This window comes from Falco peregrinus, chromosome 13 (genome assembly GCF_023634155.1).
Source record: "Falco peregrinus isolate bFalPer1 chromosome 13, bFalPer1.pri, whole genome shotgun sequence".
Lineage (NCBI taxonomy): Eukaryota > Metazoa > Chordata > Aves > Falconiformes > Falconidae > Falco > Falco peregrinus.
The window spans coordinates 9,685,467-9,787,590 of record NC_073733.1 but is presented as its reverse complement, the minus strand read 5'-3'; the positions used below and the strand labels follow the sequence as shown (position 1 = coordinate 9,787,590).

Sequence of the window (102,124 nt, the reverse complement as noted above, 5' to 3'; positions counted from 1 at the left end):
GGCGAATAGTTACAGCTGGTGAGGGAGTAAGACTAAATACATCTGCACGGTTCTCCCATTGTATTTACTGGACCAGCAGATCACACTGCAGGGTGTATGCAGGCTTACACCATGGGCCACATTCTGCTGTCTTGCAAGCGGCGCAAACGCAGAATAGGTCTCCTGAAGACAGTAGTGAAGCATGGGATTTACTCAAGCATAAATAACAGCAGCATCTGGTGCTGTGGAAGTGCAAAATGAATTTGGATTTCTAAAATAGTTACAGCGAACAAAGTGTCTGACAGCACTTGCTGTTGAAAGCTATCATTTATTTCCCAAACAAGTTACGTCACCAGACTGCCCTCATAATTATGGCCATGAAAACAGAGGCAAGGCAGTAAGCTCTTTCCTCTTGGATTCTAAAATAACATCAAATGCCTATAACAGCCAGAATTTCCAAAGACCTGAGCTCACTAAAAGCCTGTCTGTCTGAAAGGTTAGTAGCATAGACTTATTACGGAACAATTCTCTTTGTGGATGGTATTAATCTAAAGCAGCCCATTTTTGACAAAGGCAAAATAGAAAAACACACTCATTCCTCTCAGAAAGCATGCAGGGACCGCCTAGGAATAGATGTCGTGGGAGCCTGGGTCAGGCAATTTCCCTGGCAAGCCTAGCCCTGACTTATGCAGAACCCGAGCCCTGCTGCTCGGTGGCTCTCCAGGATTGATTACATGTCTGTCTTAAGAAGCTTTCAACAAAGGAAGCTGCACTGATGTTGAAGTGTAAGGTCAAGTTCTCCTCTTGTGTAGGATGTTGTAAATCAGGAGCTATTCCCCTGCCTGCAGCAGGGTAACCCCTGATTTACACCCGTCTGGGAGCAGGAGCGAGCACCTGGCGAGAGGCTGGCACTCGCCACGTGGTCCTGCCCTGATGGCCCCGCGCCGCGGTCGAGGCACCGCAGATGTGCAGGGTGGTCCCAGGAGAGACCCCCGCTCCACGCTGGCAGCCAGCTGCAGGGTAGGCAAGGACAGGGGATGGTGTGAGGGCGAGCGGCCGGCTGCTGTGCCCCCCTGCCTCCTCTCCGGCTGCCTGCCTGCAGCGAAGGGCAGGTGCCACGTGCTCCCGGGGGGACAGTTTGGCCCTGGCACATCTGCCCAGCCATCTATTCAGGCTGAGCTCAGGTTTTGAGGCTTAATGCCAAATTAATGCCTGTTTCACCTTCTATTCCCTGCTGTACATATAGCAAATTTTTAAAAAAAAAAAAAAAAAGAAAAGAGTCTGGAAGAGAGTGAGGTGTTTTAAATACCAATAAGGGTCTCTCCTGGGCAAGCTAAAACACAAGTACTGGTTGGCAGCTGCAGGAGTTACTGAGAACTTAAGACTCTGGCTGGTCAAGAGGCCTCCTGTGTACAATCCCGCACAAAACCGGGCAAAGGCGCCTTATTAACGCAGCCAGGCTGAAACCAGTAGAGCTGTAGTTAATCACAGCCATGTTCTTTGCTCCCTCCCCACTTACTTGATGGTTTTGTAGCACTGCGCAGAACAAATATGCTGTTTTATACGTGTCTTGATCCATTTCCCGTTAGGCGGCAGGTCTGGGACCTGGCTTTCATCCTCGCTCTGCCTGAGGCAGCCATTTGCTTAACAAGGGCTCGTGCTGCCTGCGCTGGGCTGCGCGCTGCTCTCAGGCTGTGTGCGTCGGGCTGCGTGCCCTCTGCCTAGCCAAACGTGCATGGCCATGCCTGTGGTGGGGACATGGAGCCCCATTCCTTTGCTTTCCTGAGCTCAGGAAGTAGAGACAGTTGGATTTTTTGTTTTCTTTTTCTTGAGATTGGCATGAGGGTGGTCTGGGTTGCATCACGGCTGTGTGTCAATTAAAACAACCCACGGCTACAGCAAGGATTTCTCCCTGCAGCCCAAAGGGCCCTTTGCTGTGTGGCTGAACCCTGCTGCCAGTCTCACATGTGTCAAAGCCAGAAAGCAGCCAGAAGCTCCTGGGCTTTTGTGCATCACATTGGTTTTGTCCTTATCAAGGTTTATGATTTAATCAATGTAATGCCTGAGAGGTAAACATTTGGTTGGAGAAGAAAAAACAAATGCCGTTTTAAGCTCAAAGTTGGATTTGTATCAAAAAAAGGACATTTTAATTGTTCTGATGTTGTCTTAATCCCTTTTCAAGGAGCGAAGGGGCCCGAGCACTGCCCCTGCTCGGTTTCACATCCCGGAGAGCGCTGTGTTTGACGAATGGCTGGGACGGATGAGACCTGGGGCAGTGGCAGGAGGTGGTGGGACCGGCCCATTCTCACTCCCTGAGGGCAAACCAGCCCGAAGCTATAAAGTTGTGAAATCTCTTTTTTAATTTGCTAATATAGAGCTGTGCTTGACTCCATCCAGCTGCAGAAACATGCTTTGTTTCAAGTTTACAGACTGCTCCTTGTCAGCCATGCCGGCTTTGTATGGCAGCAGGGGAAAGAGAATTACCTGGCAGACCAGGACCTGTGTTCCTTCCCTCTTCTCAGCCCATAAATTATTATTCTTTTTCACTTATTAGCTGGCTACACTATTTGCCTAAGCAGTTCCCATTAACCCCCTGTTTGAGCCTCACAATCTTTAATAAATATATGTGTTTTCCTGTGCCCTTTCAAGATAGTTGATGATGTCCATTAGCAGCTGGGGACCATGAGGCACAAAAGGCTCAGGACTCGAATCCCAAAGATATTTAAGTGCCTAATGAGGCAGGCAGACACCAGTAGGATTTTTCAAGTGTAGTTAAGCAGGACCGGCAGCCACATCCCGCGGCCGGTGGGTTGTGTATTACCGTCGGTAGCTGTGCACCACTTTGGACTTTGTTTTACAGATCTGGGAGAATAAGCTGGTTGTTTCTGTATGGCTTGTTGTGGGCAAAATGGGACTGTGAGTCAGGCCCCTTCGTGTCTTAATTTTCCAACCTCAAGAGCCAGTAGGCTCATTCCAGCCGGGCAGAGCATGCAGCCCGGCAGGTAGGCAGTGGAGGACGAGCCATGGGCTTCAACTGTCTTCTCTGAAAGCTTTGCTTTGCTCAGCACCTTGCTCCCAGCGCTGGGATGTGGCACACCCAGCCCTGCCACAGGGGTTGGGCTCACAGTGGAAACGTGAGTGGTTCGCTCTTCTTGGCCAATATTCCTGCCAACAAAGTCTTTGAAAGTGCCACCTGTGCATCTTGAGGAGCAGGCAGAGTCCTGCTTCTGCTTCAAACATCCACATCTTTACTCTGCTAAGGTTTTTGGCTTATGACCTGTGGTTGAAATGATGCAGTGGTATACTACTAATACTGCTGCAGCAAGGGCAGGGAGCATGGCTGGGTGGGAGTGCAGAGCCCACTGCCGCGGCTTACTCCTTGGCTGCTCTGCAGAGCCCTTCGTTTGCAGAGGCTTCCTAGCCCAGCAGTGTGCTTGTCACTGTAAATCAGGGCTGCCAGTGTCCCAGCCCAGCTCTGCACCTCAGTTTACCTGCCCATAAAGCTGAGACAGTCCCTCTTCCACAGGGATAGTTTGAGGGGTAATCGGTTAACGCTGATAAAGTGCTTTGAGCAGCTAGGACTGTAAAAGTGCCAAGTATTATTATTAGTCCCGTGTCTTTGCTTTACTGTGTCAACCAGATCCAAGAGCCTCCTGGTACCAGAGCAGCCTCCTGCAGCACCTGCTCCCCACACAGCACAGGCCACGCAAAGCAGATTATCCTACAGCTGGCCTTTTCAGGGCAAAAGCAGCAGCTCCCGCTGCTTGCAGTGGGGGACTGAGTATCCAAAGAAGAATTTAAACTAAATACTTATAAATGCTTGGCTGCAACAGGCTGAGTTTTGCTGCTTGAGTGACTGAGAACCCAATCCCTTGTTGAAAAGGGAAATGAGTCTTACACCAATGAATTTCAGGCTATGCTCCGAACCTACCTGGAAAATTAGAGTTGTGTTGGTGTTTCACCGCTCGTGTGGGCAGTTGTGCATTTGTAGTTATTTGCAGCCACTCAGCGACTGAGTTCATGCTGTTCAGCAACATGAGTACTCCAAGAGGGTATCCGTTCTTAGATTTGCAATTCAGCTTTAATGCGTTACTTAACCACTTTCTCCCCAAACAGTGGAGGCGATTTCTTACAGATCTGGCATTTATAGCTGTTCTGATTTTTTTAAGTAGGATGTGCTTTTTTGGTTTTTGTTTGGGGCATTTTTGTGTCTCCTCTCACACTTACACATTTCCTTCAGTTTCTCCACCTAGTCCTTCTCACACATGATGATAACCTGTGGACTGCCATGTCTGGCTGTAAAGAACGGTTGATGGGAATTTAAGGCTGTAAAAGGTGAACTGGTGAATATTTGGAAAGTGACCCCCTTCTCCCTGGGTGTCCACTCTGTGAAACTCAATTACCTTGAGACCCTCTAGTGTATTTTGAATTTGGTGCAATTAACGAACAGTTCAAAATCATCTAGTGGGGCGGTGTGCCTAGACACACACAGAAATGTTTGCATCAGACTCATTCTCAGAGGAAACTTGCTAGAAGTGAGTTGTGATATGAATACAGCATTTAACAGAAAGGAGCCAAACATTGTTTACTAGAGGTAGCAAAAAAAAACGGTCATTGCATCCTGGAATGGTTACCAGTGTGTGAGCCAGCAAACATGCCCACATTTCCAGCTGCTATGCCAAAAGCTAACATGCTAAGCCACGTGCAGATCTACCACCACAGACACACACTCTTCCAGGCTCCAACTCACAGGGATATGGAACTGCTTCACCATTTCACCCACTGCTTCGTCTTGCAGACATCTCTGTGATCGACTGGTTTAAAAACTCAAATGCCTGACACCTCTTGAGTTTCTTACGGATGGCTAATGTACCCAAGAGTGCAGCAAGACACCATCTGCAACCGTGCTTGGCCTGGCATGAAATCAGACAGGGAGGCTCTTTCCATCTTCTTGCATCTTGAGGTCTGAACCCAGAATAATGTGTTCATTTTAATTGCCTGTCAGTAGGTAATTTTATTCCTGGTGTCAGCATCCACAATAAGCATGAAAAGAGTTTTGCCTCTGGCTGTGGTAGTAATGATAGCTGTAGTACCTCTTGTGCACATCCTCAAATCATCCTCGAATTTAAACTGAGCGCTAGAGAGCAAATATATTATTTGTGTATTTTATGCAATGCCCAACACAATGAGGCCCTGGTCTCTAGACGCTATGATAATACTACTAATAAATAATAACTCAACACTGAGATTAACACTGCCACACAGAGACTTTCTGATTTGGTACATTAACTTCTTATTCTTTTCATGCTGTGAATGTAAGCTGTAGCTGGAGATACAAAGTGCTGTGAAGATTACTGTAAGTACTCTGATCTTCTGAACCCTGAATGGAGGTCGCCGTTGTATAATAAATTGTATTAAAATATAAATGAAAAGAAATCATGTACAATTTTTCCAGCAAGAATTATTCACAAGAAGCTTTGTGGAAGAAATGAGTGCGTTAGCTCCAATAAAAGCCATTATTTCTTTCAGGTGGCTGCTTAAAGCTTTGCTAATTGTCTGAAGAAACCTATAACAACATCTGATGTGATATTCAGGGCTTCCAAAGGCCCCAACAGTCTCAGTGATTTTGCAGAGCTGAGAGGGGTTTTGTTTCACTCATTAGATCAACTAAAGAAATTGTGCTTCATAATAAAAGGATTTTCTCCTGCTCACCAGAGTGCAAAGATGAGCCAGGCTAGCTGATCCACAGTAGCATGGCTCTTTCAGTCCCATGGGAATGATCCTTGGTCCCATGGGGGTTAAGAGAAAAACCTTCACTGATTGCTGCAATGAAGATTCCTGCTAATACCATGAATGCCAGTTGTTTTTAATCCTGCCAATAAATGGCAATTTTCTTTAACAATGGGACAGAAAATTGCATCTGAGACCCAGTTTCTCTTCTCCCCACCATGACATATTTATGCAGCCATGCCATGGTGGTGGGTTTTCTTTTTTATTAGAAAGAATAACACCTTATAATAACAAGATTAGATCCATTTTCCCTACAAAACATAGTCGGGAAATTTGAATTAAACCAAAATCAATAAAGCATGACCTTTGGAGAACCCAGAAGAAACTATATTCTCAATTTTTCTAGCTCCGCGCTGGCAGGCTCTGCTGATACAGCCTTGAATCCAGCCTGAAGTTCATCACCTGAGAGTGCAGAATTTCTCCTGAATTAATGGATCAGCTGGTCTTTAGAGAGAGAAATCAGTAAAGCTCTAGTGGGTGGTGGTGGTCCCTGAAACAGTTTGCCAACTCATTGATTGCCTGTCCTGCATAAGCAGTCACCTCTGTTGCCAACATGACAGCAAATGCTACCATGGAAATCAATTACAAACATGTTTTGATCTGAGTAGATGCACTATTTAAAGAGGAAAGAGGAAGGGCTTTCCTAATACTGATCTTTCTGCAGGCTCTCTGGCTGGTCTTGTGACCTTGGGACTCTGTCATTCAGTAATCACAGTCTGCTGCCTGGAGCTTGTCCAGATTTTAAAGCTAACTCCTCTTTGCTGGGGGACGACAGCTGAGAGGGGCTGTGCTGCATTTTCAAAATACACCAAAGTTCCCTGTGAGTAGTAAATGCTGCTGAGAATGTTTCCCTTCCTGTCGTATCAGCTGCTGTGACTCTTGTACTACGAACCTGAGAGTATTTCTCAATAGAACATGTATTAACTGTATCGACAGCCCATCTCTGTTGTGCTCATTGGTACACTTAAAAAGATGTTTAAACACGCTAAATTTTAAGTGATTCAGGCACCATGGTAGTTTAAGTTGTACACATGTGGACCATGACAGTAGAAGGAGGGTGTTGGGGTGTCCATCCTATACAGGTTTTTTTTATGCTGACGAAACTGTTCGATGCCAAGATGCTGGGCTTTTATAAGGTATTTTAACTTTAACCACTTTGCTGCTGCAGTCTCTGCTGCCTGGTGTCACTAGAGTTCTTTCAGATTTGAATGAAACCTCAGCCCTTTGGAGAATTTCAGAGCAACAGAGCAAAAGCAAAGCACTTAACAGGTATTAGTCTAGAAGGCCCTTCTGTTTTATGGGCTATATTTACACATTGAACGGGTAACTTTCTATTGCAATTTACATTTAAGTGTACTGGAAGCTTATTCCTTTGTGTGCTATTCCATTTAAGAGGATTTTCTTCTATTTCTCTTAATTTGGGGTATTGTTCTAACAGTACTAAAATGAATTCCACTAACAGTCCTGCTAATTCAGTGGCTATTACTAACTTCCATTTGTTTGGTTCTTTTCATCCAAATTCATTTCAGTTCTCTTAAAACCTTTTACTTACTATGCAAATTAGGTATGATACATGTGAGAATGAGTTTGCCTTCCTGTGAAATGCAGCTATTTCTCAAATAAAACATACTAACTGCTTCTAATATTTGCATGGAGAAAATAATGGATTTTTTTCCTACCTAAATATAGAATCAGTAAGTACCTGATATTAATTTTCTCTGCCTTTGAAGACAAAGAATCAGCATCTAATAGGAGGAATCTGTCTACTAGGCATAGCAGGGGTGTGTGTGTGTATATTATAGATGTATGTATATGTATATGTATGCCTCAGTTGCTGTGTGCCAGGTTTTGGTGACAGCAGTACTGTGCATACAAAACCTAGGTATCTGAAAGCTAGCATCTGCCTGATTTCACAATAACAAGTATGTACATTCAGTCAGTGTTTCTGAAAATCGTTCCCAAAATACAATTGCTATTTCCAGCCCTTGGGAGTCGCAGGATCCAGAAATACAACAAGCCTCTTACATAACTCACCTTATTGCTATTGTGAGTCAATCAGCAAGGGGCAGATTTTTTTTAGGGTGCTATAGGTGTTTTATTTGGCAACATGTTTCTTTATAAAGAAATTATTAGGCTAATTGAGGGGAAAAGCTAGATAGAAATAGGTTAAAGAGGTCTTAAAGTACCGCTTAGAAGAATTAAATCTGGCAGTCTTTATTTAGCAGAGACAAAAATAAACACAAAGTTAGCAAAGAAAGGACAACAACAGGAAACAAAGGGTATAAGTGGCACAGTGCTAGAAAAGCAACAGCATCACTGACATACCATATCTTTTCTGATATCTAACTTATAAAAGGAAAAAAAAAAAAAGTACACATGTGAACATACAGACATACCCATGAATGTATGATATATTTAACACTACATTGTCTTTTCCATTTTATCTGTCACAACAGCAACTATAACCAAACAAAAATTGTTGTTAGGTAGATGGATATAAATCATCTTTAACTTGACCTATGGGCTTGACTTAAAGATGCAGACTCCCCACCTCTGCTTAGTTTTGTTCTTCTACTCTCCAGAATAGTAGGAAAACAAGTTAGTATTTTTATCAGGTATGGTTATGCTCCCAAATTGCACTTTGTTGTCATCAATCTCATAGCACCTAGGTTCTCCCTGGCATCTCAGTTCCACCTATGTATTATTTGCATTACCATGGTGCTACAAGACCCTGTTATAGTCTTGTCAGAATCGACAGAAAGGATTGGTCCTGCCCTGAGAGCTTAACAAAGTATGAAATGAGAGAACTGAGGAATAGGGGCAAGAGAGGCAGCATAAAGAAACATGACACTGTTGCAGACATTACAGGAAAGAAAAGTTTTAAGGCGAGCTTTGAAGAAAAATTATCAGTAACTTTTGGGCTGTTTATAGGATCCTTGGAAATAAAAGGCAGTCAGAAGAATGCGCAAAAGAACCTGTTTAAACGTATTACAAGAGGGCTGTGAAACTGGTATCATGAGCTAACTGGAGGTGCAGCTAGATCTCAGCAGCGAATGGAAATGGCAAGTAAGGTGAGGCAGGCTACCGAGGCCTTCCAAAGCAAAGACATGTAGGTAAGGATCAACGTGATGGAGTAGGCTGAGCCAGTACAGGGATGAAAAGAGAGGAGTAACACAGTGAAAATGACAGACTAAGAAAAATGGTCTTTGTAGCAGTGTTCTCAATGAGCAAGACAAGGTTATATTTTCCAAGGCCAAAGGAAAGAATGTTGCAGTAATTGAGATTTGAGAAGATGGGAGTTTTAGCTATATGGACAGATTTAGACACAGTCTGAACATAAAGGGCTAGGGAAAGGTCTGAGTCAAAGAAGATTACATACAGGCAGATAATAGTGTAATAGATAAAGTACAGAGGGCTTGAGGGAGAAGACTTGACATGATTTTAACTGTAGTGAGTTTAAAATGACATTAGGGTTGTCAATTAACCAGTTTTTATCCAGATGGTCCAGGGACTGGAAGCTGGAGTTGTGTGCTGCTGGGCTGCTTACGAGCCAGGTGCTATATCCTGCAATACAAAAGAAAGAGGAACAGACTCAGAAACAGAGAGAAAGCCTAAACATCCCAGAACCCACTCACACACAGAACTGTAATAATGTATGCTCTTGCAGAGCCAAATAGCTATCAGATGAATCATCATCAGACTCAAAGCACGTTTCTTCCACTTCACATCATCTACAGGCATCTGACCATGCAGGTGTGGGACTCACAGGGTGTTTGTGACTGTGTGCAGCAGCAGGTGAGTCCTACTGAGCAGTCATAAGAAGGCAACAGAGACACAAGCCAAGAATTCAGTAAGGAAAGCATGCCAACCTGCAGTGAGGAGGCATAGCTGTGAAAAATCCGAGTGGAAATAGTTGTTTGAACTGTGGTTGTAGTACCCATTATCTGGGGATAAAACACAGAGTGACTAGAGGAGCGACCCAAGGGGGAAGGCCTGGTTAATATCTACTGGAAGCTGGAAGGCGTGTAAGGAAAAGCCCCTGAAAAATATGTCAGTAAGTGGGTTAGAAATGTAGGAGGAAAAAAAGGGAGAGGACAGTAACCGAACAAAGGTGGAGCGCATTTCACTGGACAGATTAGGGTGGAATAATAGTTGTGATCATTAATGTTCGTATGAGCAATAGGCTGTCTGAGACTTTGTCCTTTTAAAGAAATGCAAGGGGCATAAGCCAGGTTGGAAAAGATCTAGGACAAAACGGATGGACAGAAATTTATGAGGGCATTTGTGGAGAGCACTTTCAGTAATCTGAGTCATGGAGTGTCAGAAATGAGTAAGGCAAAAAAAAAAAAAAAAAAAGCCTTTCTAGTTTTCACGATGTCAGAGAAAAGCTTTAAGATGTGATCTGAATGAAACCTTGAATGAATGATCAAACAAAGATTGTGTGTATACACACTTGTATGTGTAGACCAATAACTATACCTATAAATGTGTATATATAAACCAACACCTTGATTTCTGATTTACAGTTGGAAATACCACACTGGCATCAATCAAAGCAAGACTTCCAAATTGCATCAGTGAATTTTCCAGCTAATCTTCACTGAAAGGGTGATATCAGCAATAGAGGCATATCATACCAGAAGACAACAGACAAGATTGCCTCTGAGGGAGGTGAACTAACATTTATCTCCTTTTGCTCACTGCTCGCTGCTTCTGGTTATTAACATAAAACACAGCTACATTCTTATTGCAGGAAAGTATTTTTTATCCAGAAACATTTTTTTCCATCAGAAGAGGCACCAGCCCAATTCCTTTGTGTTTTTTGATTTAGATTCTCTACAGTTACTGGAATTTCCAGATGTAAATTGTTGATAGTAAAGGAGACACCTAAAAGTAAAGAATAAAATTAATTTTAAAATTATTGTCTTGTGGCTCCTTCTGAAAGTACATCTTGTCTGGTACAAATGCATGGCTCACCTCAAAGTGCCTTTAGCTCGGTCGGCTCTTCAGACGATGCAGCTATTCGTTCATAGACAACAAACAACTGGCAAAATTAAATTGGAGACTTTTTCAGGATGATATGGAAAAGCAGAGGTGATGGTTATTGGTTTGACACTCGCAAACCGGCAGGTGACAATCTCCTTCCCAAAGGAGCTCGTACTGTGGCACTATGTCGGGGTGAGGCAGGCACTGCGGGAGAGACCTGGGTTCAGTCGAGTATGGAGCTGCTCAGTGCTTGGGATTATGAAGGAGCCCAGGGTTACTTTTGGTTTATATTATATTTTTATTTCCTTTGATCAGCTGTTCTGTGGTGTCCAGGCCTGAGGGCAGGGAGAGGCATTGTCACTCCACTGGCAGGGGAAAAAGTTCAGGCTGGCCACAGCACAGAGGAAGTGGACACAGTTGTTTTGTAACTCAGAAATACGTTGTATAACATAAAAAAAAAATGTTTTATAACATCGCTAATCCCCTTTTCCTGACGGCAGGCAGCGTCAGGCAGCAAAGGGTGCCTGTGCCGTCTGTGCTGCTACTCTTCGTACAGTGGCACCGCACTGTTTTGTATGTAAAGGTTCGGGTTTTTTTCGAATTTTACATGAATATTCCCCCTGGCACCTGCATCACCGATCCTTTTACTCCGTGTCAGTTTTTATCTGTAGGCAGGGCGCACGCAGGCGGCTTGGGCCGCCTCTGCACAGTGACGGCCACCGATCGACCGGCTGGATCTGCGTTACCCTGGGCGCCCCCCCCCCCCCCCCCGTGTTTGCCTCCGCCCCCCGGTTCCCTCTCTTCCCGGCGGTTTCCCTGCGCTTCCCGGGGCAAGTCGCGTAGACGCCGCCGCTCCCGCCCTCCCTCACGCCCCGCGCCCCCCCGCTCCCGGCATGCCCCGCGCCTCCCGGCGGGCGGGGCACCGCCCCGTCACGTGAGGGGCGGGCTGGGCCGGCGCGGGGAGCGCTGGGCGCCGCACTCGGGCCCGCGGCGGCGTCGCGGTGAGTCTCGGTGGGGCCGGGCCGGGCGGCGGGGGTAACGCCGGCGGGCCCTGCCCCTGCCCCTGCCCCGGGGAGCCCTCCCTCCCGTCCCCGCGCCGGTGTGCCCAGGCGGGGGCGGCTGCCGGCCCGGGCCTGCCCTCCGGCCCAGCCCCTCTCTCTCAGGGCCCCCGCCGGCTGCCCTGGGGGTTTTTGCGAGGGCCCCCCCCGTCGCCCCCGGCCCTGGGGGAGCCCCGCGGCCCCGGTGCCAGCCCGCCTGCCGGGAGCCGGCGGGGCCCTGCGGCCGGCGGCGCCCGGCCTCTGCGGCGGCTGGGTGCTGCCCGCTCCGGCCCCGGGCCCTCGCCCCGCTGTGCTGAATCAGGCTGGAAGCGGGACGGTGCCGGAGCGCATCGCCCAGCGCCGCGGCTTAGCAAGGCGCCTGTGAACTGTGATTTGTACCTTTCCTGCAAAAAGAAATTCGCTCTTGGCATAGAAAAAATACGAGTGCTCTTGATTCGCTTTCAGACTTAAAAGCCTCTGTAGTGTTCCTTTCTGACTGGCTTAAATTTTGTTCTGAATCTTGTGACTTCTTTGAGTGTTCACAGCTGAAAGCAGAAACCTTCCATTCCAGAGCAAACGTTTTTGCTTAATTTAAAACAAGAAATGACTCTGGAAAGTGATAGAGTGTTTCTGCTTGCTGGTGTTTGTGCTTTGGCAGCCAAAAAGTGTAATTCCGACAGTGTCTGATTAGTGGGTTTCGGTTTGTTCCTTTGATTTTCTGATTTTTTTTCAGATGTAGGTGTAATTAAGAGTGTAAAAGGACTGTTAGCTTTTTTCTTTTCACAGAAAGCCCCATTTTTTCTTGGTCCTGTAGAAAGCAACATAGGCAAACTCAGTTTTAAAATTGCATAGATGTTAAGTGTTTTGCAGTTGGCCTATAGATGGACTTGTCACAATAGGTATTAGTCAAAACTATGTACATTTAAAAAGTACCTTGGCTCTACTGCATAATACCCGTTTTGGGGCAATATCATGCTCATTGCTTGCTGGTCATTATATATTTGTTTATCATTAACCAGATCTGAAGGGCAGACTTCTCATGGTACAGGATTAGCACTGGGTGAAACTAGAACCTCTTTCTTGATATGGTTTTTGTATTAACGTTAATTTGTGGTTTAGCTGGTTAAAGAAGTTAGGCTGTGCAGTTATTAACAAAGCTGGTAAGTCCAATGAGCCTTAAGACACAGAACTTTTGGGGCTGTATGCAGCTTCATTGTGTGGCAGATGTCGCAAGAGATGAGATATAGAGGTGTTTTCAATAAAATGCAGAATTTTCCCTTTTTGCACTGTTGATCATTCTATGCTTGGTCAGAAGGAAACTTCCAAAAGGCACACTTGCCCAAGAGAAGGGCTTGAAGCATCACTGAGGTTGAGCATACTCTAGTGTTAACATATTCCTGATGCATAGAGTTACAGTGTTAACTAAGAATAGAGTGCAGGACTAATGTAATGAGAGGTAACTGCAAATCTTTAATATTGTGTGTGTTCTTTTAAAGGAGAAAACATACTTTTTTTTTTCTATGCACTCAAATCGGGTAAAAATAAGTTTTGTTTCCTTCTGACTTTGCCAAGTTTACATAGCAGCTTTCATATGAAAGTCATTCCTGAATGTATTTGGGGGAAAAAAAAGAACCCAAATGAATGGTACTGTTGTTTTGGAAGGGATGAGAGGAAGTGCTTAACTGTGTGCAGAAAGGTGCCCAAATATCTGTGGGAAACATAAGCATGGTTAAAAGTCTGCATAAGATTTACATGTGGAAACATGTCACGGAATTGTCAGGGTTGGAAGGGACCTCTGGAGATCATCTAGTCCAACCCCCTGCTAAAGCAGGATCACCTACAGCAGGTTGCAGAGAGTTGTGTCCAGGTAGGTTTTAAACATCTCCAGAGAAGGAGACTCTGCAGCCTCTCTGGGAAGCCTGTCCTGGGGCTCTGTCACCCTCCAAGTAAAGTTCTTCCTCATATACAGATGGAACTTCCTTTGTTGCAGTTTGTGCCCGCTGCCCCTTATCATGTCGTTGGGCACTACTGAACAGAGCCTGGCCTCATCCTTTTGATGCTTGCCCTTAAGATATTTGTAGATGTTGATAAGATCCCCTCTCAGCCTTCCCTTCTCCAGGGTACCCAGGCCCAGCTCCCTCAGCCTCCCCTCACAAGGAAGATGCTCCAGTCCCCTCATCGTCTTTGTAGCGCCCTCCACTGGACCCTCTCCAGTAGTTCCCTGGCCCTCTTGAACTGGGGAGCCCAGAACTGGACCCAGCACTCCAGATGCGGCCTTACCAGGGCAGAGGAGACAGGGAGGACCACCTCCCTGGATCTGCTGGCCATGCTTCTCCCAACGCTCCCCAGGATCCCACTGGCCGCCTTGGCCACATGGGCACACTACAGGCTTATGGGCAACTTGCTGTCCCATCAGTAGTCCCAGGGTCTTCTCAGCAGAGCTGCCTCCCAGCAGGTCAACACCTGGCCTAACTGCTGCGTGGGGCTGTCCCTCCCCAGGTGCAGGACCTTACACTGACCTTTGTGGAACTTCCTGAGGTTCCTCTCCAGCCTGTCCAGGCCTTGCTGAATGGCAGCGCAGCCTTCTGGTGTATCAGCCGCTCCTCCCATTTTTCTTTCATCAGCAAACTGTTGATTTGCTCAGCCCACTCTGTCCCTTCATCCAGGTCATTGATGAGTAAGTTGAACAAGACTGAACCCAGTGCTGACCCCTGGGGAATGCTGCTAGTTGCTAGTTACAGGCTTCCAGCTAGGCTGCGCTGCTGGTCACAACCCTCTGAGCTCTGCTGTTCAGCCAGTTCTCAGTCCACCTCACTGTGGATTCAAAGCCGTATCTTAAATTTCTAGAAGAGAAAGTTCTCAGTTCCATCGTTTTGATGCCAAACCTCCTGACGCAAGGTGAAGCATAAAAAGAACTAGACCTGTTTGTTTCCTTTCTCCAGAATGTTTTTAGTAGCAACTGTTCTGTGAGTTTGCTTCCTTTCTGGAGGTTTTATTTTATTTAAGAATTTATTTATTTTGTTACAGAATATTGCAATTGACATTAGTTCTTAAAGTGCTAACAATGTCTTCCTACCTGTTCCATTCCTGTCAGGGGCCAGCTACAGCACAGAACTCCAATGCTGTTCGAGAGTTGAAGGAATGAACACGCAGTCGTCCTCTCAGCTTGCACTGGAGTGGACACCTATATATTTTCTACAGCTGAAATGACTTACTAAACCTGGAAGCTTCTGAGCAAGAGAAAACAAAAGTAAGTGCTACACTTTTGTGTAAGATGTAGTCTGTGTACTTCAACAAAATATAAGTAATTGGTGCACAGACTCTTTGCTGGGTTGTTGCATAAAATGACTGGAGAGGCTGTATGCCAGAGACTCTGTGTGATGTGACTGGACCCGTTAATGCATAACGGACATAGGCAAATGTGGAATACAGAAGTATCGAGCTTTCTGTGCCTGGCACAGTACCTACCTGTTACTTGGAAGAGAGCACACGCAAACGTATGGTGCTGCCCCATGAAAGACTTAGGATAGCCCCAATCTCCCCTTTCTTAGGGATTAAAGCAAAGAACGGTTTATGGATGACTTCTTCATAGTCCTCAGTCTGCTTCTTTCAGACACAAACTCAGAATGATACTTTCTCTGTAGTATTACGTGTATTTAGAGAAGCAATCCATGCAGTGGAAGAGAGAAATAACACAGCAGATGAAGGAGGAGGAGTCTGATGCATCAGTTGGACATGTTCTCAAAGGAAAGTTGGGAGGAAAGCCCGAGTAGGGGATGTAATTTTAACTGTTACAGTGTCTTTTTTTATAGATATAGATATATATATACACACAAACACACACACACACACACACGATTTCATTATATAACAGATACAATTTCCATTTCTCTTGTGGAATCATCAGTTAAATCTTTAGCAATAGAACTGCAGTGGCCTAAGGGGATATCTTTCAAGAAGAATGAGCAGGGAGCAACTGAAGGCTCTCTTAATAGAAAACTTTGAAGCTGTATTTGCTGTCCCATAGGCTTTCCTGTCAACTGCATCAGCTTTTGACAATGTGGGAGGTATACATCCCTGCAGGGGATGCAGAGTAGAGAAAATAGACTGGGTGGGTTTAGAAAGCCACGGATCAGCCTTCAGGCATAGGTTTCCTACAGATGTAATGCTGATTCTAGAGGTAATGTGACTAATGGTTCCTAACAACAGCTACTCGCTTCTGTCGTGCCACCTATTCTAGCTAGACTTAACAGCTATTTGCTGTACAGGACTACATGCATAGAGGGAAAACTACCTTCTTTGATCCACTCATGTGACTGAACTTCCACTTCAGAACTTGGTTACTGGAGTAAATATTAAGAAAAAGTAAATAAAAAAGATAATCATGGCAAGAGAAAGATACTATGCATAGAACAGACACAGGAGAAGCAATCGGCAAGTACAAGTGGACAGAAATAATTGTCAGCATGAATTACAAGGAATAGATCTCTGATAATTGCTAGAAAACAGGCCTTAGCAAATAATTGTATTTATTGCCACTGAAGCAGGTGCTGCTTTTCCTTCTTACTGTGATACAAAGCATGAGAAATATCTAGCTAACAGCTCAGAGTCCATCAACAGGTAAGTTACTTAGTGTCCATAATGGCATGTGTCCTACTATATCATCTCTTTGTGAGGGTGCTTGTAACTCTCCCACAAGAAAGCTTGTCAGGATGAAAGCCAGGGTTATCACCCTAAGCTATGTTTTCAATATAATTAGAAATGAGGAAGCAATTGGGTTGATGATTAGAAAAAGTAATGTTACAAACTTTTATGTTAGGTTTTGTTGACAGTTTTGCTTTGCTTTGAAAATAGAGTGGGAGTCAAATTCCATGAGAAGTTAAGACAGTAAAAGAAAACCTTCAAATGGAGACAGGAGAAATATCAATCAAGACAGAACTGAAGATTTTTATTTGCTCCCTCCAGCTATTATTTATGGCTTCCCATGTGCAAGCAACAACATTATTGTTTTATGGTTTTTTAAAGAAACATATACACAGAAGTGCGTAAGATCTGGTGGCACTAAGAAAATACTTACCAAACTTTCTGCCAAGCTCTTGTTGCTTGCTCCCACTTGTAGAACTTCATTGTCAAGATTTTATTTTTTTTTTCATTAGTGCAAGGTTTTCCTGCTAATATCTTCAGAAGTACCTGGTGTAGTAAGCCTAATACCAGTGGGCAGGCAACTGTCATGCTTCTGATTTGTTTGCTGAAGTAAATAAGTCACTTGACTGTTGTGAACTTTTGTTCATTTGCACTTGTTCATATTGAGTCCTTTGGAGACAATGATTTGCCCTTTCAAATACAGGACACATTAGGGAACGAGAGAATGCTTTTTCTGGGAGAAGGAGCATTTCTGATTCTTTGCAAACAAATTTAGCAGTTCGTGTAGAGTTGTACAGCTTGCTGTTCACAGTCTAGCAGAGGACCGGCAACGTGTGGGATTCAGGAGTACGTTTATTTTAAAGACAGGAAGCCTGGTGGAGAACTGGTGTTTAGCAGACGGGTGGCTCCAAATTGCAAACTTTTTCATAAGTGATACTTTTTTTTTGGTAGGATACAGAAATTTTTAATGCATTATTGATGAATTTAACTGACTTAAAAACTTAATTGCAGAAGTGCAAATAGTAGTATACGTTCTACAAGCACAGTATACCATTGAAGCTTGTACTGCTGGCATGGTTTCCCTGGGAAATGTAGGTTTCGTAAGTACATACAAATGGGGTGTATTATTTAGATGCTAAGGGAGAAGACCCACTAGTGGAATGAGCCAGTCTCAGATCAGTAAAATCATGAGGATCTACTTGAGGAAAGATAAGGGCTGCAGACTCCATTACTAAGAAGTTACACTTGGCAGGATTTTATATCCTGTAACTGTGATGGTAAAGAAGAAACGGGAGATTCTGTGATCTAGCAATTCTTATTGATTCCAAAGATCCACTCTGGAATAAGTGCAGGTAGAAGCTTATGACTTGACATGTAAAGGTGGTTTGTTGTTGTACATCATAGATATGATTTGCACTTGAGCTCTGACGTAAGAAACCATAAGTGCTATCAAGTGATTTAAGAGAACCTCTTCCTTTTCCTGCTTGATACTTAATCTCACAGGTAAGTCAGTTTTCCTTTCTTTCTGTTTGCCATCAGTTGCATAAGGAGTGACAGGTAATTGCTGGTGGCCGCAGGTAAATAAATACGTGTAACTATGATGTCTGAATTGGCATTGCTCTAGGCATGTTTTTGATGCCCATACTGTATGGCTTTTAAATGTTAAAATCTGTTTTTTAGTTAAGTAGTCTAAATATATCAGGTCAGAGAGCATGAACAATATTATTATGATTCATGATCAGAGGGCTGGAGCACCTCTCCTGTGAAGACAGGGTGGGAGAGTTGGGGTTGTTCAGCCTGGAGAAGAGAAGGCTCCAGGGAGACCTTGCTGCAGCCTGCCAGTACTTAGAAGACTTATAAAAAAGGACAAACGTTTTAGCAGGGCCTGTTGCAATAGGACAGGCAGTAATGGCTTTGAACTAAAAGAGGAACATTTATACTAGATATAATGGATTTTTAGTGATGAGGGTGGTGAAACAGTGGAACAGGGTGCCCACAGAGATGGTTGATGCCCCATCCTTGGAAGCATTCAAGGTCAGGCTGGGTGGGGCTCTGAGCAACCTGCTGTAGTTGAAGAGGTATGTCCCTGCTCATTGCAGGGGGATAGGACTAGATGATCTTTAAAGGCCCTTTCCAGACCAAACTACTCTAGAATTCTTTCTTAAAAAAGAGAGTTTTTCTTTTACACACACACCCCCGCCCCCCGCATTGGCATCTTTCACTGTTGCAGAAGTTTTAATTTATTTTTTTTTTTATTTCCCTTGGAAATAAATGTAAGCAAGTATTTCTGTGGCATGGGTGTTTTGGTGATTTGGTTGTGTGTGTGTGTGTGGTGGTGATTTTTTTTTTTAAGCTTTATCTGTTTGAAACTGGAATGCTCTGCCTTTATGCTACTTACTTTTTGTAGCTTTGTTGGACTTTGGAGACTTCTGCTACCTCATTTTTGTTTCTGTTATTGAGTATAGTTCCTTTGTGCTAAAATATAACTAAATATAACTGGTTATATGAGTGTGAAAGAGATATTTTTATGAACTTGATTAGCTGATTGTGGCACTTTGGTTTCACTGTATTTCTTCTTGGTTGATTAGTGCTATTTTGTTAGGGACAGCTGATGTCTGGAAAACTGCCTTCGTTGCTGTAGTGTAGATCTTTCTTGTGATTTGTTTTGTAACCCTATATATCTTTATATAAAATTCTAAAATTTTATTAACCTTTAATGAAATGAATGACTGCCCTTGATTTCATTAGGTTAAATGCTTGTTTACTGGCGTTAAAGATGCTGATGCTTATTTCAGTGACTTGCTGATATGATAGACTGTTGCTTTTCCATAATTGATTTTTTTTAAAGGATTTGTGTTCTTTTTTGCTTAGAGTGAAATACTTCTATGTGTTTTGGATTTTTTTTCCTTCTCCCTACATGGTTGTCTTAGCTTAATTTTGCTACTGTCTCAGAAATTCCTAGAGTTCTGCTCTATTCTATGTTATTTCTGAAAACCTGTGTGTTATGTGTTATCTCTTCTGTGCAGCTGTGGTGCTGACAGATGTGTTTTTTGTTTTTAGGACTTTGTATTTTATGCTTTTAATGTTATTGCGGGAAACACAAGGCAATATATTCATACTAGCTCTGTAGGTTGTTACTGTACCTAATAAAACTCTACAGTAATCTGTGTAACACCAGCATACTTTGTCACTATAAACCTGCTTTTTCATTTTTTTGCTGCTTATGTTCAAATGAAAGTGCAAGCAGCTTTTTCTATATACCCACACTAACTTACACTTACCTCTCAAACACAGTGAAAAATTGTTTACTAATATATTATTATTTTTCTTCTCTTTGAAATAATTCCTTATTTGTTATCAGGTCTAACTATGAAAATAATTTTTATCTAGACTGGCAGGTGTCTTGCAGGTCTTAAATGATTAACCCAGTGCACTGATGGTTTTCAAGTGTCATGTAATTGTCCAATTGTGACTGTAACTTTAGAAGTGCTCTAATTCTTTTCGGAATTACTATGACAGCAAATGAAGGGATTTAGTAAATTTTGTAACTGTATTTTTAGGAGAGGCCTTGGAGGTGCACAGACTTTTTATATGCTTCCACAGATCATCATATGGAGCAGGATTATGAGAACTTTGGCATTGTGCTGTGTCATGGTTGTTGATGTGTGACAGAAATGGGAATGCTTCTAGAAGATGTTCAGTTAAACTGTTGTTCATTTTTACTGTATTGATAAATCTGATTCTGGTAAAAGCAAATAGTTCTCATGCTTATCCAGTTGCCCTTATATTTATATACAGATGTATATATATATACACACACACAATAACTGCTTCAACTACAGTAATATGTGTCACTAATGTTTTTTTGCCATGTTTACTTCTTACGTAGTATATTCTGTAAATGTCTTCTGTGTATAGTAATTTAGCAGTTTTAATTTCCTCAGTCTTCCTGGAGCAACATATTGAACATTATGGACTATATAAAGTTAAAAGCTTCATTTTACATTAAGTGGTGTCAAATTTTTTTTGCTCCAGGTGATTGATGTAGGTACAAATTTGAAGAGGTTTTCTTCCAAAGCTTTAATCAGTGATGGTCAAAAATATTCAATATCTGGAAAGTGGTGCTCCCAGTTTACTTCATGCAGTTTACTTGATTTCAGATGTTTGTGGTAGTAATCCTTTGGCTGATGCAGGTTATGTTGTGGTTGGGCACAAACTGGTTCTTTATATGTGTTAAGATTTTAGGTTGAGACAAGCATGGCTCAGTTATATAATAGTTACAAATTATTTGGTATGATTATGGTGTGAAGGTGAAGCCTTAAAAGGACCAGCAAAATGTCAAATGAACTTTGATTTCTTCCGTGTTATAAACGATGAAAACTAGTTTTACCAGGCTGCTGTCAATCTAAACATGAGTCTTGGTGATCTTTCCAATCTGTGCTGCATACATTCTCTCACCTGTTGCCAGTGAAGAACTGTAAAGGATGAATAGCTTGCCACTTCAGTTTCTTAACCCTCAAAAGCTTATTTACATGTTTTAAAGTTTATTTAGATTTTCTGTGTGGGCATGTGCTGATATCTGTCAGCATTTATTCATAAACAGCAGATAGGATCCTTGAAATGACTTAAAATCTGGCCTTCAGTGCCTACCATTTCAAATGTTGTTGCGCCTCCATTCCCATGAATCCTAGGAAGCACAAGTATAAATATAATCTTTAATGAAAATAGAGATTCCAAGTAGTTTAATTGTTATTGTAAGATCATTGGAGCCTACATTTCTTGGTAGTGTTACTATATTAAGTTCTGGTAACTTTAACAAAGCTTTGTTTATTAGTTCAAGTTAAATCCAGTAAAATTTCTTTGTCTCCTTGCTATTCTGGATTCAGGGAAGAATGTTCAACTGTTTGTAACTGTAGAATACCATAAACAAAGCTCTCTTGATTTATTTTCAATTTGCAGAGTAATTGTACTTCAGTTCAGCTGCTGCCAAGTGTGAGACTTGCATGGCTTTCAGTTTTTGTGCAAGTATAGAAGTACATATGGGTGATACTGGGGAATAAAATGTCTCTGCAGTGGAAAACTACTTGCAAGATTTTTCTCTGTGTGGAAGGACTACTGCTGCTCTGTGATAATGAGAAAGTTGTAGCTATTTTAAGACTATGATGGAGTATGTTTTTGAATTGTTCATGGCAGTATTACTTTGGGAAGTTGCCAGAAGCAGCTTCTACCATTTGTCAGAAAAATAAATTATATTTTAAAAGGAAATATTTCATGTTCATTTTAAATGTTTTTGAAAACTTGTTTGCTCTTTTGATACAGAGGAGTCCACTTCTTTAAGGGTGTGTCTTTGTTTGAGTATTTTTAAATGAGAACTTAATCTTGTCTGTTGTCTGAAGATCACAGAAGCATAGAGCAGTTCAGGTTAGAAGGGACTTCAGCAGGTCTCTGGTTCAACCCCTTGCTCAAAGCAGGGTCAGCCCCAGCTGCTGAAAGCTTTACATGGTTGGGTCTTAAAAACCTCTGAGGATGGAGACTGCAACCTCCCTGGGCCTTGTTTTCACTGCCTGACTGCCTTACTGTGCAAAAGTAGTGGGGTTTTTTCCTTAAATTGAGCCGGAATCTATTCTGTTTGTGTTGTGTGTTGTCTTCTCGTCACTCACTGCTTTGAGGACTCTGGCTCTGTCTTCTCAGTAACCACCTCAGAGGTACTACTGGTGGGTGGGCAGCTGTGGGGTCCCACCGAAGCAGTCTCCTCTTCAGGCTGAACAATTCCCGGCTGCCTCAGCCTCTCATCGTAGGGCAGGTGCTCTGGGTCCTGGTTGTGTTGGTGGCCCTCTGCTGAACCCCCTACCAATGCCTGTCTTGTGCTGGGGTCCAGCAGCAGACACTGTTCTAAAATGCTAATTGGGTGTTCTGTAATGTAAAGTTTAATACCTGACCATAGCTTGCTTACTGAAATCAAGGAAACGTGGATGGTTATAAACGTGCATGTTAGTATTTGGGTTTTTTAAGTGTAATTGGATTTCAAAGTAAAATGTAGGTAGCATTAAAAGAATTCTTCCACTTATCTACGGATGAAATAACTCACGTGAATTTTAGTGAAAATGTTTGATGATGGATTAAAAAAAGTATCTGACAGAGAGCACCTTATCTTCAATACATATTTATTCAACTTAATTAACTCTGAGTAAGTCAAATTTGCATCATTAAAGTGTTGGAAATGAAACAGAGTAGTTGGTTGTAATTCTGTAATGAAATACTCTATAGAAAATGAAGTTGGTGAGTGAGTTCATTCTCACTGTGTAGAATGTTTAAATAAATTAGTCTCATGGAGAGTTGGGGGAATTTTACACAAAGTAAGCTTACATGCACGCAGAGGTCTGCTGCAACAGCTCCACAGACATCTTGGTTATTGGAAGTGGCATGGTGGGGAGGTGAGCTCTGTCCCGCTGTCTGTCAGGTTCTACAAAGAGAAATTTTTCTGAGAATCTGAAGGGATCCCTGCGTATTCATTCCTTCTAATTTACACTGAGGTTTGGAAAAGTTGTAGTCAGTGTTCCGGAGTCCGATGATTATTTCAGAATCCTAACTCACCTCATGTTATGCCTACAGTTCAGCCAAAACTTAGTGAATGTGTGTAAGGGAGGCAAGCGAGGAAACAGAAGGCTTTTAAAACACTTCATAGTGTTCCCCTGTGTGAGCAGCAGAAACACGCTATGATTGGAGATTGTAGTGAAAGGCATAAGGAATGTCCAAACAAGCTTTTTTGTTCTTATGAGCTTAGGCAGTGGGTTGGCACCGGGGTGAGTGTCCAGGATCCTGGGTGGGATTGTGTGACCTCTGCTGAAGCTTGTCTTTCTGTGGCTTCGCTGGTGGAGTGGCTGTGGTTGCAAGATCAACAGCTAGCTTGGGTGTGCCTGTACCTGCTGCAGTCAAAATTTCCATTTTGTAGTGCAGATCTATTCAGGGTTGCCACATCTTTTAAAAGTCACTTTTCTAGGGCTTGTTTATGCTCACTTGTCTCTCATCGTTGGTGCAACCTTCATTTAAATTTGTGAGCTCTAGTTAAAACCACTTTCTATACAGACAGAAAAACTGGGACTGTGCTGTGCCTTTGTCTCTTCATCTCACCTGGTATTTCTCACTTAAAATATGAACAAAACCCACTTAATATGGAAAACATTTTTAAACAAGCTTCTGAGTAAATACACCTTTTACCTTTATAAATACCTGGTTGTTGGAAAACTTAAGCTTCTATAGGAAAAGTCATCTGAACAAATCTTGGATGTTCCCAAGTTAACATTGGCAATATAGAAAAACTTAAATGTACCTTAAGTTTTATAGCATGTAAGATATTGCAAGGAAGGAAAAACTTTATCTTCTAAATTTTATAGTCTCCAGTGTTGCAGTAGTTTTCCTGTGGAGGTTAGTTTGAAAGAACAGTGATTTAATGTTGATTGCTAATGGCTTTTCGTTTAAGTTGTTGGCATTGTACTAAAATTAGGTCAGGACCGCTCTGTTTCAGTGTCTGGAGAAAGCTGAGACTGCCAGAGATGCAGAAAGGCAGCAGTAAACCTCTGTGCAACAGGGTCACACAGGTTCTGCAGCATTCAAAAGCATTTTTTCTTTTTTTTTTTTCTTTTATTTTTTCAAGTTAATGGGGGGGTGTGTGTTTTGGTTGGGTGTGGGTTTTGTTTTTTTTTAGGCAGTGATTTTTCTACTGATAGGCTGTATCACTGAATATTACAGTTTTAAACAGAATGTCAGGTTTCCTGTGTTTTCTTCATGAGCTATGGAAGACTTGAGCAGTGTAAGAAGGTAACAAACCTGTACAACTTCAGGTCATGGTTTTCCTCCTTCTTCCTGCACAGACACATTCCTGCACTGTTACAGTAACTTCAAAGCATTTTGGATCTTGCACTTTGATCTGTCAGTGTCGCTTCGTGTAGGGCTGTTGCAGTGTCACTGTGAGCCCAGCTATGCAGGAGCATGGGCTGACTTGTGCTGCAGAGATATGTGCAAACTTTTTTCAGCGTTGAGAGGGGAGAGTAAGTATTTATTTAAAGTTACAATGTTTCATTTATGGAACAGGAACAAAGGCTGTGTGGTCTGTAATCACCTTAAACTCCCTTCCCCAAACAAACAAACAAAACCTCTTCAGGATTGCTCTGGAATGTCAACTGGACTTGATGAAGGGCGTGTGACTAGTGAAAGGGAAGTATAATTTGGTACAAAGTTGCTGTTTGGAGGGACTTCAAGTATGAACATTTTCCCAGTGTTTTTTTTCTAGAAATCCCATGTGCAATTTTCCCCAGTGTTTGCTCTAGAGATCCCATGTGTGATGTCAGGAAATAATTAAGATGATGAATTCTGTATTATACAATTCTGTCTTTAATCAATACCATTTTAAAAAAATATATATTCTTTTAAACATATCAAGGCTATTCTGACCAGAAAGCTGGACACTCCCCCTTCTGGTGCGCTAACTGAAGTTCCAGTTTAGGAAATGGGGGGTTGTTTTTAAATGTAGAAGTGTTGTGGAACTCCTTCTTTTTCCTTCTCTTCCCTTATTTTTTTTTCTTCCCTTTTTTTTTTTTTTTTTAAAAACTTGAAACACTTGAGTGTGTTGACATGCTTGTGATTTCAAGAGCTGTGCAGTACTTTTATAGCTTGTTCCTGGTTTCCTAAATGAAAAATCCAAGTAGATTGCATTTCATAGTACGTACATCCTGTCACTTAAAATAAACACTCTAAATGTCTGAATACTATTACTAGTTCAGTCAACAAACAACTGGATTCCAAAATACAGCTTGATACAGAATATTCCTTATAAGAAGAACCAATCACAGAGCTAGTAATTAATTTCGTATTAGATTTGGATGCTTTTAAATAGTGATCTTCAATTATAAGGCATTGTGTAATTTTTAAAATTAATAACTTGTAAAACAGTCTTGGAAGCTCTGTATTTCTACCTGTGGATCTCTAAAGTCTAAAATCTCTCCCATAAACAGTATGTATTCCAGGAGGAAGTTTAAAGTCTCTAATTTGTGATTTCTCATCAGATACCCAGTATGGCCGCATCATCAACACCTAAATATAATTCGAACTCCTTGGAGAGTTCCTCAAGTAAAAGGGTAAGTATAACTTTTTTCATGTTTGTTACATCAAAGATCTCAAAATATCCTCCGTATCACAAGTTATGAGAGCCTCCTTAAAATCAATTCTAATATGTTTACGCTTATCCATGTTTTCTACGTTGAGATATTCTGTGGCATTCTTGAAAATTCTTGGCACTTTGCTGTAGAAGGATTCTGTACTGCAGTTGATAAGTTATACCTAGTTATGTTTGGCTGGCTTAGTTTTAAAATGTTCATCTGTAGTGTGAAATACGTTGAAGCAATCTAAATGACATTCCCCTCAGCTTTTTGAAGCTGCGTGCTGAAGAAAATGTAACCTGTGTGCAAGAAAACAGAAACTAAGGTTTTATTAAGCTTTTTAAACATTTTTTCAAAAACAATGATTATTTTCTATTCATCATTATTAAAAATACTGAACTTGGGAAAGGCACAAATGAGTAGATTGTGTATAATAGTTGTGAGTACGTTGCTTGAGTGATTTCAGTTGATTTGTTCTTCCAAGCCCAGCATACTTGGAAAAATAAATGCACAAAACCTTTAGAGAACTTATAATATAGAAATTTAATCCCAATTTAATGCAAATATAATTAACTATTCTTTCAGAAGGAGAAATACTAAAACATGCTGGTGTTTCAGATCTGTTCAACCTTTAAATGTTTAATAACTGCAGCTTAGGATAGTGGTGTGTGTTCCTGTTTTGATTCAGTCTGTCAGTTTCTACTGTGAAGAAACCTGTTCTTTCCCATGCAGAAATTACCTTTAAAGGTTGATTGTTCGTTTGTTTGTTTTATCTGGAACTTGAAGGAATTGTAACTAAAATAGGATGTGCTATTGTACTTTCTTTAGATGCTAAAAGATGGAACTAACTGGGAACAAAATGAAGAAATACCTCGTTTGCCAGGAGAGACTAGAGTTACAGGTATGAAGCTATATAGCTGCCTAATGCAATGCTTGATTAGGAGTCTGGCATTTACATGTATCTTTACTGGATTGTTTTCATAATTTGGACTGGTTTGGGCTGGGGACAGGGTAAGTCATGCTAAAACATCATTAGTTTTTTGAAGTCATTGCAATAAGAATTTTTCATCACCACAGATAACTTTTTAAGTCTTTAAAATTTTGGTTTCCACACACTGCAGATCCTCCAATACAAAGAAATGGCAAGTCAAGGTGTGTCATAATTGTATCTACAGGCTAAGTAGCAGGTGTCTAGCAATGAGAGCCCCTCCAAGCTTTCTGAAGTCAAGAGAATTCTGTGCGCCACCCACTATGAATCGATACCTTGTACAGGAGTGTGGAAACTTAGCTCAAACCATGCCTACCCTAAGTACTATTCTTACGCTTCCTTGACACAACATGGCATGCATGTAGCTACTATTCATTTACATACAGTAATTTTGTAGCATAAGGAAGATTAATGTATTGTGTACAGTGACTTCTTACTGGAATGGAGCCTTCCACTCATGGGCGCTTGTGTTGAGGGATCAGAATGCAATGGGAAGAGGTTGGTCTTCTATTTGTGAAGCTTCTCCTTCCCCCTGCCTGAGGATTTTTTAGCTGGGTTTGTGAACAGGATTGGCTGAGGTGAAACCAAAGTAGTGATTTAGAGGAGGGAGGGAGGTTTTTAATGAGGAGAGTTGTGGGGAAGGCATGAGGGAGAGGGTGTGGGACTAAGATGAATGATCCTTATGAAAATTGTCTGTGCTTTGGGGAAGCACACTGGAAGAAGGGTGCTTGTTGTGGAAGGCAGATAAATAGGTTGGGCTAAAGAAATGAGTGGACAGGGAGAAATAGGTGGTTTGTACTGCTTCGCTTAAGTCTGTAATGACATTGCTTCAGTTGAGTCTGTCTTTTTTTGAGTAGTATGTGTTAGTACTTGTTTTGTTACTGTCCTTGCTGAAACATTGCTGATGGCCCTGCTGTGTTTGATTGCCTCAAATTGAAATGTAATGTTTCTCTTCAGGATGGTGAGTTCCCTAAACACTTCAGAACTTGAACTACATACTTCAGTGCAGAATTGATTACAGAGCACTGAAAGATGTAATATATCAATAGAAGTGTATGTGTTTGTTCTGGGATAGTGAATGGACTGGTTCAGTAGTCACAGAGAGGACTTAAATCTACTTGCTGTTCTGTGTCCTGCCCTCTTCCGTGTAGTGCCAAGAAAGAGAAGAACACAGATGTAATTAGGGAAGGCTACTGAAATCTGCTGATTTAATTTGGAAAAGTTTAGTATATGAAACTTTTTCACATTTTCCTAATAATTCAAGTGGACGAAACTCAGATTTATTACTTTTTAAATTCGTTCATCTCTGATTGGCTGTTATGAGTGCAGCTCTCTTTAGTTTACTGCTACTTAACTGATGCTGTCCTTAGCTCTGATTTTTTTTCTTTTTACAATCTTTAAGAAATGCTGCATTTCTTACAGACAAGGATGTTATTTATATGTGTCCGTTTAATGGCCCTGTTAAAGGAAGAGTGTACATCACAAACTACAGGCTATACCTAAGAAGTGTGGAAAATGTGAGTAATATGCCACAATTGCTTTGGTGGGATGAGTTGGCTTTAAACCCCCTTCCCTTCACCCCCACTGCTTTTGGTTTATTTTGTGGCCAGTTCATTTGTTTTAGTTGTGGCCCACGTATGCTTGTGGAATTGCATGGGAGGCTTTTCACTGGGAATGATCTGTTTGTAATAACCATATCTTAACTGTGTAATGACTAAGTAGTAATTGCCTTTGTGCCACTAAGAAATCCATGTAAAAATGGAAGTTCTTTAAAGTCAGATGTGTTGTAAAAGTGTTATTTCTGCCTGGTAAAATTACAGTTTAATCACACTGAACTGATACCTTTATCTTTTGTCTGTTGGAGCTTTTTTGATAGCTGCTCCCTTTACGCTTACTCTATGATAGATCAAGGGCAGCAACTGATGATGTGCAATAGTTCTTAAAATGGCTGTCACTTAAACCAAGATTTTGATTGTCCTTGCTGCTGGAAAAGAAAAATACTTTGATCAATAGAACCTTACATGGGCGGTGGGAGTAGCAATGTGTTCGATAACAAGCGCATTTTATTCTCTTTCATGTTGCCACTTATCTGTTTCATAACATGGTTTTTGTTTGTATTTTTTTAAAAGTAAGGTTTTAGGACTATTGAACTGAGGTCTTTCTGGTTGCAGCTAACTCTACTAGTAATCTATTTTTCATTTTTTTTCTAGTTTATCCTGTGTGTCAATAAAGCCGTCTTAGCAGACAGAGGCAATCAGATGTGTGTAGCAGAAGGCATCTTTTAGGGTGTTGCCACCTTTTTTTCCTGCATACTGTATTAGGCATGAAGTATTTTTGTTGCATGTTAAATTGGATGGTATTCAAGACTGTAGAGTGACTGTGCAGACTTCGTAATGTGTTGGGAGGAGAGACTCAAATGCAGAAACACACTTCTGCTTCCTTGACTGTATTTCATGTCTGCTTTCTATTCTAGAATGCATAAGAACATTTCGCTTGAGTCTTCTTTTTAGATTAATCTTCCTTACTCAAACTTTCCTTGCAGGATCCAGTTGTAATATTGAATGTTCCATTGGGTGTAATTTCAAGGATTGAAAAAATGGGAGGAGCTTCAAGCAGAGGAGAGAACTCTTACGGATTAGATATAACCTGTAAAGTAAGACTTTCCAATAATTCAATAGAAAATGAAATCTATAGGTTCCTTTTCTCACTGCTTACCTATTTATAGGAATGAAAAATCACGTTCTTCACAGCTGAATTTAAAAAGAGGGGGGTTTGGACCTCGACAGGGAAATACCTTTTGTACAAAGGGCTATTTAACTGTCCTCTCTGCATGCGAGGAGAGGGGCTGGTCTTCCTTTCTGAGTCACTACTTGACAAGAGGTTTTGCACAGTAGTCCTGTTTTAGGGCATTATTCCTGCATTGCTTCATTATTTCATTAGTTCTAAAAGCAATTTTTTTATAATCCTAAAATCTTTGAAGAACACCTCAAACAGGGGTTTTATAAGCCATAAAGGCAGTGAAAAGCTTATGTAACAGCCATCTCTGTTTCCTTAGTCTCACAAGAAAATTGTTGCCATGAAAAAATATGGTCATAGGGAAGTTCCCAGTGGATAATTCAGGATCCTTTGACTCATTAATGGAGTATGTATACACATTTAATTCTTAGTAGTTAATGCGCAGATTGCTTATTTTGGATGTTAGTGATGAGAAAATAGCTAGGGACAATGTAGTCTGAACAGATTATTGGCAAATTTTCATTTTGAAAACATAGACTAATTCCCATCCTGCAAATGTTCGATAGCCCATGAGACTTCAGTGAATCAGATTCAGTCATTTCTGATGGCTTTATGCCAAAGCAGCATTTGCACCACACGGAGTGTGGTACTGCTTTATTTGTAGAATTCTTATGCTCTATTCTATTTTATGGTGTAAGAAATAAAAGTGTACATTCACAGGGGTTTGAGGTGTGTTGCAAGCAGATTCTAAATCATGTTTACTGTACTATATAGCATTTGTACATCAGATAAAAGTATCTTACTGCTTTCACTTAAAAGATAATGCCTTTGTTTTAGGATATGAGAAATTTACGGTTTGCATTAAAACAAGAAGGGCACAGTAGAAGGGATATATTTGAAGTCCTCACAAAATATGCTTTTCCCCAGTCACATAACTTGGTAAGTTACATCGTTTATACTATTGAGTTGTCTTAATGCAGAGTTCTTGCCAATTAACTTCAACTGTTTGACCTGCTAATGGACATCATGTCTGCTTAAAGAGAATAACCACAGAATCTGGTGTCAGCATAAACTAAAAAGAACTAATGGTTTTGTTTAGTACATTTACAACACTTAAATGTATGTATTTTTAAAGTTATGGATGCTGTATGCTATACTTCAGGTAAACTACTGAGCACCTCTGATCCACACAGATTTCATTGCTTAGAGACTGCAAGTTGTCCTCCCTAATTAGGAAATACAGTAGTACATGCCTTACTTGATTTCTTGAAAATATTAAAACTATTGGGCAGTCTCCAAGGTAATGATAAATATGAATCACCAAGAGTTTTACTTCAGGAAAAGAAGATATGGTAAGACAACACTTGTTTTATTGATGAAGCTGATGAAAAAAATAACAGGCAGCTTATAGTGTCATGAATTTACACAGATTTATTTCAGGTTAAAAAAAAGCACCTTATGGAAGGAATTGAGCAACAATTATGTTAACTAACCATTACCTTCAATTTCTTTGCCCAAATCTGTGTATTGTTCTCGGTGTGAATCATTTTGACATCTCTTCAGTAAATGCTTCATTTTGTCTTTTGTAAAATTTACTTTACATTTTATTATGTTCCTTTCATTTAGTATAATTGTATGAGAGCTCTCTTCACAAAATGTTGGAGGGTTCTGCTATGAATTCTTAAAAAGTTTGTTCAGGTAATTGTTGAGTGGATGAGGCTGCAGCAGGAATCTTATTTCCTTCTCCGAAGGCACATGTCAATCAATGGGTTATACTCTATAAACATTTAAGTCTTTGTAAGTATTTTTGCAGAAATTTTGCATTCTGTATGCAAACCGTCTGTGGAATGAAAGCATAAGGAGAAATAAATGCTGTTGCTTAGAAGTTTTCGCTTTGCTTTGCAATCTCATCCAATATTTAATTATTCTCATGGTGAAGAATTTTTTTTCTTACATTGAGGACCTGTACAGATTTGCATGTAGTGACTGTGGGCAAATTAAGTTTTAACTGACTTAGGAGCATCCCTTATGGGATTTTTTCTATGGTGCCCAATCCAACTACAGGGCTTGAATAATATGGTGATAAGATGTGGACTTGTGTTAGGTTTTGTTATGCAAAAAGTCCCAGTTTTGGCGTCTAGCAATGATAGTGAGTAATGTGTGGAGTGGTACACTTCCTGCTGTATTTGTTGCACCTGTTGAACCTAGTAAAGCTCATCACTACATGGTCTGGCCCGTTTTGGATGTAACTTGCCAATAAAAGTTATGCTTTTTAACAAAAGGCTCAGTCAAGGCAGAGGTAATTTTGCCTCTAGCACAAAACTTGGGAAGATAGTGACAAAAGACAGAATAGCTGTACTTTATCTCTCTTAGCTCCTGTCGGGAGCAGCTTATAAACGTTATAAATTATGATTACTTTGGAATGAAATAAAGTGAGCCCATATTACATCATGGTTGCACCTGTCCTTATTTCATGATGTCACAATGTGGGTGAGCCCTTAATTTTAAAATGAGCTAAGCAAGTGTGTGGTATTTTTGGTGTGCTTTCACCGTCTTTCAGCAAGCAGTTTAAATTGATCCTGCTAAAGTTGGGTGTTTCTGCCTGGTTGTTCATTCCTGCCTTGGTTTTCCCTGCACGAGCTTGAGGCTTCATGGTGAACCAGATAGGGAACTGAAAGGAACTAAAGCTGAACAAGGAGGGAAAAAATAAAAGCTTTACCCTGCGTCGTTTCCTCAGTCTTGTAAGCCCAATGTGACAATGGGGTTGGGGCATCTATGGGTGGATGTGAATGAAGAGAAATTATGGGACTGCGTCTTTCAGTGGCTGGTTTAGAACAAGGTTTCACTGTCGGAATATGACAGCGTGTCTGGGCTGTGCATGCCTGTGCTCTCTTTTGAACGTATGCTAACGCCCTGACCATGCAGATAGCTCAGTCAGGGAGATCTTTTGTAAAGAATGTGCTGTGACTTCACATGACAGCTGGGTGAAGGTGGCAGTCCTCTGCTATTCAAATGCTGAGCTCTTGCTTTTCTCTGGTCTCCTCCTCTCTACCTGCCAGCCATGTGGTTGATTATTCCTCTCATACCAAACTGACAGTTCTATAATCACCAAGTAAGCCAATGTAGCTCACTTACCCAGCACAAAATACTCTTTGTTTTCTGAATTAGTCTTGTGCCGCTTAATAAATTGATGAGACCTGGTTTTAAATCAATATGCATCAGAACCAGTGCAAGAGAGGGCTTGTAAGTAGAACAGGGAGCAGGCAGGAGAGAAAAGAGAGGAGTATCTTATTTTTAGCAGTGTTAAAGTGCTAATTTTGCTCAGACCACCTTGTGGAACTGCATCCTTGATCTTCAGCTGGTTCAGCAGCACTGATGCTTGTGCAGCTCTGCAGTGGAAAGAAGGCATCATCAGGACAATAAAGGTCTAAACTTTACTGTCCTGATTTTTATCTGTATTTCTATATTTTGTCAGATTTTTATTTGTAGTGGAGCCATATTCTTAGAGCTGATCCTAAAGAAGAATTTTCAGAGATGCTTTGCTTCAGTTTTCTTCATGCTGTACCATTCTCAGACAAACGAATGGTAAATACAGCCCCAAACATTATTTCTGGGTAGGGTGTACTTAGTGTTTTCATGGTGTTTTCTCCATCACCATCCCAACAGCAGTGTTTGAGAGCCTCTAATAATATTAATCATATGGGTCTATGTGCATCTATTGGTCAGTGTCTCAACGTTTTCCTTACTTCCAGAAACTAATTGTCTCTGTCCAGTTTGAGCATAGGCTGGGTTCAGATCTCCTTGAATCAATAACATAATGTAAAATCTGATAGCCCAACTGACAGCATAGTTGATACAGAACAAACAACTGCTATCCATAATCCTCTGTTGCATTTGCCAACTTATGCTAATTTAAATTGTGCTAAATTGAAAAGTTGTTGCTGAGTGTTTTTAAAAAGTTAAAAAAATAATCACGCCCCCAATTAAATATTTATAGTACTCCACAAAAGATGAGATATATTTAGTCTTTGTAGTTTAGTTTCTGCATAGCAGCTGCTTCACTTCCTGATCTTATCTTGAAACTACACATCATCATTTTTATAACATTATTCGCCACCATAATACCTACATGATACATACTTATTTCTAACCATGATAGCTCTGTGGGAATGCCAGTTTTGATGAGAGACGCTCGTAGTCATGCTGTCTGACTGACCTCTCCCACTCCCGATGTAGCTAGTTAAAGTATAAGGTTACTGTATTTGCAAATGATCAGAAGTTAATTATTTAAATACTACAATGCCTGATCTTAGTTGTTAGATGAACATGTATGATGTAACTGGCTGAGTTGTAGTAATGGCACATTAAAAGCAAGGGTAATGATATCTTTAAACACACTGAGAAACTGACAGCCTTTTCTACTAGTAAAAGCTTATGATATATGAAAAGCATAAACCAGTAAGTTAGGAATAGAAAATACAATTTACTTTGCATGTGTGCAACACTTTCGAGTTTTGCTTCTTTCTTCTTTTGTAATGCATATTGTACAAATAATAAATTGTATATATGTTATATGCTCATGTACAAGTAGAGCATGTATTTATGTACTGTGTTCTATAAATAGACTAAATATTTAACTATTTGTAAATAGACTGCTTGCCAGTCTGTATTGTCAGATTGCAGCTGCCCTCTCCTCTATGGTACAGAACTACATTGTTGTGAGCAACCGATGTATCACATACTATTTTTGTGTGCAAAATGGTAATGATAAATTGAATGTTGAAGACAAGCACTTGATCTGTAGGAGGACTGAAAAAGAGACACTGTGTGTTGACATTGCAGGTTAGCACCTGCAAGGAAGTAAACAGAATTATTTGCACAGTGAAGCATAAAAAGGAAGCTTAGCAAAAACATTACAAAATTTGAAAGCCTGTTTTAAAGTGAAGTAGTAGCCTTCTGCTGCAGGTGAAGCAGTAGTTGTCTGCTTTTAGACTATGGGCCTGCAGTTAAATCCATACTTGCATTCTGTGCAAAGAGGCTTTAATTTGCTTTTACAAAAATCTTAGTTGATGTATTGTTAAGTCTTAGTTGTTTTGTTTAACTACAGGTATTGATAGATCACTACCCTTGTACCCCGTAAGTTTTCTGAGTGATGATTTGCTATACTTTTATTTATTTCTTACCTCTTTAATGCTTTCCTTGACTACATCTTTCTATATCCCATGGCAGCTGAAAAGAATTTGAAACTGATTTTAATTAGTTGATAGACTAATAGGAATTGATGGGCTTCCATCAGACATGTAGCACTAATCTCTGTCAAACTTAAACCAGATTTAGTCAGTACATTGGAAGTGATTGCAAACTACCCCACTTTGAACCCAAGATGTGAGATAAAACCAGCAATCAGTATAACTTAAGGTAGATCTGTGCTTTATTCAAGTGGCTTATGGCTAGCTGGGCTCAGTACTGAGAGGAGGGAGGCCAGCTCAGGCTTGCCGCCTGAAGCACTGATTTATTGAACAGGTCGTCTACCTGAAACTTGTACTGTTGCTTGTACTTGGGATCCAACCAAACTAACCTAGGCTTGGCTCAGGTATACCTGTACAAACCACAGTTAGACTTTCTGATTATATGTTCCTGATTTTTAAAAAGCCAGTTCATGTTCTAAAAAAACCCAAACCACTTTTATTGCAATATTGTGCTGAACCTGAATGTTTCCTGTGCGTAGGTTTTATTTTAAAAAAAAATCCAACCTTTTTTGTCAAATTCAGGCATACGTAATGAAGCTGCAGTTGATTTAATTCCTGGGAAAATGGGCTGGGTGCAATAGGAGCTATGGAGAAGTGCTTTTTGTTGGAGAGGAAGGATTAACAATGAGAGAGGAGAATGGATTTTGTGTGGAGTGAAAAAAGAAATGAGTGGAGGTTAGGGTGGAGGCTCAGAGTACCTAAAGTACTGTTGGGGGAGAAGGAGGGTTTAGCAGGGATGTGCCACTGATGTGGAGGGAAGGAAAGATGTGTGAAGAAGGCATGGAGCCTAACTAGCCAACTTATTATACTCTGGTATTTGAAAGGCTTGCCTGAGTGCCTAATGATGTGCTGAGAGAGGTTGGCAGGGCTTTTCTGCTTTGTGGAGTCATGCAATTCCTGTAGCTGGTCATGTACTTTGCTTCTCTGACCTTCCTCTGCCCTCTGAAGGATATAAATATACACCCAGCTGGTCCATACTAAATGCCTATGGGCAGTGAAGTAAGTTCCTTGTTTTCATCCTGACATGTGAGGTGTGTGTATGTGAGGGGCACTAATATGAAAGAACCTGTATCCACAAAAAGCCAAGCCATGTATTTTATTAAGGTAGCATCTCTCAGATCTTATGTTAAATGATACAAGAATTTATGCATAATATGTTGTAAATGGCATGATTTCTTTGTCCCCTTTGCTTGCTGCAATGTAGAATTGCATTCAGATTATGTGCACTGTGGCATGAAAGCTTCAGCAATGTTAAGTTAATCAAGACATACGGATACAAACATACTGTGTTTAATCTGTAAGCTTGGGTTATTTAGGATGAAAGTGGAAATATGTGGGTCGGTAGTGCAAATGTGAAGCTTACCTGAACTGTAGCCCTTCTGGGATTTAAATAATATTTATCATGCTGATTTGTTCACTATGATGGGCTTTGTCAATTTGGTGCATCAGAATAATAAAAGGTCCAATTTGGTAAAATACGTTATTCAATAGAAATTACTTCACATTGCTTATTATCACATTTTGTTTCTAATAAATAATGGTAATGTACAGACGTGTGCTAAATATGGCTTGTACTGGCACAACTGAGAAAATGCAATTGTATCCAAGCACATCTCTTATGTTTGCTTAAGTATGTGATTCTTAGTATTAAAATGTTTATAAGTGTGGGTTGCTTGTTACACTGAAGTGAAAATGTAGTTTGAAATTAGACAGAACTGTGTAAGATAGAAACTTTACAAATCTTACGAGGAGCAGCTGAGGGAGCTGGAGTGGTTTAGGCTAGAGAGGAGGAAGCTCTGGGGGATATTATCGCTCTCTACAACTACCTGAAAGGAGGTTGTAGGCAGGTGGGGTCAGTCTCTTCTTTCAGATAACAAGGGACAGGACAAGAGAAAATGGCCTCAAGCTGCACCAGGGGAGGTTTAGATTGGATATTAGGAAAAATTTCTTCATGGAAAGGGTGGTGAAGCATTGGAACAGGCTGCCCAGGGTGGTGGTGGAATCACCATCCCTGGAGGCATTTAAAAAACTTGTAGATGTGGTGCTTGGGGACATGGGTTAGTGGTGGGCCTGGCAGTGCTGGGCTTAACGGTTGGACCTGATTGTAAAGGTCTTTTCCAACCTGAATGATTCGGCAATTCTGTTCTCTGAAATGAGTATGCTGTTTTAAATGCGTGTTCTCCTACTCTGATTTTTCTGCTGTGCTATGTTGGAATACAGAGGGATACAAATTTTATTTTCATCAATTGAGCTGCCTAAGTGGATGTGAATGTACAAAAATCTTAGGTTTGAATGGAACCATACTATGATTGTCAGAGCAGAAAAGGAAGCATTTTTACTCTTGGAAACTGCTTTATATATTGCTTTGTATATTTTGTCATGAGAGACAGGCCTAAGGTAGGATGAGGATACTGCTGTATTTCAGACTATAGCATTTAGCCTGGGCTAACATTCAGGCCATTTTCACAGAAAATTTCAAGGCTTGAAATATCAAGTCTTAAGTGAAAAGCCATGGGGGGTGGTGGGGGTGGGATTCAGATCCTCAATCTTTCATACAGTGAGTAAGATTTTCAGTAGTAACCAGGTTAATTGTACAGTCTGCAATGCACACATATAAATGTGTGTATATAAATTTTTGTTATAAGTTAGTCAACTCTTGCAGAAGAAAAATAATTTTTAGTCTTTAGGATTTTCAATACTATTTATTTTTAAATATTGTTCCTGTTGGAGTATACTTCAAGAGTATTCTCTGAATTGCTGATAAAAATTTAAGTCCAGACTTTCCTCCATACACTTCCGTGTTCATTGTAGTGTTCTTTTATTTGTTAGTCTTAAGATTTGTGCTGGTTGATCCATGCTACTAATGTGGGTTTTTTCGTGAGCAATATAGGAAGAATTTGCACTACCTGGAATGTCAACAGAACTGATGAAGGTTAATTGTCAGCTTTAATAGTTGTGGGTTGTGTGACTGAAAGCTTTGGTCGTAGATGCGGTAAAGCTGCTGTAGCCAAGTGTTTTAAATGAAGCATGCTCTGCATAGTAGGATTTCATTCTTGCAGAAAGGATTCTGTCCGTCCCCTCCTCATGCATAGTAAATTTAACTTGTTTTTTAAAAGGTGAAAACAAAATACAGTTTTCCTTCTGTTTTCTTGTGGATTATTTTCTGGGTAATATGAACAGCATAGCTGCCATTTGTTTATTTCTAGTTTTGAGCAGCATCATCTTTATTTTTATCAATAAAATCTTCTGTGTAACAGCTATCACAGTGCACTGTAATAAGCTCCTGTGTTTTACTTATCAGGGCTTAAGCTGGGTAATTTTTAAGTTCTCACCAGGAAACTTGCAGTAAGGAGCAACTTAAATATGTCTCAAAGGCAGGAATATCTTATTTAAGTCATCTGTTAGGATTCCAGTGTTTCTGTTTCCTACTGTTGTTAAGTTTCTTCTTTGTCTCTGGTTCTTTGGTGAATTCTTAGCATAGTTGCACTTTGGGATACAGCAAATTCCTTTGGGGAGGAGGGGATGGTTCTTGTGTGTTGCTATTTATTAGTAGTTCAGCAAATCAGTTGCATCTACTGCTTTAGTGATAGTTCTGTTTTGCTGTATTCCTACTTTGCAATTAAAACAAACAACCTTTTTCAGGTTTTTCTGCCTAACTTCTGATAATTGCATCTACTTCTAGTGGTATGTTTTTCTTCTGGTACAGTTGATGTCCACCTTTTTCCTTTTCCTTACTTCATCTCTCCCTCCATCCCACTTGAGAGCAGTTTAGTTAGTCAAAAGAATCCATGTTATTTACTTCCACTGAAGGCCTACCCTTTTAAAAATGGTGAAGACATTCAGAATACACAGTTTGGGAATGCATTGCTTGCTTCTGCAACTTGCTGATGAATTTACTTGCTCTAAAATACTGATTTAATTTCAAATCCCAGTTTCTAAAACTAGTGGGATAAAATCTCTTGTGTGAGTAGTAATGTCCTTTTGAAATACTTGTTGATTTGAAATACATGAGGAGAAAACTACTCCTTTTGGAGGGATTCATTTTTGTGGGTTTTAGTGCTGTTTACCGTCTAAACCATTGTAGCATACTAGGCTAAACAGAATTGCCTTGAGCCAGTAGAGTCTGCATTCATAAGATGGAAAGACACCCTCCTCTGGGCCCGAGGTGCATGTAGGAAACATTGCTGCATTATCTCGGTAGATGGAATCATGGCACCTTAGAACCATGGGGGTTTTCCTTGCTTGCCAGGTTTTCTGCATTTCTGCTTAGTATGGGTGTAAGCCTGTGAAAATGATGTAGATTTGGGATGTTTGGTTTAGCGTTCAGTTTCTTCTTTTAATATCTTTGAATAGCTAGCAGACTTTCAGCTTTTTTTTTTTTGTTACAAATGACCTGTGATGGGCTTTTGAATGCTTTCTGCTCTGGTTGCTGTTACTCAGCTCAGGACAACGCATTCTCTTCCACATTTGTTGGTGTTTTTTGGGGTTTTTTTTCTTCTTTCTTTGAAACAATTTAGTTTCATGTTCCAGTTGGCATCTGAAGAATTTGTAAGCCACCAAAATCATTTTTCTCAATGAAGGATATTTTTAAACACTTGGTTTCATCATAAACTGTAGAAACAAACAAAGAAAAAAAGGGGTTAGTTAGGTATTACAGCCCACTTTAATTGAAAGGAGAAGGAAGCTGAAAGCTGTGAGGAAGTTCTCAGAATCTGGGGTGAGGATACTGTGTTTTATAAATGAGTCTTGAGAGTGAGCAACAAAGCAAGAGGAAAAGTAGATAGTGTAACCTGCTAACAACATATTTTGTTACATTTTCAATGGCAACTTTTTAATTTCCATGGTGTTCCAAAGTAAACTGGATTTCCACTAGTAAGGATCAGTTGGGTAGGGGATGCAGAAAGAAGGTTGCTTCCTAATGGCAATGAATAGCAATTAAAACCTTTTTACACTTTCAATTTAGCATCTAATATTTTATGTAGTAATTGCAGCTGCACCTATTGGAGAAATTTTGGTGAGAAGATGGTGGTTTATATGGTGAGGATATGAAATGCAGGTAGTAATCAAATATAAACTATTTTAAAACTTCAACCTCCTCCCAGTAAAAAAAAAAAAAAATCCAACAGTTTAAGCTGTGTAATTTTTATTTTGTCACTTCATGTTTTAGCTATTGTCACATTTTCATTATTTCATTAGCAAATCTGTATTGTTTGTTACTTCTTGGTCTTTGTTTTACAGTCTTAAAAATATCAGATTTAAATGGAGAGAATGGGGCTGGCATGGAAGAGTCAGTCCTGTTCTGTGGTGGGGCTTAGGGTATAACTGATGAGCCCTTGTATTTGCTCAGTTTGGTGTAACAAGCTTCTTTTACATCCTACAGCTTTTTTTTGCATTTGCAAATGAAGAAAAGTTTTCTGAAAATGGATGGATGGTGTACAATCCAATGTCTGAATACAGGAGACAAGTGAGTTATTAAAGTTGCAGTTGCCTGGTGCTTTCATATCTGACAATTTACGTAGAGGAATTATTACTTGTATGTGTCTCTTACCAGCTGTTTTGTGGGGGGAGCTCAGAAAAGATGATGATGGAAATACAACTTGGAAAAAAAAGTAAAGAAAAGAAATAAACCACTGGAACCTTTAAAAAATTGGAGTGTCACAGGAAGGTAGTCTTTGCTCTTTGAAGGAAGTTATTGATACTTCTTAGAATGTGCCACTGTTAAGTGAGCAAGGGGTGGGGAGAATGTGCCGAATATGTAACTACAGTGTCCTAAATATAAATTTGATTTGGTCTTTGATTTGGTCTAGTGCTTCCTGAGGTGAAGGGAGGAAAAAAAAAGTTTTTTAGAAGCAGTGTTGCTTTATAGAAGTTAATTATATGTCTATTGGTATTCTACCTTGCTCTTTAGGTGATTTTGGAAAAATGTCAATGAAAGAGGATGATATATTCAATTTTAAAACACCTTTTAGAAAATTTAATGTTGCTTTAAATAGGACTTTTTTTTAATTATATAGCAAACAGTAAGGCCTTCCTTAGATTTATTTTCTTTTTCCCTCCATAGTTTTTTGGTTCAAGGTTTAGTGGCTGTTATGGTTTAACCTGAGCCAGCAATGAAGTACCACGCAGCTGCTTGATCACTACCCCCCTTCCCTTCCCACCCTGCCCCTGGTGGGATGGGGAGGAGAATTGGAAAAAGGTAAAACCCATAGGCTGAGACAAGAACAGCTTAATAATTGAAATAAAGTAAAAATAATAATAACAACAACAATAATAATTGTAATGAGGAGGAGAGGGAGAAAGAGGAATAAAATCCAAGGGGAAAAAAACAAACAAAAAAGTTATGCAGAATACAGTTGCTCACCAGTTGCTGACCCATGCCCAGCCAGTCCCCGAGAAGCACACAGTGGCTCCCGGCCAGCTCCCCCCAGTTTATATACCGAACATGACGTTTTATGGTATGGAATATCCCTTTGGCTAGTTGGGGTCAGCTGTCCTGGCTCTGCTCCCTCCCGGCTTCTTGTGCACCTCCTACCTGGCAGAGCCCGAGAGACTGAAGAGCCCTTGACTCAGGGCAAGCACTGCTTAGCATCAACTCAAACATCAGCGTGTTATCGGCATTGTTCTCATACTAAATCCAAAACATGGCACTGCACCAGCTACTAGGAAGAAAATGAACTCTATCCCAGCTGAAACCAGGACAGAGGCCTAAGACCCAAAAAATTAAACTGCAGCCCCCCACACAAACCCACTCTGTGTGTGTGTGTGAAGGGCTTATCAGTCTTTCTCAGTTTCCTGGCTGCTGTTTGTGAAATGTCTTACTGAGCAGACTGCAACTAAAACTTCTTGTTTCTCAGTAAGAAAGCTACCGTAATCTTACTTTTAACCTGAAGGTAGTACAAAGTCGCAGCGAAGAAAGGTTGAGGTGAGACTTCCTCCCCCTGTCTTCTCAGGACCATAGTCTCTTCAGCAGGCAAAATGGAAAGGCAGAGCTTTGACGGATGAGAAAAGGCAGTTTTCTTCCCTCGATCCCATCATTAAAGAAATGCATCTACTAGTTTTAATCATTGTTTTGAAACTTGTTGTAAGAATAGAGTTTTGTATGTAAGAGAACATGAGATAGCTCTGCAGTAGTCTAAGGCTGTGAATTCATCATCAATGAGCTATTTTGTGTGGTCTTGTAATCTTTTTTTCTTCTATTGTTTTGAAACAGTACTGTAGTTAGATTAAATTGGTAGGTTGTTGCCACCATGTGGCCATAACTTCTTGTAAAATTCAAGAGCAGAATTATTATTTGTATAGCCAAAAATATGTTGAAAAACTTTGTGTTACATTTTTAGGGACTGCCTAACGAACGATGGCGAGTAACTTTTATTAATGAACATTATGGCCTGTGTGACACATATCCATCACTCTTAGTAGTGCCATATAATGCAACTGATGATGATCTCAAGAAAGTTGCTGCCTTTAGGTCCCGAAATAGAATCCCGGTGAGTATGATGTGATGAAAGTTACCTTATAATGTAGCTAGTTTTAAGTATGCATCCAAACAACTTTTTGCTGGATGTGACACAGAGCATGGTTTTTTTGGAACTGGTTACAGCGGAATAGTTTTGATTGGCTGGTGGTTTTACTGCTTGAAACTAGTATCTTGGCCAAGCCAGATTTCCGTTTTCCCCCAACAATCACCCATTCCAACTTGGTTGGTTTTAACTTGACTTTTCTAGTAACAACTGCCAGCATTGCAGATTCCCTTTTCTTAATGAAGTATGAGCCTTAGACTACCATCTGTACTACTTTGACTATCATTGGATGCACATAAAAAGTGATAGCAAATGTTACTCTCCTGTAAGCAAACCGCATGGCATTTAAACATAGTTTCAATGGTCAGTCCTAAAATAAGACCTCATGCATAGTCTCTGTAGCGAATTCCTGGGCTTTTTAGCCCTTTAAATTGGGCTGTTTAAGATAAACCCATTTGACTTTTTGGGTATATTTCTGTAACTAAAATTCCTTGAAGTAAAAGAATTTTTATGTATCAGCTTTTTGCAGCACTATAGAAAATTTTAATTTCTACCACAATACAATCTGGTTTAACTAATATTTCCATTCGGCAGACTCGGAAGAGGTACTAGATTCTTAGCCAGTATCAGAAAGCTGCCTTGAATCTCAGTTAATTTCGAGCAGAAGCAAAACTCAGTATGATAAATATTTATTAGATATGGTGTTTACTGACAGGCTAGGCCTATAATTATAAATTTACTATATATACACACACATGTAATATATAATGTGTATAAAATATATATGTTAAATATATAGTGTGTGAATATATTTCTTATAGCCTAGCTGTATCTTCTCTGTCATCTCAGAATTCATGATGGGGCTTTTGTGTGCCTGTGCAGTGAGAGTCATTTCCTTGGTAATAGTAATCTTATTCTTGTCAGGAAATAACCGATCATACTCACCCACACACACTCTGACAGGTCTCATTCCTAGATATACAACTAAGGGTTGTATTACAGGAGTGAATACTTCCTGAGGAATTTTTTTTTTTTTTAATATCTGATGTTCTTTCACTCTGTAACCCACAACTTTCAGACTGGATGAGAGTGCTGTTTCTTAATATTCTTCATTCATTGCTACAAAGTTAGAGATTTTGCCGGCTGCTTATCTTTAATCTCTTGCACTGTAGTATGTTCCCTGGGCTGCACGCTCTCTCTTGTTTGTGTTAAGTCCCCTCTGACTGAGAAGAACAACAAAGGCAGTGTGCACTTTGTTCCAGTGCCCCCTCTTTGTGAAGAGGGCTGAGGAACAAAATGTTCTTTAAGGAGAAGGGGAAAACATTCAAGATACTCTAGAAAGGTTCAACTTTCCTTCCTACTCCAAAAAAAAAGGAAAAGTTGTTCTTGTAGAATTGGAGCATTTTAGTCACTTTCTACAATGACTTCATTCGTCTGAATTGCTTCTTAGTATCAGCAGGCATTGCTATGTTTGTTTCCAGTTTGCTTTTCAGAATTATTTGTGCAACTTGTAGGAAAATATTAGAATGCATTGGACTGTATAAGTAAGTATAATTTCAATAAAAGTTAAGTATTTAAAAGAACGAACTCTTCTAAAGATTATTACTATTAATACTAAATTTTATGAGACTACAGTGGAAGCAGTTAAATGTCTGGGGATTATCTTTTGAAGAAAAAAAAGAAGTGTTAACCTTCATATTAGCTCTTTTAAAGAATGTAACTTTGACATTTCAAGTTACAATTTGTTAATAAAATATATTTCTTCTGATGTGTTTTTGACACGTGACTAGGTTCTGTCATGGATTCATCCAGAGACTCAAGCTGTTATTATGCGCTGCAGTCAGCCTCTTGTTGGAATGAGTGGCAAGCGGAATAAAGATGATGAAAGATACCTTGATATCATCAGGGAGGCTAATGGGCAAATCTCAAAACTTACCATCTATGATGCTAGGCCCAATGTCAATGCAGTCGCGAACAAGGTAAACAGATGCTTAATAGTCATATTTGTGAAGGGGGGTGGGAAGGAGACTTAGTGTCAAGTTTTCTGTGAGGAGGTTTGTGGGAGCAGTACTAATCTTAATGTACATAAACTTACGTAAATAAATATATATTTACATAACCAAATATCGGGGCTCAAGGCCATGAATGCCTTAAGCAGGTCATAAGCAGGATTTCAGGACCCTGTGTGGATTTCCAGACACGCTTTACCCTGTCTGTTAGTAGTCAAGCACAGATCTTAGCACGGGACTGAAATCTAATAGGACTACACCTGCACTGTGAGGTAAATGTAAGGCTGTGCTGTAGAGCGTGCCCTTTGTTGAGTGACATGCCACCTCTGTGCAAGCCACAGCTCTGCTTCATATCCTCTGGAAAAGTTCTGTCCTGGGAAGGCTGTGTGCATAAAGCCTAGCCCACTGTTAGGCATCCTTTGTTTGGTTCTGGGAGTTTAGACAACAATTCTCCCCCTTTGGACTTATTTCAGTCCAGGACTAGTCCATTTCCATCACATTTAGGTGGAGCTTGAGTGACTATATACATATTGTTGTTACTAACTGGTATTGTGTGCCCAGTGAGATGTAGTAGTACCTTGGAAGCAGGTAACTTTGGGAGGGAGGTATGCATTAGTATTACAATGAGATTTTCATCTGAGGAAAGTAATTTCACCACAATGGTTAGCTCAGCCACAGGCATCTCATGGATTCTTCATACAGCAACTGGTATGCAGCTGATCAGCTGTGTGGTGCCATCGAGTTCCCATTCCTGCAGGGAGCATGGCAGAGCCTGGCTGTGGTGTCTCCACTCTGCTCCATCCTCCATTACTCCTATCAGCATGTGCTGAGCTGGCAGGATGTGTTGCTTAGGGAACTGTGGTCATGTAGATGCATTGGTGATACATGCCAACCATCCTGAAGGTGGTAGCTGTACTTTACCCTAAAAAAAAAAACCACCTACGCTTCTGTTAGGACCCAATTTTCTCTAATTCCCTGCCTCAAGGTGATTTTCCCACACATAGAGCACATCAGACTTTGTTGTGCTCCATGTTCATATGAAAAAACCTAATTAGGGAGAGGCGGTGAAGGACACAAGTTTAATGCTTTCTTCGTATGAGAATGTACAAACTTCACTCCCATGTCTAGGATAGTCCCTTACACACTGAACTTCAAGCACAAATGAAGTGGGTGTGCTCTTCGGTACTTATTAGTGAAGGTGTGTGTCTGCACAGCAAAGAGCATGAGAGAAATGAGCTTGAGAGGGTTTGACATCTTAGGGGAAATAATGAGTGTGCTTATCTGGGAGAGAAGGAATTACAGCTCCTGAGTAGTTTTTTGGCACAAAATGAACACTAATTTAGTGGAATGAGTCCTCTTCAATGTTTGTGCTGAAAGGAGCATGAAATGGTAAAGCTTCTTGGCCTCTGTGAGGTTTCTGTGTTACAAACATTAAGTTGCTTCAGAATTCAAGAGGGACAATAATGTTAGTGTTTTGCTCTGCGCAGCTTAAAAGCACATACATGTACCTTTATGGCCCTTTTTCTCTTTGATAGGGAATATAATTTATTAAGGAAGAAATGAGGTGCTTTTTTTGTATAGCACACACACTTTCAGAAACTGTATCCTAGGGTCTGTTTGGCTAGGTTTTCATCTGATGGTTTGTATTTTGAGGGTCTGTGTCAGTTGCTTGCAAGTTGCATTATCCTCTGCAGACTGAATTTTTGTGGGTGAACAAAACATGTAATCCTTCTGTTTGCCTTGTGGAAGGAATGTCAATTCTTATATTACCTTAAATTTTTCCTCAGTTCTTGGACAAACTCAAACTCTTACCCCATTTGTTTCAAAGATGTATTGTGGCTGAACTTTATATACACATACTCACTGAAGTATGAAACACAGTTTTCAGCTTTTTAAATTGGTATATTTCACCTATGTGTTGAAATTAACTCCTGATATGCCTAAATATGAAACAATCATAGCGGTAAAAGCAGTAGGGTGCATTGCTAGGTCTGAGGGACAGTGTCATAGAGTGCAAGCCGATGTTGATCAGCACTGAGAAAAGTTTTCTTGAACAGCTGTGAAGATTAGTGTAAGCAAAATCTTGGGCTATGCTACTCATGCATTCCTGTGCTCTTTGTACATAGGTCAAGACCACACAGTCAGTAGGAGTTGCAGCAGCCCTGATGCTAAAATTACAGTTATTCCTCACCAGGACTTCATGATACTCAAAGGAAAGAGAAAAATAGTGTCATCGCTTCTTTTAGCACAAACCCTGGCACAGAGAATACCCCCACATCTGAGGAAGGAGATAGCAAGCATAGAATAGAGAATACTGTGCTAGTATACAGAAATGTAGGTGGTATTAACGGGCAAAGGCTATACTGTACCCTAGGTGGTTGCTTGATGTGTCTTGATGTGTAGTTGGTGGCTGTAATGGCTTACAAAGGCAAAATTTAGTTACCACAATTCATGGAATGGCATGGGTTTGTTGTCTGCAGGAAATGCAATTTTACAGCTAAATTCAGAAAAATCTCATCAGTGGCACTGCATTCTGAAGTATGTGTGGGTTTTCCACTTCCTTTTGTGACCAGGCACATCCTCTGTAGTGGTGGTGATTCAGTGTTTTGGGAGAGCAGCAGTAGAATGGACTTTCTACTTATGTGGCTCTTTAACTTCTTAATGATCCAAATACACATTTAGTCTTCAGCCATAAAAGTTAACGTTAGAAAAGTTGCTTTTAAGTAAACTTAAATGTTACTACTAATTTACTACTTAGAGGCAGAATCTAAGATTCTTGAACTTAATTCTTAAATGAAACATAGCTTATTCTTAACTGAACTCTTTAATTTTAGTTGGATTTGTGGGTTAACCCCAGCTGGCAACCAAGCACCACACAGCTGCTTGCTCACTCCCCCACCCAGACGGGTGGGGAGGAGAATTGGAAAGGAATGTAAAACTTGAGGGTTGAGATAAGAACAATTTATTAATTGAAACAGAATAAAAATGAAAGAATAATAATAATTACTATAACAACAATAACAGTTATAATGAAAAGGTGGGGGAAAGAATAAAATCCACAGGGAACAGGATAAAGGAAAACAAGTGATGCAAAGTACAACTGTTCACCACCCACTGACCGATACCCAGCCAGTCCCCAAGCAATGATCCTCGGCTACCCCCCTTAATTTTATATACCAACATGACGTCCCATGGTATGGAATACCTCTTTGGCTAGTTCAGGTCAGCTGTCCTGGCTGTGTCCCCTCCCAATTTCTTGTGCCCCTCCAGCCCTCTTGCTGGCAGGGCCTGAGAAACCGGAAAGTCCTTGATTTAGTATTAACATTACCCAGCAACAACTAAATCATCAGTGTGCCACACTGTTCTCGCATCGGAGCCAAAACACAGCACTGTAGTGGTTACTAAGAGGAAAATTAACTCCATCCCAGCTGAAACCGTGACACTTGGCCAAACATTTTATCATTTTTATCTATTTCAGTGTCATTTCAATTTTAGTAAACTAGGCAGTTCAAACACAGGAAAGCATTTTTGGTTTTGTTCTTTTTGTTAGCAAGTTTGCACTGGTATACCTGAGATTTGTTCTCCTTTGAATTAGTGGTGTAAAGAAACAGACAAATCCTTTTGACTGAATTTCTAATTCATACAGAAACAAATGAGCAGTTTTATTCCCTGGTAGTGATGATCTCATATGTTATGAGTAATTGCTGTTTTGTGTGGTGTACTTTAATTTTAATTTAACCTTAATGATTTGTCTGGGAAGTAAGTTGATCTCTTTTGTATTCAGAAACATGAGTTTGTTTAAGCCTGGGTGGGAAAAGTGAACATCAACGAAGAAAAAAAATACTGATATTGTAATGTCAGTTGGGCAAGGAAAAGCCATTTCCACTGTGAATCTCAAAAGTAATGGGGAAGGTACCAGTGGCTTTTTATTCTCAAAGCAGTCTGAGTCCTGACTGATGCGATGCCGGCCCACTGTCCATAACCTGGCTGGTTCAGTCCGACTGGAAGGTCTCCAGGCCCCATAGTTCAAACAACCTTGTAGTGTTAATCTACTACTTTTAGGGTTACTCCCTTGAGATTTTGAAATGAACTAGGCTACCTGGAGCAACTTGAATGCCATTCTGGCCATGGGCTATATGTAATACACTTTGTCCTTTTGGACAAAGGAAGGCCCCCAAGTATCCTTCTCCAGCATTTGCTCCTCCAAAGTTTGTATCAGAGACTGATGTTTTAAACAAGCAACTGAAATTACATATTGCTCAACTACAAAACAAAGTATAAACAAAATTCAGTCCCTTCTTGTTCTGTTGAAGAGCTGCTACAACAGTCTATATGTGACTAAAGTTAATTTTAGATCTCTTGTTTGTAGGCAACTGGGGGTGGATATGAAGGTGAAGATGCATATCCCAACGCAGAACTTTTCTTCTTGGACATTCATAATATTCATGTCATGCGGGAATCTTTGAAGAAGTTGAAGGACATTGTTTACCCTAATGTGGAAGAATCACACTGGTTGTCGAGTCTGGAATCAACCCATTGGTTAGAACATATAAAGGTAACTTTTTGCTGTTTGAAATAACGCTTGACCAAGCCTGTCATGTCAGACTTGCTTTCTTTGCTGGACTTTGAGATAGTCCTGATACAGAACACACTGAACTACTTGGACTACAAAGCCAGCAGAGTATATTATGATTTAACATTATTAAGCAACAGTAGGTGAAATGCAACATTTATTGTCTACCTCAAGTCAAATACCAGTCTTTAACAGAGGAATGCATTGTTAGTCTGATTGCCTTCACATGTAAGAGAAGAGATTTCTTTTTGTTTCTAGCAGTGCCGGACTATAGATAGCTGTCATTGTGAAGGATTAGTAATTACTTCAGTTGTCAGTATGTATGTAACTTTATTTTGTGGATTATAGTTTTGTAAATAAATCTTGTAAATGTGTTTGTAAATTTTGTAATTTTCACCTTGTAGCACAAATAAAATACTTAAACTGGTAATTCACCAGTGTTCTTACTGGTTGACCTTTGGACCTTTTGCCTCAAGTATAGCTATGCAAAAGTATTGAGAGATTATGTAATGAATTCTACTTAATAAATTTTCATTTTAAGTTAATATTTGGAAAATAAGCATATTAGAAGGGTACAAGTTCCTTTGTCCAACAACTGAAATATTTCAGTAATTTAGCTGAAAGAAAGGAGCCAAATGAAATACAGATTTTTTTTAGAGAGTATATCCTATGGTAAATCCTCTCTTTCTTTAAAAAAGAAGCTTATGTTCTTTGATTTATCAAGGTTACTGCTTTCTGCCCCATTTTTTAAGAATTTGCTGTGAGATGAATTAGACCTTACTAAGGGATTAGGGAACCAATCTGTTTCTCTATTTTTATACCAGAAATTTACTTGATCTCCTAGAAAATTCTTTTCCAATTGACTACACCATGTTCCTCGGGTCTTTTAATGGAAATAGTATCAATTAAGATATTGTGTAGATACAAATAAATCAATTTATTTTTGTTAGAATGATAACACTAATTAGTGGTCTTTGGTGTCTGTTCCTCTTTGCTAGCTTGTCTTGACGGGAGCTATTCAAGTGGCAGACAGGGTGTCCTCAGGAAGGAGCTCTGTGTTGGTTCACTGCAGTGATGGCTGGGACCGGACAGCACAGCTAACATCGCTGGCCATGTTGATGCTAGACAGCTACTACAGAACAATTGAAGGCTTTGAAGTTCTGGTGCAAAAAGAGTGGATAAGCTTTGGACACAAATTTGCATCGGTAAGAATTAGAAGATAATTGCAAGAACCATGCAACATTAATGTTCTAAAAAGCTTTTAATATTAAACTAGTCATTGTGTCAGGGTTTGATAATTCTTTATTTTGGAATTCTGATTTAAAACATTTCCAGGTAAATCTGAGAAGAGCTTTTGGTTTTGGACCTGTTTAGTTAATTTTTTTTTGCTGTTCTTTCTATGAGAACTTATATTTAGTTCTTTACACGCTTTTGAAAACACAGAATTGCTAGGGTTACTGGGGTTGTGGTTATTAAGCAAAGGAAATGAGAAGGCAGAAGAATTGTCTTCTCAAACTTTTCAAAAGATGATGAAATAAGGCTGGAACATGGGGCTTTTCCTTCACCCTCCCTTTGGACTATTTTGGATGTTATGGGAAGCATATGAATGAATCTGGCCAATGTCTTTTAAGTGATGTTTTGAATGCTGCTTCCCAGTATTCTACCCTTGTCATAATAGCTCTCAAGAGGCTGTCACTGATGATGCTGGCTCTAGTTCTGTTCTGTCTTCTGGGTGCTTAGAAGGTTAAGTAGAAATTGTCTGTAGCAAGTCCTTAATATCCATGCATAATGCGAAGTGCAAAGTCAAGGGTGCTCATGTTAGGAAACATTTCAGAGTCTCAGTGGAACTTGTTTTAAATTTGGTAGCTTACCATTTAATCAGGAAATCTATATGAGGAACCTGGAGGAGCAGAATAGATTGCCAGGGTGAGTGTGCTTTGATATGTAAACTTAAAACATAAGTTGGGAGCTTTACAACAGTGCTGCTTGTTGATGCTGAACATTGTAATTCACAGTAAGAAGTTTCCACACCTTCAGGAGAAGTCATTTGCACAGACAACTTGTCCCTAGTGGAATATTCTAAAGATACTACTTAATATTGCTAAAATTTGGAAAATAGGCAATCTGGAAAAAATCAAGAAATGGAAGAATATACCTATGTGTGTATTTCATGCCCATTTTACGTTTGCAAGACTGTCTCAGCCACTTGGAAATTCATGTATAGCTACTGAGCGTGAACCACTTCACCATTTATTGTATGGTGTGTGTATAGTGTACAAAGTGTGCTTGTATGCTGCAGCAGTCTTTGATCTGACATTCTAAGCTTCAGAGCACCTTTAGGAGATTTGCATTTTGATCATTGGGAGTGGTATCTGTCATAGTCCATTTTTTTTGTATACTTACCTGTAGTCTTCTAGTAGTGGTGTGTTACATAAAACTTTGAAGTATTCTGTCTATGGTACAGCCACAGGAAAAACACTGGCTTGCCTTTGTATTCTTGTATTTTATTTCGTATTTTTTAAAAACATTATAGTCATGGTGCAGATAAAATGAGATTGTATAACTAGGAGACCTGTAGCCTAGCACACATGTTATGCTTTAACAGACAGCTTGAAAAAGAGATCCGTGTGTCCTTCACCATTCTGAAAAAACTAAGTAATCTATCATTCTTTTTATTAAGCCATTAATTTTATTTTGAATAATCAAAAGAGTTTGTTCTCTCTCAACAGATAATGTTTTTCTCCTATTAGTGAGGTAGGACTTTTGCACCCCTTCCAGATGACTAGCTCAGACCACCTGTTCATCTCTGACAATGTAGCAGCAATAAGGATGATTTAAATAGCCTGCTTTTGCTTAAACTACTGTTTTATTTTCCCCAACTTTCTCACTGAAGTAGTAATCTTTGGAAATGGTTGAAGCCACTCTCCTGTAGCCATCTGCAGTTGAGAGTACCGTATATTTGGATTGGATGGGCTGTTCAGCTTATAGTGAAGTATTTTCTGGAGTATTCTGTAGAAATGGTTGAGTCGCTGTCTCTGGAGGTATTTAAAAGATGTGTAGATGTTGCACGTAGGGAAATGGTTTAGTGGTGGACTTGACAGTCCTGGGTTAATGGCTGGACTCAATGATCTTAAAGGTCTTTTCCAGCCAACATAATTCTATGATAAAAAATGATAATGCAAACAGAAAATATTTTGATCATACATGCTCTGTTTTAGTTTGGTTATTACCTGATAGATCTGTGAGTTTTAATAGTGAGGACCAGGCACTTCGGTGCAGGTAGCGTTTCCTGAAACTCATCTCTGAAACTATTGTTGTTATGCCCTCCTTCAAGTGGGGAGTTGGAGAAGAGTAGGGAGTTTCTTGTATTGTCTGGATTAGTGCAAGTGTCATGTTTTCATGTTACTAGGGCTGCAATTTGGATGTTTTAATAACAAATAACTAAATAGTAGACTACTTTGTAGTTCCTCCCAGTATTTTCTGTCTAATGAAGCACGCAATAAGTCCCCTTGTTGAAAAGGGATTCCCTGCCCCTGCTTTTCTATGTATAGTGAACTTGGTGCACTCTGCAGGTGTTAAAAATGCTTTCTATCTAGAATGTCATTCTAATAATGCAGTCTAATGTAAGAAATAGGAGACATAGACATAATTATAGATGGAAAATACTCAGACATCCTAAAACTTCTAGCCGTAGTGAAAGTGGAAGGACATTCACTCATTACTGAACACATATATGACTCTGTTAACAGATACAATGTATTTTAAACCATAAAAACTGGAGAGCAAGGAGGCCAATTTGTTTGTCTTCCCTACAGTGTTTTCCTAGTCATTTGCTACTGTTCACTGAGTTCGGCTACAATCCCTCATCTCACTCTTATTTCCTGCCATTCAATTCTATTATTTCAAACTATCTTGCAAATCATTGTAGTGTACTGGTTTTATAACTCTTAACATCCTTAAGACATTAAGCCTGCTGTCTTACGGGCAGAGAGACAGCATCTTAGTTCAACATACATGCTCTTCTTTTGTCTCCTCCAGGCCAGTATATTTGAGCAGAATTATGGAGTTAATAGAATCTCTTTTCCCTGCATTTCTTATCTGTTCTCAGCTATCATATGTGAAAAGGAAGGAAACAGTTTTTACCAAACCTGCTTTTTGTCTGTGGGGAGAATGCCTTTAACTGTTACTTTGGACTCCTCAGAATAAGTGACTCACCGAAACTTTAGAAATGTGTGTTAATTTTCTGTCAGGAGCATGAACATTTCTTTGAGCTCACTCATGTTCACTGTCTACCTCAGGATGAATCTTTAGGTTCAAGTATGGAGGGGGAAGAGGAGAATCTGTGTGGATAGTTTGATGATCGAGTTTCTCCAGTGGCTTAAGTTACAAAAAGAAGACAAAGTATATAACTTGGCTTTTGACAAAATTATTACATAAACGTGTCTTGATTATTTGCAAAATAATGGATACTTTAATGGTTCTGCTTGTCCAATAACTAGCAGGTTTTTATAACAGGACCAATTATCACTTTGGAATTTGATGTCTTTGGAACAGCTTTGCAGTGCTTCTGTATATCTGAATCTCTCCTCCTTGGTGCAATAACTAATTCTGAAGTTATAAAAACAGGTTGTTATATTACTGAAGCACTAATATGCTAGTGCAAAATAAGAAACAATGTCTATTGGGCATAAAATAAACTGTTTCGATTAACAGGAGGCTGTATTGCTTCATTTCAGAGAATAGGCCACGGTGATAAAAATCACGCTGATGCAGACAGATCGCCCATCTTTCTCCAGTTTATTGATTGTGTGTGGCAGATGTCTAAACAGGTATGTTATATCATTCTTCAGAAGGCAGCATTGTTAAGAGATTACTGAATTAAAAACCTAGGTCTTTATTTAAAACCAAAGTATTTGAAGAGGATAGCATACCTCTGTGCTCTGATGCTGTAGTCCAAAAGAGTGGATTTGCTTTTAAACGATACCATGTCTCTACCATATTTCTAAAAGGCGTATATAAGCTGTGGTTATGTTGCTTAACATGGCATTGGCTATGCATGCAAAGCTGGCCTGTCTTGGATACAGGCTTCTGTCGTGGTTTAACCCCAGCTGACAGCTAAGCCCCATGCAGGTGCTCGCTCACTCCCCCCACATTGGGACGGGAGAGAGAATCGGAAGAGTAGAAGTGAGAAAACTCATGGGTTGAGATAAAGACAGTTTAATAGGTAAAGCAAAAGCCAGGCACATAAGCAAAGCCAAGCCAGGCGTTCATTCAGCACTTCCCATGGGCAGGCGGTGCTCAGCCATGCCCAGGAAGGCAGGGCTCCAGCACCCATAATGGTTACTTGGGAAGACAAATGCCATTGCTTTGAACATCCCCCCCTTCCTTGTTCTTCCCAGCTTATATACTGAGCATGCTGTAATATGGTATGGAATATCCCTTTGGCTAGTTCAGGTCAGCTGTCCTGGCTGCGTCCCCTCCCATTTTCTTGTGCCTCTCCAGCCTTCTCACTGACAGGGCCTGAGAAGCTGAAAAGTCCTTGACACAATATAAAGATTACTTAGCAACAACTAAAAACATAATTGTGTTATCAGCATTATTATATGAAATCCAAAACACAGCACTGTACCAGCTAGTGGGAAGAAAATTAACTATCCAGCTAAAACCAGGACAGCTTCTCGGAAACATATCGAGAGATGTGACCCAGCAGAATGCTTTTACAGGAATTGTATCACACTATCTTAATAGCATCTGTTGTTTCATTTCAGTTTTTGTGGAACTGTCCTTTGAACCACAGGGACAAACATTCTTTTGTCAAAGCTTGAAAAGGAAGCTTGGGAGCTGTTGAGTGCTGTAAACATATTTTCAATAACTAATGAAACAAAGCAGCAAACTCAGTCCATTTAGGGACAAAGATTAGGAGCTAAACCAGGGGTCCTCAAACAACGGCCTGCGGGCTGAATACAGCCCCCCAGGGTCCTCAATCCGACCCCTAGTATTTACAGAACACCCCCCCCGCTCCCGCCCCCCGCCCCCCCCGCCAGGGGTTGGGGGGGGGGAAACCAAGCAGCCGCAGATGACTGCCTGCCACTTCATCCGTGCGCTGGCCCCCTGGTTAAAAAGTTTGAGGACCCCTGACCCTTGTTTTCCTGTATGGTGCTGCACTATAAAGAGTGCACTATGGATATCTTACTGTTTTGCTGGTAAAAATGTAACTGTAACCGTTCTGTATTTGATTCTTGTTTTTAGAAATTCAAGGCAGTTAGAACATTTTGAGAAGAGTTTTTTTCAGGGAATAGTTTGACGTTGAACATCTCATGCCATCTGAACACTTACTTTGCTATATAAAGTATATGAAAGCATTATCCTAAAAATTATTTGTAGATGTATTCAGGCTTCTACATGCTGCCTTTAGCCTCTTAAACCAGGGCATGTGCATCTCTCCCTGCTTTTATGATGTAAGGAACAAATGTGTCTTTTCTGCTTTTAGTTTCCTACAGCCTTTGAATTCAATGAGCAGTTCTTAATTACAATCCTGGATCACTTGTACAGCTGCCGGTTTGGTACTTTCTTGTATAACAGTGAGTCTCTTCGAGAAAAAGAGGTTAGTCATATTTAATTGTATCGCTGTCTTGACTCTAGATAATTACAGGAAGTTTGGGTTGTATTGCTTGGTTATATTCCTTGTATTACAGTGGTTTTGAACTGGTTTTATTCTTTTTACAGGATAAGTTGCATGGTAAATTCCTTGGGTTTGGTAGCTTAAAGACTATGCAGTCACTAAAATATTTGTCAAGCACTGGTTGTTTTGAAATATTTCTAATAACAGTAACTTACTATGCTTCTAAGTAAATCAGAAGTATATTAACTTTAGAATGTAACCGTGGCTTCTGTGATGGATTTCCTGCTTTTGTGCAAATATTTACTGTTCTTATTTCAATTTCATTTTAGAAAGTGACTGAGAAAACGTTGTCATTATGGTCTTTGATAAACAGTGAAAAAACTAAATATACCAATCCTTTTTATACTAAAGAGCTAAATCGAGCACTCTATCCAGTAGCCAGTATGCGTCATTTAGAGCTCTGGGTCAATTACTACATCAGGTGGAACCCAAGAATTCGGCAACAAGTAAGTAAATTTGCTATAACATACAAAATGCTTTTTGACTTTGGAAATAGGATTTTGTGTCATAACTGACTTGTAGAATAGTACCTGTAATCTGTTCAGGTTTTTAATCCTATATTGGTAAAGATAGAGAAAAAAGGTCAAAATTATTGTTCAGCTTTTGGGTTTTGGTTTTTTTTTTCCACTGAGCTCTTCTCAGAACACTGAATTTATTTCAGTGCTTAGTATCAAGTCGTCCTCAAGCTCTTTCTATCCTCTTTCCTTGGGGACAGGGCTCGGGGAGCATTTTTTAAGGGCATTTGATGCTACTACAGGGCAAATGACAATGCTTAGAGATAGGCTTACCTATCTCTGAAGAGTTTAGGGCATTAGCATCACAAACTCAGTTGGCTGCATTTGCTTAGCCTTTCTCCTTTTTCTGAGAAAGTGTATGAAATCTAGAAATTACGATGACCTGTTCAGTCCTTTCTCTTTCAAAACAGCTGTCTGTATTGATGGCTTATGGTAAGATTATTTTTTTAATGTAACTTTGATGACAATTTGTTACTGAAAATTATACAAGTGGATCAGGTTGGAAGCCCAGAAAAGCTTTTATCAAATTACACAGAATTCATTTCTGTGCTTTTAACGTTTAATATATGGACACTCAATGTTTGTTACAAACTTGCTAGAGATCTCGGCAATGCAGCATGTAAAGATAGTGGAGAGAGACTTATTTGTCCTTCTTAACAAGTTCTGGAGTTTTGAGTAGAAGATAGAGGAGCAATTTCTTTGACGGAAGCAGTCTTCATGATCCAGCCCCTGGAATGAATCAGGAGATTCCAAGCAATGAACTTCCTTTCCCGCAGCTGATCTCCTGTATTATTTACAACACTTTAAAGGCTGCAAGAAAGCCAGTTTGCTATATTTTCTTACAAGTATATTGCTAGTTTTAATTTTAAAGTTCTGTTTTTAAAGCTTTTGTTGCTTGTTGTGAAAAATGAGGACATTTTACAAGACGTGAATCAAAATATGTATTTTAGAAAGTGAAAGATTATAGGGCATACAAATTAGCTGTAAATCTACTTTAAAATGTGCTTTGCTTTTATTCAGGGAAGGTCTTTGGCAGGAGTTTCTTAGAAATACAAACCCTGTGATAATCTATGCTGCTACTACTGCTCCCTCATCTTCACCATCTTTACATACAAAGTGCAGCCTTTTTTTTTTTTTCTTTCTGCACACAAAATTTGTGCTTCATCCTGACTTAAGCAGCTGAGTAGTGGACATGTGGCCTGATCTAGTTTTTCAATGACCTTTCATAGTGCTGTTACTTAGAAGCATGTTACGCATCAGATTCCAGTCTAATGAAGAGTCTGGTCTGTCACTAGCAACATTATTAACCCTAATTTCTAATCAGCATCTCTAATAATTTTAGTAACTGCATTCAGTCATTGATGTAACTTCCACAGTTGCTTCAGCATTCATTGCCGTCCTCATCTGGGGTGCCTAGTGAGTGGTGCATGTAAGAGTGCCGGTTCAACTGGTTTTGAATTGGTGAGGCCTTACATTTGCTCCTGAAACTGTACTGCTAATAGCTTTTAATTACAGGCAGTTAACTGTGAAACAGCAGCAACTTCTTGACAGATGTACACAGCTGAAGGTAACTTTAGGCTCTGTACCTGCCTTGGACATTTGTGATAATACGTCTTTTCCATTTGTTTCATTACTCTCTTGAAAACTAGGACAGTTGATTTTTAAACACATTCAGGTTTACTTACAAAATTCACTATAATAAAGTTTTGCATTTATTTCACTTGTTTGTTTACACAAAGTTGCAAATTTGCTGTTAAAAATTGAAGTAGATTTTATCAGTGAGGGAAGCTTTTTAATTGGAAGACATGTAGCTAAAATAGTCAATCTGGCTAAATCCTGTTTTTAGGGAAGGTAGTGAGACATCTGATCTCTGGAATCTAAAAGCTTTTAACAATTCAAGAAGAATACCTTGGCTGAAGATTTTTTGACACCCATCTTGCCTTGCACACAGTGTTAATTAGATAATAAGAAAATAAAATCTATATGCTCCAGAAAGGGCAGGCTGATTTTATTGAGGTAGGAAGAACTGTTTTGTATAAAGATTTTCTTTGGATGAGAACAACTGGAAGGCAGAGGGCTCTTGCATTATAGAAATAAATATTTCTGCTTAGCTACAACTCACTATATATGTTGGGGACTACAAATACTGAGTAATGCCAGGAAAATACAAGTACTACAGCAACCTAACTGTGTAGAAGTAGTTGGACTGAAGTGATGAGACTAATGCAGATCTCTTTCTAGCAGCCAAATCCCGTGGAACAGCGTTACATGGAGCTCCTTGCGTTACGTGATGATTATATAAGGAGACTTGAAGAGCTGCAGATCACAAATAATTCTAAGATCTCCAATTCATCAACCTCATCAGCATCTCCCTCACAAATGATGTCCCAAGTACAAACACATTTTTGAAGAAAATATTGGCTTCGTTCTATACTGTAATAGCAAGTGGTGCTTAACATAGATCTATAGCATAAACAGGAATATTTTAATGCCTTACATTAGACTGTCCTAACACAAGTTACTTTAGCCTGTCTTCATTTGAGGAGGACTCAAAACAAACTCTTCAATTACGTGCCTTTCAGAACCTGTGGACTGGGAACATTATTAATCAACTTCTAGTTATGGAGGACTTTAAGAGTTATTTTAGAAAGTCTGGTACAATTGGAATTAAACTGATATTATTGTTTTCATAAGAATGCTTTAATTTATTACATTGTAGGTCATGTTTCTGTAAGGAAATTCATGCTCAGTCTTACATGTTGTGAAAAAACACATTAATGACAATAGGAATATTCACATTGTGTAAAATTAGGTATGTGTGTATTCCTGTTAGGAATACATTTGTGGAGTTTGAGATAAAATAAATTCTATTGTGAGATTTCAGAGAGAAGTGTTGAAATTTTCTGGTTACCTCAGAATCCCAAATTTTCCTTTTTGAAATAAATAAAAATATGGAAGGGATTTCACTGATACACTTCTAATGAAAAAGTTCAAATAGCTCAGTAGATATCAAAATAAAAGAAAAAATCTATTTTTTATTCTAAATAGGTGGGGTTTTTTTAAAACAAATTACAATTGTACTAGATTCTAAGAAGTCCTGTCTTGGCTAACTGTTCAGCACTAAAGTATATTACAAATATTGTTAGCAATATTTGTTCTTTGGATTAATACCGAATAAAATGGTTCATAAAGAAGGTTTATATAATTAAAAACAGACCCACAGACACATCATTTAAGTATCCAGCAATAGCCATAGTATTAAAGCTTGTGTTTGTCTTCTAAAAGTAAGTGTGCCTGTTTAAAGGAGCTTTTATACCAAAGTAGGGAAAAAAATCAGTTACAAATACTGTTGAAAACTTGTACATTTATAGTTTACTGTTTAATTTAACTTTTTTTTTCAACAAATTTATTTTTAAGTATTTAAGGGACTTCAGTGTACAAGATTTGCCTATAGTGTGTGCACTTCCATTGAACCTTCCAGTGAATCCTGGCTTCAAGCCTTCATTTCAGAGGCTTCCAGTAAACCTTTAATTTGTACCTTTCAGGTATTTTTTTAATAGTTGCAAGCATTTCTTACGACAGCACAAACCTTGCTACTTGATATTTAATTAAAATTTTGCATATTCTCAGAAGTTTAATGGTATTCAGGCGATCCAGGAAATAAATACTGCAATTCCAGACTCTGTAGAGGAGACTATCTAATATTGATATTTCAAAGGAGATATTTTGATGCTTGAGGCTTCTGTCATTGTAAATTATTGTATATGTGGTGAGTTTTGATCTGCACGATATAATAGGATTATATATAAATTGTTTTGTGTAAGTATATATAATATAGTTTATTAGAAATTCTGCAAGTTTATAAAGTGTAAATATTTTGCATATGAAAACTAAATTTAAAGCTATAGTTCCATAAAGTAAGTTTAGAGGACATCTGAATATTTTTAGAACAGTATTTTTTCAAAGGAATAAAAGTGTACCGCCTCTTGATTTAATTCAGTATATACACTGAATTGCACTATTATTTTCAGGGAAGCTCAGAGCATATGGCACGTGTGTGTTTTAAATAGACATGATTCATATATGACTTGGTTTTGTCCTCTAAACTTCATTCTCCCATCAATGTTCTTCGGTATGTATTTCCAAAATAACAATGTCCCAAAATCTTGACTTAAGGTAACTCTTGGCTGGTTAAGATGCATTACATCAGATAAATGAAGAAGGATACTCGATTGTTGATGGTATAACTTACATTTTGAAAGCTATGCATACTACTCTGGTATATTTGCCTTCTACTTACTTGTGGTTTATAAAAAAAAAAAAAAAAGCTATTTTTATTAGAAATTTGAAGTTTCTGTATTTGAGTTGAACATATTGGTGACATCTCTGAGCAGTGTGAAGAAGTTCAGAAAATCTAATCGTTTTTACTATGTAAACACTACGTGATAAACTGTTGCATTTGGGAAAGTAATATAATGGAAGGGTTCTTTTTGCACTTAATTCATTACATATATACATACCAATCTTCATTACTGGTTTGGTCAAATTTCAGTCTTTGAAGCTTGTTGACATGTCGCTGTGTGGGCTTGGCTTTTTTCCAAGTCAACAGATAAAATTAAACCCAGTATCTTATCTTATTTTTATATGGCAATATTAGGCAAACACAGGGATGTGTTCAAAGTAGTCATTTTCCAGAAAGTGTCCAATTAAAGTTGCAAATGTAGGCACACAAACAGATTAGTGTGAATGGAAGACTTTTCCCCTTTCTGCCCAGGTGGGTGGCCTGGGCTGTCACCCTGGGGTGCAGGCACTGGCCTGAACAGGACATCTCCCTGTCACAGCTGCCACCGCTGCTCCACCAAACCCGGGGATGCTTCTGAAGTGGTGAGCAGGAAGGTTCCAGGCACCCGTGTGTTTTCCAGGAGGGGTAACAAAGCAGGGCTGGGGTGTGAGTGGCAGCAGCTGTAGGTGCCCGATACCCAGTACAAAATGTCCATCTCGGAACGCTCTTTTGGTTTTCTTTGTTCCCTATTCTTACTTCCGTGGGCCTGAGAAGATAACCTAGTTTTTGTGCTGGGCTTCAGTTACTTACTTAGAAAGTTTTATCTGTTGAATTGCTGCCTTGACTTGCTTCTGCATTTCCTCCCCCAGTGTCACTGCTATGGGCATGCCCTAGGAACGGTTTGCCTACTGCCTCCTTCTCTTGCATCATAGCTCTGCCTTGCATTCAGTCCTTTGGGGATTTTGTCCCGCAGTGAGCATTTTGTGCCCTGCTTGAGAAAACAGGTTTTTATAACTGACCGGAGCCCCAGGGCCGGCCACCCTCCTTGGGCACCGCCGGGAGCCTGTGGGGCGCAGTGAGCGCCCGGCGGCCGCCTGCCCTGTGCCTGTCTGAAGGGAAAACGAGCTAATAAAGGCGTCTGGTGTAAACCACCGCCTCTGACAGGCCTTTCCGTGGGACCCCGGAGGTGTCGGCGCCTTTCTGTGACGGCCGAGGCCGCCTCCGTGCCCCCGGGGCCCGCAGGCCCTGCCCGCCCCGCCGAGCCCCGCGGAGGGCGGCAGCTGCCGGGCCTTCCCCCGCCGCGTGGGGCCGCTGCCCGCCCTCGCGGCGGCGCGGAGGCCTGTGGGTAAGCCCCGCCGCCAGGTGACAGCTCTCGGCCGCCGCCGGGGCCCGAGCGGGCCGGGCTGAGGCGGCAGGGCCGGGCCGGGGGCGGGGGGCCGCGCCGCGGAGGGGCGGGAGGCCGCCATCCCGGCGGGCGCAGCGAGTCCCGCAGGCGGCCGGAAACATGGAGCGGGCGGCCGCGGCGGCCGGGCCGGCGGTGGAGGGCGGCGGTGTGAGCAGGCGAGCCGTGCGGGCGGGGGGCGCCGCGGCGGCGGGGGCAGGGTCGCGTCAGGCCAGCACGGAGACTCTGGACAGGTGAGCGGGGCGGGCGAGGGGGCTCCGCCGGTTCCCGCGCTCGGCGGGAGCGCCGCGGCCTGCCCTCCCCGCGGGGCCGGGCGGCGGGAGGGGGCGGCGGGCACCCCCGGCGGCGGGAGCGGGGCCCGCCGGGCTGCAATCCGGGAGCTGATTGCCGCGTAACCGCGCCGGCTGGCGACAGATTTTCCTCGGCGAGGGAACCGACCGTCGCCCAAGTTTCCTGCTTGCGGTTCGGTGCTTCTCATCGCTCGCGTCAGCGGCCCGGCGAGGGCTGGGGCTGCCGGCGGGGCACCGCGCCGCGCTCCTCGGCAGCGCCAAGCCTCTCGGCAAACTCCAGTGAGGCTGCGCTCGGAATTTAAGTCTTTATTCCCGTGGGGGTTTTGGAGGCTTTTTTGTTTTGTTTCCCTGCAAGCCTGGGTGTCGCCTGCCGGGGTGTGCCTGCCCCACCGCCGCTGTGCTCTGGGGCAGCCTCGGGCCGGGCCGGGGTGCGGGAGCTGGAGGCCCGGCCCTGGCGCATCCCGCTCGCCGGCCCTGGCACAGGAATCCTTTCCTGCAGAAGTTTCCAGCTGGAGGCAGACCTCGGAGTGGAATTTACAAATCTTTAGAGAAGGAGTAGATGCTAATGGAAGTTTCGTCCGGAAGAAAAAGAAAGGAAAAAGACTGTTTAATCAGTGCCAGGTTCTGGTCTCCTGATTCTCCCTCTTTCCTGTTAGGAGAAACCTGGCAGTTTACATAGTTCTGCTGAAGGTGGAAGTCAAACATCTGTTTTTTATCACTAAAGCTTACATTTTGTATTCCTTATTAATGCTCTTTCTTATCTTAATGTCTTGTCTTTTTTCTCATCTTGTTCTGCCCTGGAAAAGTTATGATGTCCATTGTCATATAGTTTATGAATTTGCCAGTACAATTGTACCAGGCTACACTAATGTGCATAACCTCAGATGAGACAGAACGCAGAGGCATGTAGTGCTGTGTGTCCTGCTTGTCAGCTGGTGATAAGTCACATTGGTAATATCAGCATCGTGCAGTACAGAGATACATCTCGAGATGCTGATCATAGGAGATGGGCCTCCATTCAGATGTTTTCCTCGCTGCTAACTTTGTTGATATAGCGATTCCTAGTGAAGATAAGCTATAGAAAAATAAATACTTTTCTTAATTAACAAGTAAATGCTTATTTGGAAACAAACTTTGGCAAACACTAAGGAGATACGCTAGAAATCAGAAAGATGTGAGAGAAGGAGAAATAAATGAGATTCAGAAAAGGATTACTGCAGGGTTTAGCTCATGTACCCTTTTGCAAAACTTAAGTGAAAACTTCTGCTAAGTGAATCTGGACACAAGTTCAGCACTAATTTGAGAGTTATCTTCATTGTTCGGGCAGGAATAACATAGATGTGTTTTAGTTGCAAAATGATGTTTTGTGATCTAGTACTGTGTAGAATTTTGCAAGTGGGGAGAAAGGTACTGAAACCTATCAGAAAAGTTCTGAAAGAGCTTTCATTTCAGGTACAAAGTTCTTGCATACATCTGCACCTTATATCTACCTGTACTAGCAGAGTCGGTGTAAAGAAAGGCCTCTAATTAAGTCATAATTTTCCATCTTATGCCATCCCACCCTTGTAATGTCCAAGTTATGGTGCACCTGTTGGGTGCGGGGTATGTATATATAGTCATTAACGTCAATATTATGGGATGCTTACAGAATTCAAAGCTAGTTTGTGAATGAATTTTAAAAAATAATTTAAGATTTTGTTCCTGTATTTAACTTCTGAATAGGCATTAAATGCGTAGAAGAGCCCAACTAAACCATCTGAAGAAATGGCAGTTATCTAAGGCATCAGTTGCGCCTGCTGTGGCACCCAGGGAACAGTTCCCTCTGGCATTCCCAGTCTTTTGTCAGACACCACACGTTCTGAGGCAGACCTAGGGCACTTCAGAGTAGCTGGCAACAAACTGTAATTGCTTCTCGCTCTCAATACTACATTATTTGTAACCAGCACTAGTGAAGTGGCCGTACATCAGCCGGGATTTGGTGCAAGTCTACTGTTCAGATGCTTTGCCTTTAGGGTTCTTATAAACACCCCACACTGCAGAGTTCCTTGCTGTGGTGTGGGAAGGACCATCCTGAAGATTATTCAGTGATTATTTTATGAATAGGGAAAAAATACGGCTAACTAGAAGTTACCCTTTAGAAAACATGTGTTTTCTTAATTTAATATTAATATAGAATACAAGACTAGCACAGTTTAAATTTTTAAATTCTAGCATAGAGTAATTAAAGTTTGATTACTGAATAATCAGGAAGTAATAAGGAAAGTGTAAGGCGTCTTGTTACTTGACCAAATTCATTCCATGGATGGCTTTAAGAAAAAAAATGCACTGGATAAGGAAATGAGCATTTTTGTAAGTTTCTAGGGCTGTGAGCTTTTTTTAAGCTACCAGCAGCTCTACACCTCTGATAAGATCTAGTAAATTTCTTTTCCCTAAGTTGGTCAGCAAAATAGTTACATTCTTCCACAAAACAAGCTAGTTTTTATGATGTTAGTGATCATTTATGGTCTTTTTTTCTGGATGTGCTCAGTTGCTAAGCTATTCTCAATATACATTTTGAATTACATGTAAAGAATTTGCATTGTTCTGTTTTTGTAGCCCAACTGGATCCCATGTGGAATGGTGTAAACAGCTGATAGCTGCAACCATTTCTAGTCAGATTTCAGGGTCTGTCCCATCAGAAGGTGTGTCCAGAGACTACAGGGTAAGTGACTTGATGAATGCATTGATTTGTTTAAGGTAAAAGAGTGAATGATCGGGAAAGTCCTTGCTGCCTTGATTATCAGGTGCTAAGTACTTAAGTGATCGCTGAATGTTTTGGGACTAGAAGCATCTCATTATGCGTAGAAGTCTCTTGAATCTGCTTTGTGTTTTCCTCTATATTTAGAATAGTGGCATTGAAGTCTACAGAATAAAAATTAAGGGGTGAAAGGAAAGCTAAAAGTCAATGTAGTCAATGTTTTGAATCAGATGCCAAAAGTGAGTTCTCTTTTCTTTTGATTGCTACATTAAAAAAAATTGGTAAAGTAGATTAATAGTTACAGGTTGAAATTGTTTCATGCGTTTGTCAGAGTACAGAATTGAGCTCCAGATTTCACAAAAAATAAATGCATGTGTCTTTGTTGCCATGCAAAGAACACAAGTGACTATCATTTTTCATGGGGTTCACCAGAAACAGAGAATTTAACGTCAGACAAACAACAAAAATCACCTTTTTCGTTCCCTCCCAGCAACATTTTTGTCACTAAAGTAATGATTGCACAGTATAATTTACTTGATAGGCTCCTTTGTGCTTTTTGCATTTATTCTTTCATGCCCATTTGCCATTTCCTATATGCAGCCAGCCAACTCAGCTATCAAGAGTGCAGCATATGCAGTTTTCCTTCTCTTACAAATTGACAGAAGTCACCTGTGTTTCAAGTCCCTTTAAGAAACCCAGGCTGCTGCTACCTAGATCTTTTTTTCTTCCTAGATATGAAACAGTTTCATGGTCTTCATGTAGAATGGCCAAAAGAAGATTTTATCTTTTTAATCTAGATTGTAAAGTATTTTCTAATATGTTCTGTGATTGAAAGGTTTGTTGTCCAGAAACAGTTTATTTTAGGTTCTGCGACAGCAGGTAAGATTCAGCCCAAGCCTGAAGATGAATCCACAAAATGTTTTTGACCGTAGTCTACTTAAAAATTCACCTCACAGAATTCCACACTATTGGCACAGTCAGCAGCTTATACTCATAAAAAAGTATAGCTCTTCCGTACTGTGGCAGCAGAATTGCAAATGCTTACCTCAGGTCAAGGCTAACATCTTTGATAAAACATTGTGGGAAACCTTGCATTACAGCTGTCGATGTTGTGTTTGCCCTGTAGATCAAGGACTTCATTTTAGTAAAATCCAAGTGTAAGCTTGGTGTTCAATTTATCTCTGAGTTAGAACGCATTCCTCTGGAGTAAAGAGCACATTTTAACTCTAAATAACCGCCTTCTCTTTACCAAAGTCATCTTGAATATTATTTAACAGGCATTAGTCTTTTAAGGCCTAATTAAAATCCTACTTCATTCTCTGCTTTATAGAAATGAAAGAAAAAAGTTTAAGCCTGGTGGTATTCAGAATTTTTTGTGTATAAATTGTATTTGGCATCATTGCATTGCTGTGATTTGAAATCCCATGTTTGTGTATAACATCATGGAATTTTTAATCCTAGAATATCTTTAGTTACATTCAGGACCAGTATCTTGTGAAGTGGTGTCTATGCTTTAGGAGAGGGTGTCCTTTGCACTTAGCTTCTGCAGAATTCCATCGGTGCGATTATTTGCTTAGTCAGTACCACTAACGGGCTGAGTTTATTCATTATTACTATGGAATTCACATGTAAAAAGGTAATGCCCATTTATAACTCAGTCTTTGAGACATCTTTCCCTTTTGATGCATGCTGATCAGTTTTGTGGGTCTTCGTTACCTTTGGTTACCTCGAATTGCTGCATTTAGAGACTGTCTTACAACTACCCAGAAACTTCAGGTAGGGCCGTGTGCGTGTGTTCTTCTGGAACTGGTCAGGCAGTTCTGTTGCTTTCTGCTGGATTTACCTGGAGCTCACTGCTTTATTTTTTTTTCCATCCTTTTAATGTTTCATTCTATATGTTTGCAAAAACAGGTAAATATATCAATTCTTGTACCTAATGGTATTAGTCATGTTACTCTCTGTAACTTACCTTACCAGAATGTAGTTTAGGGAAGGGGGGAATCAAATGGTAGCAAAGGGGCTGCAGATGAAATAAATGGTCAAAACTGGAGCTCGCTAAACCCTACAGCAACATCATCTCACTCTGAGTTTGAACTCTGCTGTGTATTGTCTTCTCTGACATACTCTCTGCCTGGAGAGTATTCTTGAATGAATATAAACGAAAATTGCTTAGGTTATAGTAGCTGAGTATAGACACCTTCAGAAATAAGTTGAGAAGAGTTGTTCTTGTTTTGCCATGTAAATCTAAAAGATATGGTGGTTACACTTCATGGGTGTTATTGCAGGCTTATTGTTCCACCTGGAAGGATTGCCAGGCTCTTTCTTCTCTTTTCACAATAGCACATTGTAAGGATAAAAGGGTGATCAGGAATGAATGTTTCACAAGAGTTTGGCATTTGTTACATGCTAAAATGAAGGAGTTAGATTGCTCTTAGACCAAAACAATTCTGCAAATGAGAGCTGCCAGATCTGCATAGTTTTGTTTTGTTCTTTCAAAATCTGGCTATAATTAAAATGTTTGGAAGTAGAGTTCTTCGGAAAATCTGATGAAGTAAGATATAATATCTTTAACAAATCAAATCATGTGTATTTTGTTGGATAACATTTTATATTTTAACTGACAGGTGTACAGGAGGCCTGTTGTTATACGGGTAAGATTACCTTTGGCTAGCAGTAAAACGGCCTCCTACCTGTTTGTCATTTGTGCTGTGTGAGATCTTGGTGTGTCAAGCATTCTTCTTTACTTCATTAATGGTTTTTATGAACCGGTCAGACCATTTTGCTATGCAGTGCAACAGCTTCTTTGCCATAGAAATGCTTTATATACATTACAATGTTTTTGTGAGCAATAAAAGTCAGTGTGTAAGGAGCAGTATTTTTAAATTATGTTATGAATGTGCAATACTAACTTCAGTTTTATTACATTAATTTTGACAAAATGGATGCTTGCAACTGAGGCTTACATGCTTCGGACTACAGAGTACTGTATTAGCAGCTCTAACGTGTTATCTGTGCTAAAGAATATTAGTGATAAAAGTGGTACATCTTTGTCTATCCTATCTAAATAAGATACCAGTTCATGCTTGCCTTTGTACATGTTTTACCTTAATTGTTACCACCCTGTAATAGGACTGAAAGTTAGATTTGAAGTTAAGACACTAGTGCAATGACCTGCATCTTTTTAATGATAATTTCGAGACTAGGTCTTGCCCATTGTTCATTGGAGATATAAAAAGGACGTGCTTTGTTTTCTTGTCCCTCTCTCTTAGTAACATTTATGGAGTGAGAAATGATCTGGATAGTGTTCTGACATCGTTCATGAAATGTGTCTAACACTTCTATTCAGACAAAGACCTCTTGTTCAGCCTCAAACCAAGAGATGAAGTCTGAATGATTTCTTTTTCTCATCTGTTGTTTACGTATTTGAAAATGATGTGTTTATTCCAATCATACAAATCCACAACTTGATGATTTATTTATTTTTTAATAGATAGCTCTTGAAATAATTGGTCAGGGTTGAGTAACAAAAATTGTTTTCATTTGGTTTTTCATAGTTCTGTGTAAAGTCTTTGATCTTTGAATGATCTGCTGTGCCTCTCTCTCCTGTGTTTATTTAAAATCTTTTGGTGTATTTGCTGGTTGTCCTTCTGGTTTTCTTCCCAGAGATCACAATATCTACTTTGCTTTAGTTTCAGAAACAACATTTTTATGGTCTGAAATTTAAGTAATTTCTATTTAGAATTTCACCAATACGTAAATGTTAGGAGTCCTTTATAATTTTAAAGGATTTTTTAAAATTAATTATAACTTTTTAAACTCTTGTAGAGTTCAAATTATATCTAAGTCCTTCTTCAAAGTTTTTTTGAGAGATCTGTAGAAATGTTGTAGAAAGGAAAACTGACTTTAGCAAACATTTGTAAATTTAGACTGAGGCTGGTTTAACAGTCTATCAAGTGAGAAGTTCGATATGTGAATGGGGAATAATAGACTGCCATGAACACAACTTCTCTGCAGTTAATAAAGAAAGAAGATGGGAGAACACTTTTGGCTAGACGTATTAAAACAGTTACTTCGTATGACCTATGGCAATTGTACTTCTCTCTGGAGTGCATAGGAACCTTATGTTTATTAAAGAGATTTAATTAATATTCAGGATTTGCTGCCAATATTATGCAGAAATAAATTAACATAGAGATGTGAATTGTTTGCAGATTTTGCTGTGAGGAGTCATTTTAGGTTCTGTAAAGTTACTGGCTAGGTTTCCAGCAACAATTGTTGAAAAGGAAGTTGCTGGAGAAATGTGTGAAACCATAGAACTGAAAAGTTCAATTAAAAAGTTTTACACAGTAAAGCATTTTTTAGGTTGTCTAGATACTTCTATTTTATGTCGACCTATTTTTTCTGTGGAAGATTGCATGAGTTGTCCCCTAATGCTGCCATTGCAAGCTGTACTCAATTTCTTCTATTGATAAGCATGTGGCATACTTCAAATTCATTTTTCTTCACTATAAGGTTGTTTGTCTTAGAAGACAGTACATACTTTTATGTTCTTATCTACCAGCACTTACTCTTTTGTGAAAAAGGGAGTAAATTTTTCATTTTGTGTTGTACCAAATAACAATAAAAGGATAGTGCTAATCCTTGGATAGCTTGGATTCCTTTCTGTGGAATGTAGTTTGTACCAGAAATGGAAGATTTTGTATAGCTAAACTGAAGTTAAAGTATGTGCTGTCTTTTTAAGGAAAGAAATAAAAAGGGAAACGAAAAAGAAAAGGTTCTGTCCTTTCACCTCTTGTCTGCATGTTTTTTCCTGTTACTTCTCTCTTGCCCTACTGCTGCCTCATGCAATGCAGGAGATTCAGGATGGACACAATGGCTATCATTCTGAAGCAGAACCTGATCAGGTGGCAAGTTTTTACTCATCTTTTATTTTTTAACTGTGTAGCAAGGTACTACATATTAGTACTTGTACAGTACATACAAATCTTATATTCCTCAGGCAAGAGAATCCACCGAAGGTATTTCATGTGTTAACTGGTTATTTGCTAGGTAGGGGTTTTGTGTACTGTCATGTAGTCTAAAAGGTGGTACTGCATGTAAGCAGAACACATTGTCCTCCTAAGTTTGTAAGTATTGGCTAATTCTCTACACATCATCTTCTGTGATGGGGTGCTAAATATAAAATTCTGTTAGTTTCCAAGAAAACATAAAGCCACAGATCAGTTTAAATATCTCTAGAATTTATTAATGAGGGCTTAGAGTAGTTTGTTTGGAGGCAGGCAGATCCTACCAATTATTTGTATGTGGATCAGAGCTGTCATACAAGGGAAGAGTTATTTGTTTACTGTAACATAGCCCATAATATTTATTCTCACTTCAGGATGTAAAAAATTGAAACCATAATATCTTATCATTTTGACCTGAGAGAGATCACTTTCTCACATGGTCCTTAAAATCCCACAGACCCTTTTATTCTTAATTAAAATCTTAGTACATTGTAGATCTTAGCTGCTAGTGAAGGACCCAAAGGAACAATCTTGTATCATTCAGGAATCAAGCCAGTTGCCTCAAGGAAAATTTATGGAACTAGCCCTTATTTTAAAATAGCTAATTGTTCTTCTGTATTTCATTATTACTTCATTCTCAATCTGACCTTCTGGATCCAAAATTCCTATAATGGACCTCTTCCATATCCTGTGCCACTCTCAGGAGGGTATTGATTAAAACAGAGCATCGTGAGGTGCTTCTGACTTCTTGCTATCAAAAATACAAAGTTAAAATGTTAAAACTTCTGCCATATAATTCTCTCAGGTGAAAATACTCAAATATTAAATAAACAACATTAAGAATATTAAAAAAAATAATATGAGCTTTGAAGTGTTCTCAAGTATATAAAATACCAAAAATAATACCTGCATTTAGCAAAAGACTAACAAATTGTTAATTGCAAATCTGGGCTGATCTTACTCATATATTTGAATGCTATGTGTAGCTAGCATGTGAAACTAATTGTGGCATAAATGCTTTGTTACTAACATGTTACTAACACGTATGTCTGTGTAATATTTATAATACCAAATTTTGTGTTGTGTTTTTGTTTTTACCATGGTACTGTTTAATACAGTTGTGCCTTGTAAAAAAAGATACACTTCTTGTGTTCGAGTTATCTGGTAGTAAAAGCACTTTGCATCAAAATGTATCGATGTGGTACAGCTGGAAAGTGAGATTTACTCATGGGTTTGGATTTCTGCCAGGCACTGCGGGATGGAAACAAACTAGCCCAGATGGAAGAGGCTCCACTTCTTCCTGGAGAATCAATCAAAGTTATTGGTAAGCATACTATTGAGTACTACACTGAATACTATTAAAGCACTTGTTTATTTATTTAAAAACAGAATATTATTTCCTTTTGACTTTTGTTGTTTTTATGTAATGCCAGTTTAGATTAGCTGATCTCATGTGGATTTCTTTTCTTTGTCTTGTAAATCCAAATGTAGGAAAGAGAAATCATTTCCAGAGGATGACTTGCTTCATATAGATAAATACATTTTTCAAGAGCTAATATATTCCACATAGGTGTACTGTTGTATTTCTGCTTGGGCATGCCAAGGATACTTCATAGATTCAAAAGCTTCCAAATTGTAGTAGCAAAGAAGATTAAGAACTGGAAACTAAGTTTTCCATAACTTCATGAGATTTATTTCGCTTTGGCCTGTGACAGCAAGCACTGCATTAGCAGCACAGTACTTGGCTAGAAAAGAATACTAGCTCTCTCAAATAAAAGTGAAAATGAAGATAGGGGCATATAGCTGAATTACTTGGAGGTCAGTTGCATATACATGCAGTGATTCTCCCATTTGGCTGCTCTTCTGTGAGCTGAGTGTGGGTGCTTTACGCTGCAGGGCAGGGAGCAGAGCTGCCTGCAGCTAAATACCACCAGGATGCTTTGTTACCTGCCTGCCCTTACTGCAGCCCATGCTAGCTGAGCTCAGCCGCAGTTGCTCAGTAGTTGCTGAGCAGCAGTGGGACTGAGGAGTTTGATTGTTTTCATTGTTGAGATAAAGACAGCTCTTTCAGTTCTGACAGCGGTAGGCTTTCCTGTCGAGGTCACGCAGCAAAATCTTACGGAACTGCATAAATCTTACAGTTTTTAAATGGCAATAGATTTTTATGGAACAAATGTCTATAATAGTAAAACAAAGCTTTAATTGGTCTGTTTTCCAGCTAAAGATGTTATGTATATCTGTCCATTTATGGGAGCAGTCAGTGGTACACTAACTGTGACGGACTTCAGAATGTATATCAAAAGTGTTGAAAGGGTAAGACTTCGCTATCTATCTGCATATTGTTTCAGGTGGGAATGATGCTGAAGTAGATTTCAGAAAGTGACAGTTTTGGTGTAAGTGAAGTATGTTTCACAGCAGTCTATTAAACAGGAATTCTACTTGACTCTTATGAAACGTACATGAATAATACCACTTTGTGTTCCTCCTAATGTAACAAAATTCATTTGTTTTATATACAAATTTCAGGATCCACCTTTTGTTATTGATGTTCCCCTTGGAGTCATAAGTAGAGTTGAAAAAATTGGAGTACAGAGCCATGGAGACAACTCCTGTGGTTTAGAAATAGTTTGCAAGGTATGGCATGGTAGAAATTTACTCATATTGAAGTATTTTCATTTCATTTTTCTGTAAGGGGAATCTGCATGCACATGTGCTGTTTTTCTGTCTGATCAGTTCCCTGTATTTGAACACTACTTCTTATACGTAATATATTTCAATTCCTCTTATGATACTTGTAGCCTTAAACACTTCTGCCTTTTGTCTCAGGAGTGAATTCAAAGGAAGAGTGGCTATTTTTATATCTAGCAACTCTGATGATGATCCTAGTCATATAACGCTAACACTTACAGAACTCGGTTCTAACATGGGTTAGGTGGTATCAGTGACTTAGTGCTACATATATGCCTTCAATCAAATGTCTTATAACTGCTTTTTATTTATTTGTACATATATGCCTTCAATCAAATGTCTTATAACTGCTTTTTATTTATTTATCACAGTGTAAAATAGTGTAACTTATTTTTGACAGGATATGAGAAATTTGCGGCTGGCCTATAAACAGGAAGAGCAGAACAGACTGGAGATTTTTGAAAACCTTGTAACACGTGCATTTCCTGTTTCTAATGATCTGGTAAGTCTTAAGATGTAGAGAAGGCTGTCACTGGCTCTCCTTGTTTTTTGGAAAGTGTAGGTGGGGAAATACAAGGGCTGTATAACAAACATTGAAATATTGATTCATAAAATCTGTTACAGAGCAGGCAAGATACTCTGACCCTGTTTCCTTTTTGCATTAATTTGTAGAACATTACACTATCGCCTGCTATTGGTGAAGGTAGTTAATTTGTACATAACCTTGAGATCTAGATTTGCCTAACATGACTGATAAAAAATGTGTATCTATTGACTCTTATTTTCTGCGTTAGGTAATTCAGTCTGGAAGTTTTGTCTAAACAACAAATAGGTACAATTAGTCTTATTATTACTTAGTTGCAGAATGCTATTTCATTTGCATGTGTGGGTAAGGAACTGGTTGGGAGGTAGGAGAAAAATTTCCTTATCCTGGCTTTGCCATTGATGCATTTTATGATCACAGCCAATTAACTTCAGCTCGCTCTGAGCATTTCCTATCTTGATTTTGTTAATTCCATAGCATGTACTTGAAGGAGGAAACAGTCTTTCATTTTCTTCCTAGCACAGAGTTGGTCAGTCTTGACTGAAGGTTTTATGTCTGTTGTTAGAGTTTTAGAAGTGTTACATTTGAAATATTAGAAGGTTTGCTGTTTTGGAGCTTATTGTGCGTACAACCCATCACAGTAATTTATGCCTTTGCTTTGTTGCCTTTAGCCTCTTTTTGCATTCAGCTATAAAGAAAAATTTGCTGTTAATGGCTGGAAAGTGTATGATCCAATGGCAGAATATAAGAGGCAGGTAAGTTATAGAAGTACACTTGGTGCATTATTTGTTTCTCCATCTCCCCCAAAGCCATTTAAACAGGAGAAAAATATTAAAACTCAAGATTTTCAGCTCTAGCTACGTACAGAGACTGTCTAGATCTCATGTTTAGATAACAAAATGCAAGTGGCCTGATTTTGAGAGTGTTGACTACTTACTAAAATTGTTGGAGATAGCAGGTGCTGAGTACTTGAGCAAACTGGTCTACCTTAACATTCATTCTTAAATCCACATTTTTGCCAAGTGCTGTTTCTAGAAAGTACAAGCTTTATAAAAATTTTGTTTTGAATAAGCAGCATTAAACAGAAGGGTAACCATAGTTTGTCATAAATCTACAGTTTCCTAGTTGCAAAAATATTTTTATTTCATTGTATGATCACTTTTTACCTATGTAGCCTATTCAAATGGTTATTTTGCATATCATTTTTAAAGATAATAAGCAGGAACGATTTCCAGTATTTTGACTACGGTTCCATATGAAGACCTAAAGTTTATAGCTTATTTAAAAGAAAAATGTGGGCATACTTTTTTTTTTTTTAAAGTACATAGCATATAAAATTTTCATTGCCCCAGACTCAGATGTGTAAAGGTCTGACCTGAAAAATACAAAAATGTTTTGCTTTCGTACAGGGCTTGCCCAATGAGAGTTGGAAAATATCCAAAATTAACAGCACCTATGAGCTTTGTGATACATACCCTGCTATTCTTGTTGTGCCAACCAGTGTAAAGGATGATGACCTCTCAAAAGTGGCAGCGTTTAGAGCAAAAGGCAGAGTTCCAGTAAGTGAAACTTTTACAAGTAGATGTAAGTGCCCTAAAAATTTGTAGCTTATGAGAAATTAGCACAGTTCTTTTAGGCTTCTTTTTTTCAGTAAGTGGGCCAGCTTCCTTCCTGAAAGGGGTGGGAGGGGTGGTGGTGTCGTGTGGGGGGAAGGGGAAGGCAAAGAAAGAAGAATTAGGCTTGATGTGTTTAGAACTGAAGAGAGCAACTTAAATGTAAGTCTTAACTACTTGGTTATTTTGCCATGTAATTAATTTTTGTTTGGAGTTAACACTTGCAAGCCACAATGATATTTGATGCTAATTCACATATTAGCTTGTGTTCTGATTCTAATTTGGTGTGGAATGTGTTACAGCCATAGCAGTTTTCCTGAGAATAGACAAGTTTTGCAGGTAGCATAAGAACCCCCCTTTTAAGCATGTTAGGTGGTGACAGTTTCCATGCTCTAGATCTGCTTAGCAATGTAGTTTAGAGTTCTGTGGACTTCCACATGAAAGCAGTTTTTCTTCCTTCACTTTTTTTCCTAATTAGTAAGATGCAGCAGCAGGCTTAATTTTTCTTAGAAGTAAAAGCCAAGATGTTTAGAGTCACTTCGTATTTCAAGCGTAGATTTGGGATGACCAGTGCTAGTGTGCTGTCAGTATGGTTTTGCATCAGCTTGTCCTTAAATTTGCATTTGTTGATTTGCCAGGAAATATCATGTAGGCAATGCGGTTGTCTAATTGTACCCTGACCTGCTGCTTTTATAGTAGTATGGTAAGCTAAAATAATTTTATTTTATTCCAGGTGTTATCCTGGATTCATCCTGAGAGCCAAGCAACAATAACACGATGCAGTCAGCCATCGGTAGGCCCAAATGATAAGCGCTGCAAAGAAGATGAAAAATATTTGCAGACAATAATGGATGCCAATGCTCAGTCACATAAACTTATCATCTTTGATGCCAGACAGAATAGCGTTGCAGATACAAACAAGGTAGGTTGGTATCATAACTAGCATTGGTAGTTCTAGCTTTATTACAATTACATTACAATTACAAATTGAGTAAGAGATGAAGATGAGGGGAACTTGATGTTGAAAAGAGAGAAAATAGGGTCTCTAAAGAGGTCATGGGAACGAAAGCAAGTTGCTTGTAGCGTTTTGGAAAGGCTGGCAGGAACTGAGGGCAGCATGAAGACATAGCTGAGAAATGAGATGCAGTAAAGCCCACAGAAGACCAAAGGTTTCGGTAGTAAAAAGGAGAAGGTATGTGGATGTATTATCAAATGTAGCCTATTACAATTAGAATTTCTTTCACCTAAAATAAAACCCCTAGTGCATCTTAGAAAAACAAAAGCCAAAAATATTATTTTACTACTGCCAAAATAATCCTTTCTCTCAGAAAACTCTGTAACCTGACCAAAACAATGCTCAACCTTATACTGAAGTCCTATACATTGTTCTTTTCTTTGTCTGTTTTTACTTTTTGAATGACAGGCAAAAGGTGGAGGATATGAAAGTGAAAGTGCCTACCCAAATGCAGAGCTGGTCTTTCTGGAAATTCATAATATACATGTAATGAGAGAATCCCTGCGTAAACTTAAAGAAATAGTTTATCCTACTATTGATGAGACTCGGTGGTTATCAAATGTGGATTCCACACATTGGCTGGAATATATAAGGGTAAAATACTTTTGATATGAAAAATCAATTGTTTTTCTGAACCGTGTTTTTAACTTGCATTTCTGAAAATATTACTAAAATAGTGTCTAGATTTAAGCATGTTGCTTTGATCAGGATAATCATGTAAGAAAGCTTAATTTTTAAATGGTTGCTCAGAACATAGCACTTTAAGCATTCCATAACAACTTGTATTTCCAGATTTATGTATTGGTAGGTAACGAGTTAATTCCTGATAGCACAGTATTGTATTTGGTGTTGGACAGTGTTTTATTTTCTTGAGGGGGAATGTTTGTGAGCAGTCCAGGGTTATCCCTGCTTTTTTGGAAGAATGCCCTGGGAACTTCAGATTTTATTTGAACAACTGCCAAAAGGACTTGACTATAAATTCTGCAGTCCTTCTCATCCTTCTCTCCTTCAATGCAATGTTAGTTTTCCTGTGTCGGGCACCTACATTTTCATGGGCTGTTTATAGCCAGTGCTCTACTGGGCTATAATCTGCTCTATTATTTAACATAATATTAAAATAAATCACTACCATACTCAAGTTTACAGTCTGTTTCACTAACCTCTGAAATGCTTTTAGAATAGATTATTTCATTACCGCATTCGCTCCCCTGTTTATGATGAATATGGATGGAGTGGAATTTGTTTTATTAGCAACTGGCTTAAATGTCACTCATGCAAAACATGTTTGGGATTGTTATTAGTTTTACTCTGCTATTAACTAGTGCTTGCTAACTGCTGCAGGAGAACCAGTAGAGGGAGCAAACACTAAATTAAGAATTAAATTTAACAATCTTTTGGGAACAGTTTAATTTGCTTGTTCTCTTGAAGTTAGGCTACTTCAGACAGCTTTGGGAATCTGAGTGTCTGAAAACCTTTTCTTAATCAACCTGACCATGAATACAATAGTCTGTTTTTTAAAGTGGAGTTGTTTGGACCAGTGGTCACCTTTCCTTGACATTGAATTCATTGGGGTTCCTGGGATTAGGTGGTGTCAAAAGTGAACCTTGATACCACTGTTGGCCATATGACGCTGGCATAACGATTTGCAATTTCATTGAAAGTTGACACATGTGTAACATTCTTAATGAATCTGTCCCTTACATGATACTTCATGTTAATGGTAGGGACAGCACGGACTGCAGCCTGATTTCTTAAAAGCTGCCACTACTGTGTTAGCAGTGTTGATAATATCTCGCTGTGCCTTCATACGAGAATTGCTTACCTTCCTTGCCTATTTGATTTGGCTTGTAATAGCAATTAACAAATCTGCAGCTTTACTCTTAATGCATCTTCTGTTTTCCGGACTCAGACCAGTGTGATTGTGTTACAGTTTAATGCAGTGCATTGCTGGAAATTCACCTTCCTAGCACTGGGCACCCATAGAGGATGGTCCAGGAGTGTCTGGGGAGGCACCAGGAACATTCTGTGTGTGTCAAGACAGTAGTAACAACAGGAGTAGAGTCACTTGGTGCTTTTTGCACACCCAGGATGTTTCCTCATGCCTTCCAGGGTTTTTTATGTCTTTCAGGGTAGAACTTTTGTGATTAATTGTTTTTAAACCAATTCTCCTTTTCTAAACCAATCCAAAGCCAGTTAGTTATTCATTAGGAGCCTCAACTGAAATACTGTGATGGTTGCTCAGTTTTGAAACATCTATAAAGAATAATAATATTGTGTGGAGGAAGCTCTTTGCTAAAGGCTTTAGTCCAAAGTAGAATAAAATGCTTCACCTACTCCACAGATATTTACTGAATTAATAGTAACTGTTGTTTTCTGTCTCCCATTCTCTGCTTATTGCCTGTATCTGTTCTGTCCTTTTATTTTCAGCTGTACTTCTTCAGAGGCATCTGTGTTCTCTTTAGGACAATTCAGGGCAAGCTATCACATACCTGTACATTATATAGATCAGTTTTCTGCTTTTACTGAAGACCAAACTGTTTTAGTATTTGCACTTTTTTTAGTGCAGTAGAGCTTTTGTAACTGAAGTAATTGGCAATTCACTAATTCAGACTGCAAGCTCTATTCTCCCATATAAGCTTTTGTTTCCTGATATTTCCATCCTGGCATCCTTCAGTTTTGCTATAAAAGATATGATCAATGAAAGATACAACCAATGAAAGTTGCCTCTAAAGCGTGGTTCTTGGAATAGCTTTGAAGACTGGTCTTGACACAGCTTCTCCAGTAGACGCTGGCTCTCCTGCTTCCCAGAAGATGTTTTTTCTTGCTAGGGAAGGAAGAAATGCCAATATTATGCAAGTTTCCATTTTTTGATGTTGGAATGCAGAATAGGAATTTCTCCTGTGGTCCTGTTCTAGTGGTTGGGTGTTTTTTACGTATTTTTCAGTGCCATGATAGGTCATGTTACACAGACAGATCTTCAAAGGAGAGAGATTATTCAGGTTTTTTTTAAAACTTCAGAGTGGCTTAAGACAACAAGAGAGGTGGTCGGTTTGTTGGTTTGGGGTTTTTTTTTTGGGGGGGGGGCAGGGGGAGGGGCGGGCATGGACAGGGAGAGGAATAGCAAGTTCACACAGGTGATCTCATTCCTGTGCCATCTCTATCCTATGCTCTCTGGCGTGTTTCTGAATGCACACTATTAATGGTCTGCTCACAGGCTGAATACAGTGTTTGCTTCATGCACCAACAAGTCAGCACAAGCTGCCAGCCAGGGGTTTCTGGGTTTGTTTGACTTGTGTTTTGATTTAGATTATCTGGATGGTTCATCCCTTTCTCTAAGCTTGGTAGTTGAGAACTGAAAGCTGAGGAAGATTGAGTGATTGATTACTGTGAAAATGAACTTTGAAAACAGTGAAACTTCAGCCTTTGGAATAGGTTACGGTATTTGTATCTTTTCACTGTGATACAGAATTTCAGATTTAATTTAGAGAAGGAATTCCCAGTTTCTTTTGCTATATGCTACACCAACGGAGAGCTCATAACAAGTCTTTCCTGGACAACAGAGTGCACACAGGTTTTTGTACCTCTAGGAGTATGCAAACCATAATTTGGAAATCCCTAATTTAAAGCAATGTCATCTAGATGATTATGTATTAATCTGAAATTTTAAAATATATTAACCTTAAGAGTTATTTATAACCTTTTTTGGTTAGTGTTTTGGTCAGTATTTAACATGCTCATTTATTTAATTTTGGTTTTTTGTTTATTTAAGATGCTTCTTGCTGGAGCAGTAAGGATTGCAGATAAAATTGAATCTGGTAAAACATCTGTAGTGGTTCATTGCAGTGATGGTTGGGATCGAACTGCACAGCTTACTGCGCTAGCTATGCTTATGCTGGACAGCTATTACAGAACTATCAAGGGGTTTGAAGTTCTTATAGAGAAAGAATGGATAAGTTTTGGACACCGATTTGCAATGGTAAGCTGAAAGATCTAGTGTATGCTTTGTCACCTTCAAGGCTTTTGTTTCAAATTGCATGTTTTCTCACAGTACTCTGCTACACTTTAGTTACTGTCTCTGGTGTCCTTCTTTTAATGGTGTGAGTGTGTCAGAGAATTGTCACCTGTTCATTTTTAACAGGAAATCCATGTGTAAAGTATAATATAAAGTAAATAAGAATGAAGTGGCTTGAACATAATGGTTTAAAAAAATCACGTGGCTTTTTTATGAGGAAGAGGGATTGTAACACATTGCTTCATTTTTAATAATCTTGTGAATGGAGAAACAAGGAAAACAATTAAGGTGTCTAGAAGGTAAAATTGCTGGATCCATTACTCTGATTTAAGGTTGAATTGTTTATTTAACACATGGGCTAGTGGGGAATTAGGACATAAATTATTATGACATTTTGTGGGCTGTGACTCTAAGATGGTTTAGGAGAAATTACATGTATTTATGGGAGGTGGATGTGGAATAATCATCGTTTCAGTACACTCTTAGTAAATATATACCAGTTTGACCTACTGGTAGAAGTAAATGGCTGTGCAGTGAAAGGTGGGGAAACAACTGGTACAGCTTTGTTGACCAAGTGGCTTTCAGCTCTGCTCAACAGCAAAGGCATGTATGTAAGTGAATATTTCAGTAGTTGAAAGGTACGGGTTAGCATTATGGAGGATTTGCTTGTCTTGTTCACCATTGGAACATAAATTTAAGAATTACTCAACTTTAGTGTTAGGTTGGTACTGTAAATACACCAGCCTGAAATGAAAAGTTTGTTTTGACTTTCAGCGAGTAGGACATGGAGATGATGATCATGCTGATGCAGACAGATCTCCCATTTTCCTTCAGTTCATTGACTGTGTTTGGCAAATGACAAAGCAGGTAAGATGCTTAAGAGTATATTTCTATGAGGTCTCAGTCTTTATCTTGGAAATGTAATTTGTGTAGGAAAACACATTTCTTTACAGAGCAGTAGTGTGTTTTCCTGAAGTTGGTCACACTGTGGCTGCACCATGCACACATAGGGAAAATTCTTGCTCAAAGTAGATAGAAGGACCTAGAGTAGTGGTATTGACTTGAAACCAAAGTACCAGCAATCCTTTTTGTTCAAAACAGGCTTTCAAAGGATTCTCTGATCACATAAATGGGAGTTATTGAGGAGATAAATGGTTTGCATTGCATATTCAGTGGTAGAGTAAATGTTCATACGGATTTATATTGTCCTTAAGAAACAACAAAAGTCCAGGCTGATTGTGAACTGAGGGGCAGAGAGGTTCTATGTATGTCTCAGATGTGAAATGTAAGTTAATGTTGGCATCATTATGAATACAGGACAGCACTTACAAACCTATTCTCAGATAAGTTTTCTTACTTCTGACACTGTTTTTACCTCTGAATCAGGAGAGATCTTTGAAATTAGTGATATTTAAGATATCAAAACATTAAAATTCTCAAATTTTTTCTTAATATGTTAAATTATAGAATGGCTTTAGCCTTCATTTTCCTTATTCATACCTCCCTGAGCATAAACGTAAGTGTTTTCTGAGCTTTTATATTGCCGTTCTTTAATGGGGTTACTGGAATAGTTGTCCACATGAAGCATTTAAATGCAAATAAATTAGAAGTGTTCGACCCCTTTTTTTTTCTTCTCCCCTCTCTTTCTCCCCAGCCCCTACCCCCTTGAAGCGTGACATAAATCTGTGCTCTTACAGCAAAAGCAGTTATACTGAAGTCTGTATAGTATGTGATTTCTTTAAAGAGAGGAGGGTAGCAACCTGGTTCCATATGATGCTAGCACTCCCAGATCTGTTACCTTAGTATTCTTGTTCTGCACATGGTTTTTGAAAACTTGTATCACAGTTTCCAAAACTTGTATTCAAAACAGTCATCTTCAGTGCTGTATGAAAGTTTCCTACTTTAATACTGGGCCCTTGTCCAGAGTCCCTTGAAGACTTTCTCTTTCTGTGTATCTATATTTCAGCATTAATGGCTGGAGTTTAGTATGGCTGGAGAAAATAAATGAAAAATTCTGCCCCTCTCTCAGAGGAAAGCTCATAACAATAGCAAAGAGAAGCAGTTCTAAACACCTGGTAGGAACGAAAGTCCTCTGGGGAGATCCTTAATTGAGAGCAGCCTCTTCTATTTTTGTGATCTCCCTTGCTGCCTCCTATTTATTGCTATAAACAGTTTAGTTCCCTCTGGTTTTCAAAAAAAAAAAAGGGGAGGGGGAGGTATGGGGGGCAGGGGAGAATGGGAGATTCTATGAAACATTTTGCCAGTACCACATCTGTTCAAAACCTGTTCTGAAATTCATGAACAGCAGTGGCATTGAAAAATCATTAATGTTACAGCAGGAAAAAAATTGAAAATGTCATTCTTGTAGAGTTCTTGCCCACTTATTTTTACTTTTTTAGTTGACTTCAACACCTAGAGAATAGATGTGAAGATGGTGATTGCCTTTACAGGGACCTATGAAAACCAGGATTCTATTTTATCCTTGTATAGATCACTTGCTAGTAAAACAGTGCTAGTTTCGTGCTTTAGAATCCATGGTAAACATATGTGAAATTTTCCATAAGTGTTAATGTTTGCGGGAGGGTGTAAGGGCTGGGGTTTGGGCATGGGCTCAAAGCAAGCAAATCTTCTCTTTCGGGTTCTGAGGATTACATTCTTAAAACAGTTGACTTAATACAGTGAGAGAATCTCTAACTTCCCACTGAGATACAAATTTCCGGATAGCTTCAGACAATGAAACTTAATCCTCCACAGCCTTATGTTTTCCCTTGTTTTTTATGGTCTTCATGACATACAAATACAGTAATAGAGAACCTGAGAGAAGTACATTGATATCAGCTTTTAATAAAAAACATATGGCAAAGTGATTTCCCTCCTCTGTTAGTAAAATCTGGTCATTTTGAATAGCACATGTCAAATTGGAAAAGCCACATGTGATCTGACATGATGCCCTGTTAAAAATGAAAGAAAACTGTAAAATTTGCATGTAGCATGTTAGCTCAGGCAGCTTTCTACCTTTCATGCACAGTACCCACTTAGGAGAAAAGTATGTTTGAAACTGGTAGAAAGTTGTATCCTGTTTGTTACTGGATGTCAGCTGTTGCCAGAGATGCATTTTTTCACTGGTTTCAGACTTCTGTACTCTTTATGATATCTAGTGTTCAGCTAACCTGATTCAGTCCAATTCCACAACCATAAGAACTGTTCTGCAAAGTGTTTCAACTTTAAATGTTACTGTAGTACAAAAAATTAGTTCATTGATTAAAAAGCAAGCTTATTTTGCACGTTGCTGAATCAGATGCCACTTGGCATCATCAGACTTCTTAAACAAGAGAATTCTTCTTTTAAATACCTCCTTCACACACACACCCCACCCCCAACAAATCCAGCAGCGTCAAGTGGGAGATTTTAATGACCCATGTGTTCTCTCACAATTAGTGGACTTGACAAGAAGTAAATTTTCATTTGGGGAATTTTTCCACCTGAATCTTCAAACAGACGCTAATGGGCTTGGAACTACAGAGGAAAGCATTTTTAGGTCAGTGATTTTTCAGCAGCAGTAATAGAAGCTTTACAGTCTTGATATGTCAGCTCCAACAGTACCACTCTTGTATCCAAAGACAGGGTTTCAATAAAGTGCTATCACTTATTAATAAATTAGTTGGAGTGCAACCACTGATGTATGGAATTTTGAATATGCTTCACTGAATTGGAATAGTGGCCATGTCGGCATCCATCTGATTAGTATGGACTCGTCACAACACAGAACCCTAATGTGACAAGGCTCATTAAGTGCTTTCAGTTAAAGAGAGTCCCTTTAGGAGAGGCTTTGTCTTCGAAGTTACTTCCAAATATCATTTTGATCCTTTGCAAATTATTTTCGCTCTCTGTATCTGTTTACTGCTTTGGGCTGGAGACTGAGGTCTGAGATCCACTGAATTTTCTCCTGACTTGGTTTGGCACACCTGCTTACCAAGTCCTGTTCATACTTCTTTAAAATCATAGTGTGTTGTTAACATCATTGTATGGTAATTGAATTTTGGCATGATTTCCTAGAGAGAAGTAAGTGATAACTTGTCAAACATGACTGAAAAAGAGAATTTGATAATCTTAAGTTCTTATAGGTTTTATGAAAACAAATGGCTAGGCGATTGAAAACAAACGTGTGATTTGAAAGGGAAGCCTCAGTGTGAGCGCGCCATGCTGTTGAACGGTGTGGAACCCGTGGCAGAGTCAGAAGGAAGGCTCCCATTCATTTGGTGAGCCATGATACTGATAATTCTCATACTCAGCAATTTCAATTGAAAGTTGGTATATCTTAGCTTGAGAAGACTCGGAAAGAAAATGTTTTTGCAATGTTTGACTTAAATCAATCTTTTAAAAGAACATTGCTTAAAACTTAGGTTTTCTGGGTTTAATACAAGCACACCCATTGTGTGTTTTTCAACTCTTTCAACATGAATAAACATTTGCCTTTCATAAATCACAGATGACACTGAAGAGGAAGTTCTGGACCCACTAGTCCCAGCTGCTGTGTTATTCCTGCTAGCTATACTTGTCATCTTTTTTTTATTATTTTATTTTAAAGTAGCTCTTGAGTCACTCATACCAAGGTGTTCAGTGTTCAGAAACTAGTCTGCTGTTTTTTTCAGATCTGAAAGACTGACTTGAGATTTCCCCATACAGCAGGAAATTCCTCCTTATGAATCTATAACTTTACCTTTTGGGTTTCTGTAAAGATTTACTCCTTTAGTGGGAATGAAAAAATTTTGTTTCCATTTGTTAAAACATTCTCTTTCATGGTAATGAGGGAAATGCTACTTTTTAAATTTTCCTTTAGTCTTCTAAATTTTTTTTTCTCCTAAATGTTTGTCATTCCATATCTGTGTGATACCCTTGTCATACTGAAGGCAAAGTTATTTTGACACATCAAGCAGCTGCCATATGTAGTCCTATCATAAAATTTGATTTAAGAAGGACCTTTTCCATCTGAATAGGTAGCAGCCCATGCAGTTTGCATTAATTTCTTTCTTTATGTTTTTTCGAGCACTACAGATTAAGTTATATCTTAAACGTTTTGAGTGTTTTCAAATTTCTAACTTTTTTCCTACAATGTACCAGGTAACCTCTGCTTATGAATAAAATACCTGGTGGTGCTCAGTGGAATAACAGTTCTTTCATTTCAGATGTACAGGATTTACTTGCCAATATAGAAGCAGAGGGATTAAAGGCTTATTGTACATAGCTGATGGTAAACTCAAGAGGTGAAATGGAGGCAAATAAACTTACTTGGGTAGAAAGTGAAGAAACATTTTAAATACATGTTAAGCACATTGTACGTGCAGTAGTCTTTATTCTCCAATTCCTTGCATGTTAGAATAGGAAAACCCTTAAATGTCATCATCATCTTCCTCCCCCCCAAATTATTTCTTGTCTTGTAACAAGGGAGATAAAGCATATGCTGAAGACAGTTTAGGGTGGGTTAGAACACAATACTGTTGGAGCTCTTTAAAGTGGATTGCTTTGTGTCACCAGTTGCACATTAGCTAATGTTTCTATGTATTCCAGTATAGTTGGATAATGACTGTAAGGTTTGTCTCTGAGGAGTATTTATAAAGAACTGTGTGGGTGAAATGTATTATTGCAATTGGAGCCACTGAAATTGTTGAGTTTTCCTGAAAATAGTCACTAAATAAGAAAAAAAAATCTTATCTAAATCTTTTGGTTATTTCTTATGTCTGAGTTTCTTCCTTTCTACGCTGCTTAAAATAAAGCTTAAAGTAATTTTATCAATTTTTTTTTTTTTTTTTTCAGTTTCCTGCAGCCTTTGAATTCAATGAGTTATTTTTGATCACCATTCTGGATCACCTTTACAGTTGTCTTTTTGGGACTTTCTTATGCAACTGTGAAAAAGAGAGATTAAAAGAGGTAAATAATTAGTGTAATGTACATTCTTAATTTGTTGATTTTAAATGAAAATACTTAGAATGCAAGATGTAAGAACATCTGAGATGTGGTTTTGGATACATTTGTGACATAGTCTTAAAAGGCAATGCAAGAATGAAATTTCATGGTATGAGAAATACATGCTGAATGCTGTGCTGTTAAATGAGAGCGCACTTATTTTTCTTTAGTTATTATCTGTTCAGGGGTTTGAGGGTTTTAGACAGTCCTCTTTCAGATATTTCTAGCCAACGTATACAATTTTAAATAATCATTGTCAAATTACATTAGCATTTCTTTCACTATTTCCAAAGGAACTCTTATGGATGACTTTGCAGGTCACTTTAGAACATAATTAGATTAAGTTTACAGTTGAAGACTATGGAAATTTAAAATACCTAAATGAATGAAGTTAGAATTCAATGAAATACTTTTGAGCTGGGAGGAGGAGGGGGAAGTTTGTTAATATTCCAAGTATACTTTTGCTTACTTTTTGCTTTACTGTTTTTAATACTTTATATTTTGGAAAGCAAGTAACAATTCTTTGCCATATTTAGCTTTGCTGTTCTTTTGGTTTGTCTCTACTGCTTCTGTAGGGGAAAAAGTTGCATATAAATACCACAAGATGGAGCTGAATAACATGTTCTCAGCAAATGCAGGGTTTCCAGACAGCTTTCTTTCATAAATGAATAGTCAGATGCAATTCTCAATAAAGAAATGCAATTTAAGACGCAGTGGTAGTAGAAACACATGCTTTACAACACTGAAGGAGTGTAAAATTGCAAGAGGAATCTGATGTAAGTTCAGATTTTCAGTCTTTGATCTAACCATGATTATGCTGATTCCATTTAGAATACAACTTTCAGAAGTGCAAATAAAGATAAAATAGGCATTTTAAAGCATAATATCAATTGATAGGAGCAAATAACGAGTGGCTGAATTGCATAATTACTTCTCATGGATGCTGTTTCGGATCTTCCAAACTACATACCTCTTCACTGATTTTCTTGTCAAAGCTAATTTAATTATTTTTTTTTAGTTGTCAGTGTGTAAGCATGTATTTAAGTAGTTGCAAACATTGCTCTAAATTACAAGCAGTACAGCTTGCTTTTGCTCAACTAGACCTTAGTGTCTCTGAAAATAATATGCCTGAATCTTCTTGCTCAGTTAGCCTTGGACCAGACTAAGTGTTCAAATGTTTTGCTAAAGTTTTAAGACTGTGTAATGATCAGCTACTGGAAGTGTTCTCAGAGTGCTTGCAACTTTCTAGTAGATAAGGTAAATTTCACGGGCAGAATTACTGATATGTAGATATTAACCTCATATCTTAAGGTTTTGCAATCCATATAATTTTAAATATTTTTTTTCAATCAGGAGGTAAGCACAAAGACTATATCGCTGTGGTCCTATATAAACAGCCAGTTAGATGAGTTCACAAATCCTTTCTACGTGAACTATGAAAACCATGTCCTGTATCCTGTTGCCAGTCTGAACCATTTGGAACTATGGGTGAACTACTACGTCAGATGGAACCCAAGGATGCGGCCTCAGGTATGAGCTTTCACATGACTTCTGTATTTTTGTGAAGAGCGCACAGATTTAAAAAAATAATTATTTTTCAGTGTTGAATGCAGCATTTAACTTCAGAAGTGTTCATCTGTTTCACGTATTTCAGCTGATAGGGAACGAGGCGATTTTCTTGAAGAAGATGCAGGATGTGTTCAAACTTGGTAAAATGTTTTCATTGTGGTCACTGGCAGAATAGGGTTACAGTATCACTTTACTGGCTTGTGAAAGGTAACATTAAGGGTCTTTGTTGTCAGAAGATTACTTTTTTAACACTTCTTATCTATAATACTTTGTAACACTTTTTAGTACTTTTATTGCCTGAACCTTCTGGTAGAGTTTAGTGTACCTTAGTTTTTAATTATGTTTTGCCCTTTACCAATAATGATATAAAGTATAGCAGCAATTTTTGAAATAATTGCACTATGTACTGACACATTTTGTAAGCTCTCTAAACTTAGCATCACATAGATGCTTGTTTTCAATTGACCTTTACGGTTTCAAGCTGGCATGCTAAAGATTAAACACTCCCTATACATGCTCCTTGATTCATCCAGTATTTGTTCTTACAAGTAATGTCTGCTATTCAGATAAATCTAAATCTTGCCAGACAAATACTCCGTATGCTCTCATGCTTAGAAGTCTGAAGAAAGAACATTCAGTTTGTGTCACAGCCGTAATATATCTGAGGGTGCTACACCATCTCTTTATTAAGGTAACATTCCAAGGTACCCCCAAGCATATTATGATAAATTACCTGTATTAAGTGACTGCTCAAAAGCTGCTTTCATCTTCTACCAGTTAGAGTGAGATGTGAGTTTCAAATTTATTAGACACCCACAAGTGAGAGGCTGTTGTAAAAGATGGTGTTCCAAGGTAAGTTTCAAGGACAGTACACTGATAGAAGTCCAGGCATCTGAGAAATACCTTTCAAGGTCCTGGAAAAGTCTGGATGGCTTGCTTTCTCACTGAGATGTTTCCTCTGAACTGCTTTGTTTCCCTTACTTGTTCTGTTTTGGATGATGTAGTCCTATGACCATTAGGTACCTGTTAGCTGTTAGCATGTATTAAAACTTGAAAGATGGGGTATTTTAGTCTTTATGGGTTTAAAGTAAAATTGACATCTGCTTTTTAGCAAAATACCATCTTTCCCTTACCTTGCTGAAAAACAAGCTTTTTTGTGTGATTTATGCATGTTTTAATACAGTCGACCTGCAGCGGTGTCTGTTACTTGTATTTAATTGAGATCTGTAGGCCCTGAAAGCAAGCAGGCTTTTTAAGCACACATGAAAGGCAGTCCCGATCCAGAAGAGATGAGGGTGGGGAAGAGATGACAGAATGAGAAAATATCAGAGCTGTCATATACTTAGTGGCAAGCTCTGCTCACTGCCTGTGTTGGAGAGTGCTCTGCCCGCTCCGGTCAGGGGAGCGCTCTGCAGGCACTCTGGTGTGTGTGACTCATTGGTCTTCAGGGCATCTTTGGGAGCAGGTCCCTCAAATCAGCAGGCTGAAGGTAACAAAATTTGATGATCCTGGTGACTGCCTTAACTTTACTACCACCTTCTTTTCTTGAAGTACTACTACAACTGTTTTGACTTTTTAGTTCTGCCACCTTAGCTTTGTCTTGTAAAGACACATCGTGCCTTTCCTCTTGTCTCTGGCCTGAATTTATGTGGTATTTGTGACAAATATTTGGAAGTGTTTCGCATCTACTTGGATAAATTTGCTGCAGAAATTACATATTTTTTTTTGTTGTTGCAGAATTGTGTTCTCCAGTCTAATTATGAAAGCACAAACTCATGCAAACAAGTAGTCTGTGTAATCACAGTATACTGTGTGCTTTCTTCTGTATTTGCATTGTCTGGTTTCACACCGTTAGCCAGCTCAGTAACATTCAGACCCGTTCAGTGACAGAAAAAAAAGACAATAAGCATTGCGATGCCCAGCAGCTCTTCACATATTTTCATTGAAAAAATTCCTTGATCAGTGGATTTATTAAAAGAATAGACATCTCTGCCTACTGATAAAGGGTGTTTTTGTTGAATATCTTTGAACATGGTTTTTCTCATTTTCAACCGGAATAAGAGAAAATGAAATATTTAATGTGAGTGAAGAGCGCTCTGATGAGTAGCAGTTCAAAGCAACGTCACATGCTGTTTTATCAGCTGCACAAACATCTTCAGGAAACTAGAAAATGTTTTTTGTTTTCTAGGAGCTCACCATAAAGGAGAAATGCCTAATAGTTGAATTTAAGGGAAGATGAATAATAATCCTTCAATATATAATCAGCATGGATGTTTGATACCTGTTTTCAACCAACTTTATATTATGGGAGAAGAAACTCACAAGAGCAGAAGGGCAGGTTTTGGTTTACAGCCGTATTTGGGTTTTCTAATTTCAGCTTGATTAGTGAGTGAGGCTTGAATTTCTAAATGGACTGAGAGAAGTTAATCATTGCACTTTATTGACTTCTATTGGAAATAAGCATACATCACCTTTTAAATTTTTTTAATTTATAAATTACTGAATGGTAACTGGATATAACCATTTATTTTCCCTTTATTGTACTCTGAGTATCTGCATCTCATCAGACCTTTAACAGTACAGTAAGGTCTGAGCACTTCATTGCACTAGGACGTAAAGACTTTAGCGTCATTTTTGTGTTCTGTAAAGAAAAGATTGCTTATGATATATCTTTAGTTTACCTAAATTTTGTGGAAGGCTAAATTGGTGGTTTTGATGGTGTTTGCATCAAGAGCCCCGTTTTAGGGTTACAGCTGTATTGCAATAGATCCTATGCAACTGGGTGACACACAGCCTCCTTCCATAGAGTTTAAAGCTCAAGAGTCTGAGAAGTGAACACCATGGAAAAATCTAGGTGAAATGTGGACATCTCTTATAGATTCCCTTTTTGCTAAACTGTGCTTCAACAAGGTCATTCTAATTCTTAAGTGAAATAAAATGTTCCTTGGTTTCAGTTTGGAGGTGTTACATCATTATTGACTTCTTGTCCCAAGAAAATTAGATAGATTTTAGTCGTATCTTATTTGAGTTCATTGACTGAGAAAATTTTTTTTCAGATTTGTCCTTTCCTTGGCTGGGGAAATGTGTGTTTGTGTGTGATATGTGGAAGGTAGGCTGTTTCATTCTCTCATACAGAGGTGTGTGCTCTGTGGGTACCTGCTACTGGGCTTACAGATGATCCTGCTAGTCTGGAATAGATAGGACAGTATGATGCTTTTGAATTTTTTCAGTTGATATCATGTATTTCTCTTTCCTTTTCTATGTAGTCATTCAGACCTCTTTACAGTAGTGTAAGGAGTTCTAGCTTCCAGATGTGAATTAGTTATCTGCTTGGGCAACTCTGGAAGGTGGGGACAACACAACAAATGGTGTTTCTGAATATGACTTCTGCAGGGGCTGTATTTTTGAACTCATCTACTCTTACCATTCATATATGCAGGGCATGAGTAAAAGTTCTGGTCCTTTCAGTTCAGGCTGTGGCTTGCTAGGTGAGAGGCAAGGAAAAGAATGTATTTTAGTCACAACATTTGCATGTTTAGTTGGTTTATGCCTTCTGGGAAATGACATTTTAACCCTTGGAGTACAGGGCTTAAACTTGTTCTGTTTTAATTGTTGGGATTTTAAAATGTTTCTATGCCTGCTAATTTTTTCTTCAAGCTCTGTTCTGCAAATTTGGCGACTATGCTAGAGATAATATCATAGGAATCCCTGTAAGTTTTTCAAATTAATTATTTTCTTTGTGTGTGTGGACTTTCATCTAGAATATAAAGCTATCACCATCTACAACCTAGAAGTTCAGTTCAGCTACTGGAAAGGAATCATCTGCTAAAGGCAGTCTTTGGAGCTTCCATGAAAAGCCAGGGAAAGTCTGTTTGTAGGTTAACAGCTGTCTTAAAAAAAGGATAGGAAAAGATATGAATAAAAACCTGTTTGTTTAGTATGTGTAGAAGTGCCTGGAAAGCAAATAAATAGGTTACAATGATTGATGCTTTTTTTTATGCTGTGTATAGAATTGCAGAAGGATTTCATGTGTTGAACAGTCGAGTGATTAGATGTCAGCTGAACTCCAGTGTCAATAAATAGAAAATATTGCATATTTAGAAGAACAAATAAGATGCTAAGCATCACTGGAAAAATCATTGAGAATAAACTGGAAAACATAATTACTGAGATACTTTATCCTGCACATAACAAGATATGACTTACTGTCTGGCATGTGGGGTGTTTGTATTATTTACACCTGTCTTCAGCCACGCTGCCTGGTATTTTCCTCTCTGAGCATGTTGACATCGATTGTAACATTTTCGAAGTTCATACATTTGATTTAACATCATTTTAGCCATCAAACACAAACAGCACAACAAAAGTAGCACAACAAAGCCATCGTATGGCTCAGGAAATGCTTGGTATTGCTGGTCTGCGATCCATGGTCTTGAGTCCATCCTTTTGCATTAAAGAATGAGGCAGGAGATATCAGGAGAAGGAGTTGCTTGTGGGTTAGATAGCTAAGTGTTGCTCTAGCTAAGGAGATTCCATCCCTGCATTTACCAGCATGTCTTGTGAGACAAGGGAAGTTTCTTACAGTACCTGATAGTTTCTTTCTGTCTGGTTGTCTAAGTCAAGATTCCAGAGTCTGATTTACTGGAGGTAACTTACATCTGCATATAAAGCCCTCAGCATTCGATTGATACAGAATAAAACAAAACAAACTGCTTATCCTGTGTGCTGAAAGAATCTGGAGTTATTTAAAAAAAAAAAAAATTATATCCTGTAATGAGCACAGCATCAGAACATGCACAGAAAGGGAGAAACTAGTACTGTACAAATAATCTTCATTTTTGGGAGCTTCTAACATATTTTGAAGAGTGAGCACTCAAAGCATTGCTTCAATCTATCAGATGTCTGCATCTAAATGGGCTGTAGGTTTTAACAAGCAATGGCATCAGTTTGTAGCGTGTAGAGTTTCCCGAGTCTGGAAATCTTTGCAGTCGTTTGCAAAAATTTCTGTTCCAGTTCCCACGTGGTAGGTTTCATAATTTCTGTTTGCTAGTCATTGCTTTTCCAGAAGGCCAGGGGGGTTTGCTAGGTTTCCCAGGAGCGTACCTCTACAATAAGTGTGGCAGTATTGATTATTACTGAAAACCTGTTTTCGTCATTTGAGATTGTCTTTTTCTATGAATATACTGTTAACAAGGTTTTAAAAGCAAATCTGTCAGAGTTCCAGCTCTTCATGAAGAAGAACAAAAAGCTGAAGTGAAAGATACTGTTGTCTTTCCAGTGCACAGAGTAGGTTTTTGAAAAACTTACAGTCTTAAGTCAAGCAATGAATTTAAAATAACCATTTTCCTCTGCAGCCTTTCTTCCCTGTTGCTAAAGTAGATAAAGTATACTCACTGAACAAGACAGAATGCATTCACTGTTGAACAATTTTCATGTGAATGACTGTCCTTGAGCTAGTACAGTAATACACAGTAGATATCCATCCAATTAAGACTTGGCGGTACTATAAGTGGGTAGCTATTGTAATTTCTTTTATACCTATCTTTGTGTTGACAAATTTTGCTATCCAAAAGCACTCCAGGATCCTGAAGGATTACTTGGGAATGAAAACCTGAAAATCAATACTGAAAGTGAGCTGTAGTAATTCTGGAAGGTTTGAAATTTTTAGGAAATGAAGCTGTCTTATGTCTAGGTGGTTTTTATATGTGTTGTAGTATGTAAATTGTATAGCGTAATTGTAGTTTCTGTGTGGGTATAATTAAAAAAAAAAAACAGCCTTATCTTTCCTCAAGTCCTCACTCAGCAGGAATAATTTATTATAACTGTGAAGTGGCATGTTCTGAGTTGCGGTTCAGCAGGTTCTGCTTTCGATGTACATACGGATAATTCAGTTTAAAAAATGCTTTCATATCAATGATATTTTAAGCAACAAAGAATGTTTCTTTATCAGTGTTCTGAGTATTTTTCAACTTGTTATAGGCAGTAGGTACCTTATCTTTAAAGTGTACGAAAATTGTCTGCTTTTGAATTAAATAGGCAGAAAAGCTAGCTATTCAGGAAAATAAAACCCCACGCATTTTAACTGCTTAATTTGCAGGAACCTACAATCAGTTCTTTCTGAGTGAAGAATGCTACTTGGCTTACTCAGTTTTGCAACATTTTGCTGGTTTTTACTGGTGGGGGACAGGGTTTCAGATATTGCAAGTATCACTAGCAGTGGGAGAATCGTATCAAGTCTTACTGGGGAAAGAAACCGCTCGTACCAGAGAGAAGAAACTGTCTGGAGAGACAGAGCAACTGGCAGTATCATAGGTAAGGAAGGGAAGGGAGAAGAAGCAAGTAGCAGGGAAGACGTGCAAGAGTAGAAGACAGAGATGAATAGGTTGTACGAGGAGTGGGATCAGGTTCTAAGTTTAAACATGGCTTAAGGCAGAAAAGTTGGACCGGGAACTTGAAAGAATGTTGAAATGGGCAAATATGCAAATCGTTAAAAAGCTAGAGAAACCTAAGAACTTCGGTAAATAAATTTTTCCTGGTAAGTTGAATGTTTCTTTTGTTTATTTACAAAAAAAAATAGTTCCTTATGGTAAGTCAGTGAGAGAAGGGTAATACAATAAGACTAGTGATTTGAATGGGAAGGGACTACAAACCTTGGTGAGTGCTTAAAACCAAACAAAAAGATGGTAGAATCATGGACAGCCGGGGTTAGTTTATGAAGCTTATATTTAGTGCTAAGTGTTGCTCAGGACAGGTAAAAGGACTAGGGACACAGGGTTTGGGTAGTGGCTGGAAACAGTTGCTTATGAGCTAGGGAGGGGAACAACATGCAATTCCAGTCATAGTCATCTTAGTTCCTGAGTCAATATTACAGTAGCAATTAAAAAGAAGAAAAAAACCCAGCATTGAAGTGTTGCAGATAATTTCTTCTCCATCTTTTTCAGGGCCAGCTTTTTGGTTAATGCCTTGGTCAGACTTCCCAAGGATCCAAGCCCTTTTCCCCACTGCTTAGTGCTGCTGGCAGACTCCTTACTCTGTCCCTGCTTGGATGGTACTGCTAGCTGTATTGGATGTAAATGCCGATTTTGTTTTGGGCTGATCAACTTCTAATCTGTTTTTAGTAAATTTTATGTGGTTTGAGAAATCCAGTTTTATTTCTTATAGATAATCAAATGGCAGAATGTTTTGATGAGGTTAACCCACCAAAATCTGTTAAAATGTAGTATATTTGCCTTTATGTTTCTACTTTATTTTTTATTGGAATATTTTATTAAATAACAGAAATGAAATGTATTGTTTTTCAGCACATTGAGATGATGATAATTTAAATAACATGTGAAACATGTCCTGAAGACCTGAAGAGCAATGTCCCAACCCATTTTCAGCCCAACAAACCTCTGTGTTGGCTCCTCGTGTGCAGCAAAGTAGGTCTTTGCTTTCCCCCCCCGAGTATGGACAGGAGCGATGGGGACCTGGCTGTAGTGGCCAGGTGTTGCCCAGCAGCCTTGCTGCAGCAGCACACTGAGAAGCTGGTGTTAGAAAGGAAAGGATGTTCACTCTTCTGAAAATCTGGTATCGATACAGTGAAGCAGAGCAGCAAAAATTAACTTGAATGTCACTGGGTGGTGGGTCCAGAGTCATCTTTTGAGCTTCCACTCCTAATTTGAGAGGCAGGATGAGAGAGTAGAAAACAGTACGTCTGCTGTCAGACTCCCAACAGATTCATCTGAGTCAAATCAATTATATGATGCCTTAACACGACTGTAGTAAAAGCTTGCCATGGAGACAGTACTTGTGCTATGCAAGTATACACTTCTAGGGTTAAGGTGGTAACAAGATCTTTAAATAAACAATCTTCTCCAAACATCTTGTTCCTTACAGAATCTGTCACTCTTCCACTTCCCTTTATTCTAAACAGTGGCAGAGTAAAGGAGAACCTCGTTCACAGCAAGCCATTACAGGTGTTATTGTGAAGGTTGATGGACCCATTTCCTTCTGAAGAAGGCTTTGTTTGAGAGAGGGATCCATGCTGAAATACAATAGTGTGAAGGACAAAAATGGAGATAGTTATCTGTAAGAATTTGCACAGGATGGTATGAGGGAACACTGGCAGCAACAGGTCTGCCTAGGAATAAGTACTTAGGAAACGTGGAAATGAACTAAACCTCTTTATTATCTTAATGTTTTTGTGATAAAATTTATTTGAAGGTGCTTCACCCTCTTACCCTTCCTCCTCCTTCCAAGATGGACAGAGGCTTCCAGAAACCTGTGTAATTCCAGTTCTATTTGATTCTCTTAATGTTTTCATTTATAAAAAATAAATACACATGACTTGAGGCTGAGGCTTTGTTTTGGGCATTTGCCCCCTTTTTCCCTCTAGCACCATTGTCTATCTTGTTGTTATTTGAATTTTTTGCTTTTTTCAAAAAAAGGGAAGTTAAAGTAGCAGAATTGAAGACATCTGGGAGAAAATAGCTCCTCATGCCAGGCTGCTTTTCAGGTCTTTTTGTAAGAACTTCCATAAGACTTTTTTTGTATCTTCCAGCTGCCTGTACTGCCTTTTTCTTACCCCATGAGTATGTGATTTTAACATAGACCTTTATCAGTAATAAATCAGTCATTGTCAGCTGCTTGAAAATACTTTGAACGTGCTAAAGATTTCTCTAGGCTGAACTAGACATGTTATTTCATGAAATTAGGGTATGTGTTGCAAGTTTATTGTGTGAAATCTGTTTTTGGAATTTTATTGTTTTACATCAATGTGCATTTACATGATGCTGTTAAACGTCAAGCAGCAAGAAGCTTTTCTGGAAAGACTTGACATTGGAAAACCATTTACGTTTACGCTACCATATGAAATGGCATGATGATATTTATGTAGAGTTGTCTTGCAGTGTTTGCATCTAACATGTACATATTAGAAGATGGCCAATATTTTAAAGGTGAGCCTTTTTTTTCGCTTCCATTATAAGACCTTACTCTGCCTTGCTTACAGCTTTGCTGTACTCCAGTGATGTGTGTTGGGTCACCAAGTACGTGTGTCTGAGTTGTTCAGTAAAATTTCATCCAAGCAGGCTCAGGTGCTTATGAGAATGTGACTAAGAAAGATTTTTTCCCATATGAAAATATTGGTATTGTAGACCTGTTTTGTTGGGGCGAGAAGCAGTTTTTCTGTAAATATTCCATCTCTAGGGCAAATAGGAGATTTTAGTAAGAGAGATTATGTTTCAAAAATGTGCCTGGTTGTATCCTGGAAGAAATTCATCCAATTAGGAGATCTGACGCTGGAACAATCTCAGTAAATTCTCAAGGACTAAGAATAAATTAAAGGACTGAGAGATGGATTTGATACAGAGTCTATGAGAGAGTTGTGACTAATGGGGAATAGGAACTAAGAGTGAATAATGCTCTAGAGCGTTGGAGGGCTTGGCTTTCTGTTCAGCCCATGGAATACAGTCTGGGAAGGCAGGCTGGAGCGGGCACGGCTGCAAAGGACGAATTGTCCTGTGTCTGAGGGAGCAGGATGCTGCTCTGGAGAAATGAAGTTTCTCCTTGCCTTTGCCACAGGATTCCTCTTGTAAGGGAGATCACCAGGAGCTGAGTGGTCACTCTGTGTGTGTTCCTTATTCACTGGGCATCCTGCTCAGTACCCCTGAGGCCAAATTGCAGAATTCCCCGAGTTCTCTGTTAAACCAATTTGAGATCCAAGGTATGCAAAATTAGGAGGTGCTTGCTTCAGGTCCTGGTCTAAAAGTGTTAGTACTCCCATACCTCATTAGGCTGCTGCAGAAATAAATTTGTTTCCTGACATGAGATGAAAGTACAGAAAAGGAAACTTAAGCATTTTAAGTTCAGAAGAATAAATAAAGGATGGGGTCAGACTCTGCAAAGAAAACCAAATATTGAATAACTGTTCACTAATTGAGTAGCATCAAACTGTGCACTGAATAAATGAGGAATACAAGGGGGAAGCTAGTGTTTTAATGTTTATTTAACCAATGATTTTATACAGAAGTACAGGAAGACTGGATTGAGTTTGGAGAAGTAATCTTAATTCTGACACTTCCTAATTTTTTGAGAGCATTTTTTGTAATCTTAATGTTGAAGTTTTTGTGTGACTTGAATAAATGCAGACTTTTATAGTTATTTAGCTAATTTATTTAAAGACAGTCCCGTTCTTTGAGATGGACATGTGGGCAGAACACCATTTGCATCAATTTGAGTATATGTCTTGTTGAATGAGGTTCTGGGAGAATGCAGAAGAAGGATTGAGATGTGCAGCCACACTTTTCCTCCTCAAAGGAGTTTACACAACACACCAAATTCTGCTGCAGCTTTTGTGTAGTGTACCCTGAAAGGATTCATAGTAGGTTTGGCAAAAGCCAGTTGTATAGAACTGCTTTATATGAGTGTTTGGGCATTGTGCAGTGGAACACACCGGCTAATGCCTGCATGAAAGGTGTCTTAAGAGAATTGGCCTGTTATGCTGAATCATGATTAAGCTGTGCAGAAATCAGGTGTACAAATCTCTCATGACCCAGGGCTTGCGTGACTAATGATGCCAATAGTAAATCACCCTGTTACAGACCTAAGTGTTTCAGGAAAATGTCTTCATAAAGAAGAAATCTGAAGTGGGAGTGTATGAGGAAGGAATCTTTTACTTGAGGAAAGGGGGAAAAAAAATGGGGGGTGCTTATTCCAGAAGGTCTTGATCTTCACTGAAATTTGAATTTTCCATAGTGTGTACTACAGCATCTTGGACATACTTCATCACCAGACTCAGTTTTGCTGTGTTTTTAGGTGCATGTGTTCTCTGTACATCTCAGAAAAATGAAATTGGCTTTCTGGAGGGAGTGCTTTGTTTGATTAATGAAGGAGACTGTTGCCTGTAGACTTGTGGTCTCACTTGCTAAAGAATTTGTATGGTGGCTGCAGGAGAAGATTGGAAGAAGAGAAGGAATTCAATTGCATAGCAAAGGCAGGAGTCCAGGGTCACTGGGAACTTGGCAGTGTGCAGCGATTGTTCTGCTGAAGACTCAAAAAGTTACACTTTTAAAATTGCTGGGGGTGACATGTTGGATGAATTGATGACTCCCAGGGTACCAGGAGCAGCACTTTGTGAATACACTGAAGTTTGTGTTCGTGGGTTAAGCCACAAACAAGAAAAAGTATATGGTCAAAAAAAGTTGACCCTAAACCAGACTGTTTTGATACTGTTTTATTCTTTTAAGTTAGAACTAAAGTTAGAAATTAAATGGTATTTTCCTGTTTCAGAAACATGAGTGTTAGGTTTTGCAAATATCAAAATCAAATGCATGAATTTTTAATATACTTTCTTAAAAAAGCCAGAATTCACAAAAATGTAAATTATGACTCGGTTGTGTGTTAATGGCAAGAGGAGAAGCCCTTTCTGGCTTTTGGTACCTTCTTCACATAGCACCATGTGAAAATTTCCTGCTCAGGTGTGTATCCCAGACCTGTAATCGCTCCTAAGCAGCAGGAAGTATTGTGGGTGAATGCAGTTGGAGCCTGGCATTCCAGAAGCTCAGGATATAAATCACTTAGGTCTCGCAATCTATAGGTTTCCCATTGCTGCATTTCCCAATGATTGTCTCACCAACCCTATTAAATTCTTTTCCCATCTTGCTGTTTCTAAAAGCTATAAACAATTAGAGTTTGTACAGGATAAAATAAATTAAAAGCAACTTACAGTCAAACTTTTTGGGCCTTTCTGTGGCATTTGGAAGAAGGGGAGGTCTCTCCCTGCTTGTCTGAGATAACAGATCCAGCTGCAATAAACTATGGTTCGCACCTTCCTTTGGCCATGGCATATTGATTGTTCCAGATGAGCATGAAAAAAGCCTAGAGCTCTAATGCAGAGTGGTGTATCTCTGGTGGGTTTTGGGTACCGTCAGAGGCAGTGGCAGGAACTTGTACAACCCACTTCTATGAAAGGTTTATTAGAGTGTGACTCCGGGAGGTCCACTATAAGCACAATTTACTTGTCAGTGAGAAAAGTGCAGCAGCCAAGCTGGAAGGGGTCAGACTCTTGGAAAGATGCCTGGTTAGAAGAGTAACAAGATGCTCCGTACGGAGCCAGCTTTGTGACCTCTCTTTACATAGTAGGTTCTGTCCCAGCAGGCAGGGGAAATAGTTCCCGGGAAAGGCATGTTAAGTTCAGGTGCAAGTGGTATTGCCAAGGGATAGGGGTACGTTTCTTGGAATACATTTGGTATCCCATCAAGACTATTTGCAAACAGTCTTTTGAATAGGTTTCTTGCCAGTTGCGTTGTTAGAAAGGGACGGTTTGCTGAAGTGTTTCATTTCAAGTGACTGAAGAAACACTTTCCCAAAATACTGAGATACTGAAATTCATAGGTGTTGGATTCCTTGCAGTACTGAAGGAAACAGTGGAAGCGTTGCTAGAGAAGCTAACTCGCTATGAGAGTCAAAGCAAGCATTCTCTTTCTTCACCCGGCAGGTTCCAATCCATCAAAATCTAAAAGAGCTTCTTGCCATCCGGACGGAGCTTCAGAAGAAAGTTGAAGATTTGCAACGGGAAGCTGCTACACGATCCATTTCTTCCTCCTCTGATAGAGGTTCATCTCCTTCCCATTCAGCCACGCCTGTGCACACCTCTGTGTGATGTGTAACAAACACCATGTGAAAAAATTCGTGTCAGGTAATACAGAGGGGAGGGTGAAATGCTTTTCCCATCACAAAAGGATTGTGAGTGACTTGTAATTGCTGTGATCTACATGCCTTACTTTGTGTCTGATATTATCATGATGAGGCCAAAAAGAGCTTCAATAGATGTGATGTATTTTCTTGTTGGCAGTTCCCACATGTGTTTTGACATTCTAGCTAAATCACCAATTGTGAAATTAAACTTTTTTTTTAGCAGCTAACAATTTAACCATCCTAAAAAGGAATCCGTCTGCCAAGTAGACAGAAGAATGCCTCTCACACTGCCTAGGGTACCATGCCTAGTTGAGCTAATCAGTTGAAATGCCACGTGATGCTTACACAGGACATTTTTCTGAATGGGAGCTCCTTATTTCACTCAGTTATATATATATATATATATTATTTTATTTTATTTTGGCTAGAGCAATTTATTTTTTTTAGGTAATTAATGCACTTGGAAATTGATTTTAAAATAAATGTTTTCCAGTATAGTCACTTTTACATTTCAACTAAATATGCCATTAAAAGTGAATGACGTTAAGCTGGATTTATTGAGTACACCACACTGACTTGTATGATGTAATATATTTGGTAAAGCATGTATTTTAGGGTTTTTAATGCCTTTTGTACGAGTTGAAATAAAGTCTTTTGACTGTTTAGCTTATTGTTCAGTTTCAGCCTCCTGAGCGAGGAGTAAACTTATTCATGTCAAGATCTTGTACAAAGTAAGTTTGTTTACTAGGAAATGGTAATATTTGGGGTTGAATGACACCCAGCTGTGTAAATTGTATAGTCTGTATAGCTCCACATTTTGTTAAGCGTGTTTTGTTTTAAAGTCTACACACAAAATGCAAAGCTGTGTGCATTTATACACGTGTATGTGATGTTAAACATATGCATACCCCCATGGTTTTAAGTTGTAAGTTCAGAAGACGGATCCTGCCTGTCCAAACTCTTTTGAAGACCTTAACTTGTAATGACTTTGTTTGACAAAGTTTTTAAATAATGTGATCTTAATTGGTTTTCTTGAAATAAAGCCTCTTGGCTTTTTGTTTTTTAAATTGCTGCTAGCATTTTTTTCTGTAAAGTGAACAATTTAGCTGTGTTTTCATATAAAATATACATTCCCAACTTTCTTTCATCTCTCCCCCGAAATATTTGTATCAGAGAGATTTGACTACTGTAACATCCAGCCTTGTAAAAAATTTTTCAGTGGTTTTCTTGAAAGGCCCAGAAATGGTGCATGCTGAAAATCTCTCAATTGTTTTCCTTGCTGTGCTTCGTAAGAATCTGGTTCTTCTCCTTAGGGCACTTAAATACTGCAGCTCTGCTTTTTGACTCGTGCTTGTGTTGCTCCAAGTTCTGCTGGAATTAAGCCCCGTTCTTAAGAGCCAATTGATTCTATGTGCTGACTGTGGTTTTTACTGTCTGAGAGTATTTATTACTGCATGTTTGTTCTTAATATGCGGTGGCGCTTTTCTGTTTCTCTGCATTCATCTATGTAGCACATCACTTATGAGTAAGGTGAGCCACTGAACGCTTTCGCGACTTCAACTGGAAGGCTGATGGGCTGTATCCAGTCTTAGAAGTTTTCTGTGCGGTGCCAGGGTATTTCAACGTGTCCTTTTTATTATAGTGAATGCTTTTTATAATAGATACCTACAAGAACAAAGTTTAGGAAGGCTTGCAGTGTTGCATCTCTTAATCAACCTCAGGCTTTTTACAAATAGATGAAAGATGTTTTCCTGTAAAAATCGTTCTGCTAAACAGTATGCCAGCAGTGAATTTTACATTGCCAAAGTATGTTGAGCTGGTATTGAATTAAACGCTTCCATACTTCAGATTTCCTTGACATTTTAACTGTATATTAAAGTAAAGCACATTATCTCTAAAATGCAGTGCTAAAGAAAATCTTTTGAAGTTTTTCTCTTTATTGGTGCTAATAATCACAACATTTCCTCTATAATTATTGTAAAAGTGATGACTGGATTAGCTTAGGCATTTGGAGATTTTTAAAGCTTAGATTCCTAGAGCTAAAATCTGAGAATTCAGTTTTGCATAGAATACCAGTTATTTCAGCTGAGTGACTGTTTATCCACAAGTTTCAGCATAGCTCAGTGAGTCTTCTCTGATCCGCAGGGAGAGCGCTGGGGGAGGGGTCCTGCTGTTAAGTGCGTAAGCACAATGGATGTTTTTGTGATGTACTTGGCATGGAAATTTTCCAAGGTATATAGCTCGCATATGCTAGTTAAAACATAGTTTTATATTGAAGAGGTGACTGTCTTTGTACTCAGTCTGCTTCCTGATAATCAGGTTTTTTCCTATTGATTTAACAACTAATTCCGTCATCTTTTATTTTTAAATAAGGCAGCATTGAACTAGTTGAGGGAAGAGCAGAAGCCTGTTCCCTCTCTGATGCACCTTGGACAGAACTATTAACTTCTGATTCAAAAGC

At 39.2% G+C, this 102,124-nt stretch overlaps 2 protein-coding genes across 7 annotated transcripts; both read left to right on the top strand.

Annotated features, from left to right (window-relative positions):
* The first annotated feature begins 11,706 nt into the window (after window positions 1–11,706).
* MTM1 (myotubularin 1) lies at window positions 11,707–60,392 on the top strand. 3 transcript variants are annotated; one of them, XM_055818216.1, is made up of 16 exons: window positions 11,707–11,756; window positions 14,887–15,042; window positions 25,499–25,570; window positions 26,420–26,492; window positions 28,002–28,096; window positions 29,122–29,232; window positions 30,153–30,254; window positions 39,945–40,028; window positions 41,902–42,051; window positions 43,875–44,063; window positions 48,463–48,648; window positions 49,665–49,871; window positions 53,403–53,495; window positions 55,157–55,270; window positions 55,618–55,794; window positions 58,105–60,392. In XM_055818216.1, the coding sequence occupies exons 3-16, from the start codon at window positions 25,508–25,510 to the stop codon at window positions 58,270–58,272; spliced, it is 1,812 nt and encodes a 603-aa protein (XP_055674191.1). In that variant the 5' UTR covers window positions 11,707–11,756; window positions 14,887–15,042; window positions 25,499–25,507; the 3' UTR covers window positions 58,273–60,392. The 3 variants fall into 3 exon arrangements, with proteins under 3 accessions (XP_055674191.1, XP_027643874.1, XP_013155373.1); XM_027788073.2 differs by lacking the exon at window positions 11,707–11,756 and having other exon boundaries at window positions 58,108–60,392; XM_013299919.3 differs by lacking the exons at window positions 11,707–11,756; window positions 14,887–15,042; window positions 25,499–25,570 and having other exon boundaries at window positions 27,982–28,096.
* A 1,099-nt stretch (window positions 60,393–61,491) lies between these two features.
* MTMR1 (myotubularin related protein 1) lies at window positions 61,492–100,730 on the top strand. 4 transcript variants are annotated; one of them, XM_055818215.1, is made up of 16 exons: window positions 61,492–61,780; window positions 64,433–64,538; window positions 69,428–69,478; window positions 70,829–70,904; window positions 71,799–71,893; window positions 72,107–72,214; window positions 72,669–72,770; window positions 73,484–73,567; window positions 74,222–74,371; window positions 75,159–75,347; window positions 75,849–76,034; window positions 79,210–79,416; window positions 80,227–80,319; window positions 85,267–85,380; window positions 86,770–86,946; window positions 94,287–97,323. In XM_055818215.1, exons 1-16 carry the CDS (start codon window positions 61,650–61,652, stop codon window positions 94,308–94,310), a joined length of 1,893 nt encoding a protein of 630 aa, XP_055674190.1. In that variant the 5' UTR covers window positions 61,492–61,649; the 3' UTR covers window positions 94,311–97,323. The 4 variants fall into 4 exon arrangements, with proteins under 4 accessions (XP_055674190.1, XP_055674187.1, XP_055674188.1 ...); XM_055818212.1 differs by lacking the exon at window positions 94,287–97,323 and adding an exon at window positions 99,464–100,730 and having other exon boundaries at window positions 61,494–61,780; XM_055818213.1 differs by lacking the exons at window positions 69,428–69,478; window positions 94,287–97,323 and adding exons at window positions 67,199–67,225; window positions 99,464–100,730 and having other exon boundaries at window positions 61,494–61,780.
* The last annotated feature ends 1,394 nt before the right edge of the window (window positions 100,731–102,124 follow it).

Coding starts and splice junctions, on each gene's coding strand:
- MTM1 (XM_055818216.1), top strand. CDS start 25,508: ATGGCCGCATCATCAACACCTAAATATAATTCGAACTCCTTGGAGAGT. Junction 30,255..39,944: donor TTCCCCAGTCACATAACTTG/GTAAGTTACATC, acceptor TACATCCTACAG/CTTTTTTTTGCATTTGCAAA. Junction 42,052..43,874: donor GGTCCCGAAATAGAATCCCG/GTGAGTATGATG, acceptor ACACGTGACTAG/GTTCTGTCATGGATTCATCC.
- MTMR1 (XM_055818212.1), top strand. CDS start 61,650: ATGGAGCGGGCGGCCGCGGCGGCCGGGCCGGCGGTGGAGGGCGGCGGT. Junction 80,320..85,266: donor TTTGGCAAATGACAAAGCAG/GTAAGATGCTTA, acceptor TTTTTTTTTCAG/TTTCCTGCAGCCTTTGAATT. Junction 85,381..86,769: donor AAAAAGAGAGATTAAAAGAG/GTAAATAATTAG, acceptor TTTTTCAATCAG/GAGGTAAGCACAAAGACTAT.